Raw genomic sequence first — 144,179 nt, 5'->3', positions numbered from 1 at the left:
AGCACCGCCCGAACAGGCAGGGGAGCCAACTTCTAGTAGGACGGTGACGACGACCGCCGAGCACCGCCCGAACAGGCAGGGGAGCCAACTTCTAGTAGGACGGTGACGACGACCGCCGAGCACCGCCCGAACAGGCAGGGGAGCCAACTTCTAGTAGGACGGTGACGACGGCCGCCGAGCACCGCCCGAACAGGCAGGGGAGCCAACTTCTAGTAGGACGGTGACGACGACCGCCGAGCACCGCCCGAACAGGCAGGGGAGCCAACTTCTAGTCAGGGATTCCCAAACTTTTTTGGGAATCTTTTTGGGAATTTGTTTTTTACCCTAGCACTACACAGCTGATTCCAATAATCAAAGCTTGATGATGAGTTGGTTATTGAATCAGCTTTGTAGTGCAGAAGCAAAAAAACGAAATGTGCCCAGGACTGAGTGTGGGAAACCCTGATATAAGTGACACATGAGACAGAATTCAAATTACAAGTTAACATGAAGAAAAAGGCTATCCATTATATAATGCTAATGCTATATGAATAGACCTATCTAGCTATCTATCTCTCCAGCCCGTCCTAATATACATTTTATCATTTACAAAATAAACCAATATTCACTATAATGCTAAAGAAGCTGTAGTTGACAACAACTATATCGCTAACGTGCAGTATATCACAAAATAGTATTGCTACATGCCACCAAATTAAAACAATCAAAACTATTCACCAAATATAAGAAATACACATTCTTCTACACCTTTGCCTCGTCTACATATATTTAAACTACAGTTGCATGTACTGAGAACAATTTTAATTCATAGTGTATTTTACACAACACTATATTGTCACAGAAAACGGGGTATTCGGCATGGCAGTCTTCCCTCTCTGTAGAGGTGCAGCAGGGGTGAGACTATGACACTGGGGAACATGGGGAATACATTGCAGATAACATCAAGACTGGGTGACAGGGTGGCCAAACCAACAACCACTGAGATGGAACTTGTCAAAATAATCACCAGGTTGGATAAGACGATCCTTAAAGCTTTCATCTTATGTGGATCTGTCTTCCCCTGTTTCTTCTCTCCCCCTCTGCCCCCGTCTACCTCTCCTGGACCAGGCTGCTTCAGCACACGCAGGATGAAGAAGCAGCAGAGAGAAATTACGGACATCCCAAGGCAATAGACACTAATGAGCACATAAGATGGGGTTTTTTCGGAACCAATTAAATGGATAGAAGAACATGTGTAAGTGAGAGACAACACCCAGACCATGGTTGAACACACCACCCTGTACCTCCGGAACCTGTACTTGAGGAAAGCCACAGGTTGTGCCACCGCCAGGTATCTCTCCACACAGTTGCAGCTCTGGAGCAGGGGCCTGCAGGTCCAGGAGAGGTAATAAAGGATATATTTTGCCTGCTGTAACATGATGTTTTGGCTGAATAGGTTGCTGACCACCTCAAGGAGACCCTGGAAACAGAACACCAGCTCCACTGCAAACAGGTTAATAGGGAAGACCTGGGTGGGTTTGAGACCCCCAGAGGAACATCCACTCATAGAGAGCCAGAGGCAGAGGACCAGAGCTGGTGTCCCCATGAGGATGCACAGGACCTGGGCAGCACCGTACACAACTGGCACAACATAACCCTGGTCAAAGCAAAAATCCCAGTTGTCAAGGTAAGTGTGGTTTCCTGAAGAGTCATTCATCCTTGTGTAAATGATCTGAACCCACTGAGATGAGAGAGGGGAGATTACAGGATTCATTACTATTTTTTAATACACTGAAAATAATGCAATATACATACAAATACTTTAATATATTTTGTCATGTCCTTCAAAGAATTGTGCATTATCTCAGAAAGACTGAAATAAAACATGAGGTTTAAACCGGTTAGCCAATGATCATTTACTCAATGATATTAAAATGTAAAATAACCCACCTTAGTTGCTTTGGTAACTCAGACGTTGCTTTGTGATATTCGTACGTCTCTCTCCAGGAGAACTCTGAGACCAACCCGATGGTACAACACCTACATGTATGACTTTGGCCAAAGCTCTCTCTCCTGTGTTCTTCCTGACAAGTCACGTGTTGTGTTATTTACATAAACACATTGATGGGCATTGATGTATTGAACACCATTGTATGATTAGTTGACAGCAGGTCAGCAGGTCATTTTATTTGACTGGAAATCCTATCAAAACATATGATGAACAAAACAGATTAACATAATACACACACACACACACACACACACACAGATGGAATTTCAACCTGCTCAGGGATTTGCATTTTGGCCTGAGCAGAAATGACATCATCGTTACTTATGTCTCTCAGCACCTCTCTGTCCCACCCACAGGTTAACCCAGCCACTTGCAAAGGGCTGACTCTTTCGCCTTACATTATCAAATCATATCGGCTTCAGACATACACATTTGTACTTACAGAGAAACCATATGTGATGTCTTCATTATATATTTTTTATACAGTCATCCACATACCATTATCTCAAACAAGTTTAATATTTTTTATTAAATGTATTTATCATGTTCTAAAATGTGTAGTTAGTTTTAATAGTATGATACTATGTTATAATTCAGTAATAAAGTAATATTATGTAGGCTAGTAAGTAGTAGCTTGTCTTTCAGTCATGGTAATGTACAATAGTGACCTCGAGAAATCCTAAATGAGAGAATGTCCACAACAGTTCTTGAGTTCTCATATAAAAAAATGGTTTATTGAACCCGAACTCTCACGAGTTGCTGTCTGGCCTTAGCCCACGCAAAAACTATAGAAACAGCAACAAGTAACTGTCGGGACAAGAAAAGAGAGAGAACAAAGGAAAAATCTAATCTTATAATTTGCCGTGCCTGACCCCCTACGTTCACCACTGACCCCCTGCATTCTCCTGGTGTTCTCCTAGTGCCTGACCCCCTACATTCACTACTGACCCCATGCATTCTCCTGGTGTTCTCCCAGTGCCTGACCCCCAACGTCCGCCACTGAACCCCTGCATTCTCCTGGCGTTCTCCCAGTGCCTGATCCCCTACGTTCACCACTGACCCCCTGCATTCTCCTGGTGTTCTCCCAGTTCCTGAATTGGGCAGGAGTTCACCAAAGCTGAGTACCGGCACCTGAGATTTTCTACTGCTTGAGCTCCTGCCCTTTTAATACAATTTTACTCCAAAAGTATCTTGGTTCTGCACCTTAATATAAACAGTTCTGGACAGAGATGTGGACTCAAGTCAGGTGACAATTTTGCAGAGTATTTTTAGAGCCGCTCCTCAGATGGTAGCCGAAGACGTGGATGTCGATTATGGCAGCCACCCACACCTCTCTGGTTTAAATGTGGGAGACACATTTCAGTGGGATGCATTCAGTTGAACAACTGACTAGGAATCCCCATTTCCCCTTTCCCAAATAAAAGCTTCACAGACTTCAAGTAACAGACACATGTCAACATGAACTGTTTAGAGGAGACTGCGTGAATCAGGCCTTCATGGTTGAATTGTTGTCAATAAACCACTACTAAAGGACACCAATAAGAAGAAGAGACTTGCATTGAACAAGAAACACAAGCAAGTTACATTAGACCGTTAGAAATTGGTCTTTTGGTTTATCAAAAAACATTTGTTTTTCAACAGGACAGTGACCCATCAAACCTCCAGGCTGTGTAAGGGCTTTTGGTCCAAGAAGGATATGATGGAGGTCTGCATCAGATGACCTGGCCTGCACAATTACCCAACCTCAACCCAATTGAGATGGTTTGGGATGAGTCGTACCGCAGAGTGAATGAAAAGCAGCCAACAAGTGCTCTGCATATTTTGGAACTCCTTCAAGACTGTTGGAAAAACATAAAGCTGGTTGAGAGAATGCAGAGAGTATGCAAAGCTGTCAACAAGGCAAAGGGTGGCTGCTTTGAATAATCTAAAATATGAAATCTATTTTGATTTCTTCAACACTTTTTTGGTTACTACATGATTCCATATGTGTTGTTTCATAGTTCTGATGTCTTCACTATTATTCTACAATCTAGAAAATAGTAAAAAATAGGGATAAACTGGAATGAGTAGGTGTGCAGGTCCTGCATTTGTCGCCCCACAAGACACGCTGTACTACGCTTCTCCCACTGAGTGATGGCCTCGTCGAGCGCTTCAACAAAGAGCTTGCATTGCAGCTGCTCATCATATCTGTCAACACCAGCGTGACTGGGTCAAGCACCTGCCCATGTTCCTCAAGGCGTGCTGCACCCCTGTCCAAGACTCCACCTCCTGCCCTACCCTTGCTGTTAGAGAGATCTACTCCCCTGCAGAGATGGTGTTCGAGCGGCCCCCTGAAAGCCCTCCTGTTCGTTGGGAGTTCACGTTCAAAAAAACATTTTTATTCGAGAATTCAAGAATTTTTGTGGACATTCCCTCATTTATGTTTTATCGAAGTCATTACAATACGTTACCGTGACTGATTTACCAGCTACTACATACTAGACCACATAATTTTACTCCTTACGAACTGGACATATGTGACTCTACAGTAGACAATAATTCATAAATTAAATTTAAAAAACTTGAGAAATTATGTGTTTTTAAACATAGAATGTACAGTATGTATTTGTTTATGAAGATTTAACATATGGTTTACCTGTAAGTGCAAACCTATTCTGCATTCACTATGCATTTATAAAGAGACGGAATCCAAACATCACTAACACTGTGTATGTCTGAAGCCCAAATGATTTGACAGGTGCTGAGTATTATCAATGATGCTTCTATTTCTGCTCAGAGTAAAATGCAAATCCCTGAGCAGGTTGAATTTGAAGCTGTGTGTGTGTGTGTGTGTGTGTGTGTGTGTGTGTGTGTGTGTGTGTGTGTGTGTGTGTGTGTGTGTGTGGCATATGCAATTTATTTGTTTTGTTAATTCTATGTTTTGATGGGATTTCTAGTCAAATATAATGACACACTGTAAACTGGTCATACAATGGTGCTCAATTTATCAACGCCCACAGGAGTGTGTGCGTATGTAAATAACACAACACGTGACTTTTTGGGAAGAACACAGGACAGAGAGCTTTGGCTTAAATCACTTATACATGTAGGTGTTGTACCATTGGGTTGGTCTCAGAGGAGAGAATTAGGAATATTGTGAATCAAGGTCCAAGGAACAAAAACAACGAGGGTAGGTTATGGTACATTTTCTAATTATTGAGGATGTTATCTTCCGCTAAAGGTTTTACAGCTCATATTTTCATTCAGACTTTCTGAGACAATGTACAATATCTTGACTGACATGACAATAGATATAGTTATTTTGTATGTATTTTTGTTTCAGTTTATTGCATCAATATTTTGCCAACCATATATTGAAACATAAAGTAATTCATTATGTAATCTCCCCTCTCTCGTATCTCAGTGTGCTCGGATATTGTTCCGCAAGGATGAATGTCTCTTCAGGAAACCACACTAACATCAGCTGGGGGGTTTGCTTGACCCAGGGCTATGTTGGGCTAGTGCTGTCTGGTGCTGCCCAGGCCCTGTGCTTCCTCCTAGGGACACCAACTCTGGTCTGGTGTCTCTGGCTCTCTCTGACTGGAAGTCTCTCCGGAGGTCTCAAACCCACCCAGGTCTTCCCTGTTAACCTGTTTGCAGTGGAACTGGTGTTCTGTGTCCAGGGTCTCGTTGAGGTGATCAGCTACTTCGTACAGAATGTCATGATACTGCGTGTTGTTTATTTCCTCTATTTCCTCTCGTGGACCTGCAGGCCCCTGCTCCAGAGCTGCATCTGTGTGGAGCACTACATGGCTGTGGTCCAACCTGTGTCTTTCCTCAAGTACAGGCTCCGGAGGTACAGGGTGGCGTGTTCAACCACGGTCTGGCTGCTGTCGCTCGCTTTTGCATGTTCTCCAATCGCCGCAATCGGTTATGAAGAAGCTGCAGCTCAAGTAATCATTAGTGTCTATTGCCTTGGGTTGGCCATCATTTCTCTCTGCTGCTTCTTCATCCTGCGTGTGCTGAAGCAGCCTGGTCCAGGAGAGGTAGAGGGAGGCAGAGGAGGAGAGAAGAAACAGGGGATGACAGACCCACATAAGATGAGAGCTTTTGGGATTGTCTTAACCAACCTGGTGATTATCTTTGCAAGCTTCATCCCGGTTGTCGTTGGTTACACCACTGCGTCATCCAGTCTTGACTACATTTGCAATGTCTTCCCCTTGTTGCTCATTGTTAACATCTTCAGTGTCCTGGTCTCACCCCTGATGCACCTCTACAGAGAGGGAAGGCTGTCATGCCGTAGAGGGCCAGAGACACGTTAGACTGACAGTTGTGGGCACTTAAAGAACAGGTTTATGTGACAAACAATCTCTAGGAAATTATAGAGCGTTTTTCTAAATACGCATTTGATTAAAATTGTTCTGCCAATACCGTGGCGCAGTCTAACTTTTTAGTGCCTGCAACTGTAGTTTAAACATACTGTACTTGGACACGGCAAATAGTAGAAGATTTTTTGAAATTTTTTAAGTGATTAATTTCATGTCATTTTGTGAAATACAGCATGCTAGCATTGGACTTGTTGTTAAAGGGGCAATCTGCAATTCAAACAATAAAGTGGCCATAATATCAACATTATGTTTTGAGGCTATACAGTAGTTTTTCACGTTAACTTTTTTTAACAAGCTATTATTTTGGGGTTCTGATGGGGTACGACAGTTGAACTAAGCTCATGAGGCATTAATAAGGTATATTCCCTTGAAAATCACTGGTTATATAATTAATTTAAAAGTCCAACAATGGATATAGTATTCACCCCTTTAACTAAAGCTGCATCACGTGTTGATCATTTATGTTGGATTTTGTTTTGTTCTATTTATAATGCAATTTATTTTAGGATGGTAGGGGATTAGGCTGATTAATTTAACATCACATAAGTCATGAATTGTCTTGTTCATATTATATTGTCCATTTAATTTAGGGTCCTTGTCTGTCACTAAGATTACATAATGTTATTCAAATAAATGGGGACTGACTGTGCATGAGACTTGGCTGTCATTGTTAGACTAGGCAACATTCCTAGAAAGCTGTTAGGCTCCATAAACACTGGAAAGAAATGAGGCCCCCCCCTGATATAAACATCAGCTCTTTTAATGGCAGAGGCACGTCAATTCAAAAGCCAATACATTAGTCAAATAAAGGCTAATCTATATGAGTGTGATCTTGTTTTGAGAACTCTTCATATAATACTGTAGGTTCTAAACCCTAAAGCCTGGACAGAAGTATAGACGCTCATTCTTCCCCGATGAGAACAAGCCACACCAGGTAGAGTGGAAACTCAAACATCTTTCCTTGTTTTGAAAAAACACAGTAACTTCCATCAATCTGTAAAAACCACAGTCTGTGTGTGTTTTAGTCTTAAATCCTGTGATGATAAAACTAGTTTTACACTAAGTGTTCCACCTCTCCAGATCCACTGATTATCTCACCCTCTTTGTGGTCTTAGAACTCAGCTCTTCCTATTATCCAGAGACTAAAGTAACAGAGGACTTGCAGCAACAAATAAACCAAACTCATCTTTTCCCGATCCCATGAGGTTTAACCACACGGGAGTTTAGAGTATTATGACTCCTGGTAGTGGGTGTGGCCCACCTGTCTGTCTACCTGGGATCAGAGGTGTTCAACTGCCTCCTGGCCTCCTGGTGTCAGTGGTTGATACCGGAGGCGGTATCGAATTCATCGCTGGTATCTTCACCGCGTTTCTGTCATCAATGTGTTCTGTAGTGTCTTCATTCTGAGGATGCCGAGCAGGTCCGATCCAGGTAATAGAGGGATGTATAGAAAGGGTGAACAAGAGGAGGGAGGGAACCTGATGAAGAGGAGAGCCTCCCATTTCGTACAGATCATTCTTCTGACCTTGATGCTGAACTACTCTCCTACGATCATCAGGGCAATCCTTCAGGATCATATTTCTTTGAGATCATTCAGGTGTAGTCTGACCCACATGACTTTCTCCGTCAGTGTGTTGGGTAGCTTTACTCAGCCCCTCCTCTACCTCCACAGGACTAGGAATCAGCCCTTTATCGGGGGTTAAAGAGAAGGATAACTCCACTGTAGGGGAAAAGTTGTCCTGCATTTCTCTGATTACCATTCTGTTACATTTCCGTTAATCATAATGCTCATGCTATTTAGAGGATTTGACATTTGTAGTAAATGTTTAATGGTTCAACTATGGTTTGTGTGTGTGACACACAAAGAAAATAGCTTTGATTAGATTTGGGGATCCTTGGAACTCTAGAGGAAGGATGTGGTTGTCAGAATGTCAAACCTTATGGTTGTCTCTCTATCTACTGGCAACTCCTTATGTCTATAAACATGCCAGTCATCCTGCTGTCTGCCAATTAAAGGATTGGGGGTTCTTGGAAACCTTAAACCTCTGAAATGACATATTTGTGATCATTGTTGAGTGATTCCCTGCAGCATACAATTCCAAATACGTTATCAGAATAGTAGCAACAGAGCGTATTTTTATCTTTATTTAACTAGGCAAGTCAGTTAAGAATAAATTCTTATTTTCAATGACGGCCTAGTGGGTTAACTGCCTGTTCAGGGACAGAACAACTTGTCAGCTTTGGGATTTGAACTTGCAACCTTCCGGTTACTAGTCCAACGCTCTAACCACTAGGCTACCCTGCCGCCCCATGCTGCAACTAACACGTCTAAACAGTGTTGCTGTCTGAAAAACATCTAAACTAAGTTTTGTACTGATGGAAATTAAAGGTCTTCACAACATTATTTCTCAATATCACCTTTTTTTGTAAAAGATCCTTTGCACCCCAGTATCTCTACTTGCACATTCATCTTCTGCACATCTACCATTCCAGTGTTTAATTGCTATATTGTATTTACTTCACCACCATGGTCTATTTATTGCCTTAACTCCCTTATCTTACCTCATTTGCACTCACTGTATATAGACTTTTTGTTTTATTTTGCTCTACTGTATGTTTTGTTTATTCCATGTGTAACTCTGTGTCGTTGTATGTGTCGAATTGATATGCTTTATCTTGGCCAGGTCGCAGTTGCAAATGAGAACTTGCTCTCAACTAGCCTACCTGGTTAAATAAAGGTGAAATAAATAAAAACATGTTTTAATCTAAATTACTTTCAAGTTGATTTACTGGTCATTTTGTTGTTTCATGTCTAACAACTAAAATAATTTGATTGACCAAAACAAATCAGTGTTTCCATATTGGGGAATCCTGATTATACTGTAGGATGCTCTAATGCAATTAGAGAGACATTCTATTTGAAACAGACTAACACTGTGTATGTCTGAAGCCCATGTGATTTGATGATGTAAGGTGACACAGTCAGACCTTTCAGGTGGCTGGGTTAACCTGTGGCTGGGACAGACAGGTGCTGAGTGATGATGTAAGGTGACACAGTCAGACCTTTCAGGTGGCTGGGTTAACCTGTGGCTGGGACAGACAGGTGCTGAGGGATATGAGTTATGATGCTTCCATTTCCAACAATGCCTGAATGCAAATCACTGAGCAGGTGTGTGTGTGTGTGCGTGAGTGCTTGCCATCATGTGCATTTTGTTAACCAGTGTTTTGTTCACGATATGTCTGATAGAATTTATAGTCAAATAAAATGACTTCCTCTAAACTTAACATAGACTTGTGCTCAATTCATCACTGCCCAAAGGTGTGTGTATGTAAATAACACAACACGTGACTTGTTAGGAAGAACACAGGACTGAGAGCTTTGGATAAAATCACTCATACTGTATGTAGGTGTTGTACAGTCAGGTTGGACGAAGCCTTCTGCTGGAGAGAGAAGTACGAATATCACAAATCAAGTTCTAACTTACCAAAACAACTAAGGTAGGTTATTTGGCATTTTAACATCCCTGACTATGTCATCTCAAGCTACTTTTATTTTAGGTATCCTCTTCATGTTTTCATTCAGCCTTTCTGAGACGATAAAGAATGTTTTGACTGACAAAAAAGTAGACTGACGTATATCAAAGTATGTTTGTGTATGTTTGCATCAGTATATTAAATAAAAAATGGTGCCAATAAAATATTGTAACAAAGTCATGAATTGTGTATTCTCCCCTCTCTCATATCTCAGTGGGCTTGAAAATTGTTCCAAAAGCATGAACGACACATCAGGAAATCACACTGACCTTGACAGATGGGATGTTTGCTTGGACCAGGGCTATGTTGCGCCAGTGCTTTGCCACGCTGCCCAGGCCCTGTGCTTCTTCCTAGGGGCACCAGCTCTGGTTTCCTGCCTCTGGCTCTCTCTGATTGGAAGTCTAACTGGAGGTCTCAAACCCACCCAGGTCTTCCCTATTGAACTGTTTGCAGTGGAGCTAATGTTATGTGTCGAGGGTTTTCTTGAGGTGGTCAGCTACCTACTCATCCAGAATGTAGTTTTACGGAAGGTTATTTATGTCCTCTTTTACATCGCCTGGACCTGCAGGCCCCTGCTCCAGAGCTGCATCTGTGTGGAGAGATACCTGGCAGTGGCCCAACCTGTGGCTTTCCTCAAGTACAGGCTCCGGAGGTACAGGGTGGCATGTTCAACCACGGTTTGGCTGCTGTCGCTCGCTTTAGCATGTTCTCCAATCTCCTCAAAGGGTTATGAAGAAGCTGCAGCTCAATTACTCAGTGGTGTCTATTGCCTTGGAGTGGCTGTCATTTCTATCTGCTGCTTCTTCATCCTGCGTGTGTTGAAGCAGCCTGGTCCAGGAGAGGTAGAGGGGGGCAGAGGGGGAGAGAAGAAACAGAGGACGACAGACCCACATAAGACGAGAGCTTTTGGGATTGTCTTAACCAACCTGATGATTATCTTGGCGAGCTCCATCCCAGTGGTTGTTGGTTGCACCACCGTGTCATCCAGTCTTGTCTCCTACTGCAATATCTTCCCCTTGTTAATGATCGTTAACATTTTCAGTATCATGGTCTCACCCCTACTGCACCTCTACAGAGAGGGAAGGCTGCCGTGCCAAAGAGGGCCAGAGACACGTTAGACAGTTGTGGGCACTAAATGTACATGTTTGTGACAAGTTATCACTAAAAGACTGTAGAGCGTTGTGTTAAATACACATTTATTTAGAATTGTTCTGCCAGTACCGCGGTGCAGCCTAACTTCTAAGTGCCTGCAACCGTAGCTTAAACATATGTAGACACAGCAAAGGGCAGATAATACATTGTCATTTCTTAATTGATAAATTGTTGCGAGAAATGTTTTCTTTTATGGTGTTGTTAACTTAAGTTGCATCCCTTGTTTAGCATTTATAGGGAATGTTGGTTTGTTTTTTAATTTTACAATTAATAATAGGATGTGGTGGATGGATATGGGACTAGCCCTATTCATTTAACATCAGCATTAAGTCATGGATTGTCTTCTTCTTCATGTTCCGTTCTACTTTGAACTTAGGTTCCTTGTCTGTCACTAAGATTACATCATGATATTTAAATATATGGGGACTGAATGTCACCCTTACTCAACTTTCTAACCAAGACACTGCACACTACTAGAAAGCCATTACACTCCATCCAAAGACATGGACCCCCCTAATGTTAAATTATAGTTTGGAACTTAGGCAATGAGGCCCTTTATCTACTTGCAGAGAGTCATGGATGTCATTTTTACGACTCTGCTTCCAATATGAAGAGCCTCCCGAACTATCCCTTGAATATCGGCTATTTTAACAGCAGATGCACGTCAATTCAAAAGCCAATACATTAGTCAAATATAGGCTAGTCTAGATGGGTGTGATCTTGTTTTGAGAACTCTTTACAGTATACTGTAGGTGATACATCCTAACCCCTGGACAGAAGTATAGACACTCCTTCTTCCCCGATAAGAACAAGCCACAGCTGGTAGAGCGGAAACTCAATTTCTTTCCTTGCTTTGAAAAACCACAGTAACTTTCTTGTGTCAATAGGTTCTGCCCAAGGTGGCATCAAATTCAACTATGGTATCTTCGCCGCGGTCCTGTTCATCAAGAGAGATGTTCTGTCTTCATTCTGAGGTTGCTGAGCAGGTCCAGGTCCAGGGGATGGAGGGAAGAGAAAGAGCGTGAAAAAGAGGGAAGGAAACTGGTGAAAAGGAGAGACTGCCATACAGTCCAGATCATCCTGTTGATCTTGATGATCTCTTTCAATCATTGGGGCAATACATCAGGATGACATTTGTTTGAGATCATTCAGGTGTAGTCTGAGCTCCATTATTTTGTTGTTCAGCTTGTTTGGCAAATTTGGTTAGTCATGGTTAGTCCCTCCTCGGCGGGGCTGGGAAACTGCTCTGAATCAGGGTTAAAGAAAAGGATAACTCCACTGTAGGGGAATGATTATCTTGCATTACTCTGGTTACCATGCTGTTCCATTCTTTTTAATCATATTGTTCATGCTATTTAGATAAGTAGTTTAGGGTTCACACAAATAGTGTGCGGGGAAGGGTGATTGTTTTTGCGTGAAAATTGCCATTTATTTTGTCGTTGTATAGCTGTTTATCTCAGTGAAATTATGAAGATACACTATATAAGCAGAAGTATGTGGACACGCCTTCAAATTTATGGATTTTGCTATTTCAGCCACACACTTTGCTGACAGGTGTATACAATTGAGCACACAGCCATGCGATCTCCATAGACAAACATTGGCAAAAGATTGGCCTTACTGAAGAGCTCATTGAATTTCAACGTGGTACCGTCATAGGATGCCACCTTTCCAACAAGTCAGATCGTCAAAATGAGTTAACCATCCGGCAGTGCGAAACACATGAATCATGTAAAGTTTGATGGAGGAGGAATAATGGGCTGGGACTGTTTTTCATGGTTCAGGCTTGGCCCCTTAGTTACTGAGAAAGGAAATCTTAACGCATACAATGACATTGACAATTCTGTGATTCCAACATTGTGGCAACAGTTTTGTGAGGTCCTTTCCTGTTTCACCATGACAATGCCCCCGTATACAAAGCGAGATCCATACAGAAATAATTTATTGAGATCGGTGTGGAAGAACTTGACTGGACAGAGCCCTGACCTCAACCCCATCGAACACCTTTGGGATTATTTGGAAAGCTGACTGCGAGCCAGGCCTTATCGCTCATTATCAGTGCCTGACCTCACTAATGTTCTTGTGGGTGAATGGAAGCAAGTCCCCGTAGCAATGTTCCAACATCTAGAGGAAAGCCTTCCCAGAAGAGTGACGGCTGTTATAGCAGCAAAGGGGGGGAAACAACTCCATATTAATGCCCATGATTTTGGAATAAGATGTTTGATGAGCAGGTGTCCACATACTTTATGTCAAGTAGTGTTTATTGTGATATGTTTCTGTCACCTCAGTCTCACAATTAAAACCTATAACTGACTGTTTTGCTTGGTTTGACTAAATGCATTCCATTACATATTACACTCTGTATAACAGTTTCTTCTCTACTATTCTATATTGTTCTATATTAAAATGTATTGTTCATTTTTTTAAAGTGTGGAATAAAGCAAATGTGATTGATTCAACAGTTTATGTCATCAAATATGTCTCCTCCGTCAGTGATGAATACAAATGTATTTGCTAATTGTGTCAACATTAAGAAACATGCTAACTCAGCCACTAGGAAAAACAACATTAGCTTCCATGAACATCGGGACCTACCTGATGTTTTCAATGACTATTTGCATGATAGCCAACATTGTATTTTAGCTGTTGTAACTGCCTCTGTAGGAGCATGGCCTAATTCTGGAGTTGATCCTGACATTATCTTCAATATTTGTGTATTTTTAAAGAAAACCACACACACACACACACACACACACACACAAAGACAATAGATATTATATGATTTCTAAAATTCTAATAGTTCAGCAAATGTAGGTTTATGTGACAAAACAACCAGTCACCGTGTAGTGAATCATTGTACCATCAAAACCATTGTGAAATATACACTGCTCAAAAAATAAAAGGGAACACTAAAATAACACGTTCTAGATCTGAATGAATGAAATATTCTTATTAAATACTTTTTTCTTTACAGAGTTGAATGTGCTGACAACAAAATCACACAAAAATGATCATTGGAAATCAAATTTATCAACCCATGGAGGTCACTACAGGCTGATCCAACTTTGATGTAATGTCCTTAAAACAAGTCAAAATGAGGCTCAGTAGTGTGTGTGGCCTCCACGTGCCTGCATGACCTTCCTACAACGCCTGGGCATGCTCCTGATGAGGTGGCGGATGGTCTCCTGAGGGATCTTCTCCCAGACCTGGACTAAATCATCCACCAACTCCTGGACAGTCTGTGGTGCAACGTGGCGTTGGTGGATGGAGCGAGACATGATGTCCCAGATGTGCTCAATTGGATTCAGGTCTGGGGAACGGGCGGGCCAGTCCATAGCATCAATTCCTTCCTCTTGCAGGAACTGCTGACACACTCCAGCCACATGAGGTCTAGCATTGTCTTGCATTAGGAGGAACCCAGGGCCAACCGCACCAGCATATGGTCTCACAAGGGGTCGGAGGATCTCATCTCGGTACCTAATGGCAGTCAGGCTACCTCTAGCGAGCACATGGAGGGTCATGCTGGAGGATGGTGCAGGCTGCAGAACGTTCTCCACGGCGTCAGTGTGAACCTGCTTTCATCTGTGAAGAGCACAGGGTGCCAGTGGCGAATTTGCCAATCTTGGTGTTCTCTTGCAAATGCCAAACGTCCTGCACGGTGTTGGGCTGTAAGCACAACCCCCACCTGTGGACGTCGGGTCCTCATACCACCCTCATGGAGTCTGTTTCTGACCGTTTGAGCAGACACATGCACATTTGTGGCCTGCTGGAGGTAATTTTGCTCGGCTCTGGCAGTGCTCCTCCTGCTCCTCCTTGCACAAAGGCAGAGTTAGCGGTCCTGCTGCTGGGTTGTTGCCCTCCTACGGCCTCCTCCACGTCTCCTGATGTACTGGCCTGTCTCCTGTTAGCGCCTCCATGCTCTGGACACTACGCTGACAGACACAGCAAACCTTCTTGCCACAGCTCGCATTGATGTGCCTTCAAGGTAGTGCAGCCCTGGATGAGCTGCACTACCTGAGCCACTTGTGTGGGTTGTAGACTCCGTCTCATGCTACCACTAGAGTGAAAGCACCGCCAGCATTCAAAAGTGACCAAAACATCAGCCAGGAAGCATAGGAACTGAGAAGTGGTCTGTGGTCACCACCTGCAGAACCACTCCTTTATTGGGGGTGTCTTGCTAATCGCTTATAATTTCCACCTGCTGTCTATTCCATTTGCACAACAGCATGTGAAATTTATTATCAATCAGTGTTGCTTCCTAAGTGGACAGTTTGATTTCACAGAAGTGTGATTGACTTGGAGTTACATTGTGTTGTTTAAGTGTTCCCTTTATTTTTTTGAGCAGTGTATTATCCGTAACCAAAACTATTGTATTTTGCGCTGTTTGAAGCTGGTGCACAAAACAGAATGTAAAATATTCTAAAACAAAATGTAAGAATGCAATGCACAGAAATAGCACAGCTTCTCACATGTGCTTTCAATGAGAATGACAGATCTATAACTCCCATTTCTACGTGAATTTGGTTGGGTCGCCCAAAAAGTTACACATTGCAGGTGACAGAGTCAGTCCTTGCAGGTGGCTGGGCTAACCTTTGGCTGGGAAAGACAGGTGCTGAGTGATATGAGTGATGATGCTTCCATTTCTGCTCAGGCCAAAATGCCTGAGCAGGTTTAAATGCCATCTCTGTGTGTGTCTGTGTGTGTGTGCATATACATGTCTGTAGCATTTGTATTTTATTCATCTGTGTTTTGTTCATGAAATATTTTGATTTCTAGTCAAATCAAATTATTTCCTCTCAACTAATCATGCAGTTGTACACCTTTTTTCACTTCACTGTAATGGTGACGGGTGGTGTCAGTTCTGTCTTTGATTGTTTTTGTCCTATTATATTTGTTAAAATGGTGTGCAGTGCATCAGAGTAGTTGAGTCAGCATAAATGGGGTCAGCCAGTTATTAGCATATTTTTGTCTTTTGGTTGTGTGCATCTCGTCTGATCCCCGGTGGTACCCATGGAGACGCAGGATGTAACTGCCTCTAGCCAGTCACCCGGATGGAGATAGAGAAATCAGTACTAGCTATTTAGCAAGATACTTCTTTGAGAAGAAATGACAGCAACAGATCGGTGTGGGAGAATGCAAAAATGCAAAACCGGTCTGGTCGGTCAAGTCTGCTTTGTGAAGCATTCTTGGAAGTATCACGATGTTTGGCCTCTGGGTTTCGAAACATATGGGCACATGGTGATATTGTTGTATTATGGTATAAAATATGTTGTATTGTAGATATGCAGTGGTGTATTAATGTTATATGACATACTGTTTTATATGTAGTGAAATCGGATAAAAAAATGACTATGTAAAAGCAGGGACTGTGAAGAGACTCACAGTTACAAACACAAACATAATAACATGTGCACTACATATACAGGTACAACTGGATTTTGTCTTGTAGTAGAGTAGTTGCCTGAGGGCACACACTCAATGTATTGTGAAATCTGTTGTTAATGTATGTTAACATGTATTCCATGCTTTAATTGTTGCTGGACCCCAGAAACAAATATTAGTCCAAGAATGTATTTAGCAATCACAGATTGCAGATTGGGATGGATAAAAGGAGAGAAAGAGTAAAAAAGAGGAGGGAGGGAACCTGATGAAGAGAAGAGCCTCCCGTACCATCTAGATCATCCTGCTGACCTTGATGCTGAACTACTCGCCTACGATCATCAGGGCTATTCTTCAGGATCATATTTATTTGAGATCATTCGGGTGTATTCTGACCCCCATTACTTTCTCCTTCAGGGTGTTGGGTATCTTTGCTCAGCCCCTCCTCTACCTCCACAGGGCTGGGAAACTAACCTACAAGGATAATTCCATTGTCCATTACTCAGGTAATCATTCTGTTCTGTTCCTTTTAAACATCTCATTTGTTTTAGAGGTTTTGACATTTATAATAAGTGGTGTATGGTTAATACATAAATATAACCCACCTTTATGCTAATCTGTTTCATACACATCATTTAAAAAAATGAAAAGGTCTATACACCATGTATGTTTAATGTACATTGTTCTGAAAAGTTGAAGAGCCTTATGGGCTTTTCAAATAGCTGTACTTCTATTGCCATGGCTGCCAGGTGGACGACACCACACCTAAAGGAGGGTAACTCTGACTCTTAGGGGTACAGCAACCAAGGGTTTGAGGCCCCCTTCATGTCAAGCTTTTTTATTAAGGAAATGGTTAGATGCTGGTCCTCGATGCTCAAAGACTGTAGACTACACATCTATGTATTATACTGTAGCCCATATTGTAGCAACAATTACTAATATAGCAGTAGCCTATGTCGGTATGCGAGTGGGACTCCAGGAAGCTCCTCATTAAATGTACTTGTAATCTTTATTTGAAAGGTTTTTGCTTCATGTAATTCTACATTTCAAAGAAAAAAAAAGAACATCTTACCTGGGATTCAAAGTTGACGCAAACTGCGAAAATCTGCAGGAGCCAGGATCACGACACTGTCAGCCTTTCGTCCAGTTGAAATGTTGCTCATGTTTTAGTAACTTTGATTGGTAGATCGTGCGGTTTGACTTATGTTATTAAGGATGCTGATCACGTCAAACTATGTCACCATTTCTAATTGGCTGATAACGTGGCCAGCTGGTCTTGTTAGCATAGGGCTGAGTGTTCCAGGTTATCTTATGGGGACAGCTAACATGTAGCGATCTATAGCATGCAACTACATCAATGATTTGATTTGGCTGATGGAGATTTTGAGAGAGATGTCTCAAAAATGTGTTCAGGTATGGATCCAATCAATTCAAACCGTTATCACACTGGAATACAATAATACGCCTCTCTATTTAAACATGGGAATACATAGAAACAGATTTACCAAATTACTTTCAAGTTATTTACCTGTAAATGTTGTTATTTTATGTCTAACAAAGAAAATTATTTTTTTGACCCCCCAAAAAAATCAGTGTGGGCCAAATATTGGGGAATCCTCACCTGTACTGTAGGATGCTCTAACACAATTAGAGAGACATTCTATTTGAAACAGACTAACACTGTGTATGTCTGAAGCCCATATGATTTGATGATGTAAGGTGACACAGTCAGACCTTTCAGGTGGCTGGGTTAACCTGTGGCTGGGACAGACAGGTGCTGAGGGATATGAGTAATGATGCTTCCATTTCCAACAATGCCTGAATGCAAATCACTGAGAAGGTGTGTGTGTGTGTGTGTGTGTGTAGGTGCTTGCTTTCATGTGCATTTTAGTACCCTGTGTTTTGTTCACGATACGTTTGATATGATTTCTAGTCAAATAACTTCTTGTAAACGTAACATAGAATTGTGCTCAATTCATCACTGCCCACAGGTGTGTGTATGTAAATAACACAACACGTGACTTGTTAGGAAGAACACAGGACTGAGAGCTTTGGCTAAAATCACTCATACTCTATATAGGTGTTGTACAGTCAGGTTGGACGAAGCCTTCTGCTGGAGAGAGAAGTACGAATATCACAAAGCAAGTTCTAACTTACCAAAACAACTAAGGTGGGTTATTTGGCATTTTAACATCCCTGACTATGTCATCTCAAGCTACTTTTATTTTAGGTATCCTCTTCATGTTTTCATTCAGCCTTTCTGAGACGATAAAGAATGTTTTGACTGACAAAAAAGTAGACTGACGTATATCAAAGTATGTTTGTGTCTGTTTGCATCAGTATAGTAAATAAAAAATGTTGCCAATAAAATATTGTAACAAAGTCATGAATTGTGTATTCTCCCCTCTCTCATATCTCAGTGGGCTTGAAAATTGTTCCAAAAGCATGAACGACACATCAGGAAATCACACTGACCTTGACAGATGGGATGTTTGCTTGGACCAGGGCTATGTTGCGCCAGTGCTTTGCCACGCTGCCCAGGCCCTGTGCTTCTTCCTAGGGGCACCAGCTCTGGTTTCCTGCCTCTGGCTCTCTCTGATTGGAAGTCTAACTGGAGGTCTCAAACCCACCCAGGTCTTCCCTATTGAACTGTTTGCAGTGGAGCTGGTGTTCTGTGTCGAGGGTTTTCTTGAGGTGGTCAGCTACCTACTCACCCAGAATGTAGTTTTACGGAAGGTTATTTATGTCCTCTTTTACATCTCCTGGACCTGCAGGCCCCTGCTCCAGAGCTGCATGTGTGTGGAGAGATACCTGGCGGTGGCCCAACCTGTGGCTTTCCTCAAGTACAGGCTCCGGAGGTACAGGGTGGCGTGTTCAACCACGGTCTGGCTGCTGTCGCTCGCTTTTGCATGTTCTCCAATCGCCTCAATCGGTTATGAAGAAGCTGCAGCTCAAGTTCTCATTGGTGTCTATTGCCTTGGAGTGGTTGTCATTTCTATCTGCTGCTTCTTCATCCTGCGTGTGCTGAAGCAGCCTGGTCCAGGAGAAGTAGAGAGGGGCAGAGTGGGAGAGAAGAAACAGGGGACGACTGACTCACATAAGATGAGAGCTTTTGGGATTGTCTTAACCAACCTGGTGATTATCTTGGCGAGCTCCATCGCGGTGGTTGTTAGTTACACCACCGTGTCATCCAGTCTTGTCTCCTACTGCAATATCTTCCCCTTGTTAATGATCGTTAACATTTTCAGTGTCCTGGTCTCACCCCTGATGCATCTCTACAGAGAGGGAAGGCTGCCATGCCGAAGAGGGCCAGAGACACAGTAGTAGGCACTAAATGTACATGTTTGTGACAAGCTAAAGTTCTGCTTTCTGATGTATCAAATACTTATGTCATGCAAGAAAATGCAAATTAATTACTTAAAAAGCATACAATGTGATTTTCTAGATTTTTGTTTTAGATTCCGTTTCTCACAGTTGAAGTGTACCTATGATAGAAATTACAGACCTCTACATGCTTTGTAAGTTGGAAAACCTGCAAAATCGGCAGTGTATCAAATACATATATACGTATTCTCACACACACACAAACAAACATGTTCACACGATCACCGTATACTAATGCACATTATTTTGGAATGAGATGTTTGATGAGGTAGCCACATACATTTGGTGACGTCATATACACTGACAGTCTCGCACACAAACACACGTTCATACAATCACCATTCCCTTGCTAGTCTTAATTATTTTTTATCATGCTGCGCTACAATCTTACCTCTGATTGCGTGTACATGTCTAACTCAACATTCACTTGTATCCCTGCACATTGATATTGGTACTGGTCTTGTCTATAGTGTATATTCTAGTGTGTATTTTATTTATTGTGTATTATATTTTATCTGACTTAGTATTGATTCAGTTCTCTTATAAAGAATCCATTCTGGATGTTACACTTCTATTTCTTTGCTTTTAATAATAAACTGCAATGTTGAGGGAGAGCTTGCAAGTAATCATTTCATTGTACTTTTTACACCTGCTGTATCCGGTGTGTGTGACAAATAAACTTAATCTTAAACTTAAACAAATTTGATTTGTGTGTATGTAAATAACGGGACTTCTTAGGAAGAAAACTGAACACAGTTCATACACTCATTCATGTAGTTAAAATCAGGTTGGATTCAGCCTTCTTCAGGAGAGAGCACCAAGTCAATCACAAAATTAAGGACATACCAAAACAACTAGTGTAAGTTATTTTACATGTTAACATCACAGAGTATGTTCTCAGGCTAACAGTTTAACATCCCCTTTTCATGTTTTCTTTCAGACTTACTGAGATACAGTGCCTTCAGAAAGAATTGACACATTTTGTTGTGTTACAGCCTTAAATTAAAATGGATCAATTACGTTATGTTATGCAAAGCCTAAATAAGTTCAGGAGTAAAAATGTGCTCCGTGTGTGAAACAATAGTGTTTAACATGATTTGAAGGAAACCTCATCTCTGTACCCCACAAATGCAAAAAGCCACCACAATGCTTGAGGGGTATGACGGCTGCATGGTCCCATGGCGTTTGGAAATTGATCCCAAGGAGGAACCAGACTAGTGAAGGTCTACAAAGGTCTTGGCTGATTTCATTTGATTTTCCCGTGATGTCAAGCAAAGAGGCACTGAGTTTGAAGGTAGGCCTTGAAATACATCCACACCTCCAATTAACTCAAACTATGTCAATTAGCCTATCAGAAGCTTCTAAAGCCACAACATCATTTTCTGGAATTGTTCAAGCTGTTCAAAGGCACAGTCAACTTAGTGTATGTAAACTTCTGACCCACTGTAACGATCTTCTTCATCTGAGGAAAGGGAATATGTAAGATCGGACCAAACTGCAGCGTGGTACATGTCCATGTTAAATTACAACTGAACACGGAATACAAAATAACAAAAGTGAAAATAGAAACAGTCCTGTCAGGTGACACAACACAAAACAGGAAACAACTACCCACAAACACAGGTGGGAACAGGCTACCTAAGTATGGTTCTCAATCAGAGACAAGATAGACAGCTGCCTTTGATTGGGAACCATCCCTGGCCAAACACAGAAATACATAACATAGAACAAAACATAGAATGCCAACCCCAACTCACGCCCTGACCAAACCAAAATAGAGACATAAAAAAGGAACTAAGGTCAGGACGTGACACCCACAGGGATTGTGATACATTGAATTATAAGTGAAATAATCTGTTTTAAACAATTGTTGGAAAAATTACTTGTGTCATGCACAAAATATATGTTCTAACTGACTTGCCAAAACTATATAGTTTGTTAATTAACTTCTTGAGCATACTTGAGACGCAGACGTCTCAAGTATGCCCCTGGAAATGCAAATGCGCTACGCTAAATGCTAAATGTACTCGTTACAACTCAATCTTTGATCCAAATTCACAAGCAGGGTATTGAATTAAAGCTACACTCGTTATGAACCTAGCCAGCAAGTCAGATTTTTAAAATGCTTTTCGGCGAAAGCATCAGAAGCTATTATCTGATAGCATGCACCCCCCAAAATGCCAGCACGACACGTAAACAACAGATTTTGCGGTAGCCGGCGCTACCCAAAACGCAGAAATAAAATATAAAACATTCATTACCTTTGACGAGCTTCTTTCTTGGCACTCCTATATGCCCCATAAACATCACTATTGGGTCTTTTTTTCGTTTAAATCGGTCCATATATACCCAAAATAGCTTTGTATGGGAGCTGTGTCATTCAGAAAAAAATCATCGTTTTTAAACGCTGCGTAATTTTTTTAAATTAAAAAAGTCGACGATAAACTTTCACAAAACACTTCGAAATCCTTTTGTAATCCAACTTTAGGTATTAGTAAACGTTTATAATCTATCAAAATGATTACAGGGCGATGTCTTTTCAATAGGTCTTCACTTGCAAAAACAATGGCTTCTAATATCTTCCTCAACTGCATCCGGGTGAAGACTGGGAAACTGGAGGTCAGATAGATGGATTTTCCAACAATTAATTCAATTGAAAATGAGGACAATGGCGCCATCGTGCGGAATTTGTATGAATTTCAGGCAGATCGCCATTAAATTCTGTTCTCCTTTAACAACTGGTGGAAGTGACTTATGGAAATTATTTTTAGCTTTCAGAGAGCAGTTTTTCTTGCGTTTTTCAATGAAACACACGATCTGTTATAGTCACAGCCGTGATTTAACCAGTTTTATAAACTTCAGAGTGTTTTCTATCCACACATACTAATCATATGCATATACTATATTCCCGGCATGAGTAGCAGGACGCTGAAAAGTTGCGCGATTTTTAACAGAATTTTCGAAAAAGGAGGGGGTAGAAGTAAGAGGTTTTAACAAGAAATGTGTGGAGTGATTGAAAAACGAGTTATTGTCTCCAACCTAAGTGTATAAAAACTTCTGACTTCAACGGTAGCTAAACAATTAACCATAATCCCAACTCATAATGTTACTACCCTGCATGAATCTGCAGGTAGCTAACCAACCAGGTTCAATGTTAGCTAGCTAACATTAGGCTATAACTAGCAATTCAATTGGCTCAGAGATATGAATAGTATTACTACACAGATCATACACATAACATTAGCTAGCTAGCCAGCCAACTAACATTAGCTAGCTAGCTAACAATACACTAACTTGACATGAAAACAACTTACTGACAAAATTTGAAACGTGTAATACCTGAAAATGTAGCTAGCTAACCTCTCTTACCTGTATCCATGGATGGACACTTATCCCTCTCTGTTACAGATTAAATGGTTGCCCTTCGTTTGAAGTTGTAATCTGGAGACAGGTGTTTTATGTAACGGCCTTCTCTGTGTTCTCTTTTCGACTTTGTCTGCATATTTGCAATCACAGGCTAGAATCTCCTTAGCTATCAAACTCTAATTCCACTGATTTCAAAGGTTGGTCTCCAGAAAGTGGAGAAGGTTGCTGCTTTTTTCCTTGGTTAAACCAACTAGGCTCGTAATTTAACAATTGTATGAATTTTTACAGATGGCATACAAGTTTGAAAGCATATTATTTTATTTTTTTTAGTTTACGTTAAAATGGCGCTCCTGTGAAGTAGTGACTTTCGACATACGCCTAGTTTCCTGAAACGAGACACAAATAATATGTATATGTCAACTTTTTATTTAATTTGACCAATAACTGTTAATATAATTATGTGATTAGGATGATTAGAATATTACATTCTGAAACCATAACTCTGAAACTATATGATTGTATGAAATGTATTAGATTCATTAGACTATTTTAATGCTGTGTGTGATTTAGTCTGCAGAATTATATATCCAGGAGTGTAGTTCGTAGTCAGAATTAATTTGTGATTTTCTGGATTTTCTGGATTTTTTTTTCTAATTTTGTCTGTCATAGTTGAAGTGTACCTATGATGAAAATTACAGGCCTCTCATCTTTTTAAGTGGGAGAACTTGCACAATTGGTGGCTGACTAAATACTTTTTTGCCCCACTGTATCTCTCAGTAAATAATAACCATCATGTATTCTGCCAAGCCATCATATAAATAATATTTTATATTTGACAATGTATAAAAAAGGAAATCTGGGGGAGCCAGTTTGAATGGGTCTGATGCAGCTGATTAAATTAATCATAGTATTGTTATCTATATTTTACAGGTGCTATGCTTAAGTTTGTCAGCAGAGGAGATGCTTGATCATCAGCCAGTACAAGCACAGACTCAATTGATCCAAATCCAGCCTCAGCCAGTACTAACACAGACCCAGTACAGCCGGGCTTCAGCAAATACTAACATAGTACTTGCTGAAGCTACCAGTACTGGGTCTATGTTAGTATTTGCTGAAGCCCGGCTGTACTGCGTCTGTGTTAGTACTTGCTGAAGCTACCAGTACTGGGTCTAACACAGACGCAGTACAGCCGGGCTTCAGCAAATACTAACATAGACCCAGTACTGGTAGCTTCAGCAAGTACTAACACAGACCCAGTACAGCCAGGCTTCAGCAAATACTAACATAGACCCAGTACTGGTAGCTTCAGCAAGTACTAACACAGACCCAGTGCAGCCGGGCTTCAGCAAGTACTAACACAGACCTATGGTGAAGTACAGGCAGCCTCAGCCAGTACTAGCACAACCAGAGGTGTACAGCCAGCATCAAATACAAGCAGCTCAGACCCTAATAGAAGAGTTGCTGCTCCATCAAATGACCAAGCAGATTGGCCCCCAGTCTTAACAAATCAAATCAAATGTATTTATAAAGCCCTTCTTACATCAGCTTGTGCCACAACATGCTGTACAGAAACCCAGCCTAAAACCCCAAACAGCAAGCATTTCAGGTGTAGAAGCAGACTTTATGAGGACTGAGTTAGTGTGCAGAGGTCCATTCAAAGCAGGACTGGAAAATATTACCAGGAGCTGGCTTTCATACTCAATCAAAAACAACGCAGTGTACTATTTTTTATGTAAGCTATTTTCTACAAAACAATACAAAATAATAAAGGAAGGTCAAAAATATGAATGACTGGTCAAATATCAACGCCATTCTGAAACACCATGACGGTAGTCCTGAACACACACAAAATTATGATTAATTAAAACATTAATAATCGATCAAATTGAAGACGGGTCTGTTTTCAATACAGGAGGATCACAAACTAACGCTACTTCCCTAGTCTTGCGCAACTCTCAAACAGTACACATAATGTTACCCTGATCCAAGATGGCCGTACTTCTTCATTACACAAAGGAAAAACCTCAACCAATTTCCAAAGACTGGTGACATCCAGTGGAAGCGGTAGGAACTGCAAACAAGCTCTTAAGAGTCTAGTGTCCCAATGAAAACTCATTGAATAGACAGTGACCTTAATCTTCTATTTCTGAGTGGTTAGTCCTCTGGGTTTTGCCTGCTACATAAGTCCTGTTATACTCACAGACATAATTCAAATGGTTTTAGAACTTCAGAGTGTTTTCTATCCAAATCTACTGATAATTTGAATATCTTATATTCTTGGCATGAGTAGCAGGAAGTTGCAACTGGGCACGCTATTTATCCAAAAGTGAAAATGCTGCCCCCTATCCCAAAAAGGTTTTAAGTGGAGAGAACGTGATCTGCGTCCAAGTCAGGGACAGACTCTTGACCAGATACAAATTATAATTTTGGACTCTAAGACAGATGGCAGGATGTCCTTGCACATTTAATCGTATCACCCAGTCTCTGGCTGAAGGAAACCTAGCATTCATGGGTTCATTAGACAAACTCATCCAACCAGATAATGGAAACTTCCCAAAAGAGGTTGAATTACTGGCAAAATTTGACCCTGTTATGGTAAATCATTTCAGCTAAATTAAAGATGGAGAGACATGTTCATTACCTTTGTCATGTATTGTCATGTTGTGTCTTGTTTCTGTCCTTTCCTTTCACCCTGTCTCCCTCTGCTGGTCGTACTAGGTTACCGTTTCTGTCCCTCTTTCCCCCAGCTGTTCCTTGTCTTCTCTGACTACCTCATTCACCCCTTTTCCCACCTGTTCCCTTTTTCCCTCTGATTAGGTCCCTATATCTCTCTCTGTTTTTGTTCCTGTCCTTGTCGGATTCTTGTTTGTGTGTCTCATGCCTGAACCAGACTATCATCGTGTTTGCTGCAACCTTGTCCTGTCCTGTCGGAATCTACCTGTCCATCTGAGCCCACGTGTGTTCATCATTAAAGAAACTCTGTTCGTTAATTCGCTTTTGGGTCCTCATTCACGCACCTGACAGAAGAATCCGACCAAGAATGGACCCAGCGACTTCGGATCCTCTCCACTCAGCCGTCGAGATCCAGGGGGCGATGCTAGGCAGACACGAGCAGGAATTGTCTGCTGCTCGACATGCCGTTGAGACCCTGGCCACCCAAGTCTCCAACCTCACAGAACAGGTTCACCATCTCCGCCTCGATCCACCGGCCACTTCCAGGGCTTTCGAATCTCCGGAGCCCAGAATCAATAACCCGCCTTGTTACTCTGGGGAGCCCACTGAATGCCGCTCGTTCCTCACCCAGTGTGATATTGTGTTTTCTCTCCAGCCCAACACTTACGCCAGGAGCACTGCTCGTGTCGCCTACGTCATATCTCTCCTTACTGGACGGGCTCGTGAGTGGGGCACGGCAATCTGGGAGGCAAGGGCTGAGTGTACTAACCAGTATCAGGACTTTAAGGAGGAGATGATACGGGTTTTTGATCGATCTGTTTTTGGGGAGGAGGCTTCCAGGGTCCTGTCTTCCCTATGTCAAGGTAATCGATCCATAACAGACTACTCTATTGAGTTTCGCACTCTTGCTGCCTCCAGTGGCTGGAACGAGCCGGCTTTGCTCGCTCGTTTTCTGGAGGGTCTCCGCGCAGAGGTAAAGGATGAGATTCTCTCCCGGGAGGTTCCTTCCAGCGTGGATTCCTTGATTGAACTCGCTATTCGCATTGAGCGACGGGTTGATCTTCGTCACCGAGCTCGTGGAAAGGAGCTTGCGTTCTCCGTTGCCCCCCTCTCCGCATCACTACCATCTTCCTCTGCCGGCTCGGGAGCTGAGCCTATGCAGCTGGGAGGTATCCGCATCTCGACTAAGGAGAGGGAACGGAGAATCACCAACCGCCTCTGTCTCTATTGCGGTTCTGCTGGTCATTTTGTCACTTCATGTCCAGTAAAAGCCAGAGCTCATCAGTATGCGGAGGGCTACTGGTGAGCGCTACTACTCCTGTCTCTCCTTCAAGATCCTGCACTACCTTGTCGGTCCATCTACGCTGGACTGGTTCGTCAGCTTCCTGCAGTGCCTTAATAGACTCTGGGGCGGAGGGCTGTTTTATGGACGAGACCTGGGCTCGGGAACATGACATTCCTCTCAGACAGTTAAGGGAGTCCACGGCCTTGTTCGCCCTGGATGGTAGTCCTCTCCCCAGGATTCAGCGTGAGACGCTACCTTTAACCCTCACTGTTTCTGGTAATCATAGCGAAACCATTTCTTTTTTAATTTTTCGTTCACCTTTTACACCTGTTGTTTTGGGCCATCCCTGGCTAGTTTGTCATAATCCTTCCATTAATTGGTCTAGTAATTCTATCCTCTCCTGGAACGTCTCTTGTCATGTGAAATGTTTAATGTCTGCTATCCCTCCTGTTTCCTCTGTCTCTTCTTCACAGGAGGAGCCTGGTGATTTGACAGGGGTGCCGGAGGAATATCACGATCTGCGCACGGTGTTCAGTCGGTCCAGGGCCACCTCTCTTCCTCCACACCGGTCGTATGATTGTAGTATTGATCTCTTTCCGGGAACCACTCCCCCCGGGGTAGACTATACTCTCTGTCGGCTCCCGAACGTAAGGCTCTCGAAGATTATTTGTCTGTAGCTCTTGCCGCCGGTACCATAGTCCCCTCCTCCTCTCCCGCCGGAGCGGGGTTCTTTTTTGTTAAGAAGAAGGACGGGTCCCTGCGCCCCTGCATAGATTATCGAGGGCTGAATGACATAACAGTGAAGAATCGTTATCCGCTTCCTCTTATGTCTTCAGCCTTCGAGATCCTGCAGGGAGCCAGGTTTTTCACTAAGTTGGACCTTCGTAACGCTTACCATCTCGTGCGCATCAGGGAGGGGGACGAGTGGAAGACGGCGTTTAACACTCCGTTAGGGCACTTTGAATACCGGGTTCTTCCTTTCGGCCTCGCTAACGCTCCAGCTGTCTTTCAGGCATTAGTCAATGATGTCCTGAGAGACATGCTGAACATCTTTGTTTTCGTTTACCTTGACGACATCCTGATTTTTTCACCGTCACTCCAGATTCATGTTCAGCACGTTCGACGTGTCCTCCAGCGCCTTTTAGAGAATTGTCTTTTTGTGAAGGCTGAGAACTGCTCTTTTCATGCCTCCTCCGTCACATTTCTCGGTTCTGTTATTTCCGCTGAAGGCATTAAGATGGATCCCGCTAAGGTCCAAGCTGTCATTGATTGGCCCGCCCCTAAGTCACGCGTCGAGCTGCAGCGCTTTCTCGGCTTCGCGAACTTCTATCGTCGTTTCATCCGTAATTTCGGTCAGGTGGCAGCTCCTCTCACAGCCCTTACTTCTGTCAAGACGTGCTTTAAGTGGTCCGTTTCCGCCCAGGGAGCTTTTGATCTCCTCAAGAATCGTTTTACATCCGCTCCTATCCTTGTTACACCTGACGTCTCTAGACAGTTCGTTGTCGAGGTTGACGCGTCAGAGGTGGGCGTGGGAGCCATTCTTTCTCAGCGCTCCCTCTCTGACGACAAGGTCCACCCATGCGCGTATTTTTCTCATCGCCTGTCGCCGTCGGAACGTAACTATGATGTGGGAAACCGCGAACTGCTCGCCATCCGGTTAGCCCTAGGCGAATGGCGACAGTGGTTGGAGGGGGCGACCGTTCCTTTTGTCGTTTGGACTGACCATAGGAACCTTGAGTACATCCGTTCTGCCAAACGACTTAATGCGCGTCAGGCGCGTTGGGCGCTGTTTTTCGCTCGTTTCGAGTTCGTGATTTCTTATCGTCCGGGCTCTAAGAACACCAAGCCTGATGCTTTATCTCGTCTCTTCAGTTCTTCAGTAGCCTCCACTGACCCCGAGGGGATTCTCCCTGAGGGGCGTGTTGTCGGGTTGACTGTCTGGGGAATTGAGAGGCAGGTAAAGCAAGCGCTCACTCACACTCCGTCGCCGCGCGCTTGTCCTAGGAACCTTATTTTCGTTCCCGTTCCTACTCGTCTGGCCGTTCTTCAGTGGGCTCACTCTGCCAAGTTAGCCGGCCACCCTGGCGTTCGGGGTACGCTTGCTTCCATTCGCCAGCGTTTTTGGTGGCCCACCCGGGAGCATGACACGCGTCGTTTCGTGGCTGCTTGTTCGGTCTGCGCGCAGACTAAGTCCGGTAACTCCCCTCCTGCCGGCCGTCTCAGGCCGCTTCCCATTCCCTCTCGACCGTGGTCTCACATCGCCTTAGATTTTGTCACCGGACTGCCTTCGTCAGCGGGGAAGACTGTTATTCTTACGGTTGTCGATAGGTTCTCTAAGGCGGCTCATTTCATTCCCCTTGCTAAGCTTCCTTCTGCTAAAGAGACGGCACAAATCATCATCGAGAATGTTTTCAGAATTCATGGCCTTCTGTCAGACGTCGTTTCGGACAGAGGTCCGCAATTCACGTCTCAATTTTGGAGGGAGTTTTGCCGTTTGATTGGGGCTTCCGTCAGTCTCTCTTCCGGCTTTCACCCCCAGTCTAACGGTCAAGCAGAACGGGCCAATCAGACTATTGGTCGCATCTTACGCAGTCTTTCTTTTCGCAACCCTGCGTCTTGGTCAGAACAGCTCCCCTGGGCAGAGTACGCCCACAACTCGCTTCCTTCGTCTGCGACCGGGCTATCTCCTTTTCAGAGTAGCCTCGGGTACCAGCCTCCGCTGTTCTCATCTCAGTTCGCCGAGTCCAGCGTCCCCTCCGCTCAGGCTTTTGTCCAACGTTGCGAGCGCACCTGGAAGAGGGTCAGGTCTGCACTCTGCCGTTATAGGACGCAGACTGTGAGGGCTGCTAATAAGCGTAGAACTAAGAGTCCTAGATATTGTCGCGGTCAGAGAGTTTGGCTCTCCACTCAGAACCTTCCCCTTAAGACGGCTTCTCGCAAGTTGACCCCGCGGTTCATTGGTCCGTTCCGTATTTCTCGGGTCATTAATCCTGTCGCAGTTCGACTTCTTCTTCCGCGATACCTTCGTCGCGTCCACCCGGTCTTCCATGTCTCCTGTATCAAGCCCGTTCTTCGCGCCCCCGCTCGTCTTCCCCCCCCCCCCCCATCCTTGTCGAGGGCGCACCCATCTACAGGGTCCGTAGGATTTTGGACATGCGTCCTCGGGGCCGTGGTCACCAGTACCTCGTAGATTGGGAGGGGTACGGTCCTGAGGAGAGGAGTTGGGTTCCCTCTCGGGACGTGCTGGACCGTGCGCTGATCGAGGATTTCCTCCGTTGCCGCCAGGTTTCCTCCTCGAGTGCGCCAGGAGGCGCTCGGTGAGTGGGGGGGTACTGTCATGTATTGTCATGTTGTGTCTTGTTTCTGTCCTTTCCTTTCACCCTGTCTCCCTCTGCTGGTCATACTAGGTTACCGTTTCTGTCCCTCTTTCCCCCAGCTGTTCCTTGTCTTCTCTGACTACCTCATTCACCCCTTTTCCCACCTGTTCCCTTTTTCCCTCTGATTAGGTCCCTATATCTCTCTCTGTTTTTGTTCCTGTCCTTGTCGGATTCTTGTTTGTGTGTCTCATGCCTGAACCAGACTATCATCGTGTTTGCTGCAACCTTGTCCTGTCCTGTCGGAATCTACCTGTCCATCTGAGCCCACGTGTGTTCATCATTAAAGAAACTCTGTTTGTTAATTCGCTTTTGGGTCCTCATTCACGCACCTGACAACCTTGGGAAGCACCCAGAGAATGAGCTAAAGTGAAAAGATTCTTGAAGCAATAATGACTCAAGTAAGAAACTCAAATTTCTTCTCCATTATCTTGGACTGTTCTTGGACTGTCACCAGGAGCAAATGTCCATTCTGAGAAGCGTGGCTTTAAAGGGAAAGCCAGAGATCAAGGAACACTTCCTCGGCTTTGTGAATTTTGAGGTTACAACAGGCTTGAATCTGTCCACTGTCATCTTAGATAAGCTGAATGAGCTGAAGATTCCATTTAAAGATTGCAGAGGGCAAGCTCATGACAACGGGGCCAACATGAAGGGCAAGCACCAAGGAGTACAAGCCAGACTGCTAAAACAAATCCCAGAGCCGTGTTCGTCCCATGTGGAGCAGATACTCTACACCTTGTCATTGCAGATGCTGCCAAATCTTCAAAAGATGCATTTGTTTTTTGTGTGCATGTGCAAAAGCTCTTAACTTCTTGACGCTACCCATCCCTTAAGCGGGATAATTGTCATCAGCATTCACTGAATAGCATAGCGCCACAGTCAAATAATATTACCAAAAATATTTATATTCATGAAATCACAAGTGCAATATTGCAAAACACAGTTTAGCCTTTTGTTAATCCACCTGTCGTCTTAGATTTGGAAATTATGCTTTACAGCAAAAGCAATCTAAGCGTTTGTGTAAATGACAAAACATTAAGTACACTTAGCATCAGGTAGCTTGGTCACGAAAATCAGAAAAGCAAACAAATTAATTGTTTACCTTTGATGATCTTCGAATGTTTTCACTCACGAGACCCCCAGTTACACAACAAATGTTCCTTTTGTTCCATAAAGATTATTTTTATATCCAAAATTCCTCCATTTGTTTGGCACGTTGTGTTCAGAAATCCACAGAGAAGAGCGGTCACAACAACGCAGGCGAAAATTCAAAATAATATCCATAATGTTCACAGAAACATGTCAAACGTTTTTTTATAATCAATCCTCAGGTTGTTTTTAAAATATATAAATCGATAATATATCAACCGCAAATGTCTTTATCAGTAGGAGAGGGAAAAACAATAGCTGTCCAAACTTTGTTGCGCGAGCAAAACTCATGTGACCTCCTCACGCAATGTTATCTTTCTGGCTCATCTTTCAAAATAAAAGCCTGAAACTATGTCTGAAGACTGTTGACACCTTAAGGAAGCGATAGGAGGAAAAGGAGGCTATGGAACATGGAGTTTTCAAAATAGAATCCACTTCCTGGTTTGATTTTTCTCATGGTTTTGCCGGCAATCTCAGTTCTGTTATACTCACAGACAATGTTTTGACAGTTTTGGAAACTTTAGAGTGTTTTCTATCCTAATCTGACAATTATATGCATATTCTAGCATCTGGTCCTGAGAAATAGGCTGTTTACTTTGGGAACGTTATTTTTCCAAAGATAAAAATAGTGCCTTCTAGCTTCAACTGGCACACAAAGATGGTGTGTTTTGAAGAAGAACGTGAACATAACCGTGAAGTCATTGAGTGACACAAGATGGGAGAGTAGTTCATGCAATCAGGTATCAGGCTTCTGAGGTTCAGGAGGCATTACTGGAAGCCAGACAGACGATCAACGATCCTGTGGCCAAAGTGGAAGCACAAGCACATGCAGAGGAATTTGGGTCCTGCCTCTTCTTGATTTGTTGTGTCGTATGGTGTGAGATACTGACAATGACGAACAAGGTGAACAAGCTCCTCCAATCTGCCTCAAGGCTGTTAGATATCATAGTGAATTTAATTTCAAATGCAAAGGCATCCCTCACCACACATTGGGAAACCTGATTCTCTGAGGTCCAGACAACAGCTAAAAGTATTTGTGAAGAAATTAATGTGGAGGCTGTTCTGAAAGAGATGACACTGAGAAACAGCAAGAGGCATTTCAGCTATGAGTCTCCTGATGAACTTTCTCAAAATCCTCCAGACAGTCCAGATAGACTGGTGACCATGCTGATGCTGAAAATGCCAGGCTGTAGAGGGAACCAAAGTTAATCACACAGCTGTATAGGTTTTATTTTACTATTTTGAGACATATAGCTGCAGCCATAGCCTATAGGCTTATGTTTACATTGTCTATACAAAGCTAATTGTATAATATTGGGAGGACTGGACTAAATACCAGGCAGCAGAGCCAAAGCTCAGTGTTATATCTTGAAAACTTCTTAGGGATAGGCGTCCCGTTAACGGGACAGTTGTAAATCATGCAGAGCCTTGTGTCACGATCGCAGAATTTAGAGAAACAACAAATGACGGTACATACAGTATAAGTGTCTTATATTGCCTGAAAGCTTAAATTCTTGTTAATATAACTGCACCGTCCAATTTACAGTTGCTATTACTGTAAAACAATGCCATGCTATTGTTTGAGGAGAGCTCCTAACAACAAAACACTTTATTTCAACACAATAGGTTTGATAAAACGTATACTTACATTCTGAAATCTTGCTCTGATTTATCATCCAAAGGGTCCCAGAGAGAACATGAAGTGTCGTTTTGTTTGATAAAATCTTTTCATATCCTAAAAAGGTCCATATAGCATGCACAATCGATTTTGTATTTCCACTCGTTCAATTTGCAGATAAAGGAATCTGTGAAAATGTAACCCTAAACATTGTTTCAACTAGTCAAATCACATTCGTATTTATTCCTCAGAGATCCTAGAACGTAACTAGACTTCACTACATCGTGAGGGGTGTAGTATATCCTATAGGACACCAAATTTGGTCAGAGAGCGACACCTTCATGGTACGCCGATTACGTGGGCAGTCTTCACTTGATTGACAATAACTTTGTCAAATAAGCACCAATCGGGTCAAACAAAGCTAGCTAGATAGCTAATGAGCTGGGCTTTATGGGAGTGTCGGGAAACCCCGTATCTGTCGCTAAGTGTAGCTGCTAACCTTGTGCGACAGCAAGCCTTTTCCTTTTGAAGAAAAATTATAAGAATATGGAGAGTTATGAAGTTATGAAAACTGGGTGTTTTGCAAATTATAATATGGCTACTAATACTGGAAAAGCTAAATCAAAGTCCAAGTACACCGATTTGACGATATTCTTTGACGATAAAAATTTAATGTGAATGTGAATGTCTCCTTCACGATTTGCCCAAATGTACCTGGGTGACTTCACACTAAAAGTTATGAAGTTTGCTCATACTTCGAGTTATCCATCTGAATCTTTGCACATACACTGCTGCCATCTTGTGGACTCCATAGGAATTACAACCAGAGTGATGGCAAGATATGGGGCCTTTCTGTTGCATTTCAAAGATGGTGGTAGAAAAAAAAGAAAACAGTTGCTTTTTACTTTGTATTTTCTTCTTCCAGATCTATTGTGTTACATTCTCCTACATTCAAATCACATTTCCACAAACGTCAAAGTGTTTTCTTTCAAATGGTACCAATAATATGCATATCCTTGCGTCAGGAGCTACAGGCAGTTAGATTTGGGTATGTCGTTGTGGGTGAAAATTGAAAAAAAGGCAGCTATCCCTAAGAAGATTCTATAGAAAATATTCTAGTCAATAAATATTGTCTGTTTATACCTCATTCTGTTTTGTATAGGTCTACTAGGCCGACAGATGGAGCAAACTGTTTTAAAGAAGGAATGATTGGAGTGGGAGCACTGGGGTGTCAGGACTGTGTGGCACTTGCAAATTGTTTACATGTCTCACAAGTGAGGTAGGAGGGCCCCTTAGCAGTATTTTGCTTAGGGCCTCGGGGAGGTCAGGACCAGCTCTGAGTTTAACTAAATCATCCAATTTATAATTTGTAGAACATTTTCACACGGGAATAAATGCTTCTGACATATTGATGCCACATAGGCTGTTTAAAAAGAGAAGTTGCTTTTTAGGGGCAGTTGCTTAATACACATTACCATAACACTGTCTGAATGACAAGCTACTACTTACTATCCTGCATTCTATTACTTTGTTACTGAATTATAACATACTGTACCATACTGTTAAAACTAACTACACATTAACACTCTATACAGTATTAGCACGGAAGGTTTATTAACTCTACAGCCATGTGACTATTTTAGATCATGATAAACAAAATATGAATAATAATAACGTTTTTTTTTTTTATTAAGTACAAACCTATAATCTATGCACTATGCAATTAGAGAGAGATCCAGAATCCAGATTAATACTATGTCTGTCTGAAGCCCATATGATTTGATTATGTAAGGTGAAAGAGTCAGCCCTTCCAGGTGGCTGGACAAACTGTGGCAGGGGCAGACAGGTGCTGAGTGATTTGAATGATGCTGCTTCCATCTCTGCTCAGGCCAAAATGCAAATCCCTGAGCAGGTTGAAATTGCATCTGTTTGTGTGTGAGTGAGCGGGTGCGTGTGTGCGTGTGCGTGCCTGAATGTGTATGTGCGCATGTGCAAGCAAATCCTAACGATACGTTTTGATAGGACTTCCAGTCAAATAAAATGACCATCATGCAATGGTGCTCAATTCATCAACGCCCACAGGTGTGTTTATGTAAATAACAAGTGACTTGTTAGGAAGAACACAGGAGAGAGAGCTTTGTCTAAAATCACTCATGCATGTCAGTGTTGTACAACTGGGTTGGAGAACTACGAATATCGCATACCAAGGTTCGAGTTGCCAAACCAACTAGGGTAGGTTATTTAACATTTTAACATGTACGTGATCTTCGACTAAACACTTTACATCTCATGTTTTAATTGACTTCTGGGACAATGCAAAATGTTTTGACTGACATAACAGTAGACCTACGTATGTCTAAACATTTTTGGGTATGTTAGTTTCAGTATATTGCATCAGTATTTTGCCAACAATATCTGAAAACATAATCACGAATCGTATACTCTACCCTCTCTCTCATATCTCAGAGGGCTTGGATATTGTCCCAATAGGATGAATGATTCTTCAGGAAACCACACTTACCTTGACAAGTGGGATGTTTGCTTGGTCCAGGGCTATGTTGTGCCAGTGCTTTGCCATTCTGCACAGACCCTGTGCTTCCTCCTGGGGACGCCAGCCTTGGTCTGGTGCCTCTGGCTCTCTCTGAGTGGAAGTCTCTCTGGAGGTGTCAAACCCACCCATATCTTCTCAATTAACCTGTTTGCAGTGGAGCTGGTGTTCTGTGTCGAGGGTCTCCTTGAGATGGTCAGCTACCTAATTAGCCAGAATGTCTTGCTACGGCAGGCTATTTATGTCCTGTATTACCCCACCTGGACCTGCAGGCCCCTGCTCCAGAGCTGCATCTGTGTGGAGAGATACCTGGCGGTGGCCCAACCTGTGGCTTTCCTCAAGTACAGACTCCGGAGGTACAGGGTGGTGTGTTCAACCGTGATCTGGCTGCTGTCGCTCGCTTTTGCATGTTCTCCTGTCACTACAATGGGTCATGAAGAAGCCGCAGCTTACGTGCTCATTGGTGTCTATTGCCTTGGAGTGGCTGTTATTTCACTCTGTTGCTTCTTCATCCTGCGTGTGCTGAAGCAGCCTGGTCCAGGAGAGGTAGAGGGGGGAAGAGGCGGAGAGAAGAAACAGCGGACGACAGACCCACATAAAATGAGAGCTTTTGGGATCGTCTTAACCAACCTGGTGATCATCTTGGGAAGCTCCATCCCGGTGGTTGTTGGTTGGGCCACCCTGTCATCCAGTTCTGGCATAATCTGCAATGTCTTCCCTATGTTATTGATTGTTAACATTTTCAGTGTCATGATCTCGCCCCTTCTGCATCTCAACCGAGAGGGAAGGCTGCCATGCCGAAGAGGGCCAGAGTTACGTTAGACTTACATTTGCAGGCACAAAAAGTACAGGTTTGTGTGACAAATTATTGCTAAGAGAGGATATAGCATTGCAGTACATTTTATTACCATTCTTCTAATGCCGCGGCGCAGATCACATCTTGGTACCTGCATCTGTAGTTTAAAACATACAGTTGAAGTCGGAAGTTTACATACACCTTAGCCAAATACATTTAAACTCAGTTTTTCACAATTCCTGACAATTAATCCAACTAAAAATGCCAGGTTTTAGGAAAGTTAGGATCACCACTTTATTTTAAGAATGTGAAATGTCAGAATAATAGAGAAAATTATTTATTTCAGCTTTTATTTCTGTCATCACATTCCCAGTGGGTCAGAAGTTTGCATACATTCAATTAGTATTTGGTTGCATTGGCTTTGTATTGTTTAACATGGGTCAAACAATTTGGTTAGCCTTCCACAAGTTTCCCACAATAAGTTGGGTGAATTTTGGCCCATTCCTCCTGACAGAGCTGGTGTAACTAAGTCAGGTTTTCTAGGCCTCCTTGCTCGCACACGCTTTTTCAGTGCTGCTCACAAATGTTCTACAAGATGGAGGTCAGGGCTTTGTGATGGCCACTCCAATACCTTGACTTTGTTGTCCTGAAGACATTTTGACTCAACTTTGGGAGTATTTTGTTCCATCAGACCAGAGGACATTTCTCCAAATGACTGATTTCTTTGGATTTTCCCATGATGTCAAGCAAAGGCACTGAGTTTGAAGGTAGGCCTTGAAATACAGGTACACCTCCAATTGACTCAAATGATGTCAGTTAGCCTATCAGAAGCTTCTAAAGCCATGAGATCGTGTTCTGGTCTTTTCCAAGCTGTTTAAAAGACATAGTCAACTTAGTGTATGTCAACTTCTGACCCACTGGAGTTGTGATACAGTGAATTCTAAGTGAAGTAATCTGTCTGTAATAAATTGTTGGAAACATTACTTGTGTCATGCACAAAGTAGATGTCCTACCGGACTTGCCAAAACGATAGTTTGTTAACCAGACATTTGTGGAGTGGTTGAAAAATGAGTTAATGACTCCAACCTAAGTGTATGTAAACTTTCGACTTCAACTGTACATGACTCCATTTCTCAGGTTATCATCCAGTACCATTACTTTTAATTATATTGTTAAGGGTTTTTACATGTTTTATTCAGTAAGTGGATTATGGTTAAACTCAACAGTCTGTTTGGGGAGGGTGATTTTTGTGTGTAAAATTGGCAAGTTATTAGTTGTTGTGTAGCTGAGTGAAATTAGCGTTCTCACAATTCCAACCTACAGTGCCTTGCGAAAGTATTCGGCCCCCTTGAACTTTGCGACCTTTTGCCACATTTCAGGCTTCAAACATAAAGATATAAAACTGTATTTTTTTGTGAAGAATCAACAACAAGTGGGACACAATCATGAAGTGGAACGACATTTATTGGATATTTCAAACTTTTTTAACAAATCAATCCCATTCCTACTTGCAAAACAGCTCGAGCTCAGTGAGGTTGGATGGAGAGCATTTGTGAACAGCAGTTTTCAGTTCTTTCCACAGATTCTCGATTGGATTCAGGTCTGGACTTTGACTTGGCCATTCTAACACCTGGATATGTTTATTTTTGAACCATTCCATTGTAGATTTTGCTTTATGTTTTGGATCATTGTCTTGTTGGAAGACAAATCTCCGTCCCAGTCTCAGGTCTTTTGCAGACTCCATCAGGTTTTCTTCCAGAATGGTCCTGTATTTGACTCCATCCATCTTCCCATCAATTTTAACCATCTTCCTGTCCCTGCTGAAGAAAAGCAGGCCCAAACAATGATGCTGCCACCACCATGTTTGACAGTGGGGACGGTGTGTTCAGCTGTGTTGCTTTTAACCCCAAACATAACGTTTTGCATTGTTGCCAAAAAGTTCAATTTTGGTTTCATCTGACCAGAGCACCTTCTTCCACATGTTTAGTGTGTCTCCCAGGTGGCTTGTGGCAAACTTTAAACAACACTTTTTATGGATATCTTTAAGAAATGGCTTTCTTCTTGCCACTCTTCCATAAAGGCCAGATTTGTGCAATATACGACTGATTGTTGTCCTATGGACAGAGTCTCCCACCTCAGCTGTAGATCTCTGCAGTTCATCCAGAGTGATCATGGGCCTCTTGGCTGCATCTCTGATCAGTCTTCTCCTTGTATGAGCTGAAAGTTTAGAGGGACGGCCAGGTCTTGGTAGATTTGCAGTGGTCTGATACTCCTTCCATTTCAATATTATCACTTGCACAGTGCTCCTTGGGATGTTTAAAGCTTTGTATCCAAATCCAGCTTTAAACTTCTTCACAACAGTATCTCGGACCTGCCTGGTGTGTTCCTTGTTCTTCATGATGCTCTCTGCGCTTTTAACGGACCTCTGAGACTATCACAGTGCAGGTGCATTTATACGGAGACTTGATTACACACAGGTGGATTGTATTTATCCTCATTAGTCATTTAGGTCAACATTGGATCAGAGATCCTCACTGAACTTCTGGAGAGAGTTTGCTGCACTGAAAGTAAAGGGGCTGAATAATTTTGCACTCCCAATTTTTCAGTTTTTGATTTGTTAAAAAAGTTTGAAATATCCAATAAATGTCGTCCCACTTCATGATTGTGTCCCACTTGTTGTTGATGCTTCACAAAAAAATACAGTTTTATATCTTTATGTTTGAAGCCTGAAATGTGGCAAAAGGTCGCAAAGTTCAAGGGGGCCGAATACTTTCGCAAGGCACTGTATATACTCATATATATATACACTTTATTTTAGGCACCAAAGTATCCCCATATATACTTCCATCATTTTTGATGGAGAGAAGGATAACTTCTTCTCTATAACAAGAGAAGGATAACTCCATTACTGTTTAGAGGTTTTAACATTTTCAATACAGTAAGTGGTTTATGGTTATATTCAAGTGTGTGTTTGGAGGAGGGGATTTGTGTGTGTAAAATTGCCATTTTATTTGTTGTTGTATAGCTGAGTAAAATTAGCGTTAACATTTTGTCGATTTTACACCTCATTCTCACAATTCCAACCTACCCCTAACTGTTTTTCTTTGACAAAATGTAACCTCGAAAGATATATACTACTATTTTAACTTTGCAAAAGCATCTTTTAACTTGCATTTCATGGTGCAAGCATTTGTTTCTCTACTTTTGACTGATGTTCTCTGTTGAGATGTATAGCTGTAAGTTTTAAAAGAAGTGTGGAATAAAGCACATTTGATTGATTCAACAGTTCAGGTCCCTGTCTGTCACTTGTGATTACAGCATTTCATCAAATATAAATGCCCCTTCAGTGATAAATGCACCTGTCTTGGCTAATTGTATCACCTTTAGGAAGATGCAAACCCAGACAGGGACACTGGAAAACAAATGTACTTTTTTTTAACATTGGGAACCTGCCTGATGTTTTCATTAGCTATTTGCATGACAGCCAACATAGTCTTTTAGTCGAGATCCGTCGGTAGTTCCTGGGCTGCAAGCTCGTCCTTTACTCACCCTCCACTGCGAGTGCGCGGAAATTCACTGCATAGTCTGCCACACTGAGGGAGTCCTGCCGATGCTGGAGTAACTTCCGGGCAGCCTTTCTCCAGGACACTGGAGCCTCAAAAACGGTTTAAACCTCCACCATGAAACCCTCCATACTGAAGCAGACTGTTGCTCCCAAATGGCCGTAGCCCAGGTGAGGGCCCTCCCGGACATCAGTGTGATGAGGTACAGTATCTTAGAGCGGTCCGAGGGGAAGGAGGAAGGCTGCAGCTCCATGACGAGGGAACACAGAGCGAGAAATGCCTGACAGGTGCCCCCCGACTCTCCATCAAAGCATTCCGGGGGAGGTAAGAGGAGGGGTTCCCAGGAAACGGGGGGACGGCACTGCTACCAGCCGGGTAACTGAGGGGCTGGGAGGTTACCGTGATGGTAGGCTGCCTAGTAGACAGCCCATGAAATTGCTCCTGCAATGTGTCCAATGCTAGTTCATGACGTTCAGCCACGGCCTGGAACCCTTCCATTAGACCACGAAGCAACACCTCTTACCTACCAATGGTGGCTCCTTGGGAAGAGATGGCATTGCAGAGCTGGTCCAAGTCTTCTGTGTTAGTCATGGCCAGTTCGTACGATCACGTTATAAGGTATGACCCAGGTGCAGACAGTGTTGAAGAAACAAAAGTTTATTCGTTAAACAGGGGTAGGCAAACGACAGGTCCAGGCAGGCAGGAGTCAATAATCCAGGGAGGGTGTAAGACACCAGAACAGCAGGCGGGCTCAGGGTCAGATCAGGCAGAGGTCGGTAATCCAGAGTAGAGGCAAAGGTACAGGACGGCAGGCAGGCTCAGGGTCAGGGCAGGCAGGAAAGGTCAAAACCTGGAAACTAGGAAACAGGGACTATAGCAAAGACAGGAGCAAGGGAAAAAGCTGGTATTAACTGGCCCAGAAAGAAAACACAGGTATAAGTACACGGGGGATAATGGGGAAGATGGGTGACACCTGGGGGGTGGGGGGGGGGGGGTGGGGGGGGGGTTAGAGACAAGCACTATCTCTACGGTGAAGCATGGTGGTGGCAGTATCATGCTGTGGGGACGCTTTTCAGCGGCAGGGACTTGGAGACTAGTCAGGATTGAGGGAAAGATGAATGGAGCGTTGTACAGAGAGATCCTTGATGAAAACCTGCTCCAGAGCACTCAGGACCTCAGACTGGGGTGAACTTTCATCCTCCAACAGGACAGCGAACCTAAGCAAACAGCCAAGAAAATGCAGGAGTAGCATCTGGACAAGTCTCTGAATGTCCTTGAGTGGCCCAACTTGAACCCGATTTAACATCTCTGGAGAGACCTGAAAATAACTGTGCAATGACGCTCCCCATCCCACTTGACAGAGCTTGAGAGGATCTGCTGAGAAGAATGGGAGAAACTCCCAAAATACAGGTGGGCCAAGCATGTATCGTCATACCCAAAAAGACTTGAGGCTGTAATCACTTCCAAAGGTGCTTCAATATTGTACTAAGCAAAGGGTCAGAATACTTATGTAATCAGTTTTTTATTTGTAATAAATTTGCAAAAATGTCTAAATACCTGTTTTTCTTTTTATAATGGGGTATTGCGTGTAGATTGATCATGGGGAAAAATCTTGGGGAGGCTTCAAACATAAAGATATAAAACTGTATTTTTTTGTGAAGAATCAACAACAAGTGGGACACAATCACGAAGTGGAACGACATTGATTGGATATTTCAAACTTTTTTAACAAATCAAAAACTGAAAAATTGGGCGTGCAAAATTATTCAGCCCCTTTACTTTCAGTGCAGCAAACTCTCTCCAGAAGTTCAGTGAGGATCTCTGAATGATCCAATGTTGACCTAAATGACTAATGAGGATAAATACAATCCACCTGTGTGTAATCAAGTCTCCGTATAAATGCACCTGCACTGTGATAGTCTCAGAGGTCCGTTAAAAGCGCAGAGAGCATCATGAAGAACAAGGAACACACCAGGCAGGTCCGAGATACTGTTGTGAAGAAGTTTAAAGCCGGATTTGGATACAAAAAGATTTCCCAAGCTTTAAACATCCCAAGGAGCACTGTGCAAGTGATAATATTGAAATGGAAGGAGTATCAGACCACTGCAAATCTACCAAGACCTGGCCGTCCCTCTAAACTTTCAGCTCATACAAGGAGAAGACTGATCAGAGATGCAGCCAAGAGGCCCATGATCACTCTGGATGAACTGCAGAGATCTACAGCTGAGGTGGGAGACTCTGTCCATAGGACAACAATCGTATATTGCACAAATCTGGCCTTTATGGAAGAGTGGCAAGAAGAAAGCCATTTCTTAAAGATATCCATAAAAAGTGTTGTTTAAAGTTTGCCACAAGCCACCTGGGAGACACACCAAACATGTGGAAGAAGGTGCTCTGGTCAGATGAAACCAACAATACAAAACGTTATGTTTGGCGTAAAAGCAACACAGCTGAACACACCATCCAGACTGTCAAACATGGTGGTGGCAGCATCATGGTTTGGGCCTGCTTTTCTTCAGCAGGGACAGGGAAGATGGTTAAAATTGATGGGAAGATGGATGGAGCCAAATACAGGACCATTCTGGAAGAAAACCTGATGGAGTCTGCAAAAGACCTGAGACTGGGACGGAGATTTGTCTTCCAACAAGACAATGATCCAAAACATAAAGCAAAATCTACAATGGAATGGTTCAAAAATAAACATATCCAGTTGTTAGAATGGCCAAGTCAAAGTTCAGACCTGAATCCAATCGAGAATCTGTGGAAAGAACTGAAAACTGCTGTTCACAAATGCTCTCCATCCAACCTCACTGAGCTCGAGCTGTTTTGCAAGGAGGAATGGGAAAAAATGTCAGTCTCTCGATGTGCAAAACTGATAGAGACATACCCCAAGCGACTTACAGCTGTAATCACAGCAAAAGGTGGCGCTACAAAGCATTAACTTAAGGGGGCTGAATAATTTTGCACGCCCAATTTTTCAGTTTTTGATTTGTTAAAAAAGTTTGAAATATCCAATAAATGTCGTTCCACTTCATGATTGTGTCCCACTTGTTGTTGATTCTTCACAAAAAAATACAGTTTTATATCTTTATGTTTGAAGCCTGAAATGTGGCAAAAGGTCGCAAAGTTCAAGGGGGCCGAATACTTTCGCAAGGCACTGTATTAATAAAAAAAAAAACAGTGTGTCTTGGTCTGCTTCTATTAACTGCTCCTGCATTCGTCCCTTGTCATCAGCAACAGAGCATTGTTGTTTAAAGAAAATGTATGTTTAAGTTAACCTTTATTTAACTAGGCAAGTCAGTTAAGCGCTAATTGATTGGTGTCCCTATACCGGGACAGTTGTTGTTAACGTGCGCCAATGTGACTAGATGTTGTTAACGTGCGCTAATGTGACTTGAATGATGTTGTAAGTAACTTTCCAGGGCTTATATGTGCAAAACGCTTAAATTATTGTTAATCCTACTGCATTGTCCAATTTACAGTAGCTATTACAGTGGAAAAAAAATACCATGGTATTGTTTGAAGAGAGCATAACAACAAAAACATTTTATCACGGCAACTGGTTTGATACATTCACCTCTGAAGGTAAATCATGTATTTACATTCAGGGGCGGCAAGTGGTTAGAGTGTTGGACTAGTAACTTAAAGAATTAGTTCTTAACTGACTTGTCTAGTTAAAAAAAGGAATAAATATGCTTGCTCTGATTTGTCACCCTGGGGGTCCCAGAGATAAAATGTACCACAGTTTTGTTTGATAAAATCCATTTTTATATTCAAATGTAGGAACTGGGTTCTACAGTGTGAACCCCTGCTGTTTCTGGACCCACAGCCACTGCGCCCGGCCATCTAGATGTGTGAAGGTTAGTGTCTTTTCTTGTAGAGCAGCTAATTATGCATCATGTATGTCCTTCCTGAGAGTGTGTAAACGTACATTTTTTATTACCATATCATTTTTGTATGTTCTCTATAGTTATTTACTTGAAAATGCATCAATTGACCAATTCGGGACATTTGGGCAGACTTGATTTGTCAAGTTCTGACCTTAGTTCCTTTGTTTTGTAATAAATAGGCTGAAGCCCATATGATTTGATTATGTAAGGTGAGAGTCAGCCCTGGCAGGTGGCTGGGTTAACCTGTGGCTGGGACAAACAGGTGCTGAGTGATATGAGTGATGGTGCTTCCCTTTATGCTCAGCCAAAATGCAAATCCCTGAGCAGGCTGAAATTGCATATGTACGAGTGCGTGATCGCGTGTAAAAGGGTAGAATTTCAAGCCAAATAAAATGAGTTCATGTAAACTCATCATAAAATTTGTGCTCAATGCACAACGATGTGTGTATGTTAACTTAAGCTGCATTATTTGTTCAGCATTATAGAGTATGTCATTTTGTATACAACGTACAGTTGAAGTCGGAAGTTTACTTACACTTAGGTTGGAGTCATTAAAACTTTTTTTTCAACCACTCCACAAATTCTTCTTAACAAACTACAGTTGTGGCAAGTCAGTTAGGACATCTACTTGGTGCATGAAACAAGTAAGAATTGTTTACAGACAGATTATTTCACTTATAATTCACTGTATCACAATTCCAGTGGGTCAGAAGTTTACATACACTAAGTTTACACACACACAGAAAATGATCTCATGGCTTTAGAAGCTTCTGATAGGCTAATTGACATCATTTGAGTCAATTGGAGGTGTACCTGTGGATGTATTTCAAGGCCTACCTTCAAACTCAGTGCCTATTTGCTTGACATCAATGGAAAATCTAAAGAAATCAGCCAAGACCTCAGAAAAAAATTGTAGACCTCCACAAGTCTGGTTCATCCTTGGGAGCAATTTCCAAACGCCTGAAGGTACCACGTTAATCCGTACAAACAATAGTACGCAAGTAGAAACACCATGTGACCACGCAGCCATCATACCACTCAGGAAGTAGATGCGTTCTGTCTCCTAGAGAAGAAAGTTCTTTGGTGGGAAAAGTGCAAATCATTCCCAGAACAACAGCAAAGGACCTTGTGAAGATGCTGGAGGAAACGGGTACAAAAGTATCTATATCCACTGTAAAACGAGTCCTATATCGACAAAACGTGAAAGGCCCCTCAGCAAGGAAGAAGCCACTGCTCCAAAACTGCCATAAAAAATGCCAGAGTATGGTTTGCAACTGCACATGGGGACAAAGATCGTACTTTTTGGAGGAATTTCCTCTGGTCTGATGAAACAAAAATAGAATTGTTTGGCCAAAATGACCATTGTTATGTTTGGAGGCAAAAGGAGGAGGCTTGCAAGCCAAATAACTCCATCCCAACCATGAAGCACAGGGGTGGCAGCATCATGTTGTGGGGGTGCTTTGCAGCAAGAGGGACTGGTACACTTCACAAAATAGATGGCATCATGAGGTTTGAAAATTATGTGGATATATTGATGCAACATCTCAAGACATCAGTCAGGAAGTTAAAGCTCGGTCACAAAAGGGTCTTCCAAATGGACAATGACCACAAGCAATCTTCCAAAGTTATTGAAAAACTGCTTAAGGACAACAATGTCAAGGTATTGGAGTGGCCATCACAAAGCCCTGACCTCAATCCCATAGAAAATGTGTGGGCAGAACTGAAACAGCATGTGCGAGAAAGGAGGCCTACAAACCTGATTCAGTTACGCCAGCTCTGTCAGGAGGAATGGGCCAAAATTCACACAACTTATTGTGGGAAGCTTGTGGAAGGCTAACCGAAACGTTTAACCCAAGTTAAATAATTTAAAAGCAATGCTACCAAATACTAATTGTGTGTATGTAAACTTCTGACCCACTGGGAATTTGATGAAAGAAATAAAAGCTGAAATAAATAATTATTTATACTATTATTCTCATTTTGTAATAATAACATTGTCTATCCATGAGTATTAGCTTACTTCCTGTGAGGATAAACTTATTTTACACTGTGTTAAACCACTCTAGAGGTTACTACTTATCTCTTCTCTTGATTTTCTCTCTCAGCCTCGTTGTCTTAGAACACAGGTCTTCCTATTCTTCAGAGAATAAAGTAACAGAGGATATGCAGCAATGAAGGAACCAAACTCCTATTTTCACGACTCCCAGACTTAAATTAATATGATGGTGCTCGGTGTGTCCCACCTGTCTGCCAGTCTAACTGGGAACAGAGGTGTTCAACTGCCTCCTAGCCTGGTTACCAACAACTGGTACCTGTGGCTAGTGGCTGGCGGCCCTTCAGTCCAGGTGAAACAGGAGCTCTTCAACGTCAACCAGTCTGTCATGAATCTTCTACACACCACTATTGGTCACCAATGTCCTCTTCATCAAAAGTTTGGACGGTCCCTGTTCCAGTGCTGCATCTGTGTGGAGCTCTACCTGGCCGTGATCTACCCTGTGGTCTCCCTCAAGTACAGACTCCTGAGGTACAGGGCAGCATGTGTGATCATGGCATGGTTGATGACACTCGGCCTCTTTGGTTCAATGGGCGCTACCGAAGGCTGCATCGAGTTCAACGCTGGTATCTTCGCTGTGATTCTGTTCACTGATGTGTTCTGCAGTGTCTTCATACTGAGCGTGCTGATCAGGTCCGGTAAAGAATTTACTGTCACCTCATGCTCACAATTACGACCTATTCCTGACTGTTTTGCTTGGTTTCACAAGATCTAACCATAAAATATATATAACACAATTTTAACTTTGCAATGTCATCTCTTAACTTGTATTACATGCTGTATAGCCAGCCTGGTCTCATAGACTAGCCACAACATAGTAAATAGGGCACACTCATATAAGTATCATATTTTACATTTTGTATAGTAAGACATAAGACAGAAGGTTACTTGATGGGACATTTGAGAAGTGTCTAACTTCATATTCATCATTGCCAGCATCAACATACTGTATGTGAAATTACTTATTTTTTTACATTTAAACCTTATTTAACTAGGCAAGCGCTACCAATGACATCGTCAGTGTGAATCACATGATTTTTTACTTTTATTTAACTAGGCAAGTCAGTTAATTAAGTACAAATTCTTACTTATAATGACAGACCACCCCTGTCAACTGGGACAAAGCTGGGCTAACTGTGTGCCGCCCAACAAGTCTCCCAATCATGGCAGGATGTGATACAGCCTGGACTCGAACCAGGCACTGTAATGATGCCTCTTGCACTGAGATGCAGCGCTTTAGACCGCTGCGCCACAACAGGTTATTGTCAATAACATCAAAGGCTGCACTGAAATCTAACAGTACAGCTCCCACAATCTTCCTATTATCAATTTCTTTCAGCCAATCAACAGTCATTTGTGTCAGTGCAGTACATGTTGACTGCATTTTCTCTATAAGTATGCTGAAAGTCTGTTGTTAATTTTTTTACAGAGATATAGCAATGTATTTGGTCAAACACCATTTTTTCCCAAGAGTTTGCGAAGAGCTGGCAGCAAGCTGATAGGTCTGCTGTTACAGCCAATAAAGACTGCTTTACACCTCTTGGGTATCCAAATGACTTTCCCTTCCCTCCAGGCCTGAGGACAAACACTTTCCTATAGGCTCAGATTAAAGATATGACAGATAGGAGTGGCTATAGAGTCAGCCACCATCCTCAGTAGGATGGTAGCTGACGTCTTTTTCCACCCATCTTTTAACCTATATCCAATGACATAGTTAACAGTTTTTGTTGATTGCACTTTGAATACACGTTAACTGACAACATCCAACTTTAAATCAAAACTAGGCTTTGAACTGTGCCCAGTGGGAATGCCTAATTCTGGAGTTGATTCTGATCTTCAATATTTTTGTGTTTTAAAGGAAAACTACAACAAAAAAAAAGATTTTACTCAACATGTCAGTGGTTCTGGGACCCTTGGAAATCAAAAAGGACGTGGTTGTCAGAATTTCAAACCTTATGTCACTCCATATTATGGCAAATCCTTATGCATGTCTATAAACACATGAATATTATTCAATAATCATTACCATGACTGAATGACAAGCTACTCCTTACTAGCCTACATAATATTACTTTACTACTGAATTATAACATAGTACCATACTATTAAAACGAACTACATTTCACACATCAACACTCTATATAGTATTATAACGCTAGCATTATTAACACTACAGATATGTAAGTATATTTTAGATCGTGATTAATTAAAAAACATTTCACTCTTTTGAAAAAGGGTGTGTGTTTAAACATAGAATGTATGTTTTTTAAATGAACATATCACATATTGATTACATGTATGTGAAAATCTATACTGTATTCACTGTGTGATTAGAGATCCAGAATCCAAACAACAGACTAATACTATGTATGGCTGAAGTCCATATGATTTCATTATGTAAGGTGAAAGTGTCAGCCCTTGCAGGTGGCTGGGTTAACCTGGGGCTGGGTTAGACAGGTGCTGAGTGATGATGCTTATTCAAAAATGCAAATCCCTGGGCATGTTGAAATGTAACCTGTGTGTGTGTGTGCGTCCGTGCGTGCGTGCGTAGCTGATGTTCCACCGGGTTGGACACAGCCTTCTGAAGGAGAGAGAACCACAGATATTGTGAATCAGGGTCTGACTTACCAAAACAATTAGGGTAGGTAATTTGACATTTTAACATCTCTGAGTATGTTTTCTCAGGCTAATTGTTTTACATCTCCTCTTCATGTTTCCGTTCAAACTTCCTGAGACAATGCACAATGCTTTGACTGACAAGAGACATCAAAGTATATTTTATGTGTCTTTGCAACAGTATATTGCTTCAGTATTTTGCCAATAATATATTAAAACAAGTCATTGTGATCTTCAATATTTCCGTGTTTTACAAATAATCTACACACAGACACAAATAAACTAGATTTTAATCAACATGTTAGTGTTTTAGGGATCATTAGAACCCTAAATCTTGAGGAAGTCAGAATTTAAAATCTAATGCTTTTCTCTCTATTTACTGACAACTCCTTATACATGTAAACTGTACAGAAACCACGACTGAATGACAAGTTACTACTTACTGGCAACTCCTTATACATGTAAACTGGACAGAAACCATGACTGAATGACAAGTTACTACTTACTGGCAACTCCTTATACATGTAAACTGGACAGAAACCACGACTGAATGACAAGTTACTACTTACTGGCAACTCCTTATACATGTAAACTGGACAGAAACCACAACTGAATGACAAGTTACTACTTACTGGCAACTCCTTATACATGTAAACTGGACAGAAACCATAACTGAATGACAAGTTACTACTTACTGGCAACTCCTTATACATGTAAACTGGACAGAAACCATGACTGAATGACAAGTTACTACTTACTGGCAACTCCTTATACATGTAAACTGGACAGAAACCATGACTGAATGACAAGTTACTACTTACTAGCCCACATAATATTACTTTACTACTGAATTATAACATAGTACCATACTATTAAAACTAACCACACATTTCACACATTAACACTCTTTATAGTATTATCACTCTAGTAGTATTAACACTACCGACATGTAGATCTTGATTAATACATTTAATTAAAACAGATTTAACTTGTTTGATTTCTGGTGTTTAAACATAGAATGTATGGTTTTAAATGAATATATCACATATGGTTTACCTGTAAGTACAAGCCTATATTGTATTCACTATGTGATTAGAGAGAGATCCAGAATCCAAACGACAGACTAGTATTGTGTATGTCTGAGGCCCATATGATTTGATTATGTAAAGTGACAGAGTCTGGATTAACCTTTGGCTGGGACAGACAGGTGCTGAGTGATGATGCTTAGGACAAAATGCACATCTCTGAGCAGGTTGAAGTTCCTTTTGTGTGTGTGTTTTTGTGCATGTATGTGCTTGCGTGCAACATACAATTTTTTTAATCTGTGTTTTGTTCATGATACGTTGTAATCTGATTCCTTGCAAAATAATGACTTGATGTAAACTAATCACACAATTGTGATCAATTCATAAATGCCCACAGCTCTGTTTATGTGTGTGTGTGTGTGTTTTTATGTAATTAATGCAACATATGATATGTTAGGAAGAACAAAGGACTGAGAGTGTTGGCTGAAACATGTAGATGATGTTCTACCAGGTCGGACACAGCCTTCTGCAGGAGGGACAACCACGAAAATAATAAGGAAAGGCCTCTATTTTACCGAAACAAGTCGGGTAGGTTATTTTACATTTTAACATGTTATGTTCAGCTAACCGTTTTACTTCTCCTCTTTATGTTTTCATTCAGACTTTCTGAGACAATGCACAATACTTTGACTGACATAACAGTAGATCTACGTGTATCTAAGTATTTTATGTATGTTTACATCACTATATTGCATCAGTTTTTTCAATATATTAAAACCTAAAGTGATGAATCTTGTAATCTGCCCTCTCTCATATCTCAGTGGGCCCAGATATTGTTCCACCAGGATGAATGACTCTTCAGGAAACCACACTGACCTTGACAAATGGGATGTTTGTGTTGACCAGGGCTATGTTGTGCCAAAGCTGTCCGGTGCTGTCCAGGCCCTGTGCTCTTTACTTGGGATGCCAGCTCTGGTCTGGTGCCTCTGGCTCTCTCTGAGTGGAAGTCTCACTGGAGGTCTCAAACCCACCCAGGTCTTCCCTATTAACCTGTTTGCAGTGGAGCTGGTGTTCTGTGTCGAGAGTCTCCTTGAGGTCATCAGCTACCTATTCATCCCGGAGGCTATAATGTTACGTCAGACTGTGTATTTCCTGTATTACCTCTCCTGGATCTGCAGGACCCTGATCCAGAGCTGCATCTGTGTGGAGAGATACCTGGCGGTGGCCCAACCTGTGTCTTTCCTCAATTATAGACTCCGGAGGTACAGGGTGGTGTGTTCAACCGTGGTCTGGGTGCTGTCGCTCGCTTTAGCATGTTCTCTGATCTCTTTATTTGGTTATGAAGAAACCTCAGGTTATGTGCTCAGTGGTGTCTATTGCCTTGGGGTGGCCGTCATTTCTCTCTGCTGCTTCTTCATCCTGCGTGTGCTGAAGCAGCCTGGTCCAGGAGAGGTAGAGGGAGGCAGAGGGGGAGAGAAGAAACAGGGGACAACAGACCCACATAAGAAGAGAGCTTTTGGGATCATCTTAACCAACCTTGTGGTTATCTTGGCGAGCTCCATCCCAGTTGTCGTTGGTTACACCACCCTGTCATCCAGTCTTGACTACAACTGCAATGTCATCCCCATGTTGCAGATTGTCAACGTCTTCAGTGTCATGGTCTCACCCCTGATGCACCTCTACAGAGAGGGACGGCTGTCATGCCGTAGAGGGCCAGAGACACATTAGACTTGCAGTTGCGGGCACTAAAAGCATGTTTAATTTTGACCAACTAATGCTAGGACATGACAGAGCATTGTGTTAAATATGCATTGAATTATAACATTTCTGTCAGTACCGCTGCTCAGTCTAACTTCTTAGTGCCTGCAACCGTTGGTGGAAAAGAAGTAGATGCGGCGAAGACGTAGAATCCATGTCTCTTATCTTCTTATTTGATCAAGTTCTTCTTGTTTTAACAGCCCGTTACCATTAGAGTTGTTGTTAACTAAAGCTGCATCACTTGTTTATCTTTTATAGTGAATGTTGGTTTGTTTTATTAATGATTAATTATACAGTTAGGACGGGGTGGTTTGATAGTGGATTAGACCTATTCATTTAACTTCATTATTAAGTAATGACTTGTGTTCTTCTTAATGTTATGTTCTACTTTGAACTGAGGGTCCTTGTCTGCCACTAAGATTACATAATGATATTTAAATGTACGGGGACTGACTGTGCATGAGACTTGGCTGATGGTGTCATTGTGACTTAACATTCTAACCCAGACAGTGTACACTCCTAGAAATACATTTGGGCTCCATCTACTCTGGAGATAAAATAAAGTGTGGACCCCCCTGATGTAAACATTGTCTTTTTGAATGGCAGGTGCATTTCATTTGAATTTAAATGTCTATACATTACTCAAATACAGTATAGTCTAGTCTAGATGAGTGTCATCTTGTTATGAGAACAAGTACTGTAGATGCCAGATCATAACGCCTTGACAGAAGTATAGATGTCCATTCTTCCCAGATAAGAACAAGTTGCAGGAGGTACAGTGAAAACTATTGTATTGAAATGCCACAGTAACTTCAGTCAATAATGTAATAATGACATTGGCCAGTTCTATTCATTGACCTGTTTTCATACTGAGGGTACTAAGAAGGTCCATGCGATGGAGGGAAGGAGAGAAAGGTTGAAAAAGAGGAGGGAAGGAACCTGAGGAAGAGAAGAGCCTCCTGTAGCGTCCAGATCATCCTACGGACCTTGATACCATCCTACGATCGTCAGGGAAATCATTCAGGATCATATTTCTTAGAGACCATTCAGGTGTATTCTGACTCCAATGACTTTCTCGTTCAACATGTTGGTTAGCTTTACTCAGCCCCTCCTCTACCTCCACAGGGCTGGGAAACTGACCTGCATCTGGGGTTAAAGAGAAGGATTACTGCACTGTAGGGGAATGTTTGTCTTGCATTTATCAGGTTATCATTCTGTTCTATTTCCTTTAATCACATTGTTCATGCTATCTAGAGGTTTTGACATGTGTAACAAGTGGTTAATCATTCAAATAAACAGTGTGTGTAGAGAGAGCAGGGCATAGAGGGTGATTGGTGCGTCTGTGAAATGTTGTATTTGTCGTATATAGCTGTTAATTCATCTAAGTGGAAATTCGGGAGCTACATTGTGATAATTTACTATCACCTCATGCTCACAATTCCAAACGAATCCTAACTTTTTTGCTTGGTTTGACAAATTGTAACCCCAAAAATACATACTACTATTGTTGCTTCTATACTATTGAGTGGTGTTCTCTATTGAACTGTATTGCTGTTTGTTTTATAAGAAGTGTGGAATAAAGGAAGTCTGATTGATTCAACAGTTCAGGTCCCTGTCTGTCTGTCTGTCACACACGATTACAGCATCTCATCAAACATGTATCGCCCGTCAGTGATGAATGCACCTGTATTGGCTCATAGCAGGATTTTAACAAAACATATGCTGAACAAAAAATATAAACGCAACATGCAACAACGGCAAAGATTTTACTGAGTTACAGTTCATAATGGGCTCCCGAGTGGCGCAGCAGTTTACTAAGGAACTGCATGGCGGTCACATACAGTGGCGCACAATTGGCCCAGCGTCGTCCGGGTTATGTTTTGGCCGGGTTAGGCCATCATTCAACCGCTGGTGGACATTCCTGCTGTCAGCATGCCAATTGAATGGATCTGGAGAAGGTCTGTATGGAGGAGTGGGCCAAAATCCCTGCTGCAGTGTGTGGAAACCTGGTCAAGAACTACAGGAAACGTATGATCTCTCTAATTGCAAACAAAGGTTTCTGTACCAAATACTAAGTTCTGCTTTTATGACGTATCAAATACTTATGTCATGCAATAAAATGCTAATTAATTACTTAAAAATCCTACAATGTGATTTTCTGGATTTTTGTTTTATATTCTGTCTCTCACAGTTGAAGTGTACCTATGATAAAAATTACAGACCTCTACATGCTTTGTAAGTAGGAAAACCTGCAAAATCGGCAGTGTATCAAATACTTGTTCTCCCCACTGTATATACTGTCCCAACCATTTAAAAAAAAATGTATCCCCTTTTTCTCCCCAATTTCGTGGTATCCAATTGTTAGTAGTTACTGTCTTGTCTCATCGCTACAACTCCGGTACGGACTCGGGAGAGGCGAAGGTCAAGAGCCATGCATCCTCCGAAACACAACTCAACCAAGCCGCACTGCTTCTTAACAGAGCGTGCATCCAACCCGGAAGCCAGCCGCACCAATGTGTCAGAGGAAAAGAGGAAACAGAGGAAAAGAGGAAACTGTAAACCTAGCGAGCTGGTCAGCGTGCACTGCGCCTGGCCCGCCACAGGAGTCGCTAGTGTGCGATGAGATAAGGATGTCCCTGGTGGCCAAACCATCCCTAACCCGGACGATGCTAGGCCACGATGCTTTCCTCCTGAAAGATCATTTGCCTTTTATGGACTACCTCAGACATCAGTATGTCTGTTAGTTAGCATCAACATAACTATAATCTGTGGGTTGGTGCAGTCCCTCACCTACCTCCACAGAGCTGGGAAACTACCCGGCTGCCTAAGGAGTCAAAGAGATGCTAACTGATATAGAACACCCCCCCCCCCCCCCCTCTCTCTCTCTCCGTCTCCATTCCAGTTGCTAAAATCACAAATCCACATATCATCACAGAGGAATAAATAAACACCCACACACAGGTGTTCAGGCTGTTGATGGATTTGCCTAATAGACATGTGATTCCTCTCTGTCCGGAAGATGTAAAGTAAATGTGACACACCTCACAGGAGAGACAGGTTCCCACAACACAGGTCTGACACATTTTGGTCTTGTTAATATCATGATATTAAGCTGTATGTTGTAATATGAATAGTTGATTTGTTGTACATGACTTGTGATTTAGTACACCCTGTTGAAGAGAAACTCGTCTTGCGTACCTAGACTGTTTGTTGTACAATATCTACTTAAGCTGACTGTCTGATGCTACGTTTAATAATGTACCATTATTTGCTGATACATTTAATATTATTACATTACTATTGTTACAAACTGCTAAAGATGACCTATTCTCATGTGTGGATTGGGTCTAGTATACAAAACTGTATGTCTTTGCAACATATATACAGTTTGTTTGTAGTTGAAAAGTTGTAAGAATATTAATTGAAAGGCAATATTTTTAATATTTTGTCATAATGTTGTACATTTCAGTTGAGAAAGATCACAGATCGAGGGGTGCTGTTGGCTCTTCGAAATTTGAATCAGGGATACATGGGTCATTAGCCCGGTGAGAATGTTTCCCAGTAAATCATTTTCAGTATGAGAAGAGAGTGTTTGCATGTGATTCATGTACATAACAAGTACGTGGCAGTTGTGAAGATATCCTGCCCAGCTGAAAATAATAATAATAATCATATCATCCACTTCAAAAGAGTAAACAGTCATTTTCCCTCTTCCCTCAAAACAGCTACAAACAGAATAATAAGAAAATGAACTCCTCCGAGATCAGTTCTGACCAGCTCCAGCCAACCAACAGCACTGTTAGCCTGTTGAATTGTCTGGGCTCCCCCAGCTTTACAGGTAGCGTTGTTGTCATGATGATAGACTTCACCTTCGGTGTGCCAGCCAACGGCTGGTCTCTCTGGCTCATCTCTAGCGGCGGGTGGAGTCTCATCGAGTCCGAAATCTTCACTTTGAATCTGGTCTCCATGGAGATGGCCAGCACTCTCCTGTTCATGTTGTCGATACTCAACGTTTTCACACTGCGTAACCTGTCCTTGGAATTGGCTTTTAATTTCATGTATGGTGTGGTCTTTGCAGCCAGGCCTCTGTTCCAGTGCTGTATCTGTGTGGAGCGCTACCTGGCGGTGGTCCACCCTGTGGTCTTCCTGAAGTACAAACCCCTGAGATACAGGGTGGGGTGTTGTGGTGTAGTCTGGCTCTTAGTTCTGGTGTTCGGTGTAATAAACTACAAAATATTATCTGTATACAATAACTTGGGCATATTCCTCCCCGTACTGTCAATGGACTTGTTCTGCAGCCTCTCCATTCTCAGGGTTCTTAAGAAGCCTGGCCCGGGAGATGGAGGGAAGGAGAAAGAGGGGGGAAACCTGCAGAAGAAGAGAGCTTTCAGGATCGTCTCCATCATGCTGGTGATGCTGCTGGTCAACTATGTACCAACGATCATCATGGCACCAATGATACATATATTTTCAGATAAGGAAAACCTGTGTGAAATAGCCCCACCCCTTGTCTCCTTCTCCATTATGGGCAGTTCTGTCCAGGCCCTCCTCTTCCTCCGCAGGGCTGGGAAGGTGCCATGTCTCTGTGCAGGCAGGGGTAGCGGGGAGAACAACTAGGATTGTAATAAAGGTAGACTTAGCATATTTGGCCAAATTCCACAGAATGACCCAATCGAGAGGCTTATCTTCTCAGCACTTGTTGTCACGCAACTATCACATTGAGTGAAGCAAACGTGCATGCGTTCTGAGTGGGTACAACACAAGTGCTGCCTCTTACATCGTGTCAACTCTGTAATATCTGTGGTTCCCATATCACTGAGTCTACTTAACGTAAACAGCAGGAAACAGATGTAACTTTAACAGTAGCATGTTTCTGTGGACAACTACCAGTGGAATAACATGATTATATGTGACGTTATGTAATTCATTATGAATGTAGAACATTATAATAATCACTTGATTATATGTGACGTTATGTAATTCATTATGAATGTAGAACATTATAATAATCACTTGATTATATGTGACGTTATGTAATTCATTATGAATGTAGAACATTATAATAATCTCTTGATTATATGTAGCGACACTGGTGTTTGGTAAGATGGCTATACTTTATTAACTGGCTTTGTTGTCATTGTATTATAATTTTACGTTAAATGATTTGACAGTTTAAGTCTATACAATCTAAATGAATCATTTCCTCACTACATAATGTCTTCTTCATCGTGTGTAGTCTCATTATTCATGTTTGAACTACTCATGTCGTGCTGATGTTTGGTGTATGTTTGATAATGATGAAATTAAATTGTGAGCTAGAGAAAGATCTAGAATCTGTCTCTTTTGTATTTCCTTTTTGGAGCCTTTCTTCCTCAAGTTTCTTGCACGTTATTGTGGTAGTAATGTCAAGCACAGTATAATACAATGATACTGTGTTAAATATCACTGCCCTTTAGGCTACAGTATATGATGACTAACAATACTGAACGATGACACGTGTATTTCAGGGTTAATATAGCATGAATTATTAACTAATACGCCTATTTACACACTTGTTTAAGTACTTCACTTGAATCTATTGCATGAGGATACTGTATCTTTACAAACACACACAAGTTTTTTTCTAGCAGTGATTTACTTATTTGGCATCAATCTTTACTCAGTCAGAGAGATGCAAAATCTACACCTCTCACTCAGAGAGTCCTTCTGTGACACTGTTACTATATTTGTCTGGAAACAATGATACTGAATGCTGATTGGTTAAAACCGTATACATGTATGCAACATGATGGTTTTATGAATGAATGTGTGAAGACAAAGATCAGCCTTTATCTGTCTATATCAGTCTGGATGAGCCCCACAACTATTCCTGCTGTTATCCTTCTCTATTCAAAGTATTGTAGTAGTAGTACTAAGAATCACAAGTAGATGGCGCCTAATGTCACACACCAAAACAGCAAGTTGCACCTCATCACTCAAAGTAAAAACAACTGAAAACTCCTGACTGTAGGCCTATACTGCCTAATTCCATTGGGTTTGGTGATGGCAGCCCTTTAGTCACCGCACATTAGCCTAATAATATCAGCCTGACAGGTTGGCAGAAGGGGAAAAAATATATTTGCATGGGATCGATTACACAATGCTCTCTGCCGAGTAGGCCAAAATGCAGTGTGCTTTAGTCCTTTTGCCTAATGAGTAGTTCATCCCTTTGCCTAATGGGTCAGTCCACCCTTTGCCTAATGGGTCAGTCCTCCCTTTGCCTAATGGGTCAGTCCTCCCTTTGCCTAATGGGTCAGTCCTTCCTTTGCCTAATGGGTCAGTCCTCCCTTTGAACAAACACACACCATTCTCTAAATGACTTCACGTTTTGTTATTAAGTTCATGCAGATTTATGTTCTCAAAAAAATTGAAAGTTGCGTGATGTTTCCACTTACCTGTGATCTTGTCGATCAACACAAACGTTTTTTAAGTGCATATTTGGGTTATTCAGGTCTAGTTCGATTCAGCACCTTCTAGCTATTGTCATAATGTCATAGCAGCTTAAAAACAGGTGACAGCGCAAGAGAACACACCCATGGGACAAGCTGTAGGCCTACTTGCTGGGTCAACCAGGCTTCTTACGTAGACAATGTGTATGAATAAAACCACAAATGTTGTCGTATTCCACATTAAAACAAATCTAGCCTACTTTCAAATTACACACTTGAAATTGTCAGTCAATGTCAGTTGATCTGCTGCACCACATTCACACACAAGGCACGTCAGTCATGTCACTCACGTCACTAACATCACTCACAGCTGCTGAGCTAACAATCCTCTCCTTCTAATTGTGTCTGTATGGTGTCTGTGTGGCTACTAGAATTCTTCAAAGACTTACAAATCATTAACTCTTTATTTGCACACTCAAGGAGTATACAGTTACAGCACTTAGACTTTATGTTAAATAGCATAACCGTGAGGCGGATCCTGAAGGGGACTTGAATAGGAGAACCAGTAAGACGGGTGGTAAGATCTGTCTACCTACATGTACGTATTACCTCAATTACCTTGACTTACCTGTGCCCCTGCACATTGACTCTGAACCGGTACCCCCTGTATATAGCCCCGCTATTGTTATTTTACTGCTGCTCTTTAATTATTTGTTATTCTTATCTCTTCCTGTTTTGGGGGTATTTTCTTAAAACTGCATTGTTGGTTAAGAGCTCGTAAGTAAGCATTTCACTGTAAGGTCAAATCAAATACCTGTTGTATTCGGCGCATGTGACAAATACAATTGGATTTGATTAGATTTTTTAAGCTCTGTGTACTTTTCCTCCAAGACAGGACACCATTGTAGTTGAATGTGCTCGGAACCACAAAAGCCTTACCTCTCGTGATAACATTTAACAGGTGTAGCCTGTGTCTGGCAAGCCTAATGATATGTTATTAGACCTACACCGCCCGCCACTCTCTCACTCAAGAGTAAACACATGTAATACGGTTGTGTGCGTCAAGGGGCCACCATCTCTGGGGAAATGCTACCTTAGTTAAGGGGGTTTAGGCGAGAGAGTAAAGAGAGGTACTGCTAGAACAGTGCCATGAGTTAATCCTTACAAATCCTTTAGAGGATGTCAGACAGGTGTGGAAAAGGAGAGAGAGAGAGAGAGAGAGGCAGAGAGAGGGAGAGCAAGAGAGGCAGAGAGACAGAGAGAGAGAGAGAGAGAGAGAGAGAGAGAGAGAGAGAGCAAGAAAGGCAGAGAGAGAGAGCAAGAGAGGCAGAGAGAGAGAGAGAGAGAGAGAGAGAGAGAGACAGAGAGAGAGAGAGAGAGAGAGAGAGAGAGAGAGAGAGAGAGAAAGAAAGATAATTAAATGCATACCTGAACCTGGTCGGCACACCTGTCTGGCTGGTTGGATTGGCTGAGGGAGGGAGGAAGGAACCAACTGTAAAGTCTGCAGTTACTCCATCATGATGACAACATCCTCAGTTTAACTTTTGATACCTGTTGAGAGCAGTGAGGAAAAGACAGAAAGAGAGAAAAGGGGAAAAGTGTGTAACAAGGAACAACAAGATAGAGGAGGGGGAGACTGACAGAAGACAGGACACTGGACATTATCCACTTGGAAGTCTCAAGGACTACAGAACAGGTACTAGGTCCATCTCAAAATGATAAAGTCCTAGCTAATAAGCAAGCCTTTTGCATATATTTTCATGTGGGCCAGTGCATTGTGTGTGTGTGTGTTTCTCCAATACTAGCCTATTGTACACCTGTCACATGATGGATCACAAGTAGGTTTGCCAGTAGTGCTTAGTTTGTAGAATTGCTACACTTCATCAGACTTGGTATGATAGTATTATATTGGAGCTAGCTCTTTTCCATTCTCTAAATATACACCAGGAGGAGCCATGTGAATTTGTGAAGAAAGCCTAAGCATATGTAAATGTGGGGAAAGTCTCAGGTTGAGACCCAAACTTAGTCCTGAAAAATGTAGAAGTACTGAGACTAGGAAGGCGTAGCTACTTTGCATGTGTCTCCTTCAATATCTAACTACAGTAGGCCTCAACATAGATGTCACTTAAATATCTAGTTAACAATAGCTAGCAGTAGAGTAAACTCAAAAACACAGACCATCTCCCTAGTACTATTCCACAGTAGGCCTAGCTCCTTCTAGCCAGCTAGCTACTTCTCCCGTAGGTAGCTAACTACAGTATATAGGCAGGGCTCCGAAATGAAGGGTGTCCTGTTGTCCCGGTGATGATAAAATGTCTGGAATGTCTGGGAAGATTCAACCACTCTGGGACAGTTCTGGGAGGATATATCTAAATTCATACAACTACTGTACATACAAAACACGTAATAATAATACGCTGTTAAAGCTAATGCAAGAGATTAGAGCGTTTAGCTTAAAATGTTAATGAGCTGTTACTTCTGCACATGTTAAGCGCAGCAATGCGCACTAAGCAGTAGGTTATGTGTCAATGTTCCAAAATGCAATTCATGGGAACACACTGTTCTAAAGAGCTACATTCAGGCTACACAGAATAGATGTACATACGCTAGTATTACAATGTTGACCTTTTTACAGGCCATTTTTTCATGTGAATTTCTGGCTCAGCCCCATTTATCTACTTCAGTAGCAAATTAAATGACTGTGAATGACATAGGTTCTCAAGTAGACCCATGTTGGCATATCAAAACTTTAAACAAAATATGTAGACTATTTTAATTTTGGATGGTTCATCTTCATTTTGGGGCGATTTAAATTGCACTTCGGAACGATTCTGGGATGGTGATAAAAACGGTTAGTCTATTGGATAACTATGTCAACTCCACTCTTGCTGTGAAAAAAAAAGGACTTCCGACTTCAGTGCTTTCAAATGAGTTCCGACATTGAGCGTGGCCTCCTGTGGTCTGATAAAAACAAACAATAATAAATAAAAAAAGAACATCATTTTTATTTAAAAAGGATGTGCCTCTTGGGCCCCTTATAGGCTCGATCCCAGCCCCTAACTCACAATTGATCCGTCACAATAGTTTAGTATGCAGTTTATTTGAATGTTAATAATCAGTTACCCAATCAAGGCAGGGCCAGCCCCCTACCTCTTCTCTTCCCCCATCTGATGATTATCAGAGCGGCAGCAGGCAGCAGCAGGCTGTCTACACTCACTGAGAGCTCCTGAGTCTTCCTGTGGTTGGCGGTTGCAGTAAAAAAGTACTAATTATATACTACATGCATACTGTACATATAATATATAACCCTTGAACTCAACTCTGGATCTCAAAGCCAGTTCCACTGCATTTGTTCATTGATCCCCTCTAATTTACTGATTGTGGCTGTATCCGGCACCGACAGAGATGGCCGCCTCGCTTCGCGTTCCTAGGAAACTATGCAGTACTTAGTTTTTTTATGTATTATTTCTTACACTGTTACCCCAGGAAATCTTAAGTTTTATTACATACAGCCGGGAGGAACTATTGGATATAATAGCAACATCAACTTACCAACATTACCACCAGGAATACGACTTTCCCGAAGCGGATCCTCTGTTTGGTCCACCTCCCAGGACAATGGGCCGCAGAAGGGGCAGACGGAGCGGTCTTCTGGTCAGGCTCCGTAGACAGACACATCGCCCACCGATCCCGAGTATACTACTCGCCAATGTCCAGACTCTTGACAACAAGGTAGACGAAATCCGAGAAAGGGTTACCTTCCAGAGAGACATCAGAGATTGTAACATTCTCTGTTTCACGGAAACGTGGCTCACTAAGGATATGTTGTCAGAGTCGGTACAGCCACCTGGTTTCTTCATGCAGCGCGCCGACAGAAACAAACATCTCTCTGGTAAGAAGACGAAGGGGGTGTATGCCTTATGATTAACGAGTCGTGGTGTCATCATAACAACATACAGGAACTCAAGTCCTTTTGTTCACCTGACCTAGAATTCCTTACAATCAAAAATGCCGACCACATTATCTACCAAGAGAATTCTCTTCAAGTATAATCACAGTCGTGTATATCCCCGCAGACACCTTGACGGCCCTGAAAGAACTTCAATGGACTCTATGTAAACTGGAAACCATATATCCTGAGGCTGCATTTATTGTAGCTGGGGATTTTAATAAGGCTAATCTGAAAACAATGAATAAGCGACCCGGGCTGGCAAATTTCTGGATCATTGTTACTCTAACTTCTGCGACGCAAGCAAAGCCCTCCCTCGCCCTCCTTTCAGAAAATCTGACCACGACTCCATTTTTGTTGCTCCCAGCTAGGTCTGCTCAGGTCTGTTCAACGCTGGTCAGACCAATCTGATTCCACACTTCAAGATTGCTTCGATCACGTGGACTGGGATATGTTCCGGATAGCGTTGGACAATAACATTGATGTAATTGCTGATTCGGTGAGCGAGTTTATTAGCAAGTGCATCGGTGACGTTGTACCCACAGCGACTATTAAAAGCTTCCCCAACCAGAAACCGTGGATTGATTGCAGCATTCGCGCAAAACTGAAAGTGCAAACTACTGCTTTTAATCAGGGCAAGTTGACCAAAAACATGACCAAATACAAACAGTGTAGCTACTCCCTCCACAAGGCAATCAAACAAGCTAAGCGTCAGTATAGAGACAAAGTAGAGTCACAATTCAACGGCTCAGACACGAGAGGTATGTGGCAGGGTCTACAGTCAATCACGGACTACAAAAAGAAAACCAGCCCCGTCGCGGACCTCAATGTCTTGCTCCCAGGCAAACTAAATAACTTCTTTGCTCGCTTTGATGACAATACAGTGCCACCGACACGGCTTGCTTCCAAAACCTGTGGGCTCTCCTTCACAGCAGCCAACGTGAGTAAAACATTAGTAAAACGTAGTGGAGAAGGTGGAAAGTTTTAAGTTCCTCGGCGTACACATCACAGACAAACTGAAATGGTCAACCCACATAGACAGTGTGGTGAAGAAGGCGCAACAGCGCCTCTTCAACCGCAGGAGGCTGAAGAAATTTGACTTGGTATGGCAAGTCACCACCTCTCACAGGATGGCCAAAAAGATCATCAAGGACAACAACCACCCGAGCCACTGCCTGTTCACCCCGCTATCATCCAGAAGGCGAGGTCAGGACAGGTGCATCAAAGCTGGGACTGAGAGACTGAAAAACAGCTTCTATCTCAAGGCCATCAGACTGTTAAACAGCCATCACTAACAATGAGTGGCTGCTGCCAACATACTGATTCGAATCTCAAACCACTTTAATAATAACAAATTGGATGTAGTAAATGTATCACTAGTCACTTTAAACAATGGCACTTTATATAATGTTTACATATCCTACATTACTCATCTCATATGTATATACTGTACTCTATATCATCTACTGCATCTTGCTTATGCCTTTCGGCCATCGCTCATCCATATATTTATATGTACATATTCTTATTCATTCCTTTACACTTGTGTGTATAAGGTAGTTGTTGTGAAATTGTTAGATTTCTTGTTAGATATTACTGCATGGTTGGAACTAGAAGCACAAGGATTTCGCTACACTCGCATTAACATCTGCTAACCATGTGTATGTGACCAATAACATTTGATTTGATTTAGACCTGGGACACCAGGTCGGCGCAATTAATTATTTAGTTGAACAGAAAACTAGCAGGCTCCGGGCCTCGAAGGGTAAGAGCTAAGTACCCCTGATATGTAATATTAAAATAAATAATCGATACATAATATATTTCCTTTATTATTATATATATTTTTTTAAGTAAATCATTTTTTTTGCTCTCTCTTGGGTCTGCCACAGCCTGGGCCCACCACGGGCCTGGGACCCCCAGGGGCTTCTGCCCTGGTAATCTCCTGCATTAATCTGGCCCTGGTCCCTTGTGTGTTGGCCTATATAGGAGCCTACCACATTTTGAGTTCTATCAACTTTAAGTCCTGTGTGACTGTGAGTCTTGTCCCACAAAATATGTGTCTTTGATAGCCAGCTCTGTACATTTATCTGCATCCAATAGATGATGGAAATGGAAGTATTATGTCATTGATTTCACGTTGCCTAGTCACCTGATAGTTGATGAGAAGTAGTACTCAAGGTACAGATGCATGATAAGAGAGATGGCAAGTGCCTGTGGATTTTCCTGCAAGAGAACATTAGTATGAGATAACACAGTGAAGGAAGTGAAGAAGTGCATTCTATTTAAACCAGTATGGCTTTGGGTGACAAAGCCAATCATGTCATTCATGTCATGCATTTTATCAACAAATTCAAACACTACTAACTTATAAAACAAAAGGCTGATTTGTCCCCAATTTTGATCAAATATTCCGACCTGTCACTTGCGGTCACGTTGCGCTTATGAAAATATATATAATATCGTAAGGATGTGGTAGCCTAAACCTACTGGTGATGTTAAACATGTGTTCTTCAATCATTTTTAAGATCTGACATGCCATGCAGCCCAGTGCAGCGCAAGACATGTCATAGGCCAATGGTTAACCAATCATATTTTTCAAATCCTGAAAGGCAAAATTCCAGGTAACCTTGGAGTGGAAAGTTATGCCTTACAAGTTTGCTTCTGAGGAAGAGCTGCAAAAGTAAGTAAGTAGCTGTATTAGGTGGAAATACTGTATAGAAGGTCATTTCGTCAAACTTCATTCAAAATATAGATGTTGTTCTTGAGACAATATGTGTAGGCATAGGCAGATGTTGCAATTGGAGGATGCATTTGGGCATATTCTATAATGAGATTCAATATACTACATCTGTCCGTACAAACGTTGAGAAATGATGACGTAATTTAAATTTGTATTGCTCTCTTCCACCTTAAACCCCATGAGCTCTCTCTCTGTGTGTGTGTGTGTGTGTGTGTGTGTGTGTGTGTGTGTGTGTGTGTGTGTGTGTGTGTGTGTGTGTGTGTGTGTGTGTGTGTGTGTGTGTGTGCGTGCATATGGATATTTTACATGTGGCCACCCTAGTATGGCTACTGACATTAACCATAAACAAATGAAAGATAATAATAAGTACTACGAACATGATATACCCTGGGTGGTCATGACATAGGCTGGGTGGTCATGACTTAGGCTGGGTGGTCATGACATAGGCTGGGTGGTCATGACATAGGCTGGGTGGTCATGACATAGGCTGGGTGGTCATGACATAGGCTGGGTGGTCATGACATAGGCTGGGTGGTCAAGGCATAGCCTGGGTGGTTTTGACATAGCATGTGTGGTAGTGACATTGTCTAGGTAGTGATTTGTGAAAGTAACATTGTGTGAGCCCCAAATAGCAGTTTAGGTTACAGAGTGCAAACGAGTAAGTGAGGATTACTAGCAGTCTTATTTTGTGTTTTAAACATATTGCCTAGTTATAGTGCATGTTTAAAGATGTTTCCTGTCAGGCAGAGGCTGTGGCCTAACAACAGCCTGAAGGCCTATTGATCCTTGTTTTCTCCAACCAGACCAGGTTGTTTTTACCATGTTGCAATAGGCGATAGTATCAGCGCTGGTTGAGGTCTCCTCTGTGCTGCCGGTCCTACTTCATTCCACCCCCTGTCTGATGTGACAGATACAGGCCTACTGTGTGAGCTAACTAGGGTAAACATCAGTCAGAGTGCACAGACCACATTCTTCTACATTATCTCACAGGCAGCCATGCTTGACTGAGACAAATGTTCCTTTGTGGAGGACACAGTGTGTGTGTGTGTGTGTGTGTGTGTGTGTGTGTGTGTGTGTGTGTGTGTGTGTGTGTGTGTGTGTGTGTGTGTGTGTGTGTGTGTGTGTGTGTGTGTGTGTGTGTGTGTGTGTGTGTGTGTATGTGTGTGTGTGTTAAGTAATACAGTGCTGACAGACATTACCTAAACAAAAGGGACATTTACACACACTCTCAATCCACCTAATACCTGGGAGCTCCTGTCCCCTAGCTGCAGAGATCCAGATAAGTAGCCCTACCAGCCAGCCCTAGCGTCTCACCGGCCCCAGCCTCAGCCTCAGCCCCAGCCCCAGCCTCCAGCCCCAGCCCCAGCCCCAGCCCCAGCCCCAGCCCCAGCCCCAGCCCCAGCCCCAGCCAGGCTCCCTCTGGGCTGGGCAGATTCCTCTCAACAAACTTTTTTATGACACCTAACACTTGTGTTCTGTTGCCCCCTAGCTGCAGAGCTCCAGACCAGTAGCCCTACCAGCCAGCCCTACCGTCTCCCCTGCAGAGCTCCAGACCAGTAGCCCTACCAGCCAGCCCTACCGTCTCCCCTGCAGAGCTACAGACCAGTAGCCCTACCAGCCAGCCCTACCGTCTCCCCTGCAGAGCTACAGACCAGTAGCCCTACCGTCTCCCCTGCAGAGCTCCAGACCAGTAGCCCTACCATCTCCCCTGCAGAGCTCCAGACCAGTAGCCCTACCAGCCAGCCCTACCGTCTCCCCTGCAGAGCTACAGACCAGTAGCCCTACCGTCTCCCCTGCAGAGCTCCAGACCAGTAGCCCTACCAGCCAGCCTTACCGTCTCCCCAGCAGAGGTCCAGACCACTAGCTCTACCATTTTCCCCAGAATGGCTCTCTCCGGACCGGGTGGCTTCCTCTCTGAGGATCAGTTCATCTGTTCTATCTGCCTGGATGTGTTCACCAACCCAGTCTCCACACCCTGTGGTCACAGCTACTGTCTGGACTGCATCTCCACCTACTGGGATGGTATGTATTGTGGATTTGTATATACTGTAGACTACCTGAAATATAAGTGTTTACATAGGCCTATATACTGTACACTACCTGAAATATAAATGTAAATTTGTTTGTATGTTTACATTGGCCTATATACTGTATATTACCTGAAACATAAATGTACATAGGCGTATATACTGTATATTACCTGAAACATAAATGTACATAGGCTTATATACTGTCTATTACCTGAAATATAAATGTACATAGGCTTATATACTGTATATTACCTGAAACATAAATGTACATAGGCTCATATACTGTATATTACCTGAAACATAAATGTACATAGGCTTATATACTGTATATTACCTGAAACATAAATATACATAGGATTATATACTGTAGACTACCTGAAATATAAATGTACATTTGTTTGTATGTACATGAGCCCAATACATGCAACAACTTACATCCATGCAATCTTATTGGTTGTTTCCTATTAGTAGGCCTATTTCATCACATCCCCATTCAGAGATCAATTGTATTCCGCCATGTGAATGAATGAAATGAACTGTAACTTGTTGTTGAAGGAGGAGGAGGGAAGACGTGTGTGTGCCCGCTGTGTAAGGAGAGCTTCAGGAAGAGGCCGGAACTTCACATCAACCGCACCCTGAAGGAGATCACCGAGCAGTTTAAGAAGATGGCGGACGGATTGGACCGGGGGGCCATGGTGTTTGAAGGAGGGATTGAGAGTCAAGGTTGGGGTGGCGGTGGAAATGAGGGGGTGTCATACGGGGTTGAGCGTCCTCCGGTCCCTCCAAGACCCCCAGGGATGGGTGTGATGCCTGGGGATTTGTTGTTGGAGATGAAGACCAGGTTCCAACGACCTTCGAACTCCAGAACCCCTCCGCCCGTCCTCCACCCCCACCCGCCCTCACCCTTCTCCTCCAACACCACCGCCCTCTCGCCCCCCGCCCCTCCTGTTGTCCCACGCAGATACACCCTGAGCGGGCCGGCTGATTCCTTCACCGATGCGCCTCTCTGTCCTGAACACCAGAGGGGGCTGGAGTTCTTCTGCCGGACAGACCAGACGTGTGGGTGTGCAGTGTGCATGGAGGGAGAGCACCATGGACACCAGGTTATACCAGCCAAGAGAGAGTGGCTCATTAAGAAGGTAGGGAGAGGGACAGAGGTGGAGGAGCAGAGGTGTGTGAACTAATTCTGATGGAGATGTAGGGTACTCCAATTGCAATGCTACTACTGTAGAAATGAAAACATACTGTATTACCCAAAGCTATATAGTCAGTTTAATCAACTCTACACAAAAGAGACTGGGTGATTGAAACATATTTAAATTGTGTTAATCACATGCTTCGAGTTAGAGGTAGATATGTACATACTAGGAATAAGGAATAAGTACATTGGATTATGTTGACTCAGGTCTGTTTCTGTATGCAGTCTCAGTTGGAAATCACAGAGGCAGAGCTGAGGGACATGATCACACAGAGAGAAAAGAAGGTGGAGGACATCAGGACATCACTGGAGAACATACAGGTGGGTGTCTGGAACACACACACACAGTACACACACACAGTACACACACACACACACACACAGACACAGACACACACACACACAGTACACACACACACACACTCTCCCTGCCCCTCATCATCCCTCTCTCTCCCTCTCTCTCCCTCCCCTCTTTGTCTTTCAATCCTCTCTCCCTGCCCCTCATCATCCCTCTCTCTCTCTCTCTCTCCCTCTCTCTCCCTCTCTCTCTCTATCGCTCTCTCTCTCCCGCTCTCTCTCTCTCCCTCTCTCTCCCTCTCTCTCTCCCCCCCTCTTTGTCTTTCCATCCTCTCTCCCTGCCCCTCATCATCCCTCTCTCTCTCTCTCTCCCTCTCTCTCTCTCCCTCTCTCTCTCCCTCTCTCTCTCTCTCCCTCTTTACCTCTCTCTCTCTCTCTCTCTCTCTCTCTCCCTCCCCAGGTGTGTGCGGAGCATGAGACAGCAGGCAGCATGCATATGTTCTCTGCCCTGGTGAGCTCTGTGGAGAGGAGCCAGGCAGAGCTGTTGGAGGTGATAGAGATGTCACAGCGGGCTGCACAGCACCGAGGACAGACCCTCATCAGAGACCTAGAGCAGGTCTCTTTTTATTCATTCATTTTATTTGAGTGAATGTTTTATTTCAGAGAGAATTGTTTATTTAATCAAGAGGACAATCATATCAATAGCAGAGAAGGCGGAGTTGACACAATATTATTAAAACTTAAATCACACGAAATGTGATGCATTGTACTAGATTTGGCTAAACAGCTCATTTACATCTTCAGTAGGTGATCAATAAAATCAATTCATGTTGCTATCTTTTTAAGCTACTGATATTGGTGATTGTTGTCTTTGTGACTGTGTTGCTACAATGGTTGACAAACCAATTCCCTCTGGGATTATTAGTAATAAAGTATTTATTGTCTTTTCTTTCCTATCATAGGAGATCTCTGAGCTGAGGAAGAGAAGCGCTACCCTCACCCAGCTAGCTCAGTCTGACGACTACGTACTTTTCTTCAAGGTTAGAGACTCTTTCTGTTCATCACATCTTTTCGTCTTTATTCATCCTTTTCAACAATTTCTACCTTTTTTGAAACCGTTTTTTCCTCTAGTTACCTTAGTTACAAGGTGAGGTACTTTTCCTTTCCATTCTCTTCATTTAAAATGATCTTGCCTCTTGTTTTTTCTAATTCATTTATTCCTCCATTCTCTTTATTCCTCTTCTCAGACATTCTCCACGCCGCCTCAGACCAGGGATTGGTCGGATGCTGTTGTGACCTCTGACCTCACCTCAGGGGCGGTGCTTCTGACTGTCAATCAAATGGTGGAGCGGTTTCGGGAGGAGCTCAAGAGACTGCCGGAGATCTGTGAGTTATGGCTGACCGTTGTAGAACTCCTATACATTCTATCTATGAGTACTATCAGTTTCAAAGTGGGCAAAACTGGTTGAAATTACGTCAAGATTTTACCACTTTTGCTCGCTGGGTTGTTGCAAGTGACAAACAGAGAATATCACCAATACTGTAGTGTTGAGACGGTCTAATTTTACTTTATGAGCACTACTAGGCTACAATACTGTAGTGTTGAGACGGTCTAACTTTACTTCATGGGCACTACTAGGCTACAATACTGTAGTGTTGAGACTGTCTAACTTTACTTTATGAACATGACTAGACTACAATACTGTAGTGTTGAGACTGTCTAACTTTACTTTATGAACATGACTAGGCTACAATACTGTAGTGTTGAGACGGTCTAACTTTACTTCATGGGCACTACTAGGCTACAATACTGTAGTGTTGAGACTGTCTAACTTTACTTTATGAACATGACTAGACTACAATACTGTAGTGTTGAGACTGTCTAACTTTACTTTATGAGCACTACTAGGCTACAATACTGTAGTGTTGAGACTGTCTAACTTTACTTTATGAACATGACTAGGCTACAATACTGTAGTGTTGAGACTGTCTAACTTTACTTTATGAACATGACTAGGCTACAATACTGTAGTGTTGAGACGGTCTAACTTTACTTCATGGGCACTACTAGGCTACAATACTGTAGTGTTGAGACTGTCTAACTTTACTTTATGAACATGACTAGACTACAATACTGTAGTGTTGAGACGGTCTAACTTTACTTTATGAGCACTACTAGGCTACAATACTGTAGTGTTGAGACTGTCTAACTTTACTTTATGAGCACTACTAGGCTACAATACTGTAGTGTTGAGACTGTCTAACTTTACTTTATGAGCACTACTAGGCTACAATACTGTAGTGTTGAGACTGTCTAACTTTACTTTATGAGCACTACTAGGCTACAATACTGTAGTGTTGAGATGGTCTAACTTTACTTTATGAACCCTAATAGGCTACAATACTGTAGTGTTGTGACTGTCTAATTTTACTTCATGAACACTACTAGGCTACAATACTGTCGTGTTGAGATGGTCTAACTTTACTTTATGAACATGACTAGGCTACAATACTGTAGTGTTGAGACTGTCTAACTTTACTTTATGAACATGACTAGACTACAATTCTGTAGCGTTGAGACTGTCTAACTTTACTTTATGAACATGACTAGGCTACAATTCTGTAGCGTTGAGACTGTCTAACTTTACTTTATGAACATGACTAGACTACAATACTGTAGTGTTGAGACTGTCTAACTTTACTTTATGAACATGACTAGACTACAATTCTGTAGCGTTGAGACTGTCTAACTTTACTTTATGAACATGACTAGGCTACAATACTGTAGTGTTGAGACTGTCTAACTTTACTTTATGAACATGACTAGACTACAATTCTGTAGCGTTGAGACGGTCTAACTTTACTTTATGAACATGACTAGACTACAATACTGTAGTGTTGAGACTGTCTAACTTTACTTTATGAACATGACTAGACTACAATTCTGTAGCGTTGAGACTGTCTAACTTTACTTTATGAACATGACTAGGCTACAATACTGTAGTGTTGAGACTGTCTAACTTTACTTTATGAACATGACTAGACTACAATTCTGTAGCGTTGAGACGGTCTAACTTTACTTTATGAACATGACTAGGCTACAATACTGTAGTGTTGAGACGGTCTAACTTTACTTCATGAGCACTACTAGGCTACAATACTGTAGTGTTGAGACTGTCTAACTTTACTTTATGAACACGACTAGACTACAATACTGTAGTGTTGAGATGGTCTAATTTTACTTTATGAGCACTACTAGGCTACAATACTGTAGTGTTGAGACTGTCTAACTTTACTTTATGAGCACTACTAGGCTACAATACTGTAGTGTTGAGACTGTCTAACTTTACTTTATGAACACGACTAGGCTACAATACAATATGTAGAGGATGATGTAGACCATCGATTCTCAACTGGTGGGTCGTGACCCAAATTTAGGTCGCAAGCGGTTTTGAATGGGTTGTGTGTGTCAGTAAAATAAACAAAAGATTTAATAAAAAAATACTCCAGTCTGAACTTAAACAACTTAAACCAGGTAGAGAGTGTGAATAAATGATAATGAACTTCCATTTTTTTTTAAATAATTTAATCTCTTTGTCTTCAATCACAGTATTTTCATTATAAAGCTATTAGCAGCACTATTTTGGTTGATTTTGTTGTCTCAAACCAGTGAGTTTATTAACAATCTTCATCAAGAACATGGGGCAAAATGTATTTATTGACAATGAAAGAGGTGGGAATGTTGTTCCCTTGTCATATAATTGCTATATTTAAAATCAATACAGAATTAAAAATAGTTTTTCAGAATATATTTTGCTGATTATTTTTCCCATTGCAAATATTGTGTCGTGACTGAGACAACCTGGTTAATTTAGGGTCCCAAGGCAGAACCAGTTGAGAACCTATAGACCCATACACTGCATTGTCTTTTGTTGGCCAGGTCTGCGTCCTCAACCTCAAACAGACCAATCCGTGGGGAGAAATATTCCAAGTAAGGTCTACATGCTCAAAGTACCATCCCATCTGTATCTTTTAATGTTAATTATGATCTAATATGTGTCTGATATTGATTAATGCATTCTCTTATGTTTGGCCAGGGTTGCGTCCTCAACCTCAACCAGACCAATCTGTGGGAAGATGCAGTCCAAGCATGATTTTCATTCATGCCTGTGTCACACTCAAAGTCCCAGCTCCTCCCATTCCGTGTGTCTAATAATCTATACGGTATTGATTTTATGTATTATTTTTTGTTTGGCCAGGTTTGCTTTCTCAACCAAACTATGCTGTCGGAAGAAATAGTCCAAGTAAGTCCAAGATAACATTCATGTCTCTGTCACACTCACAGACCCAACATATGTCTAATAATTCATGCAGTAATTGATTTCCTGTATTCTAATTTGTTTGGCCAGATTTACCTTCTCAACCAGACCAGTCCCTGGGAAGAAGTAGTCCAAGTAAGATTTTAATTAATTCACGGCTGCTTCTGTCACACTCATCCCTTTCCATTTGTTTCTAATAATAACACTGTATTTGATTACATGATATTGTTTTGCCAGGTTTGCGTTCTCCACCTCCACCAGAACACTCTGTAGGAAGTCCAGGTTTGGATTCGTTCCTGTTTCTTTCACACGCACAGGCCCATTCCATATGTGTCAGTTACCAATGATACATAAAGTGTCTAATTAAGGTATAATGACCGAGATGGTGGTGTTTGGAGGATAAATTGGCACAGATGCTGTTAGGCCCGAGATGAATATATCCTCCAAACACCTGCTTCGAGGGCATTGTCACTTTTATACAACGGGTTGCTAACATATTCAAATAACGATTGACATATTTTCATTAAAAGCATTAACTTGATTAATTTATTCAAACTATTTTATCCTTCCACAAGATATAAGCCGACACAGATCTAGGGTTGCTACCCGAGCCGGCTGGTCGTTCATTCTATCAGTTCGGTTGTCAGAGACGCGACCCAGTCGTTCAGTTCTGTATCTATGAATGCGATCCAGTCGTTCATTCTAAATGTTCCATTGCCATACTGGCTGGAAACGTTTATCCCTTGCTTGCTAGCTTGTCAACTACAGCTAACTTACAGTCACGTCAAACACTGCAGCCAGAATATCAACAGTAGCTGCATTAGCATTAGTTTAAGCTGTTTTCTAGTGACATTTATTTGGATACATCCACAACAATGAGATAATGAGGCGCGATTTCACCTGGATTAGAACATTTTCTATCTCGTCAGGACGCTGTTGTTCAGAGGACCTAGCCAACAACACAATAACTTCAAACTGAAGCTGGAACGACTGCAAACTAGCTGCACTTCGTCTCGTTTTACCTTTTTTCAATTGACATTTCTTGCTATACTGTATACCTAATGCCAGCTGATTCATGATTTAGACTGGCTGAGAAACGCTGCCTGTCTGTCTCATCCCGAATCCCAACAACTTCATTACCATGGGACAGCTGGAGATCCAATTTGAATATTGAAACGTTGTTGAAAATGTCAGAGAGACCAACAGCAAGGTTTATACAAATCTCCGCTGTTGAAAACTAAATGTTAGTCTAAAAGAATGTCTAGATGCTTTTTATAGTGGAGATAAAGTTCATAAAGTGCCTGGCTGGGCTGATGAGACAGTGGATTGCGCAGTCAGATGGAACAGAGTAAATAGGCATTTTAACGTGATAGATTTAGCCGGTGGTAACTTTTGGAATAGACACCGGCTGGAATGCGATTTTAACCCATCAGCATTTAGGATTAGACCCACCCGTTGTTTAATTACATGTATTTTTGTTTGGCCAGATTGGCTTTCACACCCTCAACCAGAGCAGTCAGTGGGAAGAAATCCAAAACCAAGTGAGGTTTTGATTCATTTATTAACTCAAAGTCCCAGTCATGTGATAATACATACAGTATTTGATCAGGGATTAGATGGTTTAACACCTCTCTTTCTCTTTCTCTCTCTCTCTCTTTCTCTCTCTCTCTCTCTCTCTCTCTCTCTCTCTCTCTCTCTTACAATCCAGAGGTGAGGAGAGTGCAGGAATATGCAGGTATGTACTTCCTTCTTCCTGTATCATGTTTTCTGTGTTCATGTGTCAAGCACATTCCTGCTAGTTATAGACACAAAACTGCTGATTGAACTCTTGATTGGTGATTGATAACTTTTTCTCCCTCTTTCTCTATGCCTCTGTTCTCTCATTTTCTCCCTCTGTATGTCTCTCTCTCTGCCCCCCCTCCCCTTCTACCTCTCCCCTCCTCTCCCTCTCAGTGGACATAACCCTGGACCCCCTCACCGCCCACCCACGCCTGCTCATCTCCGACGACGGCAAGCAGGTGCGCTGCTGGGACCGCTACCAGCCCGTGGCGGATGGCCCCGAGCGCTTTGACCGTGTGGTCTGCGTCCTCGGGCGCCAGGCCTTCTCTTCGGGACGCCATTACTGGGAGGTGAGAACAGAAGCAGGGCTGGTTTCATTCCAACAGCCATCAGGCTGAAGAACAGTGGCTCATAATGGGGCCTGATAGATGACGGGACTGTATGCCAGGGATGATGTGAATATACATGTGCTCACCTTCCAGTGTTGTTGTATTGCATGATGTTGTATTGTAGTGTATTGATTATGACTTTGGGTGATTTGTATTCGTAGGTGGAGGTGGGTGGGAAGACGGACTGGGACCTGGGCGTGGCTAGCCACTCCATCAACAGGAAAGGGAAGATCACAGTAAGCCCCGCCCACGGCTACTGGTTCCTGAGTCTCCGGGATAAGAACGACTACGCGTTCCGAACGGAACCGTCGACAGCGCTGGGCCTCAACCACAAACCCAACCGTATAGGGATCTACGTAGACTGTGATAAGGGACAGGTGTCCTTCTATAACGTGGACGCTAAGATGCTCATCTATACATTCACCGACAGCTTCTCGGATGTCATTCATCCCTTCTTCAGCCCTTGCACCAATAAGTCTGGCAGGAACGAGGCGCCGCTCATCATTTGTCCTGTCTCGATGCCTCTGGTGGACTGAGATGGGTTTTAGTTTTTTTTGTTCATTCCTAAAGGTAGTTTCCTTCAGTCTGTCCTTGTTCACTGTTCTTCACTGAGCCAATAGCACGGGACTGGATAGGTCAAAGCAATATGGGGGAAGCTATAGCTGATGCGCCCAATATACCCAGATGTCTCATGTCAACATAGGGAAGGGAACAAGGCTAGAAGAGAGGGAACAATTTTCTGGAATGAAATACAGTCTCTTAGAACCATTCAAAATGACCTCCTGTGTTCTATGGAGCTGACCAATGGATAATCTGGATACTGAGTCTGGATTGGACTGATCATTTTGACCAATACAACCGACTACAGTCCATCAGTCTGAGAATTAAGGATTTCACCATCTGTCCTCATCACACGATGGATTAATCTGTCTATATAGGGTCATATGTGTCTCACATGGCTCCCTATTCACATATAGTCTGCTTCTTTGACCAGAGCCCCATGGGCCCTATGTATTGCATTACTATAGGGAATAGTGTGTTATTTGTGACATAACCACAGTCATTACAAATAAAACATATTACTTGTACATTACAATCCAGTTTTTGAAGAATGTCCACAATAAACCAAATGTAAACTATGTGGACTGGGAGCCACTGAGTAAGACCCAGAGACAAACACAAAGACAAAGAATCCTTCATGAGCCAGTCAATTTAGTCATCGTATTCTACACAGAGTGGACAACTTTAAGAACACCTACAACAACTTTAAGAACACCTGCTCTTTCCATGACACAGACTGACCAGGTGAATCCAGGTGAAAGCTATGAGCCCTTACTGATGTCACTTGTTAAATCCACTTAAATCAGTGTAGATGAAGGGGAGGAGACAGGATAAATATGGATTTTTAAGCCTTGTGACAATTGAGACATGGATTGCGTATGTGTGCCATTCAGAGGGTGAATGGGCAAGACTAAAGATTTAAGTGCCTTTGAAAGGGGTATGGTAGTAGGTGCCCGGCTCACCGGTTTGTCTCAAGAACTGCAACGCTGCTGGGTTTTTCACGCTCAACATATTGGATAGCCTGGGGTGAATGAGACTGAATACTTTTTGGAAAACTATATTAGTGACAGAATATATTTGAATCATGTTGTAATAGGAGTTCAATTGGAGGCTAATCTAATAAATCATTGCATGAATTTTTCTAAAATAACCCTGACCTTGAGTTGTCCATCTTCTTGAACTTTCTAGTACAGTATTGTATAGGCTATTATATTATATTATACCCTGTTAGAGCCTATTAAATTAGCATATTCAATAAGGCTACAAATAAAATATTTATCCAATTGATAGCCTGCATTTCATTCAATCTGAAAGCAGGTATAGGGCCAATACCACAACTATCTAATAGGCAGAATAATTACAGTGTAAACGTGATGTTTACATTAGGAGTGTTGAAAAACCTCCCTCCCCGCAATGCCTGCATCCGCCAATGACTGCAGCTATAGGTCACCGAGAAAGCGACGTGCCAGGTATGGCTGTTGTAGACTGCGTCTGTCCGGAGGAGGAGAGCTGGAGAGGAGACTGAGTAGAGCCTCGGTAATAAGAGATCAGACAAACACAGCAAGCAGCATGCCGTTTGGGATGGTAACGCTTCCCACTGTCCGATACCATCATCACTAAGCACTGAACAAATCTACAAAGCGGTAAGTCCTTCGATAGGTTTTTTAATTACGTTACACATTTTCATAAACGCTTTCTTGCAGCTGGGGGGAATCCAGTTCGGAGGTTCATATCGTATTGACATCTAACTGGGCGTAGGCTAGGCTATCTGCCGATCTGCCCGTCTGTCTGTCTGTCTCTCTCTCAGGTTGAATATATTCGATTTGATTTATGTCACAATGACAATATAACGAATATGTAGTTGTTGTCCAAATCTATTCGTTGCAGTTTTGCCCATCCGTTGAAACGACAGCAAATGCAACTCTGTGCCTATGTCCCAGTTTTGATGCGCACTCCATCCAATGGGCATGCAGTGTGTGTGATCGTCAACATGGAAATTGTAACATTAGAATAAAAACACTGGTGGGCTATGTGATTGAAAGGAACAGTATTGCATTGGCTCTATATTCAATAAACAACCCAAGCAGCCTAAGGAACACCTATTCGCAAGTATTTTGTAATTAGGCTAAAACCGGTCAAAAATGTCCCGGGCGGCGCACGTCCCTCCCTGGTGGCGGCTCGGGGCTGGGTCGTTCCCAACAGTGCCGCATTTGCACGTAGAACAGTGACAGTGTCAAATAAGGTAGGAAGGAGCCTACCAACCGCGATGCCTTTGCACAATGCGTCCAGGTCCCATTGATAACTGCAGTGGTGTAAAGTAACAAAGTAAAATCTACTTTGAAGTAGACTACTACTTAATTATTTTGGGGGGATATCTGTACGTTACTTGAAGCCTACAACAGTGCATTCTGAAAGTTTTCAGACCCCTTGACTCTTTCCACATTTTGTTTGGTTACAGCCTTATTTACAAATATATATATATATTTTTACTCATCAATCTACGCATAATACTCCACAATAACAAAGAAAAAATAGGTTTGCAAAAAAATGAAACATCACATTTACATAAGTATTCAGACCCTTTACTCAGTACTTTGTTGAAGTACCTTTGGCATTGATTACAGCCTTGAGTCTTCTTAGGTATGATGCTACAAGCTTGGCACATCTGTACTTGGGGAGTTTCTCCCATTCTTCTCTGCTGATCCTCTCAAGCTCTGTCAGGTTGGATGGGGAGTGTCGCTGCACAGCTATTTTCAGGTCTCTCCAGAGATGTTCGATTGGGTTCAAATCCGGACTCTGGCTGGGCCTCTCAAGGACATTCAGAGACTGGTCCCGAAGCCACTCCTGCGTTGTCTTGGCTGTGTGCTTAGGGTTGTTGTCCTGTTGGAAGGTCTGAGGTCTGGGGCAGGTTTTCGTCAAGGATCTCTCTGTACTTTGCACAGTTCATCTTTCCCTTGATCCTGACATCCCCACAGCATGATGCTGCCGCCACAATGCTTCACCGTAGGAATGGTATTGACCAGGTGATGAGCGGTGCCGAGTTTCCTCCAGACGTGACACTTGGCATTCAGGCCAAAGAGTTCAATATTGGTTTCATCAGACCAGAGAATCTTGCTTGTCATGGTCTGAGAGTCCTTTAGATGCCTTTTGGAAAACTACAAGCGGGCTATGTGCCTTTTACTGAGGATTGGCTTCCGTCTGGCCAATCTACTATACATGCCTGAGTGGTGGAGTGCTGCAGAGATGGTTGTCCTTCTGGAAGGTTCTCCTATCTCTACAGAGGATCTCTGGAGCTTTGTCATAGTGTCCATTAGAGGTCGACCGATTATGATTTTTCAACGCCGATACCGATTATTGGAGGACCAAAAAAAAGCAGATACCGATTAATCGGACAATTAAAAAAAAAATGTATTTAGAATTATGACAATTGCAACAATACTGAATTAAAACATATTTTAACTTGATATAATACATCAATAAAATAAATGTAGCCTCAAATAAATAATGAAACATGTTCAATTTGGTTTAAATAATGCAAAAACAATGTGTTGGGGAAGTAAAAGTGCAATATGTGCCATGTAAAAAAGCTAACGTTTGAGTTCCTTGCTCAGAACATGAGAACATATGAAAGCTGGTGGTTCCTTTTAACATGAGGCTTCAATATTCCAAGGTAAGAGGTTTTATGTTGTAGTTAATATAGTATTTATAGGACTATTTCTCTCTATACCGTTTGTATTTCATATACCTTTGACTATTGGATGTTCTTATAGGCACTATAGTATTGCCAGTGTAACAGTATACCTACCTGGGCTCGAACCAGGAACACATCGACAACAGCCACACTCGAAGCAGCATTACCCATCGCTCCACTAAAGCCGCGGGGGGAATAACTACTCCAAGTCTCAGAGCGAGTGACGAAACCCCGCTAACTAGCTAGCCATTTCACATTGGTTACACCAGCCATTAGGCTGATAGGCTTGAAGTCATAAACAGCGCTGCGAAGAGCTGCTGGCAAAACGCACGAAAGTGCTGTTTGAATGAATGCTTACGAGCCTGCTGCTGCCTACTATCGCTCAGTCAGACTGCTCTATCAAATCATAGACTTAACTATAACATAACACACAGAAATACGAGCCTTTGGTCATTAATATGGTAGAATCCAGAAACTATCATTTCGAAAACAAAACGTTTATTATTTCAGTGAAATACGGAACCGTTCGGTATTTTATCTAACGGGTGGCATCCATAAGTCTAAATATTGCTGTTACATTGCACAACCTTCAATGTTATGTCATAATTATATACAATTCTGGCAAATTAGTTCGCAATGAGCAAGGCTGCCCAAACTGTTGCATATACCCTGACTCTGTGTGCAATGAACGTAAGAGAAGTGACACAATTTCACCTGGTTAATATTGCCTGCTAACCTGGATTTCTTTTAGCTAAATATGCAGGTTTAAAAATATATACTTCTGTGTTTTGATTTTAAGAAAGGCATTGATGTTCATGGTTAGGTACACATTGGAGCAATGATACGCACCGCATCGATTATATGCAACGCAGGACACGCTAGATAAACTAGTAATATCATCAACCATGTGTAGTTATAACTAGTGATTATGATTGATTGATTGTTTTTTTATAAGATAAGTTTAATGCTAGCTTGCAACTTACCTTGGATCTACTGCATTCGCGTAACAGGCAAGCTCCTCATGGAGTGCAATGAGAGGCAGGTGGTTAGAGCGTTGGACTAGTTAACTGTAAGGTTGCAAGATCCCCCGAGCGAACAAGGTGAAAATCTGTCGTTTTGCCCCTGAACAAGGCAGATAACCCACCGTTCCTAGGCCATCATTAAAAATAAGAATGTGTTCTTAACTGACTTGCCTAGTTAAATAAAGGTATAAACATTATTTTTTTTAAATAGGCAAAATCGAAGCCCAAAAATACAGATTTCCGATTGTTATGAAAACTTGAAATCGGCCCTAATTAATCGGCCATTCCGATTAATCGGTCGACCTCTAGTGTCCATCGGGTTCTTGGTCACCTCCCTGACCAAGGCCCTTCTCCCTTGATTGCTCAGTTTGGCTTGGCGGCCGGCTCTAGGAAGAGTCTTGGTGGTTCCAAACGCCTTCCATTTAAGAATGATGGAAGCAACTGTTTTCTTGGGGACCTTCAATGCTGCAGAATTTTTTGGGTACCTTTCCCCTGATCTGTGCCTTAACACAATCCTGTCTCGGAGCTCTACAGACAATTCCTTCGACTTCATGGCTTGGTTTTTGCTCTGACGTGCACTGTCAACTGTGGGACCTTAAATAGACAGGTGTGTGCCTTTCTAAATCATGTCCAATCAATTGAATTTATCACAGGTGGACTCCAATCAAGTTGTAGAAACATCTTAAGGATGATGAATGAAAACAGGATGCACCTGAGCTAAATTTCGAGTCTCATAGCAAAGTGTCTGAATACTTATGTAAATAAGGTATTTATGCTTTTTATTTTTAATACATTTGCAAACATTTCTAAAAAGCTGTTTTCGCTTTGTCATTATCGGGTATTGTGTGTAGATTGATAAAAAAAAATATATATATATATAGAATAATGCATGAACGTAACAAAATGTGGAAAAAGTGAAGGGGTCTGAATACTTTCAGAATGCACTGTACTTTTTATTAGGCCTTATTGTCCCTGACACCAACAGTAGGCTAGGCTACTCGATAATCGAATGCTTAGCAGGACAGGGAAGAATGGTCCAATTCATACAGTTATCAAGAGAACATCCTTGGTCATCCATACTGCCTCTGATCTGGCGAACTCACTTAACACAGATGCTTTGTTTGTAAATGATGTCTGAGTGTTTGTAAATGGTCTGTTGGTCAGTGTTGGAGTGTGCCCCTGGCTATCCATTAAAAAAAAAAGCAAATTGTGCCGTCTGGTTTGCTTAATATAAGGAATTTGGATGGATTTATAGCTTCTACTTTTGATACTTAAAGCTACAATATATAACTTTTTGGGTGACCCCAACCAAATGCACATAGAAATGTGAGTGATAGATATGTCATTCTCATTGAAAGCAAGTATAAGAAGTGGTGTATCTATTCTATGTGCTCCATTTCTATGCTTCCCATTCTTAAGTTTTGTTTTTGAGTCTTTTACTTTCCGTTTTGCACACCAGCTTCAAACAGCTTCAAATAAAATATTTTGGGTTATGGAAAATATATTTCACAGCAGTTTTCATGGTCCAATGATTCTCTACCTGTTTGTTTTGCCACATAAACTGAATTTAGGCAACCTATTACAATTTTAGCAACCAGGAAAAAATGGAGTTATTTCTGCGTAGTGCATCTTTAAGTGTATTTAAAAGCAGCTAGTTTTAGATTTTTACTCAAGTAGTATTCTACTGGGTGACTTTCACTTCCACTTCAGTCATTTTCTATTAGGGTCTTTACTTTAAATCAAGGATGACAATTGGGTACTTTTTCCACAACTGGATAACTGTCGATGGTACAGTAAGGCCGTTATAAATAGAATGGAATGAGCTTCTCTCTGTTCTGTGTTCTATTTCCTCCCCATTCTAGTTTAGGTTACATAACACTCAAGGCTATTCCCCCTCCAGTGTTTCCGTATTAGGGAGGATTGTGTGAATTAGGCTCGGTACCCAACTCCCAATGGTAAAACTGTAAGAAATGACTCTTTCTAATTTCTTCCTCTAATCCCACCTGGTAAGCTTTGTGGGCAGAGATAAGCTTCTTTAGTGAGCAGGTCAGGGAGTCGTTTAGCCGCGCCTTTGTCTGCAACACTGGACTGGACTCACAGCTGGGCGCTTCTAATGATATTGATAAAGCCGCAGTAGGATTAAATTTAAGGTCAAAGGTTATTGTTGACGTGCGGAACAGATGGCACCCTATTCCCCTATTGGACCTTGTTAAAATAAATGCACTAGGGTACCATTTGGAACTCAGTCTAGGGCTCTATCCAGCGGATTGATACGCTACAGTACCAGAGTACTTTTGGGCAGAAGTTGCTACCTGGCACAGAGCTAAAGAAAATAAACCACTTTACCGTTATGGCTTTGCCAGTGACACTTTAGTTGATTTGACTTTTACTTTAAGAATATCATAGAATTATTGCCAAACACCATGCGACAAGTAACCTCAGATGTGAGTGCTTTTCCTATTTTGATTCACAGGTCTAGGATCAGCCATCGCTTATACCCAAATCATGACCGTAATTAGAGGGGAAAGTGTTTAACTGACTTTAAATGAGTGTCTAGGCCTAGGGGCTACTTTGTCCTACTTCTAGTTCTAAGAGGTGGTTTAGTCTGAGGGAACTTTTTGGCAGAAAATGACAGAAGACAGAAGAAACTGTTGTTGAGGAGCTGTCACCTTTACAAAGAAATTGTGACTTGGTCTCTCTTTCTCTCCCTCTTTCACCTCACTCTTCACCTCTTTCATTCCTCATCTGCTCCCCCCTTTTCTCTCTCCATCTCTCTTGTTCTCCCTCTCTCTCTATCTCCTTACATTGTTCCTTGTCATGTTCTCTGAAGGAGGGTAATGATGACATCACAAATTCAGACTGATACAGTGTGATCCATCATTCCTGGCCTGACATTGACATGGCAACAGGCAGGAAGGGTGAGTCCTTGACTTCTATGTGTGTGTTTCTGTCTGTCTGTCTGTCTGTCTGTCTGTCTGTCTGTCTGTCTGCAACTGATATCGGCCAAACATTAATTAATTTATCTGCCAGCGATTGTCTCTAAGTGCATGGATTTTCAATTCCCTTCCCGCTGTTTGTAAAGCCCTAATACCATGTCAGACCTAAGTTATACTGATAGACCAAAACACTAACTCTCTCCCTCTCTCTCTGCTCTCTGTCTCACTCTCTCTCTCATAAAAGCGCAATGAAAACTTGCAGTCCTATACAGCTGCTTAGCCATGCATGAACGATATGTGTGTGCGTGTGTTCAGTACATGCCTGTGTGTGTATTTCTGTCCCTGACCGAGTCACGCCCTTACTGCCTCTTCCCCAGGGTCGACCTCAAAGGGAGGAAGCGTGCGTTTCCCTGACGATGAGGATGCCATGGGCTCCCCTGTTCACCGTGAGGACAAAGCCAAGGATTCTTCCATCCCTGCTCTCCCAGAGCCTGATGGGAACTTCCTGGTTAAGGTGGGCGGGGTTTGGAATATGAATGCTCGAATTGCTTGTGCCAAGTTCAGTAGGCAAACATTGTTGAACATTGCAGATTGAAATGTTATGAATAGAGCAGACATGATTCCTTATTCTACAGGTCATAGAGCCATGTTTGTTCTCCATAACATATTTCTACAACGTTATGCCCTGCTGAATGCACCCCTGATGGGTACCTACATAAGAACTACTTAACGCATTTCATAAGACGTGTGTGAGTATTTAATAAGTGTTTATATAATTTATACTGTGTTTCTCCTCTCTCTCTCTCTCTCTCTCTCTCTCTCTCTCACATACACTCTCTCTCTGTTCAGGTAGGGTTCCTGAGGAGTCTGCATCGTTATGAGATCGTCTTCACCCTCCCAGAGGTGCCTGTGCTGGGGAAAGATGTGTGCTCCCTCCCTTCCTCCTCATCACCGACTCCCAGACCCCTCCTCAAAGTCAACCGTGTCACACCCACACCAGAGGGTACGTTGGAGACCATGCATTAGGGCATGTCAAAGAAAACGTTAAACCGTTTTGCAATGGAAAATGAAAATGAGTGTTTCTTATTGGAGTCCAGGTATTCCCTTCCTGTTTCAATCAGTTTTTATACTGTTCGAAGCCTATTGAATGCGACCCAGGATAGAAACTGAGATGATTGCTTCTGTGTTCCTTGTACAGGATCCAAATCGTCCAAATGGATATGAATTGAGTAAATGGATATATTGGTAAAGATGGGTGCAGTGTAGACCTGAAAGTGGCAGAAAACCACTAACAAGGCATATCTAATCTCCCATGTGCCCCTCTGCCAACAAACATATTAGCACCATAACAAGACACTGTTTCTGTCATTACTGTAACCTACTATTACAGTAACTGGTATGTTATCAAACCTGTGAAACTTGAATGTTTGTCTGGATCACTGGTGAAGGTCTCTTCCTTCTTCTACTTTTTCTCCCCCTCCATCCCCTGTCCCCAATGAATACTTGTCTGGCGCAAAGGCGACAATTTCCCTACCTCTTCCTCTTTTATCACCTATTCTGCATTCTTTAGATCCGCTCTCCATCCCCTGTTCCCCTCCCAATGCCATCCGACCCATGGAGGGTGAGGCTCTGATCGGAATTACCAGAGGAATATAACCACTACCAGACAGTTATTACCAGAGGAATATAACCACCACCAGACAGTCATTACCAGAGGAATATAACCACTACCAGACAGTCATTACAAGAGGAATATAACCCCTACCAGACAGTCATTACCAGAGGAATATAACCACTACCAGACAGTCATTACCAGAGGAATATAACCACCACCAGACAGTCATTACCAGATGTATATAACCACTACCAGACAGTCATTACCAGAGGAATATAAACACTACCAGACAGTCATTACCAGAGGAATATAACCACTACCAGACAGTCATTACCAGAGGAATATAACCACTACCAGACAGTCATTACCAGAGGAATATAACCACTACCAGACAGTCATTACCAGAGGAATATAACCACCACCAGACAGTCATTACCAGAGGAATATAACCACTACCAGACAGTCATTACCAGAGGAATATAACCACCACCAGACAGTCATTACCAGAGGAATATAACCACCACCAGACAGTCATTACCAGAGGAATATAACCACTACCAGACAGTCATTATCAGAGGAATATAACCACCACCAGACAGTCATTACCAGAGGAATATAACCACCACCAGACAGTCATTACCAGAGGAATATAACCACTACCAGACAGTCATTACCAGAGGAATATAACCACTACCAGACAGTCATTACCAGAGGAATATAACCACCACCAGACAGTCATTACCAGAGGAATATAACCACTACCAGACAGTCATTATCAGAGGAATATAACCACCACCAGACAGTCATTACCAGAGGAATATAACCACTACCAGACAGTCATTACCAGAGGAATATAACCACCACCAGACAGTCATTACCAGAGGAATATAACCACGACCAGACAGTCATTACCAGAGGAATATAACCACCACTAGACAGTCATTACCAGAGGAATATAACCATCACTAGACAGTCATTACCAGAGGAATATAACCACTACCAGACAGTCATTACCAAAGGAATATAACCACCACTAGACAGTCATTACCAGAGGAATATAACCACTACCAGACAGTCATTACCAGAGGAATATAACCACTACCAGACAGTCATTACCAGAGGAATATAACCACCACCAGACAGTCATTACCAGAGGAATATAACCACCACCAGACAGTCATTACCAGAGGAATATAACCATCACTAGACAGTCATTACCAGAGGAATATAACCACCACTAGACAGTCATTACCAGAGGAATATAACCATCACTAGACAGTCATTACCAGAGGAATATAACCACTACCAGACAGTCATTACCAGAGGAATATAACCACCACTAGACAGTCATTACCAGAGGAATATAACCACTACCAGACAGTCATTACCAGAGGAATATAACCACTACCAGACAGTCATTACCAGAGGAATATAACCACCACCAGACAGTCATTACCAGAGGAATATAACCACCACCAGACAGTCATTACCAGAGGAATATAACCATCACTAGACAGTCATTACCAGATAATATAACCATCACTAGACAGTCATTACCAGAGGAATATAACCACTACCAGACAGTCATTACCAGAGGAATATAACCACTACCAGACAGTCATTACCAGAGGAATATAACCACTACCAGACAGTCATTACCAGAGGAATATAACCACCACCAGACAGTTATTACCAGAGGAATATAACCACTACCAGACAGTCATTACCAGAGGAATATAACCACTACCAGACAGTCATTACCAGAGGAATATAACCACCACCAGACAGTCATTACCAGAGGAATATAACCACCACCAGACAGTCATTACCAGAGGAATATAACCACTACCAGACAGTCATTACCAGAGGAATACAACCACCACCAGACAGTCATTACCAGAGGAATATAACCACCACCAGACAGTCATTACCAGAGGAATATAACCACTACCAGACAGTCATTACCAGAGGAATATAACCACCACTAGACAGTCATTACCAGAGGAATATAACCACTACCAGACAGTTATTACCAGAGGACTATAACCACTACCAGACAGTTATTACCAGAGGAATATAACCACTACCAGACAGTCATTACCAGACGAATATAACCACCACTAGACAGTCATTACCAGAGGAATATAACCACCACTAGACAGTTATTACCAGAGGAATATAACCACCCTCAGACAGTCATTACCAGAGGAATATAACCACCACCAGACAGTCATTTCCAGAGGAATATAACCACCACCAGACAGTCATTACCAGAGGAATATAACCACCACCAGACAGTCATTACCAGAGGAATATAACCACCACCAGACAGTCATTACCAGAGGAATAAAACCACCACCAGACAGTCATTTCCAGAGGAATATAACCACTACCAGACAGTTATTACCAGAGGAATATAACCACTACCAGACAGTCATTACCAGAGGAATATAACCACCACCAGACAGTCATTTCCAGAGGAATATAACCACTACCAGACAGTTATTACCAGAGGAATATAACCACTACCAGACAGTCATTACCAGAGGAATATAACCACTACCAGACAGTCATTACCAGAGCAATATAACCACCACTAGACAGTTATTACCAGAGGAATATAACCACTACCAGACAGTTATTACCAGAGGAATATAACCACCCTCAGACAGTCATTACCAGAGGAATATAACCACCACTAGACAGTTATTACCAGAGGAATATAACCACTACCAGACAGTCATTACCAGAGGAATATAACGCTACCAGACAGTCATTACCAGAGGAATATAACCACCACCAGACAGTCATTACCAGAGGAATATAACCACTACCAGACAGTCATTATCAGAGGAATATAACCACCACCAGACAGTCATTACCAGAGGAATATAACCACTACCAGACAGTCATTACCAGAGGAATATAACCACTACCAGACAGTCATTACCAGAGCAATATAACCACCACTAGACAGTTATTACCAGAGGAATATAACCACTACTAGACAGTCATTACCAGAGGAATATAACCACCACCAGACAGTCATTTCCAGAGGAATATAACCACTACCAGACAGTTATTACCAGAGGAATATAACCACTACCAGACAGTCATTACCAGAGGAATATAACCACTACCAGACAGTCATTACCAGAGCAATATAACCACCACTAGACAGTCATTACCAGAGGAATATAACCACCACCAGACAGTTATTACCAGAGGAATATAACCACTACCAGACAGTCATTACCAGAGGAATATAACCACTACCAGACAGTCATTACCAGAGGAATATAACCACTACCAGACAGTCATTACCAGAGGAATATAACCACCACCAGACAGTCATTACCAGAGGAATATAACCACCACCAGACAGTCATTACCAGAGGAATATAACCACTACCAGACAGTCATTACCAGAGGAATATAACCACTACCAGACAGTCATTACCAGAGGAATATAACCACCACCAGACAGTCATTACCAGAGGAATATAACCACCACCAGACAGTCATTACCAGAGGAATATAACCACTACCAGACAGTCATTACCAGAGGAATATAACCACCCTCAGACAGTCATTGCCAGAGGAATATAACCACCACCAGACAGTCATTTCCAGAGGAATATAACCACCACCAGACAGTCATTACCAGAGGAATATAACCACCACCAGACAGTCATTACCAGAGGAATATAACCACCACCAGACAGTCATTACCAGAGGAATATAACCACCACCAGACAGTCATTTCCAGAGGAATATAACCACTACCAGACAGTTATTACCAGAGGAATATAACCACTACCAGACAGTCATTACCAGAGGAATATAACCACTACCAGACAGTCATTACCAGAGCAATATAACCACCACTAGACAGTTATTACCAGAGGAATATAACCACTACCAGACAGTTATTACCAGAGGAATATAACCACCCTCAGACAGTCATTACCAGAGGAATATAACCACCACTAGACAGTTATTACCAGAGGAATATAACCACTACCAGACAGTCATTACCAGAGGAATATAACCACTACCAGACAGTCATTACCAGAGGAATATAACCACCACCAGACAGTCATTACCAGAGGAATATAACCACTACCAGACAGTCATTATCAGAGGAATATAACCACTACCAGACAGTCATTATCAGAGGAATATAACCACCACCAGACAGTCATTACCAGAGGAATATAACCACTACCAGACAGTCATTACCAGAGGAATATAACCACCACCAGACAGTCATTACCAGAGGAATATAACCACAACCAGACAGTCATTACCAGAGGAATATAACCACCACTAGACAGTCATTACCAGAGGAATATAACCATCACTAGACAGTCATTACCAGAGGAATATAACCACTACCAGACAGTCATTACCAGAGGAATATAACCACCACTAGACAGTCATTACCAGAGGAATATAACCACCACCAGACAGTCATTACCAGAGGAATATAACCACCACCAGACAGTCATTACCAGAGGAATATAACCACTACCAGACAGTCATTACCAGAGGAATATAACCACCACTAGACAGTCATTACCAGAGGAATATAACCACTACCAGACAGTTATTACCAGAGGAATATAACCACTACCAGACAGTTATTACCAGAGGAATATAACCACTACCAGACAGTCATTACCAGAGGAATATAACCACTACCAGACAGTTATTACCAGAGGAATATAACCACCCTCAGACAGTCATTACCAGAGGAATATAACCACCACTAGACAGTTATTACCAGAGGAATATAACCACTACCAGACAGTCATTACCAGAGGAATATAACCACTACCAGACAGTCATTACCAGAGGAATATAACCACCACCAGACAGTCATTACCAGAGGAATATAACCACTACCAGACAGTCATTATCAGAGGAATATAACCACTACCAGACAGTCATTATCAGAGGAATATAACCACCACCAGACAGTCATTACCAGAGGAATATAACCACTACCAGACAGTCATTACCAGAGGAATATAACCACCACCAGACAGTCATTACCAGAGGAATATAACCACGACCAGACAGTCATTACCAGAGGAATATAACCACCACTAGACAGTCATTACCAGAGGAATATAACCATCACTAGACAGTCATTACCAGAGGAATATAACCACTACCAGACAGTCATTACCAGAGGAATATAACCACCACTAGACAGTCATTACCAGAGGAATATAACCATCACTAGACAGTCATTACCAGAGGAATATAACCATCACTAGACAGTCATTACCAGAGTAATATAACCACTACCAGACAGTCATTACCAGAGGAATATAACCACTACCAGACATTCATTACCAGAGGAATATAACCACTACCAGACAGTCATTACCAGAGGAATATAACCACTACCAGACAGTCATTACCAGAGGAATATAACCACCACCAGACAGTCATTACCAGAGGAATATAACCACCACCAGACAGTCATTACCAGAGGAATATAACCACTACCAGACAGTCATTACCAGAGGAATATAACCACTACCAGACAGTCATTACCAGAGGAATATAACCACCACCAGACAGTCGTTACCAGAGGAATATAACCACCACCAGACAGTCATTACCAGAGGAATATAACCACTACCAGACAGTCATTACCAGAGGAATATAACCACCACTAGACAGTCATTACCAGTGGAATATAACCACTACCAGACAGTTATTACCAGAGGAATATAACCACTACCAGACAGTTATTACCAGAGGAATATAACCACTACCAGACAGTCATTACCAGACGAATATAACCACCACTAGACAGTTATTACCAGAGGAATATAACCACCCTCAGACAGTCATTACCAGAGGAATATAACCACCACCAGACAGTCATTTCCAGAGGAATATAACCACCACCAGACAGTCATTACCAGAGGAATATAACCACCACCAGACAGTCATTACCAGAGGAATATAACCACCACCAGACAGTCATTACCAGAGGAATATAACCACCACCAGACAGTCATTTCCAGAGGAATATAACCACTACCAGACAGTCATTACCAGAGGAATATAACCACTACCAGACAGTCATTACCAGAGCAATATAACCACCACTAGACAGTTATTACCAGAGGAATATAACCACCACTAGACAGTCATTACCAGAGGAATATAACCATCACTAGACAGTCATTACCAGAGGAATATAACCATCACTAGACAGTCATTACCAGAGGAATATAACCACTACCAGACAGTCGTTACCAGAGGAATATAACCACTACCAGACAGTCATTACCAGAGGAATATAACCACCACCAGACAGTCATTACCAGACGAATATAACCACTACCAGACAGTCATTACCAGAGGAATATAACCACTACCAGACAGTTATTACCAGAGGAATATAACCACCCTCAGACAGTCATTACCAGAGGAATATAACCACCACTAGACAGTTATTACCAGAGGAATATAACCACTACCAGACAGTCATTACCAGAGGAATATAACCACTACCAGACAGTCATTACCAGAGGAATATAACCACCACCAGACAGTCATTACCAGAGGAATATAACCACTACCAGACAGTCATTATCAGAGGAATATAACCACCACCAGACAGTCATTACCAGAGGAATATAACCACTACCAGACAGTCATTACCAGAGGAATATAACCACCACCAGACAGTCATTACCAGAGGAATATAACCACGACCAGACAGTCATTACCAGAGGAATATAACCACCACTAGACAGTCATTACCAGAGGAATATAACCATCACTAGACAGTCATTACCAGAGGAATATAACCACTACCAGACAGTCATTACCAGAGGAATATAACCACCACTAGACAGTCATTACCAGAGGAATATAACCATCACTAGACAGTCATTACCAGAGGAATATAACCATCACTAGACAGTCATTACCAGAGGAATATAACCACTACCAGACAGTCATTACCAGAGGAATATAACCACTACCAGACAGTCATTACCAGAGGAATATAACCACCACCAGACAGTCATTACCAGACGAATATAACCACTACCAGACAGTCATTACCAGAGGAATATAACCACCACAAGACAGTTATTACCAGAGGAATATAACCACCACTAGACAGTTATTACCATAGGAATATAACCACTACCAGACAGTTATTACCAGAGGAATATAACCACCCTCAGACAGTCATTACCAGAGGAATATAACCACCACTCGACAGTTATTACCAGAGGAATATAACCACTACCAGACAGTCATTACCAGAGGAATATAACCACTACCAGACAGTCATTACCAGAGGAATATAACCACCACCAGACAGTCATTACCAGAGGAATATAACCACTACCAGACAGTCATTATCAGAGGAATATAACCACCACCAGACAGTCATTACCAGAGGAATATAACCACTACCAGACAGTCATTACCAGAGGAATATAACCACCACCAGACAGTCATTACCAGAGGAATATAACCACGACCAGACAGTCATTACCAGAGGAATATAACCACCACTAGACAGTCATTACCAGGGGAATATAACCATCACTAGACAGTCATTACCAGAGGAATATAACCACTACCAGACAGTCATTACCAGAGGAATATAACCACCACTAGACAGTCAGTACCAGAGGAATATAACCATCACTAGACAGTCATTACCAGAGGAATATAACCATCACTAGACAGTCATTACCAGAGGAATATAACCACCACCAGACAGTCATTACCAGAGGAATATAACCACCACCAGACAGTCATTACCAGAGGAATATAACCACCACCAGACAGTCATTTCCAGAGGAATATAACCACTACCAGACAGTTATTACCAGAGGAATATAACCACTACCAGACAGTCATTACCAGAGGAATATAACCACTACCAGACAGTCATTACCAGAGCAATATAACCACCACTAGACAGTTATTACCAGAGGAATATAACCACCACTAGACAGTCATTACCAGAGGAATATAACCATCACTAGACAGTCATTACCAGAGGAATATAACCATCACTAGACAGTCATTACCAGAGGAATATAACCACTACCAGACAGTCATTACCAGAGGAATATAACCACTACCAGACAGTCATTACCAGAGGAATATAACCACCACCAGACAGTCATTACTAGACGAATATAACCACTACCAGACAGTCATTACCAGAGGAATATAACCACCACAAGACAGTTATTACCAGAGGAATATAACCACCACTAGACAGTTATTACCAGAGGAATATAACCACTACCAGACAGTTATTACCAGAGGAATATAACCACCCTCAGACAGGGCTCATAAGTAAGCATTTCACTGTAAGGTCCACACCTGCACATGTGACCAATACAATTTGATTTGTTTCCCTGGCTTCGTCCCAAATGTCCCCTTGTCACCCCATTCCCTATACAGTGCACTGCTTTTGACCAGTGCCCACATGGCAGGCCCATAGTCCTTTGGACAAAGGTAGTACACAATATAGGGAATAGGGCACCATTTGAATTGTAGGGGGAAAGAATCTGATCTCCCCTCTGGGCTTTCAGAGTGGCTTCCTGTAAGAGAACCCTGGGTTGTGTCATGGAGAGCAGCCTATTCTATTAACTTGAAACATTGAATATTCCCTATAGGCCCTGATCAAATTAGTGTACTATATAGGGAATATGGTGGCATTTCAGACACAGATTTTATGGTATGTGGGGAACTATGGCGAATTACATTGAAGTAAATACTGGTTATAAATACTCAATAGACTACTGTCTCTCAGTCTTACGTTACTTCTGTCTGTTTGATGACTTTTTGTCTCTGTCTTCATGTCACTCTTTCCCGACCATTCCTGTCCTTGTATTATTGACTGCCTCCATCTTTCTCTCCTTTTTTCTGTCTTTCTTTTTTCTCTCCCTTTCTTTTTCTACCTCTGTCTGTCTCCCTCCCTCTCTCCACCCTGTCTCCCTCCCTCTCTCCTCCATTCCCTGTCTCCCTCCCTCTCTCCATCCATTCCCTGTCTCCCTCCCTCTCTCCATCCATTCCCTGTCTCCCTCCCTCTCTCCGTCCATTCCCTGTCTCCCTCCCTCTCTCCGTCCATTCCCTGTCTCTCTCCCTCTCTCCATCCATTCCCTGTCTCTCTCCCTCTCTCCATCCATTCCTTGTTTCTCTTGGTCCATCTGCCATCTCCTGCTATCTCCCTCCCTCCCTCCCTCCCTCCCTCCCTCCCTCCCTCCCTCCCTCCCTCCCTCCCTCCCTCCCTCCCTCCCTCCCTCCCTCCCTCCCTCCCTCCCTCCCTCCCTCCCTCCCTCCCTCCCTCCCTCCCTCTAGGTGGGGTGAAGGTGACGTGTGAGTACACCACCCATCAGGAGGGGGTGCTGCAGGAGGAGCTGACCCTGGTCAGCCGGGGGAAGAAGGACCAACGTCTGCGGGTCAGACTACAGGCCCGGGTCATGGGTGAGTTACTCCTGTGTGCCTGGTCATGTGGACACAGTCATACACACAGAAACACACACAGTGACACACATACTGATCATCTGGGCAGTAACCCTGTGTTAATAGGGGAAATATCTGCAGTTAGTTACTTATGGTATTTACAGTAAGGCATACTGCTGAGTTAAATGCTATTATGCAACAGATGTACTATGTATGGCCTGTCAGTGTTAAAGGGTGGACAGCACCCTCTGGTGGACTAAGAGGTCTCTGCAACTTCCTCTACATCACACACTCACTATGATCCTTTACTCAGCAAAATAACAGTGACTCTTCCGCTCTCTTTCTCAATCTCCCTACCTCTCTCTTTCTCTCTCTCGCCCTATCTCTTACCCGCCAACCCAATCTACCCCACCCTCTCCCTCCTTCCTTCTCTCTTCTCCCTATCTCTCCCTCCCTCCCCCTCTCCCTCTCTCTGTAGATCGTCACCATGGTACTCCTATGCTGCTGGAGGGGGTGCGGTGTCTGGGGGCGGAGAAAGAAAAAAGGAAATAAGCCGTCTGTCCCTTTATATCTTCCCCCTCCTGTAGAGACCAGCCATCATCCATCCCTTTATATCATCCCCTACTGTAGAGACCAGCCATCATCTATCCCTTTATATCTTCCCCCTCCTGTAGAGACCAGCCATCGTCCGTCCCTTTATATCTTCCCCCTCCTGTAGAGACCAGCCATCATCCATCCCTTTATATCTTCCCCCTCCTGTAGAGACCAGCCATCATCCGTCACTTTATATCTTCCCCCTCCTGTAGAGACCAGCCATCATCCGTCACTTTATATCTTCCCCCTCCTGTAGAGACCAGCCATCATCCGTCACTTTATATCTTCCCCCTCCTGTAGAGACCAGACATCATCCGTCCCTTTATATCTTCCCCCTCCTGTAGAGACCAGCCATCATCCGTCACTTTATATCTTACTCCTCCTGTAGAGACCAGCCATCGTCCATCCCTTTATGTCTTACTCCTCCTGTAGAGACCAGCCATCATCCGTTCATTTATATCTTCCCCCTCCTGTAGAGACCAGCTGTCGTAGTGGAACAAAACCAGCACTTACCTGCACTTAGCCACACACATGCATGCACCCGTAGTGGCACACACACACCTGAGGAGGCTGATGGGAGGTGCTATAGGGACGGCTTAGTGTAAAGACTGGAATGGAACATGTGGAACAGTATCAAACATTTAGAAACCACGTTTGACTCCGTTCCATGAATTCCATTCCAGCCATTACAATGAGCCCATCCTCCTATAGCTCCTCCCACCAGCCTCCTCTGACACACAAACACACACACACACACACACACACACAAACTGTTTTTTTTGTGATTAGCCCTGTAATGAAGACCAAGGTGTCCATGATCACTTATAGTTCCCCAAATGTAAAATGACACATTGCTCAGTGAGGGAGCCAATGTGTTTCCAACATCCACTGTAGGTCCATTATATAACCAGGCACTGCAGCTCTTTGCTTCTCGTCCCTTCTGTCGTTCTGCAACAAGAGCCAAGCGTCAACCAGCCTTAAACGATCAGAAATAATATTTAACATTTTAATTATGCACGTTAATATAACCTGTCATTGTATTATGATTTACACTGAGTGGACAAAACAGTAAGAACACCTTCCTAATATTGAGTTGCACCCCCCCATTCACACTCTGAATGTCACACATACACAATCCATGTCTCAATTCTCTCAAGGCTTAAAAATCCTTCTTTTTAGCCTGTCTCCTCCCCTTCATGTACACCGATTTGAAGTGTATTTAACAGGTGACATCAATAAGGGATCATAGATTTCACTTGGATTCACTTGTTCAGTCTGTCAAGGAAAGAGCAGGTGTTCTTAATGCTTTGTCCACTCGTTGTACAGTATGTGTTCTGTGTGAGCGCCACCTTTCACCAACTATGTAAGAGTATGCCTTTTAGTCTATGTGTCCTGCAAAACTGTCTCTGTATTGTACTAGATTCTCCTATATCTCTGTCAGTAAATAAAATATCATGTCAACTGTTAACCTGTAGATGTACACTATTGTTTTCCAGTGTTCTGAAATTCATTGTGTCCTACAGGATCCATATCATTTTCTTTGACTCATGATAAGGTATATTATATATATATACATTGTGGTTGTTGAAGACTAGTGGTGGTGTTCAAGTATAGACGACAGCCACCATATAATGTAATGGAGATAGTGTCGGAGAGGGCAGAAACACTGGCATTGAGCCAGCACAGAACTGGTCCACTGGCTCAATTCCCAGACTCTTTGCCTTCATAAAACAAGGAGACAGTCGAGCTGAGAGTTGAAGGCGGGTAGAAAACACAAACCACACTTCATAGAAGAAGCTCCTCTAACTGTTTTTTCTTTCTTATTTCATCTCACCGGAGTCAATAGGTTTTGCATTCTACTTCCTAACATATTTTAGTCTAAGATACAAGTTTCTGAAATATATATCCAAAGCTACCTCCCACAAACCCTAACTCTGCCCTTTGGTTTCCTTATATGGAGATCATGGGTAGGTCTAAAGTATCGGATATCAGATATCAGCCTTCACACCTCTTCAGACGCAGGCTAAGGATCTACTAGCTGTGAGCTACTAAATAGACCATGTTTCTCCTGTATTAGTAGCTTCTGGGGTTAAATTCGGCACCTCCTAGGTGCGGCCCAGAATACGTGACGAGTTTAGTGGTTCATTGTCAAGAATACAGCGGGGAAACGGTTACTGATATTTCTGTGGCTGCACAGGATCTAAGAACACACCTTTCAAACTGTGCAGATATGAGTGAAGTTAGGACTCTGAGTGGTAAGGTTCTGTTTAAAGTCTTGGATATATTCTGTTATTGTCTACACAAATGTTTTCTAAACTAATAATACTGCTGTAATTAGTCTAATTATTACAAATGAATGCAGCCTAATTACGTTGAGCTCGTTATAATAATAATCGTACTGATTATTTCTCATGCAATAACTGAGATTCTGAATGTATAAATCAGACGTAGTCCGTGGGTGACGAAGGTCCAAGTTTACTCAATAGCGTACTGAAATCAAATGGCTCCCGAGGGAAAATCTTATTTGACGTAGCAAGTCTACAGTACAGAGTTACAGTACACTCCCTGGTATATTATGTGTCTCTGGAATGCAGAAACACAAGTTTTCATTCAGTCTACTCCATGTTCGATGAGGCGATAGGCAATGAATAGATTTGTTTGCTTTTCATGGTAATGTTTGGGAAGTAAGCCGTTGTCAAATAACCATGACACTATTCAAATCACCAGTTCATATGAGAAGCTGAAGTTCCGGGTAAGTATGACTGTCAAATGAAATGTACTGCATGTGCAACCACTGCTGAGTCATCGAGGGGAGGTGTCTGATCTTGTATCCCTGGACCATAGGAGAGAATAACCAGATTACCGTTATCCTCTTTGGCTATTGTAGAAACTGTAGCTTTCTACTGCATGGGAATGCACAGTCTGCCTATTGAAGGTGACACAATATGATACGCCTTTTCTACAAACAACATAACTACCACGTTTGGGAAACAATACATTTTCTACGAGAGTATCCCAAGTGGTTTCTATTCAGAGGAGAGGTATTAGTCTGTTGTGGTCATATAGGAATGTGTGTTTACTAGACCTGTTTCTCTATGATTTGGACAAGAAGTCCGGTACATTGCTTCCACTTGTTTCAATGCTGAGAGTTTCAGAAAGGGAATGAAGTTAGCAGGAGATTTTGATACATGGTTAAAGAGCATTTGACATTTGAGTCATTTATCAGATGCTCTTATCCAGAGCGACTTACAGTTAGTTAGTGCATTCATCTTATTAAGACAGGAAGGTGAGACAACCACATATCACAGTCACAGTAAATACACTGATCCTCAATAAAGAAGTTACTGCTAAAGAGCGTTTTTTTTCAGATCTTTCCTCTCACCCCTCTCGCTTCGTTTTCTTTGTCAGGAACCTGAATGCTGGTGTGGAGACAGGATGAGTGACACCACTGTATCGCCTGAGGGTGCAGAGAGTGGGAAGAGTGAACATATCCGCCAATGGCTGCATAGTAGTCCCACTGCCCCACAGGAGTATAATGAGGACGTTGCAGGGTCAAGTCTTCTCTGCCCTGGTAAACAGGGCTTGGTGGCCCAGGAGGAGAGAGCAGAGTCACCTAGCTGTCTGTCAATGAAGAGTGATCACTCAATGGGTCAGCCAATCAACTTCCACCGAGGACATGGCACAAGAGACAAAAGGTTTGGGCCTGTATTCACAGTCTCAGAGTAGGAGTGCTGCTATAGGATCAGCTTTGCCTTTTAGATCATAATGAATAATATTATATGGACAGAGGGGAACTGATCCTCAATCAACACTACTACTGTGAGACACTTTAGGCCTTTTCGCACAGCAATGTTCTTAGCCCTGTGTTCACACTCACATGTGTTAATCCTGGGCTAAAATATCCTGGGGACAGTGGGGGGAGCAGACGTTAGCCTGCCTACATAGCAACCGTTTTTGTTAGCCATAGCAACTAATGAAAGTATGTTTTTGTTACTGTAATTTAATTATGCCAATGTGCTTTCATCAATTGAAAGCCCTTAATCTATTTTATGAGAATTTCTAAGATTTATTGTTTGCATAAAATAGACGCAGACCAGTCTTTCAATAATAGGTAATAGAATTTATTATCGGAGCGCGCTCCCACTTAATCACGTGCAGCAGTTTATATACAGATCATGACGTAATTTCATTGCTTTAACAGAATCCCCTCCTCTCGACCGGGACAAAGTGAGGTGAAAAGTTCATTCTAACTTACTAACACACTCCCAGGTAACTTTTGACCCCTCAACATTATCGATCACCACTGAGCTGACAGTTCTAATTAACAGAAAACCTAGGAATGCACTCACTGCCTTATCTAAAAACCCCAGAGCTAAGTTTCTGTAGGGTCAACCATAGGTTAACGACCTTATCTGTTTTCACAGTCCACAACCCATTTGTTTTATTCCTAGTTGGAATGGTGTTCATTAACTTTAATTACTCCTTGTCCGTGTCACACAATCCCTTCTTATGAACTCATGTTGTTAATCAGATATAATAAAACAGAGTATAAGTTTACTTAGTTACAATTCTATTTAAAATGGGGATATTGTTTATTCATTTATCCATAATAAATCCAACAGTTTTTTTGTCAGGTTTTTGTCCTCAGATGGAAGGATAAAATAGTATAAATGTACTTATTAAAATAGCGTGCAGAACTCATCACAAGCATATGAAAATTAAGTGAAAATGCAGCTATTGTGATTGGACAGTGAAATATTCTATGCGTTTTTCTTGACCCCCGTTTCACACGGGCTATTTTGGCACCGGGTTTCTGGGTCTAGTCCTACAAAGTTGGACCTAACCCGGCTCCGGAGCAAGGCCAGCTAGCCCTGGGCTAAGGTTGGTGCTAGAATGTGCAAGTGTGAAGACTTGCATAGCCCTAGGCTAAAATCTCAATAAACCCAGGGATAAGGAGACTCGTGCAGTGTGAACACTGCATATGGATGAATATGGGTCCCGATTTCCAACTGTATTTACAAGCTATGTTATAGGGTTAGGGTACTGACTGTATATTTCACAGGGAGGGTGCAGAGTCACCTACATCCAGCTGTGTGTCAATGAGGAGTGACCGCTCAATGGATCCACCGATAAACTACAAGAGAGAGTTTATTCCCAATCGCAGGTAATTTATGATTTTCATAATGAGGACGTTGCAATGTGTCAATACGTCCAACAATCGACAAAAGAGTCTCAGAGTAGGAGTATTGATTAGTATCAGTTTCGATTAGCATCAGTTTTGGTTAGCATCAGTACTGATTAGCTTCAGTTTTGATTAGCATCAGTACTGATTAGCTTCAGTTTTGATTAGCATCAGTTATGATTAGCATCAGTTATGATTAGCATCAGTTATGATTAGCATCAGTACTGATTAGCATCAGTTTTGATTAGCATCAGTTTTGATTAGCATCAGTACTGATTAGCTTGAGTTTTGATTAGCATCAGTTATGATTAGCATCAGTACTGATTAGCTTGAGTTTTGATTAGCATCAGTTATGATTAGCATCAGTACTGATTAGCATCAGTTATGATTAGCATCAGTACTGATTAGCATCAGTTTTGATTAGCATCAGTTTTGAATATTATTTTGCATATGGTTTGATGACGGTTGACTGAGCGAAAGCTCAGCCACAATTAAATAAATAGATTTTCATCTGTCTGGAAAAGTGCAGCGACTTTTTCCTGTTTCTCCAGTTTAGCATTTTGACTCCAGCACCCTCACTAAATTGGTTTGGGTGTGTGGTAGATTCTGCCTATTATCTATTAGATCATAATGATGTAGGGGGACTTGATCCTAGATCAGCACTCCTACTCGGAGACACTTTTGAATATGTGATTTCTAATAGACATCTTGCAGATCGGTAAAAGCTGTACATCATGAGCATAGGATTGATTAAAAACACACCTCAATAACATTTTTTTTGCAGGGAGGGAGCAGACTCACCTACGCCCAGCTATCTGTCAATGAAGAGTGACCAGTCAATGGGTCCATCTTCAAGGTCATTTATGATTTTAATTAATAGATGATTTTTTAAATAATTTAAAGTATCTAGTGTGTGTGTCATGTGGGAATTCATTACTATAAAAAAAATAAACTAAATTAAAATGCACAATACCTTGCATGTATGTATAAAAAAACACATTTGAGGTGATCCAAAACATAAATTTGTTTAATTTCAAATGAATGTATTTGCACCTAATGTATTTCCACCAATTGTAGGATGATGACATCAGACACAACACAACTGTCCATTGGTGGAGTGCATGCAACAATGGTATGTTTGCAAGTTTTAAGCTGAAACTCTATGTATGCATTGTAAATGTATGTTCAGTGGATTGTTCTTAGTTTCAATAATAATAAGCAATAGGCATTGGTGATTTGGCAAATAAAAAATATAAACTATATGTGCAGGTACAGTAACTGTTCATTGGTTTAAAAAGAAATACAACTGCCTATGGTGATGATCGTTTTTATTTATTGGGTTCTCAGCATACTGAACATCATGGCATGAACAGAGTCAGCAACCTCAGAGAATTCCCACAGAGAATCGAAGACTGGACGAAGGAGCATGTGAAAGAGTGGCTAATTAGTAGCCTCAAACTCCCTGAGGTCGCAACAAAACTTTATGAACAGGACGTGTCAGGAGCTAGCCTGGTTTGCATTGAGAAACAGGACTTGACTGATTTCGGTGTTAAGTTTGGGCCTGCGATTCAAATCATAAAAAATGTAGAGATACTGAGAAACGACTTGGAGAGTGTAGGGAGAAGCATGAGATCCCCTGAGAGTGACCCCTTCAGAAGACAGGAGAGATTTAGATTTAGAGCCATACCAGAAGCTAGGATGGGGTCACATGAGGAAACTCAGGATTCTGACAGTGTGAAATCGGAGTCGGTGGCTCCAAGTCTAAGCTCATCATGGACATCAGTGGAAGAACTGAGACATTCCGGTTCAGATGTTGCATCCCCCATTCTACTGCCAATGGTAGAGTCGGAATACATTCCAGCTTATGGAAATATGGAGGACAATACGAGACAAAGTGAGACGTCCATCTCATCATTTGACCACTTAAGAGAAACTGCTCCAAATCTGGAGAAGAGAATATGTCCCCCACGTCCCTTTGACCAAAACGACCTATCGTTCACATACATACAAAATGATATCCTCCCCCCTGAATCCGGTCCAAGCAATCTCATTGACCCGGTACATGAGTACAAGCTCCTGCCAAGCACAGAGGAAGCCAGTGAGATAGATATTCTGGAAAAGTTCAGCAATGAAGTGTTTCGTTTTTCCGCAGCCTGCATGAACTCTCGCACCAATGGTACAATTCATTTTGGGGTGACAGGCGGGCCCGGACACATGCATGGACAGGTGATTGGGCAAAACCTGCCATCATTCAATATGTATACAGACAGGTTTGACTTGCATCTCAAGGAACACTTTGGAGAAGAAACAAATATCGCAAGATCATGCATCAGACCTCCAAAATTCTTTCAGGTTCAACGTCTAGATGGCGCGACTTCAGACAAGTGGGTGATAGAAGTTGATGTTGTCCCAAGTTATTCACAGACTCAAGAGAAGCTTTTCTATACCTCAATAATACCTGAACAAAATGGAGAAGAATACAAAACTGAATGTCTGTTTATTCGACAAGGTCCAAAGAGCATCAACATTCTTGCAGACAATAATCCCAGAAGTCTACAGGAGAAGATGAGAGGTTTGACAGAGGAAGTCAAATGTTGGTCATCAGCACGCAAGTCAAAAGAGGAGAGCAACTGTCAGCAGCCCAACCAAAACCACCAAGGTCAGAGGCTAAAACAATTGATAACTCATGGGAGAGACACACTTGAAAACTCATTGCAAGTTCTAGTTGTCACAAACAAGTGCCACCCCAGTCATCATGAACATTTGGGTTTTTTGAAAGAGATGAAGTTGTTTGCAGTGCTCGAGTTTGACCCAGAATCTGACATGAACGGGACATGCAGTTTCTACAGAACAGATCGCATAGCGAATCTTCATTACCCTCGAATGTACAATACTAATGACAATGTCTCCACTGTTATCGGAAAGCTGAACTTGTTTAAGCAGACAAGCTGGGTCTTTTGTAATGGTCGAGCAAATGAGGTCAGTGAAGCAGACAGACCTTTCAGTACCAGTGAATGGCTCAAGAAACGTGCTGGAGAAATCAGCGATATGGTTTCATTTCTCTGCAATCCAGACGTCTTGTCGAAAGACAGATTACTTGTGGTGTTCATGCTTCACTCAGGAGTCACTGACATCTCAAGCCCTATACTTGAGGCCTTTTGTGCGATCTATCGCACTCTTGAGGGTGAGGATAATATGCTCTGCATATGCAAAGATTCAAATGTATTCAGTCAATGGAGAGACATGATAAACACTCGCTGCAAAGTGGATATTACTAGTAAATGTATCTACGAATTGAGCCTGACTGAAATCGACTGCACCATCAGGAAAATCAAAGAACCCCAGACACGGTCCTCTAGGAGATATCTGCCATCTTCTGGCTCCAGTTCAGTCCTCCTGACACAAAAAGACGAAGAGCTGATGACCGTACTTGATATACTGAGTGAAAATGAATGTGAGAACACTGAAATTGAAACCAAAGACACTTTTGAGGAATTCAAGACCAACACGGAGGAGGACTTTTACAGAGGCGGACAAGTGACTTGGTGGAACTTCTACTTGTCCGAGAGGCCAGGTTGTCTGCCATTCATCAAACGTGACAAGTATGAGGATCTTCACAACCTGATCACACCTACAGAGAGGTACACATCGCCATGCATAATAATAAACCTCTTCCATCATCCAGGATGTGGTGGAACAACACTGGCCATGCACGTGTTGTGGAACTTGAGATGTAAATTCAGATGTGCCGTTCTGAAAAACACCACAGCACAGAACAGTGAGATCGCAGTCCAAGTCACACACCTGCTGACCTGTGGCAAAGAGAAGCAGTTGATGTATTCTCCTGTTCTACTCTTGGTGGACAACTGGGAGGACGTTGAAGACCTACAGAGATGCATACTAAGTGCAGCCAACGAGAAGAAGAAACCTGACACTCTGATGGTCATCATACTGAACTGTGAGAGATCACAGATTCCTGCAGAGAGCTCCAGAAACAGCCGACTTGACAATGTGTTCATGATCAACAAGCTCTCCACCAAAGAGCAGAGCTTCTTTGAGGTGAAACTGAAAGAGCTCAAAGGTCACCATCAAAAACCTGAAACGTTCTACGCCTTCATGATCATGACAAACAATTTCAGTGAGAAGTACATCAAGAATCTGGTGCGAAACACCCTGAAAGACCTTGACACCTCCAGAAAAGAAGGACAGCTATTTTCACTCTTAGCTTTGCTAAATACATATGTGAATGGCTCCTACATGGCCCTGTCCCTATGTGAGGATTTTGTGGGGATTAGGAATGCTCTGTGGGGAAAAGAGACACTTGAGGACAAAATTAACCCATACTCCACGCTACTGATCCGCTTCAACATTGAAGAGCACGGCACTTATCAGGCAGTTCGGTTTCTACACCAAATGATTGCAAGTAATTGCCTCAAAGTCCTCACCGGAAAGCACAAGCTTCAACTGGGGGAAATAACAACCAGTCTGTTACACTGTGACTTGCTGTACAAATCTGGCATGGGTAAGGACATCCTGGTTCAAAACATCCAAAGTATGCTGATCACGCGGCAACGAAAGGAACTTGGACATGACAAAGATACACTGTTCTCTCCTTTGATTGAAGACATACAGACGGATGAGGGAATCAGCCAAATCAAAGAAGTTCTTGTAAGAGCAACAATGAGATTTGACAAAAACGCAACTCTGCCACAAGCTTTGGCAAGGCATTTCTATCTGAAAGAGAAGGATTATATATCTGCTCTGCAATGGGCCAAGGATGCACAGCAGAAAATGTACAATTCTTACATTGCAGACACATTGGGACAGGTGTACAAAAGCCACCTGAAATATGAAATTGAACGTGCTGAGGAGCTCACTCCAGAAGGGTTAGACAAATGCCTAAAATTAGCATTTCAGGCCACCAAAGCATTCAGAGATTCACAGGAACTCGCAAAGAAGGACGAGCCAATGGATTCCCTTGATCTGCCCAACAGAAAGAGGCAACGAACCTACAACACATCTGGGTATGTCGGTGAAATGGAAGTTTCAATGATTGTTTTTGATATCATCAAAGATATTCCTTTTTTCAACAAAAGTGATGCACTCCAGCGAGACAAAATGCTGCAGTTCCTCAAAAACCACTTGCCAGTGAGTGATTTTCATGAAACAACAAACAGTACAAATTATCAATTCATTGCTGTTCTGTCAGACCACGAGAAATTCCTGGTCTCTTTGAAGCCACGGCTGAAGGAGATGTTCAGTTTTTTTGAGAACTACTTCACATACCTGAAGCCAAGGTCAATTGAGAAGGAGACAGCAGAGGACAGAAACAAACGAAAAGTATCAGAGCTCTTCAAGAAGTACATTCACATCTTCTGTTCCTCGGGAGAAGAGAGAGCCTCCGAAAGGGCCAGTAAACCAAAACTGAGTCTCCGGCAGGAGATAGAGGAGCAGCGAAACTATTTGGAGCAAAAACGAGCAGATTCATTTGCTGGTCTTCTCCAGTATCTGAATGAGAAGAATGGGAATCAAATTGAATTAATTCTGAAGAAATTGCAGTTCATTGTTCAAAATTCTACACGGAAACTCATGGCTGATCGGATCAATTTCATCCTTGCAAACATTGTTCTTCACTGCGTTAAGCAAAGCTCAACATTGATGAAGAGGTACGAGGAGCTGGTCTCCCTTCTCAACGAGGCACTGCAAGAAGAGGGAACCAATTCAAACTGCACAGAGCTGTACTACCTCTCAATGTTGCTGATGTGGCCAAGAAAGGACAACCTGCTTGAGAGCACCACAACGTTCAAAAACATTGGCACGTATGTCACTTCATCGAAAAAATCTTTCCATCGTCGCTTCTCCCACATGTTGCCGGCGAAGAGTTGCATCGCACATTTCTACCTCGGGAAATCAAGAGGACTGAGGAGAATAATTCACAAAGGCAGGCTTGATCAGTTGCTGTACAAAGAGGGACCCAAAACATCACACAAGAAGGCCTCATCCAAAGATAGACCCCCAAACCCGCATCAACTGTGGCAAAGTGGAGCAATATGGAGGGATCCTGAGATACAAAACCTTTTACAGCGGGTCAAAGGCAAAACGGAAAACGGTGATATTTATGTTTACTACGGGGGCAATTTGAAAATCTCAGTGCGTCCAGTATACCTTGGTGGAGTCCGGAGTGGATGCAGTACGGAGGAGGTCTCCTTTTACCTTGGATTCACCATGGAGGGACCCGTCGCTTATGACATAAAGTATGAAAATGACCGGTAAACAGCTTACCATCAGGCAGACTGAGTAAGGGATGCAAGCGTTTGCACTTAGGGAAGGCAAGGCTTCCATTGAAGTTATATAGGCCTAGAGGGTTTGACTGGGGTGAATGTCTGTGAACCAGGACAGAATCACATTAAGTAAGATACCAGTGTGCTCTTGTCACTGTGTGAGGAAACCCAACCTCAGCCACCTGCATATAATCAAAGCAGAGAGAACAGGTGTCGGGTGACATACAGCAATGAATCATTCATGCTTTTAGAGGTGAAACAATGACAATCATTCATGCTTTTAGAGGTGAAACAATGACAATCATTCATGCTTTTAGAGGTGAAACAATGACAATCATTCATGCTTTTAGAGGTGAAACAATGACAATCATTCATGCTTTTAGAGGTGAAACAATGACAATCATTCATGCTTTTAGAGGTGAAACAATGACAATCATTCATGCTTTTAGAGGTGAAACAATGACAATCAATCTTGCATCAGAATGGATTGTAATGTCTCTAAGTCCCTGTAATTTTATCTCTAAGTCCCTGTAATTTTATCTCCAAGTCCCTGTAATTTTGTTTCTAAGTCCCTGTAATTTTGTTTCTAAGTCCCTGTAATTTTATCTCCAAGTCCCTGTAATTTTGTTTCTAAGTCCCTGTAATTTTGTCTCTAAATCCCTCTAATTCTGTCTCTAAGTCCCTCTAATTGTAACATACAGTAGTACTATACAGTAGCAGACCAATGAACAAGGATTGTAGACCTATAAACCATTTGCAACTATTCAATGCTTAAAACATGTTTTATGGTTTTGCATTGTGTTTATTGAAACTACGGAATGATTATTATGTTACAAGGCATATTGACTTTCTGCAAGTTATGTATCTTCTTCAGATGTTTGTCTAAATACATTCAATTGCGTGGTTATTTGAAATGATATGCTACATTATTTACAAGAGAAAAGAAATTAGGAGAAAACCTATTGTCAATGTTTGTTAATGGAATAAAGAGAATTGCATACTATATATATATACAGTATATACCTGTATATAATTGAGGATATTTTTTCTCTGAATGTTCTCTAAAACAATTATGATTCTATAACAAAATGTTACCTGCATGTATTGCACCCTACTGAAAATATTTTAATATGTGACACTTTTCAAATCAAATCAAATTGGTCACATACACATGTTTAGCAGATGTTATTGCGGGTGTAGCGAAATGCTTGTGCTTCTAGCTCCGACAGTGCAGTAACATCTAACAACATATACCCAAAACACACAAATCTTAAGTAAGGAATGGAAATAAGAATATATGCAGATATGGACGAGCGATGTCAGAGCGGCATGGACTTAGATACAGTAGAGAAATATAGAATTAAGCAATAAGGCACGAGGGGGTGTGGTATATGACCAATATACCTCGGCCAATATACAATTTTGAACCTGGTAGTGTGCCAAATTAATATTCATAACCTACAGTAAAGCACTGTTTGATTATGTTGTTGTTGTGTTTAATTTACCAGCAAATGTTTCATGTGCCACTGGCTTTTCTATATCTTACCATCTGCCAATGTTCAGCTGGAAAACTATACAAAATGGCCATCCCTGGAATATACTGGTCCTGATCAGTAGGAATGTTATTTTTCAAATAGAAACACAGCAGGCAGATAGAGACTATCTATCATGACTTATTAAGTTGCTACAAAAAAAAAAGGATTTTGCTCTGTTTTAGTCACTGAAATAGTTTTTCAGAATAACTGGTCTGACAGCACCCTCTACTGGACCAATACAAATCACACACTGTCAGTGTGGGGCCGATTACGTGTTAACTAGGTATTCTTGTGATTTTTTTTATACAATAGGATCCCCCAAAGAAGTGTGTGAGGGGCTGATTGTGAGAACGTAGACTTTCTCTCAGTCAAGCTGTCCAATACAATAACGGTTGTTGTAGACAACATATAGTGTCCGTATGCTTGTGTACTTACTGTATCTGTCTGTCTGCCATTTTCTCACATTACAACGTAATTAACTTCCAAAACCAATGTCCTGAAAAGCGTTAAAAGTTCCCAAAACTATAGCCCAACAGACTTAGCTAGCTACTGCTACTCCTTTATAGCCACAAGACAGCAAGCAAGATATATTAATAAACATGTATTCTAAAGAGAGATAGATAGCTAAGAAAGTAGGCTATTTACCGGATATCTAAATGAACGCAAACCAACGCAAGGTTCGCTATTATGAAGGCATTTCTTTATAAAACATAATGAATAGCAAACGTTTGGCGTGGCTTTATGCAATGGTTGCGTAAACCGCGGATAATGTTCTTCTTCATTTTTCCAATGTATTATAATTTTAGTATTCCCCACAATACTTATAGTTAAACGATCTACCGTAAACTGTCAGGGTCATGTACTGGTAATTTGAGTTCATTCCTGTATGTCAGGATGGCCGAGCGGTCTAAGGCGCTGCGTTCAGGTCGCAGTCTCCCCTGGAGGCGTGGGTTCGAATCCCACTTCTGACATTAATTTTTGTAATGTAGATGCAACATGCCTTTCTTTGTAACATATTTATATTCAACAGGAAATGAATGTCAGAAAATGTTGTTCAGTGTTATAACACTTTGACCCAAAAATGAAAGGTACAGATCAACCATTTTACTTGTTTAAGGTTTTTGTTTCCTGACATTGAAAGCAGTCTATGACTGTGAATGAGTCACTGCAATACACACTATGATTTGGTAAACTAACATCTGCACTGATTTTGCAACATGTATAAATGCAAAGAGAATAATTAAGCATGGTGTTGTGCCAATAAATTATATATAGACTAGAAGACTTATAGGGGGCGCTGTGTTGAAGCCAAAATGCCTCCATCTTGGCACTCCCCTTGTTTGTAATTAATATTTTGGAAGCTATAGAAATGCATTTATTAATGTCTACATTTGTTTTTTGCCACATGTATTATATTACAGACACCTAAATGCATACTTTACAATTATATTATGTGAGGTAAACATACATATAAAAAATCTATATATAAAAACATTTAAAAATATATATATATTTATTATATTACTAATGTTACTATCCCCAGTACAACAAAAAAATACTTAAAAACATGTAATTTTGTCCTGAAACATTTAAAGCTGCAAAGGGTCACTTTTTTGGGTGACCCTACAAAATTCAGACAGAAATTTTAGTTATAGATCTGTCATTATCATTGAAATCAATTCTAAGAAGCTTAGATCTATGTTATGTGCACAATTTATATTCTTCCCATTCTTAACTTTCATTTCTGCATCTTTCACTTTTGATTTTGTTCACCAGCTTCAAACAACTGAAAATACAATATTTTTGGTTATTGAAGACATATTTCACAGCTGTTTCGATGGTACAATGACTCTCTACGCTATACTTGCTTGTTTGATCACAAACTTATATTAGGCAAACTATTCGAATTTTTGCAACCAGGAAATGGCAGAGAAATTTTTGCATAATGTACCTTTAAAATGATCTAGGCTATTATGATGTTTTGAAGCCATTCATACACTTTTCACGTTGCATGTACACACATACATAGCTAATTCAATTGATAAATTAAATAAAAAGTCACGGTAACTTAGCCCAGAGTTTAAATTCTACGATCAGTGTTTATTCATGGATGCAAAGGGAAGCCAGGCTTCCCCCGCAATAAACCTACAATTATTTATCCTTGTCTCTCTGTTTTTCATACTTTTCCTTCAATTTGCAAGAGGCTGAATGTATCTCACCAGAGAAAGCATCAGAGCAAGCGAAACAAAGGCCATCTTGCTCTGTATGTGTAGCCCGATTATCGGATGCTGTCTTGACAAAAAGAGTATGACATTGTTGCCGCCCGTAGCATTGGATACAAGGGAAGCCAGCAAGCATTTGGCCTCCCCTGATTAAAAAAATAAATAAAAAATGATAACCAATCAGCGTTGAGCTAAACTGAGTGAGCTCAACTGTGAATGGCTCTAGCACACAAAAAAAGGAAGCCAGTTTGGATTTGGCTTTATCTCTTTTTAACGTTGTCCTCCAGTGGCTAGCTAGCTAAAATTGTCCCTTTCTTAAATTAACAATGGATTTAAATAGGGATTTGGAGTTGTGATTTTACTTAATTCTCCATACTGGACAATGATTATAACAGAGATTCGACATTCGATCCAACCATAAATTCATACATTGTACATTGGCAAAGGGCAGTCTACAAAACCTTGTGTACTCTGTTCATAAGAGATTTTAGTTTTGTGAACAGAGAACTGCATGGAGGTCGAATGTTTCATCGATGACAAAATTAGCAGAATGCTTCTCCCACTGCCGGACACTGGGCTTCCTCTGGTGAGTGGAAATGCCAAATGGATACTTCAGATTTATACATCTGGTGAACCGTCTGGCTCATTGCTCTACCTGTTCGTGTGCTGTATGAGAGTCATAGACCGTTTTGGCCACATGAAAGACAGGAGGATGTCTTTGGCATTTCTCTACAAGTATGGTGAGTCAACATGTTTTTTCTACTTGCTCGCTCGCACGCACGCACGCACGCACGCACGCACACAATCAGTGTCATGTACAGCCACATCATATTTAGCTAACAGGAATGCGGCAGATACTTCATGTTTTTGATGGAAGACCAGGTGTGTTGCATTTAGGCAATCACTGACCTGATCAATTAGCTGGTATGGTGCCTCGTTGGAACAAAATCCTGCTGGACCTGAGAGACTCCAGGAACAGGGTTGCCTTCCCCTGGTCTACACGAAGGGACTAGTTAGGGCTTGTTTTTGAACAGGGACTCTTTTTTCTACGAGAACCCTTCTTCTACATGCAAGGCACTTCTGATTAGCGTTGTTACTGTGAGTATCATCATTTGGGAATGACCAGCTTTAATAAACGGTGTTGTGATAATGTGTTATTTAAAGAAAAATGTCCTCCCTGAATAAAAACAAAACATTGAGTGGAATATCTGCTCTTTGTCTTGAAATATCATCCATCACATGATAATCTATGGTTCTAGTCAATTCAGTTTAATTCAATTCAACTGACACTGCATCTGTTCCTCCAAATGTGGCTCCTGCTGCATGAGACACCCAATCCTGTTCTTTTCAGTTTTTCATGTTTTATTGTGTGTAGCTGATGTGTAGTCTGGTAGGTGAGCCCCCTTTAGAACTCACAGGCAACAGTCGATCACCATTCACATTACCAGATAGTGACAATGTCTCTTCTACTTGACAGCCACTACTTCCGTTAAACATCTTCATAATACACAAACAGTACAGACACTTCAACAGACAGTCCAACTTTCTGGTGGCTGAACCCTAACCTTCTGGTGGCTCAACTCTAACCTTCTGGTGGCTGAACCCTAACCTTCTGGTGGCTAAACCTTAACCTTCTGGTGGCTGAACCGTAACCTTCTGGTGCCTGAACCATATCCTTCGGGTGCCTGAACCATATCCTTCGGATGGCTGAACCTTAACCTTCTGGTGGCTGAACCCTAACCTTCTGGTGGCTGAACCCTAACCTTCTGGTGGCTGAACCCTAGCCTTTTTTGAGTGGCTAAACCTTAATCTTCTGGTGGCTGAACCCTAACCTTCAGGTGGCTGAACCTCCTAGGGGCTCCAACCCCTAGGTCTCCAACCGGTCATATATACAGTGGGCATATTTAATACATCCAGGCTTTCTAGGTCCATTCCCTTCATTCATATTCAGCCTACGACCCTCACCTCCTGAAGATGTCAGAATGACTGGAAACAGCTACACAAACTTTGCCTACCTCGTTTTTGTGTACTGGTTCCTGTTCCACTGATTCGGACTGTGAATTGTGGTGAAACATGCAAACTATGCCAATTCTTAGGTTCCAGGTTCTGGTACAAATTCCAGCTTGACTCCAAAGAAAGCTTGATTTATTTGCCACACTGGGTCATACAGCTGCAAAGACAAGATATGAAGACACAAGCACAGACCCCCGTTCTGTGTCTAGGATGAACAATCAATCTTTGCTGCTGTGAAGGTGGCGTTATAGTTCCAGCTCGAGTCCGGTGGTTCGCCACGCATCTCACAGGTCTCCTTATCAGTCACGAGAGGCCTTGAGGGAGTCAATCACATAAGCAGAGAGAACACTTATTTTGATTCTAAGAAATGATGAAATTCCAACATTTTAAGAGAATATAATGACATACATTTTGAGAAAATATTATTTAAAACATATTAAGATATAAGACAGTGTTATAGGACAGTAATGTATGATCTATCAGCTCTAACACATGGCTCCTATCCCAACCTTATGGACAGACCTGTGCTTACTTCCCTCTGGCCAATACCATTTCACATAGATCATTCGATCTAAACATATTAAAACATGTTCAAGTCAATTAGTCTGTTTACAGCAGTAGTTACAGATGGTGGAAGTTGTTTGACCGTCAACCCTGGAACAGGCAAGATGAAGAGACACTAAGCGAAAAGTCAGAAGATGTACTGATATCCATGTCCAATTACGTTGAATATCTAAGCAGTCAAGTCAAATAAATTATTTTGTATCATATACAGCAAACATTGGTTTCAAAAACACCTCTATTGCTCCTGCTACACCTCCTACTATTGCACCCACTGCTGCACCAACTGGTAATGCAATAGCAGCTCCAATAGCAGCTCCACCTGCAGCAGCAGAACCTACAACAGCAAGATAACGCCCAGCTGTGTTTCTTTCAGCTTTCTCTCGAGCCTCTCTTTCATGTTTTTCTCTCAGCTCCTTTCTTGCTTTCTCCAGAGCCTCTCCTTCAAAAAAATTATTCAGTTTCTCATCCTCTCTGTTTCTCTTCTCTTTGTTCTCTCCAAGGATCCTGTTCTTCTCCTCTTCAATCGCTCTCTCAGCCTCCTGGAACATCTCCGTGGTGTAGTGGCTTCCTCCATTCATCTTCACCATCTTGTTTATCTTCTCAAGCAGCTCAGTGACCTGGGAGCGACTCTTATCTTTGTTGTTGGAGACATGAAATCCCTCCTTGCATTGGTCAACTAAGCTTACTACATTTTGTGTTCCAGACACTAATTCTTTGATCGTTACATCCTCAAGGAGGTTTCCATGTGTGAAGAGAACAATTGTGTATTTTGATGCTTCAGCACTGAAGAGTGCTGAATCATTTGCACTGCTTTCTGCTCTTCTTCAGTGACTCTTCCCAGCTTGATCACAATCAGGAACACATGGGGACCAGGAGAAGAGAGGTTGACGCACATTGTGATATTTCCTATTGCTTCCTCCTGTGTAAACTTTGTGTCAAACACCCTGGGGTGTCAATAACAGCCACACGTTGCCCACACACCATCTCTCTTTCCTTATCAAAGTCTTTAGTCACAGAGTTGGAATGTGAATGTGATTTTAACACTTTCTTCCCCAGGATGGTGTTTCCTTCTGCACTCTTCCCAGCTCCAGTCTTCCCCACCAGCACAATCCGGTTCTCTCTTGGATAATAAGGGAAAGTTGTTGCTGTATAGTGTTTTTGTTGTAAAATCAGCTGTTCACTGTTCATGGGAGGCCCATGAACTGGGTGAAATTAAAACATCACAAGTCAGTTGTATTCAGCAACTAATCAACACTGCAGAGGACATAGCTGAGATGAAAATGCTTCATCACATGTATTTATTTTCAAAGACACAACTAGGCATATCAGACTTATGGTTGTTGCACCGACAAAACTGGGAAGTGGAGAAATATTAAACGTATGGAGATTAACAGTAGTGTTCTGACAAGCACACAAATGACGCTGTAATTTAGCTCATTCCTTGTCTGGAATGATAATTGTGGTAACCCGTAACAAAAATCAAATAAAAAAGGTAGAACAGCCCAAATCAGTTTCCATCACTGTATTGTACAGTGAAATTAAGACAAAGTACTCAGCAGTCATGTTTGGGTTTTGGAATGCTGTCAAGCTCTTACCAGGTCTAGTGTTCCCAACCAGAGCAATCCAGGTCTCTTTTGGATCAGAAGGAAATGTTGCTAATGTAGAGAGAAATGTGATGTTGATGTTCTTTCTGTTTGGGCATCTTATAGAACAGCTACTAATGCTATATTTTCAGTCTCACATTGTTTCTTAGACTTACATTATTGGTCTATAAAATACAAACTCTAAGCAAATTAACAATGACATTATCTACAGGTAACTTCCTAAATAAGCCTACAGACTAAGTTTCCACATTAGGCAAATATGGCAGCAGTCTCTTGCTGCCTTGGGTAGAGCACCAGTTGAAAAAGTGTAATGTAATCGATATTGTGTGGGACACATAGAGAGAAGATCTCTAAAAAAAAAAAATCTACGAGAGAGAAGCAAGGAAAAGGCATCTGAAAGAATGTTGGGGAGAGAACCAACTTCCATGTAAGTTCTCTGACTTTAAGAAACTGGATACAGACATCATTGTCCTCCTTGCTTGTCTGCTCTTCTATTTTACCAAGGATAATCCAAGCATAAAGCCATGGGTTCACTTTTAGTATGGGGAAAAACAACCAGATTTGAATCAACACCATCTACGAGAAGCTTGGAATGCGCTAGAATTTGGCTTGGTCAGGCTTATATTTATTTACAGGTTAGGATACAACCTCACAGTTTCATGCGAAGAGAAAAAGTCATTTCCAGAGGGGCAATTCCACAGAAACAGAACTACGCTTTGACTCCGTTTTTTTCACTTAGAAAATATATGCCAAACAAAAACAATTTAAATCAAAGTTGAACAAACAACATAACCTGCTGAACAAGGGCTACTTTAAACAATGTCTACTGAAAAATGTACAAAAATGAATTTAGTGGAAGAACTATCATTCCAAGATCTTTCTTTCTTTTTACTATTTGCTACTTTGTAGATAAATAATAAAGACATAACAACTATGAAATAACACACATGGAATCATGTAGTAACCAAAAAGGGTTATACAAATCAAAATATATTTTAGATTTTAGATTCTTCAAAGTTGCCACCCTTTGCCTTGATGACTGCTTTGCACACTCTTGGCGTTCTCGCAACCAGCTTCATCTGGAATGCTTTTCCAACAGTCTAGAAGGAGTTCCCACATATGCTGAGCACTTGTTGGCTGCTTTTCCTTCACTCTGCGGTTCAACTCATCCCAAACCATCTCACAAGTGGGTTGAGGCCCTTACACAGCCTGGAGGTGTGTTGGGTCATTGTCTGTTGAAAAACAAATGCTTGTTAAGTGTGCCTTGGATTCTTAAATAATCACTGACAGTGTCACCAGAAAAGCACCACCACATATTTTTTTATTTTTTTTATTTATCACCTTTATTTAACCAGGTAGGCCAGTTGAGAACAAGATCTCATTTACTACTGCGACCTGGCCAAGATAAAGCAAACAGTGCGACAAAACAACACAGAGTTACACATGGGATAAACAAGCATACAGTCAATTACACAATATAACATCTGTATAAAGTGTGTGCAAATGAAGTAAGGAGGTAAGGAAATGAATAGGCCATAGTGGAGAAGTAATTACAATTTAGCAATTAACACTGGAGTGATAGATGTGCAGATGATGATGTGCAAGTAGAAATACTGGTGTGCAAAAGAGCAGAAAAACAAAAACAAATATGGGGATGAGGTAGGTAGTTGGTTGGATGGGTTATTTACAGATGGGCTGTGTACAGCTGCAGCGATCGGTAAGCTCCTCTGACAGACGACGCCTAAAGTTAGTGAGGGAGATATAAGTCTTCAACTTAAGTGATTTTTGCAATTGGTTCCAGTCACTGGCAGCAGAGAACTGGAAGGAAAGGCGGCCAAAGTAGGTGTTGGAAAGGCGGCCAAAGTATGTGTAATGATTCTAAAAAGGAACACATGGATTAGACATTTATTTTTGTACTGTGGCCTTTATTTTATAAAAGTAACATGTAGAGTTTTATTGGTATTTGATGGTAGTCAATGTAGCAACAAAATAATTATGACAGAAATACAGACTCGCACAAATTTCAGACCTGAGTTTCCATAACGTAAAATGTATCAACCCCTTCAAAAATGTCCATTAATTAAAATCCACATTACATTTCACATTTCCTGTTGCTGTAGGAATATTTTCCTGTTGTAGCAAACTTGCTCAAATGAAGATCTGTACAGGCAATGCTCACAGATTATTTTGTGCATTCCATAAAGTACAGCTTTGTGTCAAGAAGTGTGAAATGTAGCCGTTCCTCAAAATGTGACAATGTGTGGTACATGAAGACTAGACCTCTTTTAAAAAGGTAACAGCCGTGTCCATTTAATCCAACAGAACTCCAACCACAGACACAAAAGGAGGTCTGCATTGTTCTGGTCGGGAAGACTGGCGCTGGGAAAAGTGCATCAGCTTTAGAATCAAGGGTTTCCTCTAATTCTCTGACAAAAAAAACTGTGAAAAGGAAAAAGGGAAGGTGGATAGGCAAAGTGTAGCTGTTATTGACACCCCAGGGTTGTTACATACTACATTACCCAATGAAGAGGCACTGAACGAGATCGCTCTGTGCATCTCTCTCTCTGCTCCTGCTCCCCATATGTTCCTGGTTGTGATCAAGCTGGGAAGATTCACTGAAGAGGGGCAGAAAAACATGGAGATGATTCAGAGATTCTTCGGTGATGAAGCATCGAAATACACCATGGTTGTCTTCACACATGGAGACCTTCTTGATGATGATGGTGTAACAATTGACAACTTCCTGGGTGAAAATCCAAGTTTAGGAAGTTTAGTTTTCAAATTCAATGGGGGATATCATGTCTTCAAAAACAAAGATCAGAATCCCTCCCAGGTCCCTGAGCTCCTTGAGAAGATAAACAAGATGGTGACGATGAATGGAGGAAGTCACTACACCACTGAGATGTTCCAGGAGGCTGAGAGAGCGATTGAAGCGGAGAAGAACAGGATCCTGAGAGACAATGAAGAGAAGATACACAGAGAGGAGGAGAAACTGAAGAAAGACAAAATGAAACAAGAGGCTCACAAGAAAGAGCTTAAAGAGGAGAATGAGAGGATCCTGTATTGCATAAACCTGTCCAATCCTCTCAGATCTCCACCTGGCTTACAGGAAGGGGATAGTTAGGGGTTGTTTCTGGACAGGGGCTCTGTTGTTTCTACTAGAACCCTTCCTCTACATGCAAGGCTCTTCTGATTAGCTTGTTACTACTGTAAGTATCATCATTGGGAATTACCAACTTTAATAAACTGTCATGAAGATTATTTGTGTTATTTAAAGAACATGCCCTGAATCATCTGACACGTCCTCCACCATCCCTCCCTTCTCCCTCCTCCTTTCATCCTCCACCATCCCTCCGTTCTCCTTCCTCCTTTCATCCTCCACCATCCCTCCCTTCTCCTTCTTCCTTTCATCCTCCACCATCCCTCCCTTCCCTTTTTCTGGTTTTGTCTAGTGGGTCTAGCTAATATGTATGTTTCTAGCAAATTACCAGACTCTTTCAAGGTGTAATATTGTGAATATTTCAAGTGAGATGTTATTGACACACACACACACACACACACACACACACACACACACACACACACACACACACACACACACACACACACACACACACACACAGTTAACTAATGTATTTCCTTTTTACATGACCCTAGATCAAGGCTTTCGTACTATCACACAAAAACCCTTAACTCAACCCTTTCACATCACTGCACAACCAGAGTCAAATATAACCATATTTTTCTTCTTCTTCAGTAAACTATTTGTTTTCCACTTTGACCCAGAAAAGAAGTGCCCTCCCTTCCCTTATTGAACATTATCACATGGAACTACAGTGTAACTGTATCCTCGTGTAATGTTTGATGAGTAGAACCAAATATACTCTATCACAGTGTATATCTCTATCTAGTGGAAACTATGGAGAACTACAACATGTATGTTTTTTAAACATAGTCAGTGGGCGTGTGTGTGTGATTGGGGAGTTCATGGGGACACTGGTGGTTGTATTGAGAGTAACAAGGGAGAATTATTTTTATTTGAACCATTATTTAACTAGGCGAGTCAGTTAAAAACAAATTCTTATTTACAATGACGGCCTACCAAAAGGCAAAAGGCCTCCTGCGGGGACGGGGGCCTGGGATTAAAAACAAATAAAAAATACAATATGAATATAAAACACACATCACAACAAGAGAGACACAACACCACATAAAGAGAGACCTAAAGACAACAACATAACAAGGCCGCAACACATGACCACACAGCATGGTATCAACACAACATGACATCAAAATGGTAGCAACACAACATGGTATCAGCACAAAAACATGGTACAAGCATTTTTGGGCAAAGTCAACAGCACAAAGGTCAAGAAGGTGGAGGCAACAATGCATGGAACAGTAGTGGAGAAGTTGGAAAGTTTTAAGTTCCTTGGCATACACATCACAAACAAACTGAAATGGACCACCCACACAGACAGCGTGGTGAAGAAGCCGCAACAGCGCCTCTTCAACCTCAGGAGGCTGAAGAAATTTGGCTTGTCACCAAAAACACTCACAAACTTTTACAGATGCACAATCGAGAGCATCCTGTCGGGCTGTATCACCGCCTGGTATGGCAACTGCTCCGCCCACAATCAGTTTGCCCTCTGGAGCGCCTTATAACTGCCATTCCAGGACACCTACACCACCCGATATCACAGGAAGGCCAAAAAGATCATCAAGGACAACAACCACCCTAGCCACTGCCTGTTCACCCCACAATCATCCAGAAGGCAAGGTCAGTACAGGTGCATCAAAGCTGGGACCGAGAGACTGAAAAACAGCCTCTATCTCAAGGCCATCAGACTGTCAACTTCTCTGGGATATGTGGGACGGTAGCGATATGTGGGACGGTAGCGACCTCACCAAGAGCCAGTGAAATTGCAGGGCTCCAAATTCAAAACAACAGAAATCTCATAATTAGAATTCCTCAAACATACAAATATTATACACCATTTTAAAGAGAAACTTCTCGTTAATCCAGCCACAGTGTCTGATTTCAAAAAGGCTTTACGGTGAAAGCACACCTTGCGATTATGTTAGGTCAGCGCCTAGCCACAGAAAAACATAAAGCCATTTTCCAAAGAAGGAGAGGTGTCACAAAATACAGAAATAGCGTTAAGATTAATCACTAACATTTGATGATCTTCACCGGATGGCACTCGCAGGACTCCATGTAGACAATAAATGTGTGTTTTGTTCGGTAAAGTTTATCTTTATGTCCAAACACCTCATTTGAAATTGGTGCGTTATGTTCAGAAATGCATTGTCTCAAACAAACATCCGGTGAAAGTGCAGAGAGCCACATCAAATTACAGAAATACTCATCATAAACATTAATAAAAGATACAAGTGTTAAACACACAATTAAAGATACATTTCTCCTTAACTTCTCTGCGCACAGATCCAGTTAGTGGGATTAAATTAAACAACATACAGCCACAGCGCTACATAAATAGTCATATTAAACATTCCTGATAATAGAAGTGGCTCACGTGGTTCAAAAGTCTAGAATCTTGATAATCCAACTGCGTTGTCAGATTTAAAAAAGGATTTACTGCGAAAGAATACGATGCGATTATCTGAGGACAGAGCCCCATACCAAAATACTATTTCAACCAGCACAGGCTTAACAAAATCGAAATTGCAATAAAATAAATCGTTCACCTTTGACAATCTTCCTCTGTTTGCAATCCCAAGGCTCATTGTTACACAATGAATGGTCATTTGTTTGATAAAATCTATTTTTATTGCCTTAAAACATACAAATTATTATATCACTATGTAAGGCTATTTCACTGACAACGTGAATGATTAACAATATTAGGTTGTTAACACGTTTGTTTCTTTACATAAATAAATGGACACAAAAAAAGGCAGTGTATAACAACATTTCCCATCATGCATTGCTTCTGAAATGCTGCCCAAGGCTGTAGCAGAGAAACAGTGGTTATACAAGAAATCCCGTGACTGACTAGAAAGGGACTCAGTGATCTATGATTTATCATGCAGTGGAGAGCATGGTCTTTTGTCCGAGTAGATGTGCAAGCATTGCATTGCATCAACTAATGGTTGCGTGCAAGTCATCCAGATGGCACTATTATGATGTGGTAAGCTGAAATATGAAATACCTATCCGGGTGTTGTAAGATCATGGCTGCGGTCCAAACACTTAAAAGACACACCCTCGTCCACTTACCCTCGCCTTATGCCCTTGGGGTATCGCAGTCGCCATTTTGGAAGGTGGTCTAAATTATTAGCCAAGCAAGGGAAGTTTACAACGTAAGCCCTCAGCCCGCGTTTTTAGTCGGCTTTGTGAGTGTACAATTATTGTCACACCCTGACCATAGTTTACTTTTTATATTTCTATGTTTTGGTTGGTCAGGGTGTGAGCTGAGTGGGCATTCTATGTTTCATGTCTAGTTTGTCTATTTCTATGTCTGGCCTGATATGGTTCTCAATCAGAGGCAGGTGTTAGTCATTGTCTCTGATTGGGAACCATATTTAGGTAGCCTGGGTTTCACTGTGTGTTTGTGGGTGGTTGTTCCTGTCCTTATGTCCTTTTTCTGTCGTGTGTTACTTAGCACCAGTGTTAGGCTGTTTCGGTTTTCGTATTACGTTTATTGTTTTTGCATTGGATTCGTGTTCACTTTGTTTTCATTAAACATGGATCGCAATAGCCACGCCGCATTTTGGTCTGACTCTCCTTCACCACAAGAGAACCGTTACAATTATGTTCACTCCCGGGCCTGAAACTCCCCATAATTCAATTCGCAAAGATTGTACATCCGCTATGAAAAGACGGCGAAAACTTAAAAACAACATCAATAGAGAAGTCAACATACAAGTGTAAGTCAAAACGAATGCAAATAAGTATAAATCACCCGCAGCCCTGGTGTGAGTCAGCAATGTTGTGCAGGAACTCAAACCAGGGTTGACAAGAAATCACCTGACTAAAAACAGAAACCTTCCAAGATCACGTCATGAAGTACAACTTGGCATGCGCTATAAAATGGCAGCTGCATCGCCCTTGTATATGTATGATACCCAACTCAGCAGGCATTAAAAGGTAAGGACATCTATAAAGTTACTATTACAAGATACAAGCCTGAACCACATTCTTGTTGCATGTTTTCATGTAAAAAATTGGGTGTTCTTTACATATATATCAAAAATCGAGTATGACAAAGTTTAATATCTGTGACACTTTTGGAAAGACTGCATATGCAGTTTATTTTAGACAAAGCTATATGTAAATATGTTTATTGTAACAAGAGTAACTAATGAATACATGTCATGTGTAAATATAGTGATGCTGACATTATGATGAAGGTGTTATGATGTAGGCATTATGCACATTCCTAAAACAGAACTAATATGGACTTAAATATCTAATACACATTCTGTACTTCTAAAAGCTGCACTATAAAAGCTCTCTAACCCTTTCAAAACTAAAATCTTTTATTAAAACCATAACAAAGTGTCTTCCCTGTCCCCGTTTCCCTAAAGACTAAGGGATGGGACTGGAGAAATGTAACCACTCTCAAATTCATAGACAGGGCTATGGATGGACTGATATCAAATGTATAGTTGTAACCATGTTTGTTTGTTTACAAACATTGGTGTAAAACAAGCTTTGATTTAATCAGATCAAGCCCTAACCGGTGATGCCCGACACCTGCGATGATGATTTGGCAGTGTAACTGTTAGAGCCGTCAAATGGTGAGGAGCTGCTCTTGTGAGCATTGTCAGGAAGCCACACCCATCCAGCTCGTGTTACATCTCGATCACACCGACAGGTCTTGTATTTTGGTACACCAGAAGTGCATTCATTTCCAATGGATTTTTTTATTTTACCTTTTTAACTAGGCAAGTCAGTTAAGAACAAATTCTTATTTTCAATGACGGCCTAGGAACAGTGGGTTAACTGCCTTTTCAGGGGCAGAACGACAGATTTGTACCTTGTCAGCTCGGGGATATGAATGCTGCGTTTGCCTTGCAGTATTGTTTTGCAGAGGCAGTTACAGTGCGTTCTATGTGGTGCAAATGTTGGAATTATCGATTGTATGCGTCAAACTGTATGGGTAGACGGCTTGATAGAAACGGTAGCAGAAGGTGCATATTGAACTTTTGTTGCACACATATCCAGAAGATGATGTTTGTGTCACTTTACGGAACTACTGTTGGTGTGATCAAGCCGTTAGAAGTTCAGAACGAGAAAGTGTAGGCTATATACAAATAATGACAGTCAAATTGAAAATCATTAAACAAAATAATTAGAATTTCTATCAGCCTAATTGAGATGGAGATTACATCTCACATTTCAGTGTTCGAACATGTAAACATGGCTGCATGTGATTGCTCTTAATGCGACTCTGTGCAGCCAATGGTAAGGTCCGCTTTAATATAATGTGGTGTCATGATACTGGTGGTTTGTCGACACCCTCTTGAGGATAGCGTAAACAAAAAACTTTCTCATTTTGTCTGTCATAGTTGAAGTGTACCTATGATGAAAATTACAGGCCTCTCTCATCTTTTTAAGTGGGAGAACTTGCACAATTGGGGGCTGACTAAATACATTTTTGCCCCACTGTACACTATATATACAAAAGTACCCCTTCAAATGAGTGGATTCAGCTATTTCAGTCACACACGTTGCTGACAGGTGTATAAAATTGAGCAGAAATTAATGCATATATAAACATTGGCAGTAGAATGGCCTTACTGAAGCGCCCAGTGACTTTCAATGTGGCACAGTCATAGGATGCCACCTTTCCAATAAATCAGTTTGTAAAATTTCTGCCCTGCTAAACCTGCCACAGTCAACTGTAAGTGCTGTTATTGTGAAGTGGAAATGTCTAGGAGCAACAATGGCTCGGCCACAAAGTGTTAGGCCACAAAAGCTCACAGAACGGGATTGCCAAGTGCTGAAGTGTGTCGCATGTATAAAAAAAAACAACACAAAAAAAAAGGTCTGTCCTCGGTTGCAACACTCACTACTGCGTTCCAAACTGCCTCTGGAAACAACATCCACAAAATAACTATTCGTTGGGAGCTTCATGAAATGGGTTTCCATGGCCGAGCAGCCTCACACAAGCCTAAAATCACCATGCGCAATGCCAAGTGTCGGCTGAAGTGGTGTATGTTTTGTTTTTTGTTTGGCATGTTACCGTGGAATTGACCCTCTGGAAATGACTTCATGCACTCCAAGCTGTCTTTTTGTCCTTTCCATGAAACTGTGAGGTTGTATCATAACCTGTAAATGCGTGGAAACCTGATTAAGCCAAACTCTTGTGCATTCCAAGCTTCTCGTAGATGGTGTTGATGAAAATATCCTAGTAGTTTTTTCCCATACCAATAGCAACACACCACTTTATGGTTGGATCATTCTTGGTAAGATAGTAGAACAGACCAGCAAGGAGGACAAAGATGCCTGTATAAGTTGTTGCATTTATAATGGTCTGTGTACCCTTCTGAAGTGCATTTTTAAGATGAAGGCATACTATTGTCTGCCTCTTCCTAGTCCCATTCCAGCATTCAGACCACAGACTCATCAGTTGTAGCATAGATTCATTGGCATACACCTTCTGTGTTGTCATTTTGAAAAACTCCTGTTTGTTATTAGGGTTTCTGAGAAATTCAGAACTTACATGGAAGCTTGGTTGTCTCCCCAACTTTCTTTCAGATGTAATTTCCTTGCTTCTCTCTTGTTCAGTCTTTTAGACTCTTTGTATGTGTCCCACACATTATGGATTCTATTGAACCTTTTCAACTGGTGTTCTACCCAAGACAGTAAGACACTGAGATATTTACCAAATGTAGAAACTTGGTGGGTAGGCAAGGAATGGACAATGACAGCTCTGTCAATAGTGTTTCCTTTATTTTGGAGGTTATCTGTAGATAACAGCTATTTTTTTAGTTTTTTGTAGACAAAATGTAAGACTGAAAATGTAGCTTCAGTTCTGTAAGACCACACTTATTTCTACAGATCAACATCACACTTCTCTCCTCTACAGATCAACATCACACTTCTCTCCTCTACAGATCAACATCACACTTCTCTCCTCTACAGATCAACATCACACTTCTCTCCTCTACAGATCAACATCACACTTCTCTCCTCTACAGATCAACATCACACTTCTCTCCTCTACAGATCAACATCACACTTCTCTCCTCTACAGATCAACATCACACTTCTCTCTACAGTAACATTTCATGTTTATCCAACAGAGACGCTGATTGTTCCAGTTGGGAACACTAGACCTGGGAAGAACTTGACAGCGCTCCAAAACCCAAACATGACCGGTGAGAACTTACTCTAAACTTCACTGTATGTAGGCTACAAATAGACAGAGATGGAAACTTATAAATACATTTACAAAAATGTGTTTAGTTTTTTATGGGTTTGCACCAAATAATTATGCTTTGTTAAATTATTAATATATTTTAATTAAATTAATGTATGATTGTAGCATTTATTATTCATTTATGGATAATGTCATTGTTCATTTGGTTACAGTTAATATTCTATAGATCATCAATGTAGGTCTAAGTTATGTGAGACTGAACATGTTTAGTAGCTGTTCTGTAAGGTGACCAAACAGAAAGAACATCAACACCAGACTTCTTTCTACAGTAACAACATTTCCTTCTTATCCAACAGAACAAAATAAAAAGGTCCGGATTGTTCTGGTTGGGAAGACTGGAGCTGGGAAGAGCGCAACAGGAAACACTATCCTGGGGACAAAAGCTTTTAAATCCAAAATGGCCTTTATTTCTGTGACATCAACATTGGATAAGAAAAAAGGAGAGATGAGAGGGCAAAGTGCAGCTGTTATCGACACACCAGGCTTGTTTGAAACAAAGTTAACACGAGATAAGGCACTGAAAGAGATATCACAGTGCCTGCTTTTCTCCGCTCCTGGTCCCCATGTGTTCCTGGTTGTGATAAAGCTGGGAAGATTCACTGAAGAGGAACAGAAAACTGTGGAGATGATTCAGACATTATTTGGTGATGAAGCATCCAAATACACCATGGTTCTCTTCACACATGGAGACCTTCTTGATGGTGTAACAATAGAAGACTTCCTGCATGGAAATCCAGATCTGGAACGTTTAATTGCCAAATGTAACGGGGGATATCATGTCTACAAAAACAAAGATCAGAATCCCTCCCGGGTCACTGAGCTGCTTGAGAAGATTAACATGATGGTGAAGATGAACGGAGGAAGATACTACACCACTGAGATGTTCCAGGAGGCTGAGAGAGCGATTGAAGAGGAGAAGAACAGGATCTTGAAAGAGAATGAAGAGCTGAGATGCAGAGAGATGGAGGAACTCAAGGCAAAGTTTGAAGGAGAAAAGCTGACGAGGAGCCAAGAAGGTGAAGCTAGAGAGCAAGCTGAAAATGTAGTTTTAGTTCTGTAAGATCATACTTATTTATACAGATCAACATCACACTTCTCTCCTCTACAGATCAACATCACACTTCTCTCCTCTACAGATCAACATCACACTTCTCTCCTCTACAGATCAACATCACACTTCTCTCCTCTACAGATCAACATCACACTTCTCTCCTCTACAGATCAACATCACACTTCTCTCCTCTACAGATCAACATCACACTTCTCTCCTCTACAGATCAACATCACACTTCTCTCCTCTACAGATCAACATCACACTTCTCTCCTCTACAGATCAACATCACACTTCTCTCCTCTACAGATCAACATCACACTTCTCTCCTCTAGAGATCAACATCACACTTCTTTCCTCTAGAGATCAACATCACACTTCTTTCCTCTAGAGATCAACATCACACTTCTTTCCTCTAGAGATCAACATCACACTTCTTTCCTCTAGAGATCAACATCACACTTCTCTCCTCTAGAGATCAACATCACACTTCTCTCCTCTACAGATCAACATCACACTTCTCTCCTCTACAGATCAACATCACACTTCTCTCCTCTACAGATCAACATCACACTTCTTTCCTCTACAGATCAACATCACACTTCTTTCCTCTACAGATCAACATCACACTTCTCTCCTCTACAGATCAACATCACACTTCTCTCCTCTACAGATCAACATCACACTTCTCTCCTCTACAGATCAACATCACACTTCTCTCCTCTACAGATCAACATCACACTTCTTTCCTCTACAGATCAACATCACACTTCTCTCCTCAACAGATCAACATCACACTTCTCTCTACAGATCAACATCTGTTACTGTAATTTAATTATGCCAATGTGCTTTCATCAATTGAAAGCCCTTAATCTATTTTATGAGAATTTGTAAGATTTCTTGTTTGCATAAAATAGACGCAGACCAGTCTTTCAATAATAGGTAATAGAATTTATTATCGGAGCGCGCTCCCACTTAATAACGTGCAGCAGTTTATATACAGATAATGACGTCATTTCATTGCTTTAACAGAATCCCCTCCTCTCGACCGGGACAAAGGTGAAAAGTTTATTCTAACTTACTAACATACTCCCAGATAACTTTTGACCCCTCAACATTATCGATCACCACTGAACTGACAGTTTTAATTAACAGAAAACCTAGGAATGCACTCACTGCCTTATCTAAAAACCCCAGAGCTAAGTTTCTGTAGGGTCAACCATAGGTTAACGACCTTATCTGTTTACACAGTCCATAACCCATTCGTTTCTTCCTAGTTGGAATGGTGTTCATTAACTTTTATTACTCCTTGTCCGTGTCACACAATCCCTTCTTATGAACTCATATTGTTAATCAGATATAATAAAACAGAGTATAAGTTTACTTAGTTACAATTCTATTTAAAATGGGGATATTGTTTATTCATTTATCCATAATAAATTCAACATCACACTTTTTTCCTCTACAGATCAACATCACACTCCTTTCCTCTACAGATCAATATCACACTCCTTTCCTCTACAGATCAATATCACACTTCTCTCCTCTACAGATCAACATCAATCTTCACTCTACAGATCAACATCACACTTCTCTCTACAGATCAACGTCACACTTCTACAGTAACATTTCATTTTTATATAACAGAGGCCCGGATTGTTCCGGTTGGGAACACTAGACCTGGGAAGAGCTTGACAGCGCTCCAAAACCCAAACATGACCGTTGAGAACTTACTCTACACTTCACTGTATGTAGGCTACAAGAAGACAGAGATGGAAACTTATAAATATAAAAAACAAAACTAATTTACAAAAATAAGTTTAGTTTTTTTATGGGTTTGCACCAACAACATTTTTTTTTAAATTATTGATAAAATTTCATAAACTGAATCTATAATGGTCGCTTAATTTATGGATAATGTCATAGCTAATTTGGATACAGTTTATATTCTATAAACCATCAATATCTAAGAAGCGAGACTGTGAGACTGAACATGTTTAGTAGCTGTTCTGTAAGGTGACCAAACAGAAAGAACATCAACACCAGCCTTCTTTCTACAGTAACAACATTTCCTTCTTATCCAACAGAACAAAATAAAGAGGTCCGTATTGTTCTGGTTGGAAAGACTGGAGCTGGGAAGAGCGCAACAGGAAACACCATCCTGGGGACAAAAGTTTTTAAATCAAAAATGTCCTCTACTTCTGTGACATCAACATGTGAAAAGAAAAGAGGAGAGGTGGGAAGGCAACATGTAGCTGTCATCGACACACCAGGCTTGTTTGACACCAAGTTAACACAGGAGGCGGCACTGAAAGAGATCTCACAGTGCCTGTTTTACTCCGCTCCTGGTCCCCATGTGTTCCTGGTTGTTCTCAAGCTGGGAAGATTCACTGAAGAGGAACAGAAAACTGTGGAGATGATTCAGACATTATTTGGTGATGAAGCATCCAAATACACCATGGTTCTCTTCACACATGGAGACCTTCTTGATGATGTAACAATTGAAGACTTCCTGCATGGAAATCCAGATCTAGAAAGTTTAATTGCCAAATGTAATGGGGGATATCATGTCTTCAAAAACAAAGATCAGAATCCCTCCCAGGTCCCTAAGCTCCTTGAGAAGATAAACAAGATGGTTGAGATGACTGGAGGAAGTCATTTCACCACTGAGATGTTCCAGGAGGCTGAGAGAGTGATTGAAGAGGAGAAGAACAGGATCCTGAAAGATAACGAAGAGCAGAGACGCAGAGAGATGGAAGAACTGAAGGCAAGGTTTGAAGGAGAACGTCTAAAAGAAGAAGTAGAGAAGCTAAAGAGAAAACAGGAAGGTGAAGCTAGAAAGAACGCTGAGAATACAAACCGCTTAAGGAAAGGTGCCGGAATCGGAGCGATTGTGGGAGTAGTTGGAGGCCCAATCGGTATGGCAGTTGGTGCAGCATTGGGAGCTTCAGTGGGAGCTGTAGTAAATGCATGTACATTTCAATGAGAGTCCATAGCTAACAGTGCTGTACCTTCTACAAGTTGTTTGACTTTATTACTTGATATTTAAAGCTTCCTCTATATACACCAAGTATACCAAACATATACCAACCAAGCTCTTCAGCCAAGCTAGAGAACACCAGACATGAATTTACAGGATAGGACGCTTGCACATGTATACTAGTCGTAACTACTTACAGCATGAACATAAAGATAGATCTGGGTATTGCACATTTGAGAGCACAGAATTGAATAGTTCCCTCAGTAAAGGTGAAAGTTAAGTGTATTTCTGCCTGTCAAGCTAAAAAGCTATATGCTACTGTAAGATTAATTTACAGTCACAGCTCACATTGCTGTCTCAGAAGCATGATGAATGGAGATGAACTATTTAACCATTGCTATTCATGTCATAGTTCTTTCATCACACAATAAAATGAAGGTCCACTGAAAATTCCTTCCTCTCTCCTTAACTGCTTCCTTTCCTTGCTATAGTCTAACTAGTACAGGGCATAGGGAGATGGAGATACAAGGTATGCAAAGGGAACATTGGACAAAATAATGTATTTAGCTGGATAGAACCCCACTGGACTATTTACACTGAACACTTGGAGAAATACATCTATATGATCTTCTTACTGTAGAAACAAGCCATGAGAGATGGAAAGAATTGTGTTACACCACAAGGTACATTCAAAGGAAGACTGCAGATGTATAATAGATGTTAGCTAAATCATTGAAACGCATCACCACTTCTCACATCTGAGACTTGTGTTTTGTCGTGCATTGTCCCTGTTCAACTACATTTAATAGATATATTTTACTGTCATGGTAGCCTACATTTAAGAATGATACTTGTATGTGAATATTTAGCTGTTTTGTGATCACTGGAAAAGGGGGTTGTATTGAGTTACATTTTTTTTTAGCAGTAACAGACTCCTGATGAAGATGTGAGGCACTCACAAATCAAGTTTTACCTATACATATAGTTAACACTCACAATGGACACATTTCAGCCATCAAGCAGTTGTCATAATGTAATTGTTTACTTAATCCATGTGTTAATTCTGTTTAGTCTTATTCTTATGACCTCACAGAACCATGGTTCTTCATAATTGAAAGAAAGCCTCATTATCCGCTATGCACCACAGTCTATGTATTCCCTCATGTTGCATAAACTTAGAAACTTGATGCATTACAGATGCATTAAGTCAATGCATTAAGTCAACAGGGAGGGCAGGGAGTTCCAATGCAAAGACATTTTCTATAAAATCATGTGACTTAGGCTGCTAAATCACTCTCAAAGAGATGGCAGCATAACAGGAAGGAGAGACCTAAAGAAGAGGTAACATTTCTGAGGAAGAGGTGGAAATATATATGGTTGTCACGAGAATTTTTGTCCCAATGTTGTGAACTCAACCATCACTTAAGCTTTGAATAATTCCCAGGGGTTGTAAATCCCTGGTTAATGAAGAATTAGACAAAGTCCCAGTCTGCAATAGGTCAGAAATTTATTCAGAGAACGTTCTGAAAATCATACAATGCACATTTGGTTATATACCTCACATTTGGTCATCAATGCCCCTCCTCTTCTCCTAACCCTATCAATACCTTTTACAAGTATTCTCCTACACATCCATTGCTTATCATATCCTGCCACATGTTACACAATCTACTGCGAACCTAACGGTTTCTCCCCTCCCTGGGTGGGGAGACCTCTTTTCCTGTTATCAGTTTCACAGTGGTCACAAGTTGTCTGCCACAGTTCCTTGTCTGTTAAAAGTTCCTTTTTTCCTATGCACACACTGTCTCGCCTATACTGCTAAATGGAAAAGTCTTAACTTGTCCTATGCACACATTAAAGAATTATCGTCTTATGATTCAAATACATTTCACTCCATTATACAGTGACAGGGTGGAATACTTTTAGTCATTATCTTAACATATAAATAACTGAGTCATTATCTTACCATTACCTAATACATATAAATCATATGAATTTCTATTATATCAATGGTGTATAAACTTAAGCAGCCCTTACTATATTATTAGAATATAGTTTGTGTTCACACACATTTTGGATAAAATTGTTCAATCAACCAATTGCTGTAAACAGGCAACAAGATCCTGACCAACTTAATCAACATGAACGTAATAGCCTCAGGTGATCCCCTGGTCAAACACACACAACCAGACATTGATTGGTTGATTGGAGACAGCTTGTTCCAATTGCAGAACATTTCCTACCTGCAGCAACACTGGTGGATATTGCTGGAAATACCAGTAAAAACACTGTACCTCCATTGCGTCTCCAAACAGCAGGGACCTTCCCATTTGGCTCTGTTCAAAAGTAGTGCAAAATATAGGGAATAGAGTGTCATTTCAGACACAACCAGTCAGTCAGCCTCAACAGGAACAATCAGCCTTATAAAACCAAGAGTGCAGCATACAGAAATGGTGTGTTACAAAACAGTATATGTTGTTGGGTTAGCTGTCACTCAAACTTTAACTGATTAACATTCTGACATGTCTTAAATAGTATGTTGTTCAGCCAGTGTCCACCTAGTGTCTTCTCACTGTCACTAGAGTCCTCCTGTCCTGCTTATATTCACATTACTGAATGTTAAGAGTAGTACTGTAGTTACACATATATACACTGTGTAATATACTGCATTGTGTGGGGAGATATAGGTAACAAGTTACAGTATTGGGTTGTGGGTATAATCATCCAAGGAACTCTGAACAAATTGCTCAGATAATTGTTATACTAACATGTTTTCAATATCAATTATTAGTAGACATATTGGTTATTAGTCAACTTGCTTTTGTCTTGATTAGTTTGCTACTGATTAATAACAGGATCTAACAAATGCGGTTTGAAATGACCAAATGATTTAAACAGAATACAATTTACTATGAGTATTGTGCAAGTTGGCATATGTTCTTATTCAATTCACAATAAACATAGATCTTTTTCTACTCCAAAGTATTGTTGCGTTGTGTTATTCTGAATTGTGTCCATACTTTTTTTTATTAGTCATCTCAGGGATCATACTCATTCATGTACAGTACCAGTCAAAAGGTTGCACACACCTACTCATTCAAGGGTTCTTCTTTATTTGTACTATTTCTACAATGTGGAATAATAGTGAAGACATTAAAACAATGAAATAACACATACAGTTGAAGTCGGAAGTTTACATACACTTAGGTTGGAGGCATTAAAACTCGTTTTTCAACCACTACGCAAATTTCTTGTTAACAAACTATAGTTTTGGCAAGATAGTAGAAGGACATCTACTGTGTGCATGACACTAGTCATTTTTCCAACAATTGTTTACAGACAGATTATTTCACTGTATCACAATTCCAGTGGGTCAGAAGTTTACATACACTAAGTTGACTGTGCCAAACAACAGCTTGGAAAATTCCAGAAAATGATGTATTGGCTTTAGAAGCTTCTGATAGGCTAATACACATAATTTGAGTCAATTGGAGGTGTACCTGTGGATGTATTTCAAGGCCTACCTTCAAACTCAGTGCGTCTGGAATACAAGTTTTAATGACTCCAACCTAAGTGTATGTAAACTTCCGACTTAAAATGTACATCTAAAGCACATACACACTGAAAACAGACTTCCATCTCCAAACAGGACTGAATTATGAATTCACATTCTCATTTACAGCAACAACCAGGGGAATAGTTACAGGGGAGAGGAGGGGGATGAATGAGACCGTTGTAAGCTGGGGATGATTAGGTGACCATGATGGTATGAGGGACAGCTTGGGAATTTAGCCAGGAGGCCAGGGTTAACACCCCTACTCTTAGGATAAGTGCCATGGATCTTTAATGACGTCAGACAGTCAGGACACCCGTTTAACGTCCCAGCCGAAAGATGACACACTACACAGAGCAGGTTCCCCAATCGCTGCCCTGGGGTATTGGGATATTTTTTAGACCAGAGGAAAGAGTGCTTCCTACTGGCCCTCCAACACCACTTCCAGCAGCATCTGGTCTCCCATCCAGGGACCAACCAGGACCAACCCTGCTTAGCTTCAGAAGCAAGCCAGCAGTGGGAGGCAGGGTGGTATGCTGCAACCAGGACCAACCCTGCTTAGCTTCAGAAGCAAGCCAGCAGTGGGAGGCAGGGTTGTATGCTGCAACCAGGACCAACCTTGCTTAGCTTCAGAAGCAAGCCAGCAGTGGGAGGCAGGGTGGTATGCTGCAACCAGGACCAACCCTGCTTAGCTTCAGAAGCAAGCCAGCAGTGGGAGGCAGGGTGGTATGCTGCAACCAGGACCAACCCTGCTTAGCTTCAGAAGCAAGCCAGCAGTGGGAGGCAGGGTGGTATGCTGCAACCAGGACCAACCCTGCTTAGCTTCAGAAGCAAGCCAGCAGTGGGAGGCAGGGTGGTATGCTGCAACCAGGACCAACCCTGCTTAGCTTCAGAAGCAAGCCAGCAGTGGGAGGCAGGGTGGTATGCTGCAACCAGGACCAACCCTGCTTAGCTTCAGAAGCAAGCCAGCAGTGGGAGGCAGGGTGGTATGCTGCAACCAGGACCAACCCTGCTTAGCTTCAGAAGCAAGCCAGCAGTGGGAGGCAGGGTGGTATGCTGCAACCAGGACCAACCCTGCTTAACTTCAGAAGCAAGCCAGCAGTGGGAGGCAGGGTGGTATGCTGCAACCAGGACCAACCCTGCTTAGCTTCAGAAGCAAGCCAGCAGTGGGAGGCAGGGTGGTATGCTGCAACCAGGACCAACCCTGCTTAGCTTCAGAAGCAAGCCAGCAGTGGGAGGCAGGGTGGTATGCTGCAACCAGGACCAACCCTGCTTAGCTTCAGAAGCAAGCCAGCAGTGGGAGGCAGGGTGGTATGCTGCAACCAGGACCAACCCTGCTTAACTTCAGAAGCAAGCCAGCAGTGGGAGGCAGGGTGGTATGCTGCAACCAGGACCAACCCTGCTTAGCTTCAGAAGCAAGCCAGCAGTGGGAGGCAGGGTGGTATGCTGCAACCAGGACCAACCCTGCTTAGCTTCAGAAGCAAGCCAGCAGTGGGAGGCAGGGTGGTATGCTGCAACCAGGACCAACCCTGCTTAGCTTCAGAAGCAAGCCAGCAGTGGGAGGCAGGGTGGTATGCTGCAACCAGGACCAACCCTGCTTAACTTCAGAAGCAAGCCAGCAGTGGGAGGCAGGGTGGTATGCTGCAACCAGGACCAACCCTGCTTAGCTTCAGAAGCAAGCCAGCAGTGGGAGGCAGGGTGGTATGCTGCAACCAGGACCAACCCTGCTTAGCTTCAGAAGCAAGCCAGCAGTGGGAGGCAGGGTGGTATGCTGCAACCAGGACCAACCCTGCTTAGCTTCAGAAGCAAGCCAGCAGTGGGAGGCAGGGTGGTATGCTGCAACCAGGACCAACCCTGCTTAACTTCAGAAGCAAGCCAGCAGTGGGAGGCAGGGTGGTATGCTGCAACCAGGACCAACCCTGCTTAGCTTCAGAAGCAAGCCAGCAGTGGGAGGCAGGGTGGTATGCTGCAACCAGGACCAACCCTGCTTAGCTTCAGAAGCAAGCCAGCAGTGGGAGGCAGGGTGGTATGCTGCAACCAGGACCAACCCTGCTTAGCTTCAGAAGCAAGCCAGCAGTGGGAGGCAGGGTGGTATGCTGCAACCAGGACCAACCCTGCTTAGCTTCAGAAGCAAGCCAGCAGTGGGAGGCAGGGTGGTATGCTGCAACCAGGACCAACCCTGCTTAACTTCAGAAGCAAGCCAGCAGTGGGAGGCAGGGTGGTATGCTGCAACCAGGACCAACCCTGCTTAGCTTCAGAAGCAAGCCAGCAGTGGGAGGCAGGGTGGTATGCTGCAACCAGGACCAACCCTGCTTAGCTTCAGAAGCAAGCCAGCAGTGGGAGGCAGGGTGGTATGCTGCAACCAGGACCAACCCTGCTTAGCTTCAGAAGCAAGCCAGCAGTGGGAGGCAGGGTGGTATGCTGCAACCAGGACCAACCCTGCTTAGCTTCAGAAGCAAGCCAGCAGTGGGAGGCAGGGTGGTATGCTGCAACCAGGACCAACCCTGCTTAACTTCAGAAGCAAGCCAGCAGTGGGAGGCAGGGTGGTATGCTGCAACCAGGACCAACCCTGCTTAGCTTCAGAAGCAAGCCAGCAGTGGGAGGCAGGGTGGTATGCTGCAACCAGGACCAACCCTGCTTAGCTTCAGAAGCAAGCCAGCAGTGGGAGGCAGGGTGGTATGCTGCAACCAGGACCAACCCTGCTTAGCTTCAGAAGCAAGCCAGCAGTGGGAGGCAGGGTTGTATGCTGCAACCAGGACCAACCTTGCTTAGCTTCAGAAGCAAGCCAGCAGTGGGAGGCAGGGTGGTATGCTGCAACCAGGACCAACCCTGCTTAGCTTCAGAAGCAAGCCAGCAGTGGGAGGCAGGGTGGTATGCTGCAACCAGGACCAACCCTGCTTAGCTTCAGAAGCAAGCCAGCAGTGGGAGGCAGGGTGGTATGCTGCAACCAGGACCAACCCTGCTTAGCTTCAGAAGCAAGCCAGCAGTGGGAGGCAGGGTGGTATGCTGCAACCAGGACCAACCCTGCTTAACTTCAGAAGCAAGCCAGCAGTGGGAGGCAGGGTGGTATGCTGCAACCAGGACCAACCCTGCTTAGCTTCAGAAGCAAGCCAGCAGTGGGAGGCAGGGTGGTATGCTGCAACCAGGACCAACCCTGCTTAGCTTCAGAAGCAAGCCAGCAGTGGGAGGCAGGGTGGTATGCTGCAACCAGGACCAACCCTGCTTAACTTCAGAAGCAAGCCAGCAGTGGGAGGCAGGGTGGTATGCTGCAACCAGGACCAACCCTGCTTAGCTTCAGAAGCAAGCCAGCAGTGGGAGGCAGGGTGGTATGCTGCAACCAGGACCAACCCTGCTTAGCTTCAGAAGCAAGCCAGCAGTGGGAGGCAGGGTGGTATGCTGCAACCAGGACCAACCCTGCTTAGCTTCAGAAGCAAGCCAGCAGTGGGAGGCAGGGTGGTATGCTGCAACCAGGACCAACCCTGCTTAACTTCAGAAGCAAGCCAGCAGTGGGAGGCAGGGTGGTATGCTGCAACCAGGACCAACCCTGCTTAGCTTCAGAAGCAAGCCAGCAGTGGGAGGCAGGGTGGTATGCTGCAACCAGGACCAACCCTGCTTAGCTTCAGAAGCAAGCCAGCAGTGGGAGGCAGGGTGGTATGCTGCAACCAGGACCAACCCTGCTTAACTTCAGAAGCAAGCCAGCAGTGGGAGGCAGGGTGGTATGCTGCAACCAGGACCAACCCTGCTTAGCTTCAGAAGCAAGCCAGCAGTGGGAGGCAGGGTGGTATGCTGCAACCAGGACCAACCCTGCTTAGCTTCAGAAGCAAGCCAGCAGTGGGAGGCAGGGTGGTATGCTGCAACCAGGACCAACCCTGCTTAGCTTCAGAAGCAAGCCAGCAGTGGGAGGCAGGGTGGTATGCTGCAACCAGGACCAACCCTGCTTAGCTTCAGAAGCAAGCCAGCAGTGGGAGGCAGGGTGGTATGCTGCAACCAGGACCAACCCTGCTTAGCTTCAGAAGCAAGCCTGCAGTGGGAGGCAGGGTGGTATGCTGCAACCAGGACCAACCCTGCTTAGCTTCAGAAGCAAGCCAGCAGTGGGAGGCAGGGTGGTATGCTGCAACCAGGACCAACCTTGCTTAGCTTCAGAAGCAAGCCTGCAGTGGGAGGCAGGGTGGTATGCTGCAACCAGGACCAACCCTGCTTAGCTTCAGAAGCAAGCCAGCAGTGGGAGGCAGGGTGGTATGCTGCAACCAGGACCAACCCTGCTTAGCTTCAGAAGCAAGCCAGCAGTGGGAGGCAGGGTGGTATGCTGCTGGCAATAACAATAACTTTAAGGAAGAAAATACTACTGTAAAATAGTGTACATATTATTAACAAATGTGTATTTCATTATTTGTACGTGTTTGTAAGCACTATAAGCATTACAATTTTAAACAATTGATATGAAAGAAGTAAAGCAACATTTCTACATATTTACAATGGTTTATTCATCAAAGTTTAGTCAACATAAATATTTAAGAAAATAAGTTGTTTTCTGTAGGCTTTGTAAGACAGCCATTTGCAATATGCAAACATCTTTTTAAAAAAACATGATTTTTTTCCAGCAATAGTGGGTGTAGTAGTAAGAGCCACTGTGATATGACTATCAAGGTTGTTCAAGTAGTAAGCAGAATAGAATCATTGAGAAATTTAACAAGGTCGTTCCCTCTGAAGACTGATTTTACATGGTGCATGTTGTTTGAAAGGTTCAGTCATCTGTAAATGTTCTTATGTGTACAATAACAATTTCGTGGACTGTGCCATTACTGAGGGACTGGCATAGTATAGGCAGTTCATAATCCATTTAATGCATTGTAATGATGTTGTCATGGTTCCACCTGTCACCAGAGGGCGGCAGAGACCGTCCTGGTGACAATGACACTCTAGTGTGTCCTATTTACTCATTATGATTTCCTTGTTAAGATAGCTGTGTTTTCTGTTGGTGTTTGCAGAAGCTGGAAGAGTTTTTTTCCCAGTGTTACTGTGATCCTTTGTTTACTGTTTCTCAGTAAAGTATTATGTTGATTCTTAATCACTGATTCCTAGTCTGGTCACTTCTCTGCGCCTGGGTCCAAGCTCACCATGTCACAGAAGTAAAATAGAGTCTTAGGTCTTTGTTATTTTACCACAGAAAAAAATGACTGTGACAAAGGGAAATTGCAACATTTTTCAATGTCATATTCCTTTCCAGCACCAACCCAACATCAACATATGTGAAAATGGTTCTGTTTTGTAGTAAAAATAGAGGAAGAAATTGTTTCCAATGACATTGAAGAAAATCACAGGATGCACACTGATGATGTCACTCTCTCTAAACAGTCCATAGGCTTATATCTGCAATAGCCAACTCTCTCTTAAATAACAACTGTACTTACAATGAGAGACAGAACCGTACAGCTGATAGTCAACTAATGTTTTATATGGTCTGTAACAGCTGACTATGACTGCCGCTCTCCACTGACTTCTACATATATTTTAAGTTTTCTATATTGTAGACTGTAGAATGCAAGTGTCATTAAAACTGACCATGGACATTTACCGTGGCAAATTAAGGGGGTGAATCATATTATTCCAGCCACTAGACCTTGGAATTAAACCATGAAAAAACTTGAAAGGTATTCTTGAAGCACAGACAGAGGGTGAAAGTTGGCCTTGATGGAAAAAGACCTTGAGAGACATACTACCTGGTAACACTGGAGGGCAGTCAAAGAGCAGTAGACATTAACTCTTATCTCCTCTCACCATTTACACGACAGGATGTTCAGAAATGTCCTTTAGCATTACTACTAACAGCATGAACATAGGTTTTGCTTGTGACTCTCAGTGACGACCATAAAGGTCGACCTGGGTATGGCTCACTTTGGGGTCCAGAATGAACCTCTTATCGTGAGCATTATGAATGATGAAACACAAATAGTTCATATTAATTTCATAATTGCACGTAACAAAAATACAAATGCAACATGTAAAGTGCTGATCCCATGTTTAATGAGCTGAAATAAAAGATCCCAAAAATGTACATTAAATTCTCTGGCAACAGCTCTGGTGGACATTCCTGCAGTCAGCATGCCAATTGCACCCTCCTCAAAACTTGAGACATCTGTGGCATTGTGTTGTTTGACAAAATTCCATATTTTAGTGGCCTTTATTGTCCCCAGCACAAGGTGCATCTGTGACCTGTTCAGTGGATGGATTATATTGGCAAAACAGAAATGCTCACTAACAGGGATGTAAACAAATGTGTGCACTACATTTGAGAAAAATACGATTTTTGTGCTTATGAAAAATGTCTGGGATGTTTTATTTCAGCTCATGGAACCAACACTGGACATGTTGCATTCATCATTTTGTTCAGTATATACACATCTACTGTATAAGAATTTATAATAGTGTATTTCTGAACATTTGTTTTCTGTAGTAAAATATGTTCATCATACAGTAGTCAAAGGACTGTATATACTTATTCAAACCAGTTGTTTTCATATTTGTAATCAAGTTTTATGCATTTAGTCTTTCATGTCTTTGAACTATTAAAGGTTAATGTGCAACAGTAACGTGCTCAAATGTTGTCTGTTGTTGGTGTCACCTGTCACATCTACTCCCGCTGACCCGTTCCGGCGCTCAACATCGCTGGTCTACTAACCACTGGTCCTGGCAACCCATCTTTACGCACACCTGGCAACCGTCATTACGCACAACTGTGTCTCATCATCAGTCACACCTGGACCAGTGATGACAACTTAGCAATTTTGTTGCTAGATTTAGCAACTTTTCAGACTACCCTGGCAACTTCTTTTCAAACAGCACCTAGCAACAAATTTAGCTACTTTTAAAAATGTATTTTGAACTTTTAGCAACTTTTGAAAAGTGACTCAAATGCTAAAATGCATGCACTTTGCCTCTAAATGACACAAAACGATTTTCTCGGTCACACACTCAGTCACAACACACGTGCCTAGATGCAAAAGTGCACTGGCAGCAGCTGGCCAACAGCAATTTCAGCAAATTACAAGTCATTGTTGGCTGACAACAGCAGCAGTAGTACGGGTTCGACGAGCCAAACCCAATGATTATAGTTGGTCATGAATGTTTGATCTTGAACAGAATTTACAACATCAATCAACATGTCTCAATCAAAATTGTACAGCCAGAAGTACAGAAAAGAGTGGGAGTCCATACCTGAACAAATGTCAAATCATATTTTTTTCAGAGATGGCCAGTCAATGTGAGTAACTTTATTGTGTATTCCACATAATGACGCAGTTTTACGTTATCACGCAATGACATCACAATGTCATTAAGCAACTTTTAGCAACAAATCAACCTGCCTCTAGCAACTTACCCTGAAAAGTAGTTGGCAACACTGACCTGGACTTCATTACTCCATTGATGACTTACCGTTTATACTCTTTTGTCATAAGGGAGTAAGTATTGTTTGTGCTTCCATGTCAGACGCTTCTCTTGATTTGTATTGTTCCATGTTTTGCATTTGGCACCCAGCTCTTTGTCTCAAGAGTCCAGTCTGCCTTTCACAGCCCTTATTGTAAAGACAACATTGTAAGTCCTTTATCCAAAATTGATTTAGGTCCATTTTTGTGAAGGGGTATGAGGGTTGTGATATGGGTCATTTAATAGTACAATCGTTTAAGGGGTCAATACATTTCTATATTGCTTCCCCAGTATCTGCATGAACCATCAGGCCAAGTGTTTTTGGTTGACCCTGCTGGACAGAAAGAGAAGGAGGAATCGGAACACGCTGCATTCAAATTCAGGTCTTAGTTATTCCATTGTACTGGATCTAATACATATTTGCATTTTACATACATTCATAAGTGTAATATTTTTTTATGACATACTGTGAAACATTCTCTTGGCTGCTGGCTCTGTCACATTCAGACATGTGCAGAGCAGACTGAAAGGGGAAGAGTAGCTCTTGACTTGAACCACAGCGGCTTTCTGTAAAGAGAGAGTCATCCAAAAGGCAAAGACACACCCCTTGACTTTCAGTTGGCATTGTTGACCTGTATGTATTCTCTCCTGATTGGCTCTGTGGTGCACAGTCTGGCAGTCTGACTAAAGTGCCAGAGGTATGAGGAGAGACATCCTCCTTTCTATTTATGGGAATTTATATTTCCTAACACTTTGAATCCTATTCTTGGACAGTTAGAAGACACAATGCATCAATGCAAAATGACTAATTACTGTACATGAGTAACCTCAACCTTGTGGGTCTGTGGGTGTTTGGGCCAATACAGTGCCAACTCAATTCTACCACTGACTAGTCTCTCATGCCCCTCTGAACGGGGACAAAGGGCAATAGTTTTTTATCTAAACCAGACCTTTTTTACTGGAGTACACTAACCCTTAATTGGGGCTCTTTTCTTGACACACAGTAGCAGTTTACCAGATAAGAAGTGAAGGAGATCAAAAAGTAGATTGTTGTAAGAGTGTATTACATCCTGTGCTGCCACATTGTCATATCCATTCTGGATTCTGAGTGGTAAAAATTATAGCTGAAAAATGCCTCTTTGTATGTGTTTACTGTATGTGGGAATGTCTTATGTCCGTCCTACATGTAGTGTTGGTACATGGAATATTCATCAACTGCATACATCATAAATTGCTATTGCAAATAGAAGTATTAAGTTCAACAGCTGACATTTTCAGATATTATTTTGACAAACACACTTTAACACACTTTGGTGATTACAATTCATTGTGTCTTGTCATAAATTTGGTTGGCACTGTCATCTGTGATATGACTTTATTTAAGCACCTACTGATGAAACTGTCACTTAATAGTTATTTCTTAAAGTCTACAAACGCTCTACATTTATTCACTCTGTGATAGGGTTGGGTCCTATATGCTACTTTTATTCATGTCCTGTAAATGGTTCAGTGCCTATAATTTAGGCTGTGTGTAGCATGGGGCATAAAGTAAATGACCTCTAATAGATTATAGTGAGAAGGAAAACAGCATGCAAATTTGGCCTGTGTATTCATTTGCCCGTAACTAATCAGAATTCCATGTTCACATAAAAAAAGAGAATACTTCAAAATGAGAAGATCCTGCCATGGAAAAGACGACTGGGTGAACAAAGTGGAAAGCAGGAGAAATAACTCCCACCATGCAGCAGGACACCTTCAGCTGTGGGGTCTTTCTAATGGAGGTTTGATGGTTATATTTTCAATAATGAATGGTTAGCTATTTATGTGACAATTAGGTCAAAAACTATATTTTATTGCACAGAACTTCCCCAACATCCCCTCCCAAATTGATATAGAACCTTCACAAAAACACATAGAGCAACTGCGAAAAGAAATGGCTGAGGATATACTAAAAACATATGGTATGTAATGACATTTAATTCAAAGTAAATGTAAATTATTTTTATGTAGTTGTGTGGGACAGCCATATGTTCAGTTCATGCCTATGATTTCAGAGTTCAACAAAGTGTCTGTTGACATGTTGGAAAAGATTAAAGGTTTACAATTTCTGTTAAATTGTCAATGTTAAATTTGTATTCATTGATTTACTGGCCACCACTACTTTGGTTACATGTTCAATATATGTATTGACCAGCAAACCCACTGCAGCCTACTTCACTAGCTCACTCTCCATCCCTGCTTTGGACAATTAATAACATGACTTTCATACGTTGCCATTTTCCTTTATGGTTGATATTAACGACGAAAGGAGATATTATCTGTCTCTCTCCTATTGTGTACCGCTGTTAAATACTGTGGCAAAATAAAAAAACAGGGAAATAAGTACTTAGAACTACCAATTATTATAGATAAATATTAAAGAAAAGGGTAAACACTGGACTGAACCCCCAAACTAATATTAATGTACAACAATATAGAAGCTACATGACTAGAGGTTATGCAATATGGGTGTATATTATCCACTGCACGCTTCTTAGGTGGTTAATTGACATGACCAAGGAGATATTGAAATTTAAATCTATGAAAAATGTATGTTACACCGCGTGATTTTACAGTACACAAACTAGAGTGTGCAATATAGAAGGGTAGTCAGTGGACATTCTGAACCTTGTTTGAAGTCAGTAGGTCACATCACCAAGGAGCTACTGAAATATGACATTTTGAAAAATTAGTGTCAAATCATGTGAGATGAAAATGGACAAACGAAAGGGTGTGCAATATATAAGGGTAGTCATTGGACATTCTGAACCTTGTTTGAAGTCAGTAGGTCACATCACCAAGGAGCTATTGACATTTGGAAAAATTCATGTAAAAATGTGTGAGATGAAAATGGATAAACTACAGGGTGTGCAATATAGAAAGGTAGTCAGTGGACATTCTGAACCTTGTTTGAAGTCAGTAGGTCACATCACCAAGGAGCTATTGACATTTGGAAAAATTCATGTAAAAATGTGTGAGATGAAAATGGATAAACTACAGGGTGTGCAATATAGAAAGGTAGTCAGTGGACATTCTGAACCTTGTTTGAAGTCAGTAGGTCACATCACCAAGGAGCTATTGACATTTGGAAAAATTCATGTAAAAATGTGTGAGATGAAAATGGACAAACTACAGGGTGTGCAATATAGAAAGGTCGTCAGTGGACATTCTGAACCTTGTTTGAAGTCAGTAGGTCACATGACCTATTGACGTTTTACATTTGGAAAAATTCATGTAAAAATGTGTGAGATGAAAATGGACAAACTACAGGGTGTGCAATATAGAAAGGTAGTCAGTGGACAATCTGAACCCAGTTTGAAGTCATTAGGTGACATGACCAAGGAGCTATTGAAATTTTACATTTGGAAATTTTATGGAAAAACGTGTGAGATGAAAATGGACAAACTAAAGGGTGTGCAATGTGTAGGCCCACTAAGTGGACATTCTGAACCTTGTTTGAAGTCAGTAGGTCACATGACCAAGGAGCTATTGAAATTTTAAATATGGAAAAATGTATGTAAAATCTTGTGAGATGAAATTTGAAAAACTGAAGGGTGTGCGTGCGTTGTAGAAGGCTAGTCAGCTAGTCTGAACCTTGTTTGAAGTCATTAGGTCACATGACCAAGGAGCTACTGAAATATGACATTTTGAAAAATTAGTGTCAAATCATGTGAGATGAAAATGGACAAACGAAAGGGTGTGCAATATATAAGGGTAGTCATTGGACATTCTGAACCTTGTTTGAAGTCATTAGGTCACATGACCAAGGAGCTATTGAAATGTTTTATTTGGAAACATTTATGGAAAAACGTGTGAGATGAAAATGGACAAACTAAAGGGTGTGCAATAGAGAAGCGTAGTCAGTGGACATTCTGAACCTTGTTTTAAGTTAGTAGGTCACATGACCAATGAGCTATTGAAATTCAAAAGTGCAAATTAATCATTTAAAATAGTGCAAGATGTAAATCGACAAAAAAAAAAATGTGTGTCTGTGCCATCGGGTTAGCTATAACCAGTTTTTCACGTTTTTGGAGTAATGGTTAAAGAGATAATGACATTTTTAAAATGTGATTTGTCACTATGTTGACGGTCCCTAACTGCTGTTGGTGGATGTAAGGAAAACTACAGGTGAATCTCCGTTGAATATCCAACCTGACATTGTTTTTACCTCGGTCATTAGACTTGCAGAAGTGCATTTAATATTTATGTCCATATCTGTCCGGTTTTAGGAACGTGCATAATGACTACATCATAATGTCTTGAACAACTTTACTTTAGACAAATGGAAAAACTGTCATTAGCTAGTTAAAATCCGGTGGCTTCCCTGCAATCTGAGCTAGCTAAATAGCTAGCTTTATACTGCAGCTAAAAGTCAATCTGGTGACATCAAAATATCAAAGACTTTCCTAATTATTTGCCTCCTTTCGAATGTAATTTCATTTCCAAGCCACTATAATGATTATATCGTCATCAGTGCTCATTGACGAAGCATTAAGTAGAATGCTCAGTTGGGCATCAGTCCAAAACCAACGTTCAAAACAATATTGTGACTAAACATACAACCCATCAATATTTACAAATGACATGTATTCATTATCTCGTTACAATAAACTTATTAAATGAAGATTTGTATAATATAAATTGCAAATGCAGTCTTTCCTGAAGTTTGACACTTTAATCTTCGTCATCCTCTCTGAATGTCAATTTGCAGAAAACACCCATTTTTTATATAAAAACATGCAACAAGAATTGTTCAGGCTTGTGTCTTGTAATAGTA

At 41.9% G+C, this 144,179-nt stretch overlaps 6 protein-coding genes, 1 non-coding gene and 1 pseudogene across 8 annotated transcripts; 7 read left to right on the top strand and 1 right to left on the bottom strand.

The window, feature by feature from the left end:
* Positions 1–59,457: 59,457 nt before the first annotated feature.
* On the top strand, positions 59,458–75,740 carry LOC118936764 (uncharacterized). Its single transcript, XM_090187953.1, has 16 exons — positions 59,458–59,644; positions 66,130–66,662; positions 67,226–67,809; positions 68,094–68,189; positions 68,626–68,781; positions 69,128–69,205; positions 69,413–69,551; positions 72,106–72,156; positions 72,263–72,313; positions 72,425–72,469; positions 72,575–72,619; positions 72,722–72,766; positions 73,972–74,025; positions 74,193–74,219; positions 74,438–74,613; positions 74,814–75,740. Exons 2-16 carry the CDS (start codon positions 66,524–66,526, stop codon positions 75,186–75,188), a joined length of 2,061 nt encoding a protein of 686 aa, XP_090044079.1. The 5' UTR covers positions 59,458–59,644; positions 66,130–66,523; the 3' UTR covers positions 75,189–75,740.
* Positions 75,741–76,498: 758 nt separating this feature from the next.
* On the top strand, positions 76,499–96,010 carry LOC118936763 (adipose-secreted signaling protein). Its single transcript, XM_036933970.2, has 6 exons — positions 76,499–76,856; positions 82,757–82,844; positions 83,240–83,376; positions 83,712–83,865; positions 93,844–93,969; positions 94,427–96,010. The coding sequence occupies exons 2-6, from the start codon at positions 82,826–82,828 to the stop codon at positions 94,498–94,500; spliced, it is 510 nt and encodes a 169-aa protein (XP_036789865.2). The 5' UTR covers positions 76,499–76,856; positions 82,757–82,825; the 3' UTR covers positions 94,501–96,010.
* A 272-nt stretch (positions 96,011–96,282) lies between these two features.
* On the top strand, positions 96,283–107,033 carry LOC110534571 (sterile alpha motif domain-containing protein 9). Of its 2 annotated transcripts, XM_021619480.3 has the most exons (6): positions 96,283–96,797; positions 97,951–98,237; positions 99,605–99,706; positions 100,509–100,580; positions 100,802–100,856; positions 101,072–107,033. In XM_021619480.3, exons 2-6 carry the CDS (start codon positions 97,978–97,980, stop codon positions 105,995–105,997), a joined length of 5,415 nt encoding a protein of 1,804 aa, XP_021475155.3. In that variant the 5' UTR covers positions 96,283–96,797; positions 97,951–97,977; the 3' UTR covers positions 105,998–107,033. The 2 variants fall into 2 exon arrangements, with proteins under 2 accessions (XP_021475155.3, XP_021475156.3); XM_021619481.3 differs by lacking the exon at positions 99,605–99,706 and having other exon boundaries at positions 96,547–96,797.
* Positions 107,034–108,428: 1,395 nt separating this feature from the next.
* Positions 108,429–108,511, top strand: trnal-cag (transfer RNA leucine (anticodon CAG)). The gene has a single exon. It is a non-coding gene; the product is annotated as a tRNA-Leu (tRNA).
* A 4,019-nt stretch (positions 108,512–112,530) lies between these two features.
* Positions 112,531–113,627, bottom strand: LOC110534573 (GTPase IMAP family member 9). The gene is given in 3 exon segments (XM_036933969.2): positions 112,531–113,129; positions 113,132–113,281; positions 113,284–113,627. Coding segments are annotated over 3 exon segments (993 nt in total). The 5' UTR covers positions 113,528–113,627.
* Positions 113,628–116,095: 2,468 nt separating this feature from the next.
* LOC149980304 (GTPase IMAP family member 9-like) lies at positions 116,096–117,067 on the top strand (annotated as a pseudogene).
* A 3,896-nt stretch (positions 117,068–120,963) lies between these two features.
* LOC110519805 (GTPase IMAP family member 9) lies at positions 120,964–125,341 on the top strand. The gene is given in 4 exon segments (XM_036933968.2): positions 120,964–121,053; positions 124,218–124,292; positions 124,651–125,276; positions 125,279–125,341. Coding segments are annotated over 3 exon segments (696 nt in total). The 5' UTR covers positions 120,964–121,053; positions 124,218–124,285.
* On the top strand, positions 125,263–128,835 carry LOC149980303 (GTPase IMAP family member 9-like). Its single transcript, XM_090187951.1, has 2 exons — positions 125,263–125,370; positions 127,493–128,835. The coding sequence occupies exons 1-2, from the start codon at positions 125,316–125,318 to the stop codon at positions 128,389–128,391; spliced, it is 954 nt and encodes a 317-aa protein (XP_090044077.1). The 5' UTR covers positions 125,263–125,315; the 3' UTR covers positions 128,392–128,835.
* Positions 128,836–144,179: the final 15,344 nt, after the last annotated feature.

Source organism: Oncorhynchus mykiss, chromosome 10, assembly GCF_057628025.1.
Source record: "Oncorhynchus mykiss isolate SJ-2025 chromosome 10, ASM5762802v1, whole genome shotgun sequence".
In the NCBI taxonomy this organism is placed as follows: domain Eukaryota; kingdom Metazoa; phylum Chordata; class Actinopteri; order Salmoniformes; family Salmonidae; genus Oncorhynchus; species Oncorhynchus mykiss.
The sequence above is the reverse complement of the archived record's forward strand: the minus strand, read 5'-3'. Positions and strand labels throughout refer to the sequence as shown.

Bases quoted from the DNA above. Each gene is read 5' to 3' on its own strand.
- LOC118936764 (XM_090187953.1), top strand. From the start codon at position 66,524: ATGGCTCTCTCCGGACCGGGTGGCTTCCTCTCTGAGGATCAGTTCATC. The intron at 68,782-69,127 runs GTCTCTTTTTAT...TTCCTATCATAG, and splicing joins TCATCAGAGACCTAGAGCAG to GAGATCTCTGAGCTGAGGAA. The intron at 72,620-72,721 runs GTAAGATTTTAA...TTGTTTTGCCAG, and splicing joins CCTGGGAAGAAGTAGTCCAA to GTTTGCGTTCTCCACCTCCA.
- LOC118936763 (XM_036933970.2), top strand. The intron at 83,377-83,711 runs GTGGGCGGGGTT...CTCTCTGTTCAG, and splicing joins ATGGGAACTTCCTGGTTAAG to GTAGGGTTCCTGAGGAGTCT. The intron at 93,970-94,426 runs GTGAGTTACTCC...CTCTCTCTGTAG, and splicing joins ACTACAGGCCCGGGTCATGG to ATCGTCACCATGGTACTCCT.
- LOC110534571 (XM_021619480.3), top strand. From the start codon at position 97,978: ATGAGTGACACCACTGTATCGCCTGAGGGTGCAGAGAGTGGGAAGAGT. The intron at 98,238-99,604 runs GTTTGGGCCTGT...TATATTTCACAG, and splicing joins CATGGCACAAGAGACAAAAG to GGAGGGTGCAGAGTCACCTA. The intron at 99,707-100,508 runs GTAATTTATGAT...TTTTTTTTGCAG, and splicing joins GAGTTTATTCCCAATCGCAG to GGAGGGAGCAGACTCACCTA.
- LOC149980303 (XM_090187951.1), top strand. From the start codon at position 125,316: ATGGAGGAACTCAAGGCAAAGTTTGAAGGAGAAAAGCTGACGAGGAGC. The intron at 125,371-127,492 runs GTGAAGCTAGAG...CTTATCCAACAG, and splicing joins GCTGACGAGGAGCCAAGAAG to AACAAAATAAAGAGGTCCGT.